The sequence below is a fragment of the Oncorhynchus clarkii genome, chromosome 29 (genome assembly GCF_045791955.1).
Source record: "Oncorhynchus clarkii lewisi isolate Uvic-CL-2024 chromosome 29, UVic_Ocla_1.0, whole genome shotgun sequence".
NCBI classification, from domain to species: domain Eukaryota; kingdom Metazoa; phylum Chordata; class Actinopteri; order Salmoniformes; family Salmonidae; genus Oncorhynchus; species Oncorhynchus clarkii.
This window is the reverse complement of record NC_092175.1, coordinates 18,280,504-18,424,682: the sequence shown is the minus strand read 5'-3', so window position 1 is coordinate 18,424,682 and position 144,179 is coordinate 18,280,504. Positions and strand designations below refer to the sequence as shown.

At 42.8% G+C, this 144,179-nt stretch overlaps 6 protein-coding genes, 1 long non-coding RNA gene and 1 pseudogene across 11 annotated transcripts; 4 read left to right on the top strand and 4 right to left on the bottom strand.

Annotated features, from left to right (window-relative positions):
* The first annotated feature begins 14,910 nt into the window (after window positions 1-14,910).
* LOC139388691 (neurofilament medium polypeptide-like) lies at window positions 14,911-20,691 on the top strand. Its single transcript, XM_071135520.1, has 3 exons — window positions 14,911-16,032; window positions 17,099-17,223; window positions 18,307-20,691. Exons 1-3 carry the CDS (start codon window positions 15,001-15,003, stop codon window positions 19,892-19,894), a joined length of 2,745 nt encoding a protein of 914 aa, XP_070991621.1. The 5' UTR covers window positions 14,911-15,000; the 3' UTR covers window positions 19,895-20,691.
* A 5,241-nt stretch (window positions 20,692-25,932) lies between these two features.
* On the bottom strand, window positions 25,933-28,398 carry LOC139388157 (neurofilament light polypeptide-like). The gene is made up of 4 exons (XM_071134734.1): window positions 27,326-28,398; window positions 26,920-27,044; window positions 26,334-26,776; window positions 25,933-26,198 (listed from the first exon to the last, which is right to left on the bottom strand). The coding sequence occupies exons 1-4, from the start codon at window positions 28,376-28,378 to the stop codon at window positions 25,933-25,935; spliced, it is 1,887 nt and encodes a 628-aa protein (XP_070990835.1). The 5' UTR covers window positions 28,379-28,398.
* Window positions 28,399-33,170: 4,772 nt separating this feature from the next.
* Window positions 33,171-42,438, top strand: LOC139388761 (phosphoglycerate mutase 2 (muscle)). The gene is made up of 3 exons (XM_071135670.1): window positions 33,171-33,752; window positions 34,689-34,869; window positions 42,062-42,438. The coding sequence occupies exons 1-3, from the start codon at window positions 33,336-33,338 to the stop codon at window positions 42,229-42,231; spliced, it is 768 nt and encodes a 255-aa protein (XP_070991771.1). The 5' UTR covers window positions 33,171-33,335; the 3' UTR covers window positions 42,232-42,438.
* Window positions 42,439-47,111: 4,673 nt separating this feature from the next.
* Window positions 47,112-50,454, top strand: LOC139387855 (T-box-containing protein TBX6L-like; annotated as a pseudogene).
* A 9,830-nt stretch (window positions 50,455-60,284) lies between these two features.
* On the bottom strand, window positions 60,285-76,098 carry LOC139388287 (crk-like protein). The gene is made up of 3 exons (XM_071134864.1): window positions 74,888-76,098; window positions 73,905-74,373; window positions 60,285-62,356 (listed from the first exon to the last, which is right to left on the bottom strand). The coding sequence occupies exons 1-3, from the start codon at window positions 75,196-75,198 to the stop codon at window positions 62,222-62,224; spliced, it is 915 nt and encodes a 304-aa protein (XP_070990965.1). The 5' UTR covers window positions 75,199-76,098; the 3' UTR covers window positions 60,285-62,221.
* Window positions 76,099-84,336: 8,238 nt separating this feature from the next.
* LOC139388624 (mediator of RNA polymerase II transcription subunit 15-like) lies at window positions 84,337-97,910 on the top strand. 3 transcript variants are annotated; one of them, XM_071135394.1, is made up of 18 exons: window positions 84,337-84,467; window positions 84,971-85,058; window positions 86,601-86,652; window positions 86,767-86,793; window positions 86,917-87,072; window positions 87,493-87,788; window positions 88,849-89,175; window positions 89,393-89,497; window positions 91,037-91,147; window positions 91,748-91,872; window positions 92,009-92,139; window positions 92,420-92,554; window positions 92,641-92,704; window positions 92,803-92,869; window positions 93,047-93,207; window positions 93,441-93,607; window positions 95,660-95,758; window positions 97,469-97,910. In XM_071135394.1, the coding sequence occupies exons 1-18, from the start codon at window positions 84,391-84,393 to the stop codon at window positions 97,603-97,605; spliced, it is 2,325 nt and encodes a 774-aa protein (XP_070991495.1). In that variant the 5' UTR covers window positions 84,337-84,390; the 3' UTR covers window positions 97,606-97,910. The 3 variants fall into 3 exon arrangements, with proteins under 3 accessions (XP_070991495.1, XP_070991496.1, XP_070991497.1); XM_071135395.1 differs by having other exon boundaries at window positions 84,353-84,467; window positions 92,012-92,139; XM_071135396.1 differs by having other exon boundaries at window positions 84,353-84,467; window positions 87,496-87,788; window positions 97,469-97,909.
* A 3,113-nt stretch (window positions 97,911-101,023) lies between these two features.
* On the bottom strand, window positions 101,024-116,685 carry LOC139388464 (sphingomyelin phosphodiesterase 4). Of its 3 annotated transcripts, none has more exons than XM_071135129.1 (20): window positions 116,466-116,685; window positions 115,988-116,073; window positions 115,731-115,817; window positions 112,534-112,670; window positions 110,120-110,195; window positions 109,903-110,011; window positions 109,714-109,766; window positions 109,448-109,599; window positions 108,553-108,685; window positions 108,378-108,449; window positions 105,150-105,281; window positions 104,269-104,417; window positions 104,068-104,158; window positions 103,848-103,945; window positions 103,533-103,696; window positions 103,194-103,399; window positions 102,174-102,404; window positions 101,917-102,048; window positions 101,703-101,831; window positions 101,024-101,622 (listed from the first exon to the last, which is right to left on the bottom strand). In XM_071135129.1, exons 2-20 carry the CDS (start codon window positions 116,024-116,026, stop codon window positions 101,299-101,301), a joined length of 2,514 nt encoding a protein of 837 aa, XP_070991230.1. In that variant the 5' UTR covers window positions 116,027-116,073; window positions 116,466-116,685; the 3' UTR covers window positions 101,024-101,298. The 3 variants fall into 3 exon arrangements, with proteins under 3 accessions (XP_070991230.1, XP_070991231.1, XP_070991232.1); XM_071135130.1 differs by having other exon boundaries at window positions 108,384-108,449; window positions 116,466-116,542; XM_071135131.1 differs by lacking the exon at window positions 105,150-105,281 and having other exon boundaries at window positions 116,466-116,542.
* Window positions 116,686-126,174: 9,489 nt separating this feature from the next.
* Window positions 126,175-138,684, bottom strand: LOC139388523 (uncharacterized). The gene is made up of 3 exons (XR_011629288.1): window positions 138,317-138,684; window positions 129,894-129,948; window positions 126,175-129,134 (listed from the first exon to the last, which is right to left on the bottom strand). It is a non-coding gene; the product is annotated as an uncharacterized lncRNA (long non-coding RNA).
* Between the last annotated feature and the right edge of the window lie 5,495 nt (window positions 138,685-144,179).

The window sequence follows — 144,179 nt, the reverse complement described above, 5'->3', positions numbered from 1 at the left end:
AGTTCCTTTGGCTTTGATGCCTCATGATTGAGCATAGCTCTGTTGAGTGTGATTTTGCTGTGATCTGATAGGGGTATCTGTCACGCCCTGACCTTAGAGAGCCTTTTTATGTCTCTATTTGGTTTGGTCAGGGTGTGATTTGGGTGGGCATTCTATGTTTTGTATTTCTTTGCGTTTGGCCGAGTGTGGTTCCCAATCAGAGGCAGCTGTCTATCGTTGTCTTTGATTGGGAATCATACTTAGGTAGCCTGTTTTCCTACCTATGTTGTGGGATCTTGTTTTTTGTTAGTTCTGTGAAGTCGGCAGAACGTGACTTTCGTTATTCCTTTTGTTGTTTTTGTTTGGTGTTCTGAGTATTAAAGATCATGAACACTTACCACGCTGCACCTTGGTCCACTTCTTCAGACGAGCGTTACAGAAGGTCCCACCACAAAAAGACCAAGCATCGTTTTCTGGAGGAGTGGACATGGGAGGAGATACTGGAAGGCAAGGGACCCTGGGCGCAGGCTGGATAATATCGCCGTCCTAAGGAGGAAATGGAAGCAGCAAAGGCGGAATGGCGAAGATACAAAGACTTGGCACGACGAAGCAGGCAGGAGAGGTAGCCCCCCCAAAAAAATTGGGGTGCACACGGGGAGATTGGCAGAGTCAGGTTATAGACCTGAGCCAACTCCCCATGCTTACCGTGGGGAGAGTGTGACTAGTCAGGCACCATCTTATGCGGCTCTCTGCAGTGTGTCTCAGCCAGGTGTGCTCTGTGCCAGCTCCTCACATTAGTCGAGCTAGAGTGGGCATTCAGCCAGGAAGGATTGTGCCGGCTCAGCACTCCTGGCCTCCGGTGCATCTCTTCGGTCCAGGATATCCTGTGCCGGCTCTGCGCACTGTGTCTCCGGTGCGTCTCCACAGCCCAGTACGTCCTGTGCCTACGCCCCGCAGTTTCCGTGCTAGGGTGAGCATCCAGCCAGGAAGGGTGGTGCCAGCTCTGCGCTCCAGACCTCCAGTGCGTCTCCACGGTCCAGTATATCCTGTGCCAGTTCCACGAACGAAGCCTCCAGTGAGGATCCATGGCACGAAGCCTCCAGTGATGATCCATGGCACGAAGCCTCCAGTGATCATCCATGGCATGAAGCCTCCAGTGATGATTCATGGCACGGAGCCTCCAGTGATGATCCATGGCACGGAGCCTCCAGTGATGATCCATGGCCCGGAGCCTGCAGTGAGGATCCATGGCATGAAGCCTCCAGTGTTGGTCCCCAGTCCGGAGCCTCCAGCGACGGTCTCCAGTCCGGGGCCTGAAGCGAGGGCCCCCAGTCCGGGGCCTGCAGTGAGGGTCCCCAGCCCGGGGCCTACAACGAGGGTCCCCAGTCCAGGGCCTGCAGAGAGGGTCGCCAGTCCGGGGTCGGCGAAGAGGGTCCCCGCACCAGAGGCGCCACCAAAGTGGGGGGAGCCAGAGGTGGAATGGGGTCTGCGTCCCGCAACGGAGCCGCCACCGAGGATAGATACCTACCCGGACCCTCCCCTATAGGTTCAGGTTTTGTGGCCGGAGGCCGCACCTTTGGGGGGGGTACTGTCACGCCCTGACCTTAGAGAGCCTTTTTATGTCTGGGCATTCTATGTTTTGTATTACTTTGCGTTTGGCCGAGTGTGGTTCCCAATCAGAGGCAGCTGTCTATCGTTGTCTTTGATTGGGAATCATACTTAGGTAGCCTGTTGTCCTATCTATGTTGTGGGATCTTGTTTATGGTTAGCTTTGTGAAACCGGCAGAATGTGACATTCGTTATTCCTTTTGTTGTTTTTGTTTGGTGTTCTGAGTATTAAAGATCATGAACACTTACCACGCTGCACCTTGGTCCACTTCTTCAGGTGAGCGTTACAGTATCAGTGGACTGACTGTGAACACTCTAAGAGACTCTGGGCTGAGGTCAGTAATACAGTCACCTACAGCACTACTGCAAGAGATGAGCTATAATTGTACCTACCATAGGAGTCCCCTCGAAGCCTACCATTGACTATGTACATACACAGCATGGCACCGACAGATATGGTAGATTTGTGTGTAGTAGGTAGTTGTTGGGGAATTGTTAGATTACTTGTTAGATATTACTGGACTGTCAGAACTAGAAGTAGAAGCATTTCGTTACACTCACATTAACATCTGCTAACCATGTGTATGCGACTAATAAAATGTGATTTGATTAGATTTACTCTGCGTCTGATAGAGCTGCAGGAGTTGTGACCCGTTTTTGTTGGTTATGTTGTCATAGTTGTGTCTAGGGAGGCATATGGGGGAGGGAATGTTGTCACCGCCAGGTGTTTGTCCCCCTGTGTGCTGAGGGTGTTGGTTTCTTGTCCATTTCTGGCATTTAGGGCGCCACAGACTAGTATATGTCACTGAGCATGGAATTTGTTGACTGTCATCGTTAAAGTATGGGGATTCTATTTGGGGGGATATAGGTAGCACACATGAGGATTTTTTTATCTGTTGAGCAGCAACATTATGTACAAAATGAGTTACAAACAATGCGAAAAAAGAAATAAAATAGCACGGTTGGTTAAGAGCCAATAAAACGGCAGCCATCCTCTCCGGCAGCTCTGTTTTTTTTTTTTTTCAGTAACAATTAATTTGCTCTCGCTTTTAAGGGACCCCTCCAATGGAAGTTAACATCACTATTTCAACTTAATTCCTGTCCTAGTGTGGAAATGCTGGTTTCGTTCCACCCTCTGAACACTGGCGCATGGCTCCTTATCAGTGGAGGCTGCTGAGAGGAGGACGGCTCATAATAATGGACGGAATGGAGCAAATGGAATGGCATTGATGTATTTGATACCATTCCACTATTCCGCTCCAGCCATTACCAGGAGCTCGTTATCTCCAATTAAGGTGACACCAACCTCCTGTGCTCCTTGTAAATATTGATTAATCGGGCGTGCACATCTCCACCATAGAGAATAATAGAGGCCTCTAGTGGCCGAACGGCCGTATTAGCATGGGCAACGCCATTGAGGCCTTCCACCATTTTAATGTAGTCAACTGGGTGGGACTTCGAAGTTCATTGGCTGATCCCTCCTTGTGATCCTGTTGAAGTCATGTCCAACCGGGTCATCAGGAGGGATCAGCCAATTGACAGGAAGAAAAATGACATCTTCAAAATGCCCATGCTGTCACAGATGCTATAATTGCACAGATACAAAGATGAGTCCTCTATCTATCTCTATGAGCTCCACCTTTGTCCGTGTGCACAGCCCATATACGGTCTCTGGCACAGCCCACGCTCTGCGAATAGCGAAGTTGAATAAAGATGGTGGCCTCCATGCACTTATCACAAATGCCTTGTTTACCAAGTTCGCTGTATTGTACATTGCTCACTCTTACCCTTTTCTTGTATTGTCGTTAATAGCACAGTATACATGATCCCAATTTAAGCTCCAAGACGCATGCAATTTGAAAAAAACAATTTATTGGCAAATTTGAAATATGTTGCGCCGTCGACAAAAACACCATGGATAGTGGTAAAACCATGACATCAGATCTGAATTCCGACATATTTTTGTACCTTCGTCATTGTAAACACACCAAATATGACCATTCTCCTAGCAGCAGGACATTATGCAGGCAGCACGATCACAGATTCCCTTTGTTTGTTTTTTATAAGATTCCCCTTGCAAAGAAATGCTAAACATTGGGAGAATCCATTTTTTTTTTGCACTCCAGTGCCAAACAACTGTTTTCACAACCTTTGAAAAAATAAATGGATAATTTGATAGATCTTTTTTATATTGTATTATTTATACCAGCATTTCCTTAGAAAGTTTACACACATACTGGTATGTTGAAAACTATTATGTAGGCTATAGTTAAATAAATAAAATATAGCTCCATTCACAGAATGCAATACAGTGAGTGTATCTGAATTACACATTGGTTTATAGAGAAATTATATTCCATGTGCCGATGTAAAACTGGGTTTAGGATTACTCAGTAGAGTCTGTAGAATCTATATATGGTGTTATTTTTTGGTGGACTGAGGTCTAAATACCCAGCAGCACTCAACCCATTCCATTGCTCCCAATGCAATACACGGAAGGTCTATAAACTACATAGTGGCTTATAAAGAAAATACTGTTCTATGTGCCGAGGTAAAAGTAGGTTGGGAATACTCAGTGGGGTCTGTAGAATATATATATGGTGTTATTTCTTGGGGGACTGAGGTCTAAATACCCAGCAGCACTTTTTACTCCACCCTCTCCATTGGTCCCAATGCAACACACTGTAGGCCTATATATTACATATTGGCTTAGATAGAAAACACTACTCTATGTGCCTGAGGTAAAAGTGGTGTTGGGTGTGGTCTAAATACCCAGCAGCACTTTCTACTCCATCCATGCCATTGGTCACACTCCCATGTTGGATTTCCCTGTTCAAGCCCAAATTTATCATACTTTGACTAAAACGATGACTTAAATCGTTGTACAACATCAAAAGTAAGTACAACATCAAATGGCATTGTCTTTCAGCTGAAAAAGGAGATTCTCGCTGTTGTGGACACGCAATATTTTATTTTACTATCAATACTTTTTAGTTTATGTTTGGATTTCAATATCATTATTTTTGTTTGTTATACAAATCAAATTTCTAATTAAATGTATTTATATAGCCCTTCGTACATCAGCTGATATCTCAAAGTGCTGTACAGAAACCCAGCCTAAAACCCCAAACAGCAAGCAATGCAGGTGTAGAAGCACGGTGGCTAGGAAAAACTCCCTAGAAAGGCCAAAACCTAGGAAGAAACCTAGAGAGGAACCAGGCTATGTGGGGTGGCCAGTCCTCTTCTGGCTGTGCTGGGTGGAGATTATAACAGAACATGGCCAAGATGTTCAAATGTTCATAAATGACCAGCATGGTCGAATAATAATAAGGCAGAACAGTTGAAACTGGAGCAGCAGCACGGTCAGGTGGACTGGGGACAGCAAGGAGTCATCATGTCTGGTAGTTCTGGGGCATGGTCCTAGGGCTCAGGTCAGTTGAAACTGGAGCAGCAGCATGGCCAGGTGGACTGGGGACAGCAAGGAGTCATCATGTCAGGTAGTCCTGGGGCATGGTCCTAGGGCTCAGGTCCTCCGAGAGAGAGAAAGAAAGAGAGAAGGAGAGAATTAGAGAACGCACACTTAGATTCACACAGGACACCGAATAGGACAGGAGAAGTACTCCAGATATAACAAACTGACCCTAGCCCCCCCCCCGACACATAAACTACTGCAGCATAAATACCGGAGGCTGAGACAGGAGGGGTCAGGACACACTGTGGCCCCATCCAAGGACACCACCGGACAGGGCCAAACAGGAAGGATACCAACAACTTTGTTCTCAACTTATTGATATTAAACCCCCTGAGGTCGATGTTCGCGCCCCCAAGGAAATCGAATTAACATAATACAATAATCCCCATAATAATCAGTCAATTTAAGATAGAGATACTGTATTTGTTTTTTAGCATTGGATGGGTCTCAATCCACCGCATCCACCTATGTAACGCTTACGCTTTTGAGGTGAAAGGTGACAGAGTTAGAGAGGTGTTTGTCAGATCATGAGACATCCCGAAAATCAGTCTTCTCACAAAATTGTCTGAACGGTTTGGCCTACGACCCCCACAAGCGTCTTAGCGTCCGAATAGCGTCTGAACAATTTGGGCTGCACACTGTGTAAAGGTGAGACTCTCACAAACACATACGGTGCATTCAAAAAGTATTCAGACCCCTTGATTTTTTACACATTTTGTTCCATTACAGCCTTATTCTAAAATGTATAAAATAGTTTTTTCCCCTCATCAGTCTACACACAATACCCCATAATGACAAAGCAAAAACAGGTTTTTAGAAATTGTTGAGGTCCTGTGCGCTCTGGAGCAGGTTTTCATCATGGATCTCTCTGTACTTTGCTCTGTCCATCATTCCCTCGATCCCTACTAGTCTCGTAGTCCCTGTCGCTGAAAAACTTCCCCACGGCATGATGCTGCTACCACCATGCTTCACCGTAGGGTTTCCTCCAGGTGTGACGCTTGGCATTCAGGCCAAAGAGTTCAATCTTGTTTTCATCAGACCAGAGTGTCTTGTTTCTCATGGTCTGAGAGTCCTTTCAGTGCCATTTGGCAAACTCCAAGTGGTTTGTCATGTGCCTTTTACTCAGGGGTGGCTTCCGTCTGGCCACTCTACCATAAAGACCTGATTGGTGGATGCTGCAGAGATGGTTGTCCTTCTGGAAGGTTCTCCCATCTCCACAGAGGAACTGGATATCTGTCAGAGTGACCATCGGGTTCACCTCTCTGACCATGTCCGTTCTTCCATGATTGCTCAGAAGATTGTCTTGGTGGTTCCAAACGTCTTCCATTTAGGAAGAAGCCACTGTGTTCTTTGGGATCTTCAATGCTGAATACATTTTTTGGTACCCTTCCCCAGATCTGTGTCTCAACACAATCCTGTCTTGGAGCTCAACGGACAATCTCCTCGACCTCATGGCTTGAATTTTTGTCTCTGACATGCACTGTCAACTGTGGGACCTAATATAGACAGGTGTGTGCCTTTGCAAATCATGTCCATACAATTGAATTTACCACAGGTGGACTCCAATCAAGTTATATAAACATCTGAAGGATGATTCATGGAAACAGTGTCATGCCCTGACCTTGGAGATCCTTTTTATGTCTCTATTTTGGTTTGGTCAGGGCGTGAGTTGGGGTGGGCATTTCTATGTTTTGTGTTTCTATGATTTTCTATCTCTATGTTTTGGCCAGGTATGGTTCTCAATCAGGGACAGCTGTCTATCGTTGTCTCTGATTGGGAACCACACTTTTTCCCACCTGTGTTTGTGGGAAGTTGACTTTCTTTATGGCACTTAGCCTTAAGCTTCACGGTTTTGTTTTGTAGTGTGTATTGTTTTGTCCGGTGTCTTTTTCTTCATTAAAGATAATGTACGCTCACCACGATGCACCTTGGTCCGCTCCTTTCATCAGTCGTGACAAACAGGATGCACCTGAGCTCAATTTCGAGTCTCATAGCAAAGGGTCTTAATACTTATATAAATGTGATAATTAATTTGTTTATGTTTAATACATTTGAAAAAAATTCTATAAACCTGTTTTTGCTTCGTCATTATGGGCTATTTAGAATAATGCTGTAATGTAACAAAATGTGGAAAAAGTCAAAGGTTCTGAATACTTTGCAAATGCACTGTATATGTCGATTGTTTAGCTCTTAAAATTCCAAATCAAAAAGCAAAATGATTCTTGTTATGACCCTCTTAATTAAAAAATTCAATATAGCTTACAGGAGCAATTAGGGTTAAATGCCTTACTCAAGAGCACATCGACAGGTTTTTCACCAAGTCGGCTCAGGGATTCAAACCAGCAACCTTTCTGTTACAGTCTCAACATTCTTAACCGCTAGGCTACCTGCTGCCCATGAACTGTTGCTTGCTGTAGTGGTTGCCCTCAACAAATCAGGAAACCTGGGCACCTGGAACAGGCTAATACTAACGTCAACTCTTGCTACGGTGATCCCTAAAAGTAAGCCAGGCTTGGAGTGCCACCCCAGTATCCGTGCCCCCCCCCCCCCCTCTCAGCAGGCAGGTGGGTCTGCCTTGGGGTTTGAAGCCATAGTGAGGAGGACGTGGAGGGCCATTATATCCTTTACCGCCGACAAGACAGGTTAATGGTACAAAAGTAATTCACTCACTAGAGGATTGTACCATATAATAACACTTTTACCCTATTATTAAAGGTGTTTAAAGCGGCAATTATTAATTTAAACATTAACAAGGTGTTCTTTCTGCCACAGTTTTAGTAAAAAAGATGAGGGATGGGGCTGGAGAAATGCAACCACTCTCAATGACCATCCATGATATAAAAATTATAGTTTTAACCATGTTTTGTTGGCTATACAGTGTTTGTGTTAATTGAATGAGTTTTCTTACATTAACATGTGAAACTGCAAATTAGATTTTCACTTTCACATGTGGAATTGCAAGTTCACATGTGAAGAACAATCAGATGTGAAAGTTTTTCAAATATGAAACTGCAAATTAGATTTTTACATTTGATTGTTTTTCACATGTGAAAATGCAATTCCATATGTGAAAGTTACATTTTTACATGTGGACTCTTCTTACATGTGAACCTGCTAATTTGATTTTTCACATGAGAACATTTTGAGACTTGAGATTTTCACGTGGAGTTGATTTTAACATGTGAATTCTAAATGTAATACATGTGAAAATATGGCTTCAAATCAGAAATTGTAGCTCAACATGTGAATCGATATAACATGTGAAAATGCAAATTTGATGTGCTTTTTTTGTAAGGAGTAACTTCCATCCCAAGCATGAGCAGCAGTCTGGCAGTGGTGGAAATATAACCCAATTGTCATACTTCAGGAAAAGTAAAGATACCTTAAAAGAAAATGTAAAACTGAGTCACCCAGTAAAATAATACTTGATTAAAAGTATTTTGTTTTAAACATACTTAAGTATCAAAAGTAAAAGTACAAGTGTAAATCATTTCAAATTCCTTATATTAAGCAAACCAGACGGCACCATCTTCTTGTTTTTTTTTAATTTACGGTCAGCCAGAGGCACACTTCAACACTCAGACATAATTTACAATCAAAGCATTTGTGTTTAGTGAGTCCGCCAGATCAGATGCAGTAGGGATGACCAGGGATTTTCTATTGATAAGTGAGTCGAATTGGGCTGTTTTCCTCTCCTGCTAAGCATTCAAAATGTAATGAGTACTTTTGGGTGTCAGGGAAAATACGGAGTAGAAAGAACATTATTTTCTTGACAAATGTAGTGGAGTAAAAGTAGAAGTTGTCAAAAATATAAATAGTAAAGTACAGATACTCCAAAACACGACTTAAGTAGTACTTTAAAGTATTTTTACTTAAGTACATTACACCACTACAGTCTGGCATGGGCCAGGTTCATGAGTCCTCACATGAACTCGAAGGGAAGTTCAAATCAAATCAAGCTTTATTTGTCACATGTGCCGAATACAACATGTGTAGACCTTACCGTGAAATGATTTCTTACAAGCCCTTAAGCAACAGTGCAGTTCAAGAAAGAGTTAAGAAAATATTTACCAAATAAACTAAAGTAAAAAATTATATAAAGTAACACAATAAATTAACACAATAAAATAACTTGTATGTTATGGTAGGACACAGGGCGGCAGGTAGCCTAGTGGTTAGAGTGTTGGGCCAGTAACCAAAAGTTGCTAGGTCAAATCCCTGAGCTGACAAAGTAAAAATCTTTCATTCTGCCCCTGAACAAGGCAGTTATCCCACTGTTCCTATGCTGTCATTGAAAATAAAAATGTGTTCTTAACTGACTTGCCTAGTTAAATAAAGGTAAAACATAACAGTCTATAGATCATACAGTCTATAGTTCATTTGCATCTAGCTGATGATGCAGTGTGCTAGCCAGAGACTTGTATTTCCTTGCATGGTGGTGTGATTTGCCAAACTGTGTTTTCTGGATCTACTTATTTACATCTCTGTTCCTCTGCCACGCCCTATTAGCTCCAATAAGTATCAGATTAATCACCCCAGTACTTGTATTGATTACCTCTATATCCAATGACCTCTCTTCTGCCTACCTTTCCCATCTTTGGCCAGAGGGATCTCTTGTGGCGCTCTCTACTGTCTTTGAATTAATGTAGTCGCTCATGCATTAAATAATGTGTAGAGACATACATAATAGAACAAGAGAGGGGAACTGAGTTTGTAATATCCTGTTGGGTGTCAAGAAGATGCTCCTGAACATAACTTTATTGATACACTTATCTTCTTTAATAAGATCTAATTCGATAAGTTAAAAGAACAGATAAGACTTTAATCTGAGTGAACCTATATCAGGTCTGGGTCGGGTCTCATTCCTGTTTGAAGCTGAGTCTGCGGTGATGGTGGCCAGGGTGTTGCAGGGGGATGCAGGATGTTATTGGGAGCTAGCAGGGAGAGCCCAGCTCTGTAGCCTGGACTGGGCTTGGCTGCTTGCTCTCTGTTCACAGCCTGCTTCTGCTGCAGTGCCACTTGAAAACACTCCAAGCCTTCTGCAGTGCGTTGGAGCCGAGCCCCAGACTGAATATAAACAACACCCCTTTTCTCTACCCCCTCCATGCATCACACCACCCCTAGCTGTGCCAGCCAAAAGCACCTTGAAGGCTGAGTGGCTGGCCTATTGTACTTGTGTGGTGATTTACATGTTTAAAAGGCTGAGGCCAGCAGGAAAGCAGAGAGAGAGAGAGGGGCAATGAGCAGAGGCCAGTGGTCTAGGACACTGAAGGATCAGCACGGAGAAAGTGAGTTAGTGCTTTATACAAGTATAATCACCCAAGTAACCTCTAGTACACACATTCTGCTCGGAGATTCACAGTAACTACCTGTTTTTTCTCTCCTTGTCCCTCTCTCTCACTCTCCCTCATTCCCTCTCTCTCTCTCTCTCTCTCTCTCTCTCTGTCCCCTTCTCTCTCTCTCTCTCTCTGGTACAAACACAATCTAAAACTGTCTGAGCTCTCAAACGCATTAGGGTTCGCTCTGCAGAGCTAGCTGTTGCGATGGAAAAACAATGAGTGAGATAACAGAATACAGATGGGTGATTAATGGGAAGAGTCTAATTCTATCTCAGAAATGGGAATAACTTATTCTCCCCTCTTATGCTTGATATAAAACAAATAATGTTAAAGGTGAAAAATACAATTCAAATCTCATTGATTTTCATTTTGTGGGTAATAATGTCCTGGGGGGCAAAAATAGCCTTGTCATTTGTCAAAAATAGCCTCGCCAGTTTTCATTCGATGAAATATGGCCATCTAAGGCAACCTATTGGCCAAAACCTGAGACAGCCATTTTGTTGCATTAGCTGCAGCAGTTGCAGATACAGGGTTTGCAGTGACCTCTGTTACCTCTGAAAGGATTAGAGCAGGATTGATGGGGGATCAATAAGAATGACAGCAGACTGCAGGCAATCAGATCTGGCAAACAACACTGCGGCTTCACTCCTTAGAGAAAACATCTCAATGCAGGGAGGAGATAGCAGCCTCTCCGTCCCATGGGATCTCAGCCACAACCCAAAGACTAACGTATGCATTATATTCTGTATCTCTTAGCGAAAGCATATTAATCAAAGTGAAATATTGTCCTGAAGAGAAACTGCTAGATGATATGGTATACTGATTGTATTAAGGTTAGAGGTTCAGGACTCTAAGTGCAGTCCAATTGCTTCTCATTATGCTCAGATTCAATGTCAAATCCAATGGGGGGAGGGTCTAACGTTAACATGCTGAAAATTCAAACATGTAATGACTCTATTCACAAAAGTACTTTTCTTCCAATTCGTTAAGCTCTCAGAGAAGAAGAAAAAATGATGCTAGGAAGAGATTAGCCCTCTTTAAATTGTGAGTACAGAGCAGTTGGTGTTTCCCATCATTGTTAGAGTTAGACAGATAGAGTTACAGTCCTTCTGAGGCTGCAGAAGTGATAAATTACCACAGCTCATGGGTGGGCTAAAAATAATTACAGAACTTTGGTGGGTTAACAAAATGAGTGAGTTAAAGTATGCCAGCTACCTTGCATGACTAGTCAAAGATCGGAAAGAATCGTTTCTGGGTTGTATTATGCATCTGTGGCAGTCTGCTCCAGAATCCACCAGACATCTTATCTCCCAAAGGAAACTAGCTCTGTCTGAAACCTTGCAGATGATTGAAAATCATCTCAAGGACCACGGGGGAGACATTATATTATGGAAACAATGTTACACCGTTTAAAATGAGGTGCTTTGTAACAACACTCAAACTAGTGGCATATGAGCTGCCAACAACTTGAAGGAGACGAAACCTTAACCTTTGCTGGAGTAGTGAAACACATCATCCTGAAATGTTTTGAAACATTACATGGTGTGTTGTAACACCACTTTATCAAGTGTTGTGTAACACCTTGCCAGGGATTGGGAGCACTAACAGAAAAGGTTTGGTATTTGGTGTTTTATTAGGATCCCCATTAGCTGTTGTAAAAGCAGCAGCTACTCTTCCTGGGGTCCACACAAAATATGAAACCTAATACAGAATGACATAATGCAGAACACCAATAGACAAAAACAGCTCAAGGACATACATTTTTTTTAAAGGCACACGTAGCCTACATGTCATGCATACGCACATACACTCTCTAGGTCAAATAGGGGAGAGGTGTTGCTTTATCTTTTTTTTTAAAAACCAGGTTTGCTGTTTATTTGAGCAATATGAAATGGAATTTCCGTGGAATAAGGGCTCTATATAATACAGTATGCTTTCTTGAATTTGTTCTGGATTTTGGGACTGCGAAAAGTCCCCACTATTTTGGTGTTTCGAGTCCTGTTTAGTCTAGTTAAATAAAGGTTAAATAAATAAATTGTGCAGAATGAGATCCCTTCTCTTTTGGTGCTGTTTCATCTCTCTAAAGCTTCTAAACACCATTATGAGGCTTTGATTTACTGTCTAGCGCAGAATAAGATCCGTTTTTCTGGTGTCTTAATGTTTAACCTTGTGTCATGTATTTGGTCATTTGGTCATCGTTTCGGCAGGCATTTTCAAGCAGTGTTCAAACCACCATCAGTAACTTGAGGTTTAACTGCAAGTATTGAGGATTCTGCATTTGACTCTTCCATTGACAATCATGAATGTGGGAATGGGTGCTGTCCTCATTGAACTTAACTTTGCCTGACAGTTTTGATATCCATTCATCATGATCCATTGCACCTCATGGCTCAACAAGCTTAATACTAATATAGAAATATCATTTTCTTTCTTTTGCATACAACATTTTTTGAATGATCCACAATCCTCTAAAAACAGAGTCGTTGTGTCAAGATGATTAAACAAAAGACTTCCAGTGAGTTCAATCACTAAATGTTCTTTCTCTTTGGTTATCTTCATGAAATATATTTACATTTGAATCAACATATTAGGTTGGATTTTTTCGAAAGTTATTTACGTAAAACGAAATGAACAAATCAATGAAAGAAAGGACTTGCGTACATTTAAAATATATATATTTTGGGTTTATTTTGACACTTTATTGAGACAGTTCTGAAAAGACAGCGGGGATACAGATAGGTGGGAGAAACAGATGGAAGGGTTGGAGCAGGGAATTTAACCCTGGTCTTCGGTGGGGAGAGGGGTGACATGTCTAAGCCGAATGTGTTACCACTAGCCAAGGGCACTGCAAGACTTGAATTCCTTTTTATTAAGTGTATGTTGTTTTTTTGTTTTTTTGTCAATTTACATTCACCCCAGAATCATTTCTTACAGCGTGGCTACCTGGTTGAGCTGGTAAAATGCCATTGAAATGCACCATTTTACCCCGTTTCTAATCTGTCTAAATAAAGCATTGAACAAATAAAAATGGAATTCCACAAAAAAATATTATCTATAGGCCCTTACCATCAATCAAGTATTTAGGCTATAAACCATTTGCATTTCTAAACCATTGATTGTATGATAAACAGTTTTTGTGTTTTGACACACTGAAACGCCAAAAAGTGTTTTCACAACACTCTCTTCAAAACACCAATATTCAGGTTGAAGAACCACTGTGAGTGTTTCAGAGGACTTGATTTCTGTTTTAAAACACATGCTGTCTATTAAAACACTTACATTGCGTTTACAGTCAAACACCCTCCAAACACCAGATCTCAGTTTAGGCACACTACTTTTCATGGTTTCATTACACAATCATGGTGTTTTGAGACTTTCGATTTTTACAGTGTACAGTCTGGATGCATTTTCATCACTACAGAAATGATTTGATTAGAAATGTCTCAAAAAGAGCACAAGAGAGCAAATGTGTCCAAGGTGAACTTCATGCTTCATAATTTCCTGAAACTAGCAAGTGCTCACAGATGATTCATGCATGATGTAGCCTTGTTGATTGAACCCTTATGCCCTTATGGTGGTCTCCGTTTATACGTCATCGGTATGTCACTGATGGTAATCCCTCTGTCATCGGGAGATGTGATGTCAAGAAGTAATCGATCACCTATATTGAAGATTTAGCACAAACACATAACATCAATACTAACAAATTAGGGTCGGCTTTATACATGTTCGTTGGCAAAGATGAAATACTCATTCAATTAATTTAATGATCGACCATTCTACAATACTTTCGAGTTGAAAGAAAATGTATGAACACTTTTTCCCGTCTTATAAATACGGGAATTGTGTTTTGCTGCTTTAAGTCGCTGCCCATGGTGCTGCAAGCGCTAAACTAGTGACTAGCGTCTGGCGGACTGTCTCTTTCCAAGGTGCTGATATTGGTCTCGTTCTGAATTACATTGGTAAATTGATCATTTCTGGTGTAACCTTTTTTGCTGACTAACAATAGGGAACATAAGAATTAACATGGGAAATTGAACTCCTCCATAAGTCACATCTCCATGCATAGAAATGCTGCACATTGGTTGTTCGAATGAGCAAATGCAGAGATGTATGTATAATTTCCTTTCTCACACCAATGTTCAATATTGTGAGAAAGTTATATATTCACTCGGTGACAAGCGACAACTGATAAATACCTGAACGCATAGGCTATCCTAATGAATGACTCAGCATCTGCATGGTTTCGAATGAATGATTCCAGTTCTGGAATCATCCTAATGATAATCCCCCCCCTGTGTGATTATTCCTCTGCCTTTCAAACCGCCACCCACGAACCCTCACACTTCCACGTGGTGTTTCTTGAAAGGTCTGAGGGGTTGGTTGAGACATGGCCCTCCCCTTAGATCAACGAGCCAGTAAAAACAGCTCCTACTTGCCTTTTTAGAGATTGCGCGGTATATAAAGGACAGCCGGTGAGGCTAAGAATGCTGTGAGCGCCATCCACCCCGCACCTGCACACACACACACACGCACCCACCCCACTACTCCACCTCGCACACCTTCCCTTCCATTTGCACACGCACCCCCTTGTCTGGCCGGATGAGTTACCACCCGGTGGACACCGTAGGGAGTCCATTCAGGAGAAGCATGGATAGTAGGACAAGCTACGGCCGCTCCTCCGGCACCCCCTCCAGCGGGTTCCGCTCTCAGTCCTGGTCCCGGTCAAGCCCTAACAAGCCCTACAAGAGGAGCGTCAATATGCCTGTAGCCAGAGCGTACAGCTCCACACTCCTCAGCTCCGCCGACAGCGTTGATTTCAGTCAAACTAACGGAGACTACAAGCGTTCCAATGAGAAAGAGCAGCTCCAGGGGTTAAACGACCGCTTTGCCGGTTACATCGATAAGGTGCACTATCTGGAGCAGCAGAACAGCCAGATTGAGGAGGAGATCCAGGCGCTGCGGCAGAAGCAGGTGTCGCAGTCCCAGCTAGGCGATTTATACGACCAGGAGCTCCAGGAGCTGCGCTCCATGCTGGAGCAGATCCACCACGATAAGGCGCAGATCCAGCTCGACACAGACCACATCGAGGAGGACATCCAGAGAATTAGGGACCGCTTCGATGAGGAAGCTCGCATCAGGGATGAGACGGAAGGCATCATCCGGGCGCTCAAAAAAGATATGAACGACTCTGAGTTAGTGAAGTCGGAGTTGGAGAAGAAAGTCCAGTCACTGCAGGATGAGATTGCCTTTATCCGTAACAACCACGAGGAAGAGGTGAGCGAGCTGTTTGCCCAGGTGCAGGCGTCGCAGGTGACCATGGAGAGGAAAGACTTCCAGAAGACGGACATCACCGAGGCGCTCCGGGAGATCCGCACCCAGCTCGAGGGCCACTCCAACCAGAACCTGCAGCAGGTAGAGGACTGGTTCATGTGCCGCTATTCCAAGCTCACTGATGCTGCGGAACAAAACAAAGACGCAATAAAGTCCGCCCGTGATGAGATTGCAGACTACCGCCGCCAGCTCCAGTCCAAGACCGTGGAATTAGAATCGGTCCGGGGAACCAGGGAGTCACTGGAAAGGCAGCTGAATGACATCGAGGACCGACACAACAACGACCTGTCCAGCCTGCAGGTATGATGAGACCCGCTGTTGGCATTGTTTTCATACAGAAACCTACATCCACAGGCTTAATGGTGAAGTGTTCTATAAAGTTGTATTATCTGTGTAAGTAGAGAAGCAATGTAGTGGAGAGAGTTGGCTAAATAATATTATCAGATGTGTTTCGTTTATGATATAGGCTATCAAATTGTGCCAGAGTCGTGTGAGGATATTATCACGATTCCTTTGAGGTTTTTATTCTTATTTTTAATATTGGTCTACCTATAAGGAGAGTTCCCTACTTTGAGAATGAAACGTATACATATTATAATATATATTGTGTTAATATAGATAGATGTGTTTTATCTAGGCATATAAGCTCTGCGCAATGGTGGTGTCTGCGCATTTGCTTTAAGATAAATGGCACAATGCTGACATCTTATGGGCACAGCTTTTACATCGCCCATCCTTGTTGAAGCATTAGGCTACTTATACGCTGCGACAATTGGTGAAAGTCAGGACATTATATGGTTCTTAATTAAGGGGAGACATAATGCAGCAAACGTTTTTTTTTTTTTGCTGAGTCAGAGACGCGGGTCGATGCGTTCATTGGCTGTGTCCTTGCCTCACCCCACACAGATTTTCGACTGTTGAACAAGTGTGAAGAGGCTGCCCTTGAAACAGTGTACACTGCGTCAGAATAAATTATTTCACAGAACAATAATAGCCTAACCTTTTGCGCAGAACGGTCTCCAACATATCAATTGATTTGCCCTTTTACAAGGAGACAGGGAGACTTCACACTTTCAATTGTTATTGCAACGACAGTGTAATGAAATCTCAAAGTGCTTTAATGTGTTGTAAATTTACACACGTTTAAATGTGCTGGTGATAAAGCTTAATTACTAGGAACAAAATACGAAATTGTATATATGTATATTTTCAGTTTTCATGTTACTTACAGAGGGTTCTGTCCTTTTGGAGACATATCCTCCCTGCACCAAAAAATAGATAACCAAGTATTTTTTCAGAGTTCCACATAGGCCTAGGTAATAACAGCTCCTAACCAGCTGATGTCTCTTGGTCTTGTTTTCTGCAGGAGACCATCCACCAGCTGGATAATGAGCTCAAGGGCACGAAGTGGGAGATGGCGCGTCATCTGCGCGAGTACCAGGACCTGCTCAATGTCAAGATGGCTCTTGACATCGAGATTGCTGCATACAGGTACAGTGCGACGGTAGTGTGCTAATTAGGCCTATCATTGGTCAAAACACATATTTAAAAAGAAAACAGGAGGAAACAAAAATTGTACACATTAAGGAACAAAAAGATTGGATTTCATCAAGTGTAAAAAAAAATGTGTAAAAAAAAAGTATATATATATATATATATATATATATAAAAAAAAATATATATATATATATATATATATATATATATATATATATATATATATATATATATATATATACATATATTTTATATATATATAAAGGCAACATTTAAAGTGTGGGTCCCATGTTTCATGAGCTGAAACAATAAATCCCAGAAATGTTCCACATGAACAAAAAGCTTATTTCTCAAAAATGTTGTAGATACATTTGTTTACATTTGTTAGTGAGCATTTCTCCTTTGCCAACATATTCCATCCACCTGACAGGTGTGGCATATCAAGAAGCTGAATAAACAGCGTGATCATTAAATAGGTGCACCTTGTGCTGGTGACAATAAAAGGCCACTTGAAAAGGTGCAGTTTTATCACAAAACACAATGCCACAGATGTCTCAAGGTTTGAGGGAGCATGCAAATGTTATGATGACTGCAGGAATGTCCACCAGAGCTGATGCCAGATATGTTCATTTCTCTATCATGAGCTGCCTCCAAAGTCGCTTTAGAGAATTTGGCAGTACGTCGAAACGGCCTTACAACCGCAGACCACGTGTAACCACGCCAGCCCAGGACCTCCACATCCAATTTCTTCATCTGCGTGATCGTCTGAGGGGTGGTTTGGTGGTGCTGAAGAGTATTTCTGTCTGTAATAAAGCCCTTTTGTGGGTGGTCCCAGCTGCCAAGCGGGTGGGCCTTTGCCCTCTCAGACCCACCGATGGCTGCACCCCTGCCCAGTCAAGTGAAATCCATAGATTAGGGCACAATTCATTTATTTAAATTGACTGATTTCCTTATATGAACTGTAAAATCTTTGAAATTGTTGCATGATGCATTTATATATTTATTCAGTATATATCAACCCTAACTTTTATATTAAACCTACACTATACTATATCTAATTTTCTATTGTTTTTGCAGGAAACTCCTAGAAGGTGAGGAGACCCACTTTAGCACTTTCCCTTACCGCCAAGCTGTCACCTCCTCTAAGAAGTCCAAGTCTGGGCCTCCCAAACTGAAGGTCCAGCACAAGTTTGTAGAGGAGATCATTGAGGAGACCAGGGTGGAGGATGAGAAGTCTGAAATGGACGAGGCCCTGGAAGAGATTGCCCAGGAGCTGTCTGCCGCACTGGAGGCAGAGGCAACAGATGACAGAGAAGAGGAAGGAGAGGATAAGGGAGAAGAGGAAGGAGAAGAAGCAGTGGGACATGGAGAAGAGGGAGAGGGAGAGGGTGACTCAGAAGAGGTTGTAGCCTCCACTGAATCCCAAATGAGCTCCAGCGCCCCTGCTGAGGAGGAAGAGGAGGACAAAAACCGTGGCGATGAAGAAGAAGATGGAGGAGAGGGTGCTGAGGAGGGACAAAAAGAAGAAGAGGGTGAGAAAGAAGGTGAGGGTGAGAAGGGAGATGATGCAGAAGGTGGTGATGAGGGAGAAGGAAGGGAAGAGGGAGAGGAGACAGCCCCAGAATCAAAGGTCTCTCCTGACAAAGAGAAGGCTGGAGAGAAGGAAGGAAGTGGAGGAGAAGAAGAGACAGCAGAGGGAGAGGGAGAAGAGGAGGGTGGTGATAAAGAGGAAGTTGCAAGTAGTGACAAAGGATCCAAAGATGGAGATGATACGGATGAGAAAGATAAGAAAGGAAAGGATGAGAAAGATGACAAAACAGATGAGGCAGATGTAGCCAAGACAGAGTCTCCCAAAACAGATGCCCCCAAGAGTGAGGTCCCAAAAGCTGAGGTCCAGAAATCTGAGGCCCCAAAGGTCTCCAAGCCAGACTCCCTGAAAGCTGAATCCCCTAAGGCTGGGTCCCCCAAGTCTGAGTCACCAAAAGCTGGATCCCCCAAACATGAATCCCCCAAAGCTGGTTCCCCTAAATCTGAATCCCCAAAACCTGGCTCCCCCAAATCTGAAACCCCCAAACCTGCAGGATCCCCCAAATCTGAATCCCCCAAACCTGCTGGTTCCCCCAAATCTGAATCCCCCAAACCTGCAGGGTCCCCCAAATCTGAATCCCCCAAATTAGGATCCCCTAAAGCAGAGTCCCCTAAGGATGAGGCTCCCAAACCAGAAGCTCCCAAGTCAGAGGCCCCCAAGGCTGCAGAAGAGAAAGTAGACAAAAAGGGTGATTCAGAGGAAGAGAAGGTAGAAAAGAAAGATGCAGCTTTGAGCGGAGAAGTGGAGAAGGGTGCCCCAGAGGACAAAAAGGACGATGGGAAGAAAGAGGAGACGGATGTGATCTCAAATGGTGTGGACGAGAGCCCCACCAAAGATGACCCCAACCAGAAAGATGACCTCAGCCAGAAAGATGACCCCAGCCAGAAGGTGGTCATCACCAAAACGGTGGAGACCATCACCACTGGAGAGGATGGAGCCAAGCATGTCATTAAATCAGTCACTGTCACCGAGACTGTGAAGGAGACTGAGGATATGATTCAGGAGAAGATGGTGTCCAGCAAGACGATGGAGAAACACTCTTCCAAGTCCGTCAAGGTGGTGACCGAAACCGAGTGACTGCGCTCCAACCAATCCACCCAGGAGGGTCAGGGAGGAGGACACGACGACAAGCAATCATACAGCTAGAGCGATGTAATAAAGATAACCACTCTCAAACATACAGAAAAGCAAAGAGAGAAGCCATATGATGTGACTAAGCTAAAATTTCTAAAATGCATGTTGAGTGAAGCTATAAATGAGCTTTTCTGCAGATGTGGTCAGGAAAATTTGGGAATGGGACAGATGATTAATTCTCTTTCTTTCTATCTGCAGTTCACAGGAGGGCTCACGGGTGGGGGCGTCTGCATGCTAGCTCAGGGAGGGAGTCCCCTCTCTAACATGTATGTATGTATGGATGGATGGGAGAGTGATAGAAATGTATCTTCATTCAAATGACGTTTTTTGGGGGGCCCAGGTGGGAGGGTCCACTTCAGAAGTAAGCTTACTTATTATGTGACGATACCAATTGAGCCAAAAAAAATACAATCGACTACAATACAATACAGTGAAGAAAGAGAATGACGATGGTGCAATGAACTCATGATCATGAACATACAGAACCCAAAGCAATTAACGCATAAATAACCTTGAAGAAACTCCTAGCCTTAAACATGCTTTGTATCCGTGTCTATTATGTTTACGAGGGCAATTGAAAATAAATCTGTAAATGCGCACACATACATTATTGTATGCATAGGATGGACTTGAATTTAAATACCGAACATACATGAGGTGCTACAGTTTGCAATCCCATGTCTTTACTCATCATGAATGATTTCCCAGCAGCATTTGCTCAATAAATGTCGTACTGAAATACAAAATATGGTCTCTTGTTCCTTTATGACACGTCAAACTCGTTCCACGGACGGCTGAGTGTCTGCGGGTTTTCGCTCCACCCTTGTACTTGATTAATGAATTAAGGTCACTAAGGAACTCCCCTCACCTGCTTGTCTACGTCTTGATTTAAAGGAAAAAACAAAAACCTGCAGACACTCGGCCCTCAGTGGAATGAGTTTGACACCCCTGCTTTGTGCAATTTTTCTGTCCTGTACGTTCACTTTTGTATATACAGTAGGTTTCTCACCACAATATGCACACAATATTCAACTTCCTCATCTGCTTTCATGGGGATGAGATTGCATCCTTCATTATCTTTTGCAGCCTAGAATATATACAAAGCCACATAAACATCCACAGGCTGTCCTCTACAGATATTTAAAGTCACAATCGGTAGGTAATACGTGCATGCCATCTAAGAATAGGCCACCAACAATAATATGAACAATGCAATCCTATGCCATCACATGCAAATAGCACTTGATTAGAGTTGATTTATCAAATCAAACTTTATTTGCAAAGCACATTTCTGAAACAAAGAAAATTGCACTGCTGGATGTCCTTTGCGTGGTGGACCATTTGTGATACACACAGTAAACTGTTGAGCGTGAAAAACCCAGCAACATTTCAGTTTTTGATACAAACTGGTGTGCCTGGCACCTACTACCATACCCTGTTCAATGGCACTTAAAGTGGAACTGACAGTGTTTTAGTAACATGACATCGTATTAAAATTGGTTCATATACACCTCCAGTAAGAATATGACACCTTGTTTTTATTTTCTGACAAGCGAGCACTTAGATATGGTCATTTTCAAATTTTCATACATTTGTAGAATGTTTGGGAATGACGTTTAGTAAGGCATTTGTGAAAATTCTGTTTGGACAATTAATAGACACTGCAGCAAATAAAACCTAATAAAAACATGTGTCTTGTCCAGGACTGGTGTCTATGCAGAATGGTATGCCATAGCCAATCAGAGCTAATAGCCAATCAAATAAGCCATTTGCCACACAGGCCTGCTGTCATTCACTTTGGAATGGACTGTGTGTTTACAGGCAGAAGCAACAGTGCCGACTTTAGAGCATTACAAGGCATTGGCCAAAAGCCACAAAATACACCTGAATGGATTTCTGCAAATATGTACATACCACAGGAGTCCTCTTACATTTGGGAACTTCACAGTCCTATTGATCAAACAACCATAAAAAGGTATCTCTCCCTCAGTTGCCTTTGCACATCTACAACAACAAGATCAACAACTAATGCTAGCCAGAGCAAGATAAGCTCAAATCTAACAAGGGAACATTGGATAAACCCTCTCAAGCTTTTGAAGCTAGTTGCTCATCAGCATTGCAGTGAAACAATGGGGAATAGTAGCTTGCTTGTCCTTCTGCATCTTGCCTGCCAATGCATGCTTGTCCCAACCCACGTTTAGACAACTGAATGGGAACTTGTCTGCCTGCCCACCCATTTCATCAATGCCAAATACATTTGACTGACAACTAAGAGATATGCTAAATGTGGATGACAATCGTTCAAATTCAGCATAGATAGCTAGCTAGCTAAGCGAATCACATTTCTTGCCAGCTAACCAAATGACAACTGCATCTCTAGCTGTAGACACTGAGAAACGATATGGGGGGGTTGTTGGTCACTCACCCACTCCTCCAATGACATGACATCCTCCCAGCAGCTAGCTATCTAACGTTAGGCACTGTGTTTTTAGCTTGCTATGTAGATCAGCTAGCCCAGGGGTGTCAAACTCAATCAGTGCAGGGGACCTATATAAAAAACACAACGAATTTGCAGGCCAGACATAACCTATTTGTTTTCCCAAAAAAACGTGCAACTGCAACCCAAACTGGCCATTGTTTTATTATAAAAAAATATGGCTCTTTACAATGTCCACTTATATACAGAGAATGCTGTATATAGCATTCTAACATATTAAAACATGCTATTTTGCATGCTATTTTATCTCTTATAAATAATATTTGTCCAGCCTTGGCTGCTATGCTTGCAGATGTGCATAATATGCTGCGACCCTAATCAGAAAGTATTTAACAACAAATAACAAAAACATAGCTATAGGTTTATTTTAACATTTAAACTTAAAACATGTTTTACATTTTTTTGCACTGCATGGATCACAGGTGCGGTAGAATGCAACATTATATTGTAGTTGAGTAGCCAGCCTGGGTTACTGCTCAATATGTTGCTAAAATATGCCTCCGTGTTTCTCTTTTGCATGGTGTTTTCTTGCAGGTTTTGTTTTTTGGTTATTCATTGTCAAGCTTTAAAAACCCAAACCAGACTGCAACATTTTAGTAGCCTAGCTAGGACTGTGGCATGTGTCTGCACACTTTCCCTTTGCTGCGTGCTGTAAAAGGGACACACGAAAGCAGCTCAATTTAAGTTAAATTGTCCGATGTGAGCACATCCAGCTGTAATCTCATGAAGTAAAATAAACAAATAAGATTACAACATATATCAAAAGAAGAATAACCTTAGAGAGGTCTGCCTGTCAGCTACGACTGTAAATTGACTATATGAGCTGTTTCTCCGTTGTTTGTCCTCACGTTGCTTGTCCTCATCTGATCTGGGCTGAACCTTACTGCCCCTGCCGACACTGCTGGTCGGGGACGACACTGCGGGGACGACGCTCTATGCTCACTCAGTGCGATTTCAACCCTTTTCATCAGTGGACTTTGCCAAATTGCATGAATAAAAACAAACCAAAGCAGGCAAAAAAGCAGTGGGCTATAAAACTTGTCACGTTTTAATTCCAGTACATGTAAAGCCTCTGCCCTAGTACGTCAAACTGGACCCTGGGGCAGACATAGTAAATAGCAGTAACATAGCAGTAACATAGTAAAAGTACATCTGTTTCCCTCATTTTATATGCCCACCCACCAAGCGGTTGCTAGACAATCATGTTATATGAGCACCCACCCCGACCAACCAGTGACTGGTTGTATTGATACACCATCCAAAGTGTAATTGATTACTTTGCCATGCTAAAAGGGATATTCAATGTCTGCGTTTTTTATTTTTACCCATCTACCAATCTACCTGTGTTTGAAATTCACTGCTCAACTGAGGAACCTTACAGATAATTGTCTGTGTCGGGTACAGAGATGAGGTTGTCATTCAAAAATCACATTAAACATTGTTATGCACACATCCAACTTATTATGGGACTTGATTAGCTTTTAGTTTTATACCTACACTTATTTAGGCTTGCCATAACAAAGGGAATGTATACATACTGACTCAAGTCATTTCAGCTTTTCACTTTTAATAAATGTGTAAGAATGTCAAAAAACATAATTCCATGTTGACATTATGGGGTATTGTGTGTAGGCCAGTGGCACCCAATCTGAATTTAATTCATTTTAATTTCAGGTAGTAACAAAACAAAATGTGGAAAAAGTCAAGATGTGTGAATATTTTCTGAAGGTGCTGTATCCAGTCCTCTGCAATGCAGTTTTGCTTGGTGCATCATTACGCGCAAGTTAATTGTTTTAAGCGATTTAGGTTGTTTGGAATTTAGTATGTGACTATTATATTAAATTGAAGACATGTTGGGTGCTGTCCATGGGTGACTCTGCTGATTGCAGACCCATGTTGGGTGCTGTCCATGGGTGACTCTGCTGATCGCAGACCCATGTTGGGTGCTGTCCATGGGTGACTCTGCTGATCGCAGACCCATGTTCGGTGCTGTCCATGGGGGACTCTGCTGATCGCAGACCCATGTTGGGTGCTGTCCATGGGTGACCCTGCTGATCGCAGACCCATGTTGGGTGCTGTCCATGGGTGACTCTGCTGATTGCAGACCCATGTTGGGTGCTGTCCATGGGTGACTCTGCTGATTGCAGACCCATGTTGGGTGCTGTCCATGGGTGACTCTGCTGATTGCAGACCCATGTTGGGTGCTGTCCATGGGTGACTCTGCTGATTGCTAACATTCTTCCTCTCAGGATTTTAGCTCAGCACTCACGTAGAGTGCCGAAGGAAGCAACTAAATTGTGAAGAGTCATAAAATCAGCTCCACAGTATTTCAATGTCTTAAAAGCAATAAAAACACACGACTGATCCCAGATTTGATCGTTCTCAGCCCTGAAATTAGGTAATAAAAATGCCATCCCTCTCTGAAGTTCCTCCCGTTCCTCAGCATCTGTTCTCAGACACATTGGACCTGAGCTGCATAGCTGATGGAGCCTCTGATGTGGACCTTGCCAGGTTAGTGCTCCCTCAAGATGGAATAAAGTACAAAAAAAGATCAGATCCCTGCCAGTGCGTCGTGATTGTGCCTGCGTGCCCCGAATGTCGATGTAGGCAACTCCAAACCCAGAGAACTGTGTTCGGCATTCATGATCGGCATTATAGACAGGTTACCTGAAGTGCAACTCACAGAGATATCTAATTCTGTGCAACACACCAGTGTGTGTGTGTGTGTGTGTGTGTGTGTGTGTGTGTGTGTGTGTGTGTGTGTGTGTGTGTGTGTGTGTGTGTGTGTGTGTGTGTGTGTGTGTCTGATAGGCTAATAAGCATCGTTAAACAGTACTCTGTCTTGTTACAAGCAGCTTATAAACCATTCAATAGATCGTTTTTTTCAACATTTACAAAATGTTTATAAATCATGACACATATCCTGTTAAATGTTTGAATGAATTCATTGAGAAAGGACCTGCTGTCATGTATGATGAACAACCGGCCTTATATGTTTTCACATTGTGGTTAACTATGTGGTCATGTTTTTAAGCACCTTTCAAGATGTATCAATGATATGTTCAACATTTCATCCTGATAAAACCCAAACTATGATAAATACTGTTTACTGAGTTATTATTCAGCATGATTCAGTATAAGGACAAAAACAATCAATTACACACTCTGCATGGCTTTCAAAAGTATTTATTCAACCACACTCTCACAGACTTGCACAGGCATAGCACACACACTCTTACACACACACTAGAGGAATTGTGTGACCTTTATTGATTTTATTGACTTATAACTGCTAGCAGATAACCTTGATTTTGATGCATTAGTGCACTAAAAGACATTGTATTGAGCACCTTGTTAACAAGCATACTGGAGTCGATAATGTTGGGTATTTCTGCTGTTTGCCGAGCTGAGGTTTTATTAGACTGTCTTTTGGCTTGTGTGGTCTTGGGCCACAAACTTACTTTTTAGCCTTTGGTATTTCAGATTAGTCTTTCTCTTCGGCAGATTTTTCTCTCTTCTCCTCACTCTTGGATATCTCTGGTTCGCCCTTCCCTTCTTTGGTTTCTGAGTCGTCATCTTTTTTCTCCTCACTTTTACCTTCATCTTTCACCTGTTCATCTTTATCTCCCCCTTCTTTATCATCTCCTCCCTCTTTCTCTACCCGCTCCTCTTCCACACCTTCCTTTCCATCCTGCTCCCCACCTTCGTCCTTATCTTTCTCTCTATCCTCTTCTGCATTCTCATCTCCACCTATATCAAAAAAGGAAATAATTGAGAATAGAGGAATAATTTAGTTAGTATACAGGTTTGTAAAAATGTCAGCATGTAAGCCATACACAACAACAATAGAGAATGCTCTTTGAGGGGAAATATCCCAACGCTAACCTTGATCTCCATCCTTAGCATCCTCTCCATCTTCCTTCTCCTCCTCGCCTCCCTCATCCCCATCTTCCTCTTTCTCTTCTCCCTTTTCCTCCTTCTCCTCTCCACCCTCTTCTTCCTCCTCCTGTCCCTCCTCTTTCTTCTCTTCTGCTTCTTCCTCCGCCATCGCCTCCTCTTCCTCCTTCTCCCCCTCTTCCTCCTCCTGTGGTGGGCTGGCAGAGTCCCGCTGGGCCAGGCTGGTAGAGATGATGTCTTCTCCAGAGACGAATGAGGAGCCAAGGAAGCGTGAGGTCATCAGGTAGGGGGCGCCAGAGCTCAGGCTAGACTGCATTGAGAACATGGAGCGGCTGAAGGAGGGCATGACTGACAAGCTGTGGCCATAGACATTGGACATACCCCCTGATCCGCCCACACTGAAGTGAGACTCCTCCCCCTCCAGCAGCTTCCTGGAAAAGTAAAGGATCATGGGAAAGATAAAACTTTAGAATAAAAGAGCAAAAGACTTTCCTTGACCTGGACTGGCATTAGTATTATCACATTATATTTGTTTAAGTTGAAGCTCTGGCCAATGCTCCTCATAGCATCCTACCTGTAGGCAGCGATCTCAATGTCCAAGGCCATCTTAACATTCAGCAGGTCCTGGTAGTCCTTCAGGTAGCGAGCCATCTCCTGCTTGGTGGCTCTCAGATCATTCTCCAGCTGGCCAATAGTGTCCTATGGGAGACGTTTAAAGGTTATGCCTAAAATGTCTGAATGGATGACATTTTAAATGTATTCAAAATAATCTTATTTGTTCCTATTCTGTATTACTAAATCAGTTACACTTGGCACAAAATATAAAACATTATTGGTGTCTTGTATTCTGATATAGTCATTTACCTATTAGTAAGCAGTTTCTAAACATAAATAAATTCACATTAAGATTGCATTTATTCTGAGGTATTTGCATCAATCCAGATATGCTGTTTAATTCGTCCTGCAGTACCACCACTGACCTGCATGTTGCTTATCTCAGCGCTCTGCTTGTCCTCCATGATGTGTAGCTGGTTTTCCAGAGACTTGTTGAGACCCCGGCAGGTATCGATCTCCAGCAGGTGGGCCTTGAGCTGCCGGCGGTACTCCCCTGCCTCATCCCTGGAGCTCCTCACCGCATTGCTGTGCTGGGCAACACTCTCCGTCAGGGAGCCCACCTTCCCATGGAACCACTCCTCAGCAGACTGCATGTTCTTGGCCGCCAGCCTCTCGTACTGGGCCCGGATGTCCCTCAGAGCACCGGACAGGTCTGGTGTGGCTGCCTCCATCTCCACAGCCACCTGGGCCCCCAGCTGGGCCTGGGCCTGGAGCTCCACCACCTCCCTCTCGTGGAGCTTCTTGAGGAAGGCCACCTCGTCCAGCAGGGTCTCCACCCTCTTCTCCAGCTCAGCCCTGGCCAGGGCAGTCTGGTCGGCCCCACACCGTGCATCCAGCAGCCTGCCCTCCGTGTCCTCGCGGGCCACCACCTCCTCCTCGTAGCGGGCCTGCAGGGCGCTCAGGGCCTGCTCTAGACGCTCCCTCTGGCCCAAGGCTGCCTGCTGCTCCCCACGCGCCTCATCCACGGCGGCCCTCAGGGCCCGCGCCTCCTGCTCATACAGGGCCGCCAGGCGGGAGGGTTCACCGTGCCTTTGCCTCAGCATCACCAGCTCAGCCTCCAGTGCACGGTTCTGCTGCTCCAGCTCCCGCACACGCTCGATGAAGCCAGCGAAGCGGTCATTGAGGTCCTGCAGCTGGGCCCTCTCCTGGGTCCTCACTGTGCGGAATTCAGAGCTCACCTGGGTCGCCTGGCTCAGCTCCAGTTCCACAGAGGAGGAAGAGGCCATGGATGAATGCAGAGCCCGGCCAGGAGAGGAGTACTGCAGACGGGAGCTCACGGAGGAGGAGAGGGGGGAGGCGTGGGAGGAGAAGGCCGATCGTGACCTCCCCTTGGTCACCACTCCGCGGGGGGCTCCCTCCACGTGCCAGCGGCGATAGGAGGAGGATGAGTAGTAAGGGTCAAAGCCGAGGGTACTCATGGCTGGGCTGGGAGGGCAGGCAGCTCTGTCTGGCTCTGTGTCAATGTGTCTGTAGGGCTCAGGTGAAGAACCCAGACTGATGCTGCTGCAGTGGCTCCAGCTTTTATAGCAGGAGGAAGAACTCTGACGCAGGCGCATTCCCAAACTCTGACTATGCGGGATCGATAGGCTTACACTGCAACGGACAGAGAGGGAGAAAGGAAAGGAAAGAAGGAAAGAGAGGGGGAGGGAGAGGTTGCAGATGGAGAGATATTTGTGTTTTTGAGGGTACAAAGGAGGTTAACATGTTTCTAGTTTCTCTACACTGTTTCTGTCATACACAGTAACCTTGACTACTAATGTTCACAAGTTAATGTTCAGGAAAGTAGAGTTAGATAGCTAAAGCCTCTGGATAATGAAATATAAATCTGCACTGTACCTGCACCGATAGTAAAAATGAATAGTCGCATGAAATTACTTGAGTCATTCATTTGAATGTAGGTCTCGCAGTCCTCCCTGTAGGGGAAGAAAATGAATGGGCTGTCCTCATTCTACAGCAGCCTATGCATTGATATTATACACAGCTTCTCCTCATACAGTGACACAGCACCTGCCCTGCTGGCCAATTAGAGAGCGACACCCATGACCACAGAAAACCCACATTGATAAACACCGAACACACGGCTGGATGGTATGTGTTTATTTATTTATACATTATGGCTGGGAAGCTACTGTTTGGTGCCTGTAGATACTTGTAAGGTTCTGAATCAGATGCTGTAATGATAATGTGTATAAATATGATGATGTCTGTGAAGATGTGTTTGTGTTTTTGGGATGGTAATGCATTGATAATCATAATAATAGATCGTCATAATAATAATGATAGATAATGCATCTATTATACAAAATAGGTCAAATGAATTCAAATACATTTTCACGATTGCCTTAGTTGGAAGGGACACTGAGGAATTTGAAGAGAAGTTGAATGGTCTTTTTATATTGTCATGTTTATTCCCTAACAAGAGAAACAGGCTTCTTATCTTTTTCAGCTCCAGAGTGAAGAGGGAACCATAGCTGGTCAATAACACTCTGCTTCCTCCTTGCTGACACCCACTTCCTCCTTTTCCTCCTCCACTTCCTCCTGAGAGGGGTGGGGGAGATACACATTTTATACTGTCCCAGACTGTTGATTGAGAGAATGGATAGCAAAGTGACTTGCCATACATTTAAGCATAGTATGAGGATCTTGTGAGAGAACAGGCTGGTATGAGTCCATGTTTAGGTGGAGTATATTATGCATTTCGCCTGTACACATTTGAGGAGAGTGTATGAATTTACGTGTGTTTGTGTGTCTCTTTTGTACGTGTGTATTTTGCTGACAGTTCTCAAAGCAGAAGCCTTGAAGGTGAGATGGATGTGGGTTGCTAGGCTACAGTAGGTGCGGGGTGCTGCCGCAAGCTGAGTCATAAGTAAAGTCGGGGCCGGTTCCAGGCGTTATCAACTGTATTCAGGGCTGGCTTTCACTTTTTGGGGCTCTAAGCTAATTTATTTTTACAACATGGGCTGTAAAGAAAATGTTGCAGTTTCAAAGCAAGTTTGCTGCAATTTTACACATTTGCCATGTCAATATGACTTCTGAGTGAGAGTGACTAACAAAATCAATGGGGGCCCCATGGAGGTCAGGGTAATTTGACCATGATAACTACAAGTATAGATACCTGGCTAGACTCATTTACCAATCTAAAACATTTTAGCTGACATGGGCTAGTTGAGGGACTGTCAGTGACTGACATGGGCTAATTGAGTGACTGTCAAAATGCCGATGCACAACAATCTAAATTGCACCTTGTATACTCTACTATTCTAACTCTCAACAGTAAGTTGAGCCCCCGACTGATTTCTTAAAATGCCTGGGGCTTATGTAGTGTTTTCACCCATCCCCTCCACACCCAGCCCCTCCACACCCAGCCCCTCCACACCCAGCCCCTCCACACCCAGCCACTCCACACCCAGCCCCGCAGTATCCTCTCCACTTCTCTCTCATACACCCTTCTCTTTCAGCTTTACCTGCTTTCTCTCTACCTCTCGCTTTTCTCTCTATTTCTCGCTCTCTCTCACGGCAGCATCCTCAGTCTTTCTCTCTCTTTGTGATTCCTCTATCTCTCTGTCCTTTTTTGTGATATAAGATATGCAGATTGGCTACATGCCCAGAGTTCCATTACTATTGTCTTTGCTGATATTGTATTTCTCTCTTTCCTCAACGTGGCTCATACTTTGATTGGTAAAAGGGGGCATTGATTGACTTGGCCCTGTAGTTTGGGCTCCGCCCTGACTCTCGGTCAGTTTAATGCAGAATCAGTATTTTCACCTGTAATGGCCCCAGAGTTTAAGTGGGTGGTTTGAAACCTTGGTGCATTTCTACATAGAATTTCAAACATCCCAAATAAATATTTGCTGACTGTATTTATTTGCTGACTGTCCTGTGGAGACCCAATAGTGGTTGTACTGGGAATAAGTACAGTTTCTAATGTGTGTTCTTTGGAGTATGTGTGATATTATACAGTAGCACTACTATAGTATGTGTGATATTATACAGTAGCACTACTAGAATATGTGTGTTATTATACTGTAGGACTACTAGAGTATGTGTGATATTATACAGTAGGGCTACTAGAGTATGTGTGATATTATTCAGTAGACCTACTGGAGTATGTGTGTTATTATACAGTAGGACAACTGGAGTATGTGTGATATTATACAGTAGACCTACTGAAGTATGTGTGATATTATACAGTAGCACTACTAGAGTATGTGTGTTATTATACAGTAGGACTATTAGAGTATGTGTGATATTATACAGTAGACCTACTGGAGTATGTGTGTTATTATACAGTAGGACTACTAGAGTATGTGTGTTATTATACAGTAGGACAACTGGAGTATGTGTGATATTATACAGTAGACCTACTGGAGTATGTGTGATATTATACAGTAGTACTACTAGAGTTTGTGTGTTATTATACAGTAGGACTACTAGAGTTTGTGTGTTATTATACAGTAGGACTACTGGAGTATGTGTGATATTATACAGTAGGACTACTGGAGTATGTGTGATATTATACAGTAGGACTACTGGAGTATGTGTGATATTATACAGTAGGACTACTGGAGTATGTGTGATATTATACAGTAGGACTACTAGAATATGTGTGTTATTATACAGTAGGACTACTGGAGTATGTGTGATATTATACACTAGGACTACTGGAGTATGTGTGATATTATACAGTAGACCTACTGGAGTATGTGTGATATTATACAGTAGACCTACTGGAGTATGTGTGATATTATACAGTAGCACTACTAGAATATGCGTGTTATTATACAGTAGGACTACTAGAGTATGTGTGCTAGTATACAGTAGACCTACTGGAGTATGTGTGTTATTATACAGTAGACCTACTGGAGTATGTGTGATATTATACAGTAGGACTATTAGAGTATGTGTGTCATTATACAGTAGACCTACTGGAGTATGTGTGATATTATACAGTAGGACTACTAGAGTTTGTGTGTTATTATACAGTAGGACTACTGGAGTATGTGTGATATTATACAGTAGGACTACTGGAGTATGTGTGTTATTATACAGTAGACCTACTAGAGTATGTGTGATATTATACAGTAGGACTACTAGAGTTTGTGTGTTATTATACAGTAGGACTACTGGAGTATGTGTGATATTATACAGTAGGACTACTGGAGTATGTGTGTTATTATACAGTAGACCTACTAGAGTATGTGTGATATTATACAGTAGGACTACTAGAGTTTGTGTGTTATTATACAGTAGGACTACTAGAGTTTGTGTGTTATTATACAGTAGGACTACTGGAGTATGTGTGATATTATACACTAGGACTACTGGAGTATGTGTGATATTATACAGTAGGACTACTGGAGTATGTGTGATATTATACAGTAGACCTACTGGAGTATGCGTGATATTATACAGTAGGACTACTAGAGTATGTGTGTTATTATACAGTAGGACTACTGGAGTATGTGTGATATTATACAGTAGGACTACTGGAGTATGTGTGATATTATACAGTAGGACTACTGGAGTATGTGTGATATTATACAGTAGACCTACTGGAGTATGTGTGATATTATACAGTAGGACTACTAGAGTATGTGTGTTATTATACAGTAGGACTACTGGAGTATGTGTGATATTATACAGTAGGACTACTGGAGTATGTGTGATATTATTCAACTTCCCCTAACGTAACCCAATGTTGAGACAGAATGTTTTAGTCTGTTTTACCCTAGTCACTACTACCTCATTGCATAGTATAGTTGCCTGTATCAGTTCTAGTTTTGGAGTTGGATTACTAATTCCATTGCCTTTTATTGATGTCAGAAACTCTACCACAGTAGGTTGTTGGCACCCTAATTGGGGAGGACGGGCTCGTGGTAATGGCTGGAATAGGTGGAATAGGTCAAATATATAAAACACATGGTTTTCATGTGTGTGATGCCATTCCATTTGCTCCGTTTCGGCCATTATTATGAGCCATCCTCCCCTCAGCAGCCTCCTGTGCACTCTACAGCACCTCAGCAGCAGAAGCTTACTCTGATCTTTACACTTTTATTTCACAGCTCTCGGTTTAAAAGTCATGTTGCTATTTTAGCTCAATCCCTGACCTCTGGCCTTCCCAGCTGGGACATGTCCCTCCAGTCCATGGGAGGCACTGCCCTATTGGCTGAGCCTAGCTGTCCATCAGGGGGTGAAGTGCCCTCATTGGTGGAGAGCAGTTTACGCCCGGCTGCTATGCAGGGCCTCATTCCAGAATGCTATAAAAAGAGTGTGTGAGGAGTCGCTCTGGGCTGTTGGTCTCAGAGTGTGTGTGTACCATAAGGTAGGGCCGTGTCTTGTGTGTTTGGTAAAGGAATTTAAAGCAACACTGCAAGCATGACTACTGCCCATAAGTTGGTGATCGTCCGTCATGGCGAGAGTGAGTGGAACCAGTACAACAAATTTTGCGGCTGGTTTGATGCCGACCTCAGCGAGAAGGGCCTGGAAGAGGCCAAACGTGGTGCCAAGGCCATCAAGGACGCCGGAATGAAGTTTGACATCTGTCACACCTCCGTGCTGAAGCGAGCAGTCAAGACCCTGTGGACCATCCTGGAGGGCACAGACCAGATGTGGCTTCCCGTGTACCGCACATGGCGTCTGAACGAGCGCCACTACGGCGGCCTGACAGGTCTCAACAAGGCAGAGACAGCCGAGAAGCACGGAGAGGAGCAGGTCAAGATCTGGCGTCGTTCCTTCGACATCCCCCCTCCCCCCATGGAACACGACCACGCCTTCCACAAGATCATCAGTGAAGTAAGAGGCCGGTGTTGCTGGTGGTGAATAGTAGTACATCACAAAACAGACTTGTGAACCACATTTTAGGTCTGTGACTGCTAACATAATAATAATAATAACACCTGACACATTATTTTAAAGCGTTGCGTGCAACTACCCCTGGAATATGTTCCCATTGTACAAGGAAACCAGTCAATTTCAGGAGATTTATGACTTGCTTAGGAGATCCTGCAAGACTTGCAGGTTTCAGTCGAAGTAAAACAGCATTCATTGGATGGATGGAACAGTGTTGGATGAAATTCTAGAACTTCTCATGTAAGACTTGTTACTTGTATGAGCCAAAACATGTACTGTACGAATCAAATTAAATCAAATGTTATTTGTCACATGCGCCCCGAATAGAACAGGTGTAGACCTTACCGTAAAATGCTTAATTACAAGCCCTTAACCAACGATGAAGTTTTAAGTTAAGTTACGAAGATATTTACTAAATAAACTAAAGTAAAAATGTTTTTTAAAAGTAACACAATTAAATAACAATAACAAGGCTATATACAGGGGGTACTGGTACCGAGTCAATGTGCGGGGGTACAGGTTAGTCGAAGTAATTTGTACATGTAGGTAGGGGTAAAGTGACTATGCATAGATAAAAAACAGCGAGTAGCAGCAGTGTAAAACAAAGGGGAGGGGGCAGTCTCATTGTTCACCAGTCTTATTGCTTGGGGGTAGAAGCTAAGGAGCATTTTGGACCTAGACTTGGCGCTCCGGTACCGCTTGCCGTGAGGTAGCAGAGACAACAGTCTATGACTTGGGTGATTTCCTCTAACATGTACTGCTTGAGGTACTACGTAGGCTTTGCCAGGTTTCATTTGCAGCCCTCTAGGATGTTACATCATACATGCTTTTGTACATTTGAGCAGTGTAACCCAACATGCTGTTCTGTCCTCCCACCAGTCAAGGCGCTACAAGGGCCTGAAGCCCGGTGAGCTGCCCACATGCGAGTCCCTGAAAGACACTATTGCCCGTGCCCTGCCCTACTGGAACGATGTCATCGTACCTGAGATCAAGGCTGGCAAGAACGTCATCATCGCTGCCCACGGCAACAGCCTCCGCGGAATTGTCAAGCACTTAGAGGGTTGGTATTATGGGCTGCTGCAGTGGCTGGACACAGGGGGGTCAGGAAGTGGGAGAGGAGGTACAGGGAAAAAGGTTAGAGTTAATGTTTCACAAGGAATGTTGGCATGTTGTCAAACATCACATGACTCACAGATCTAACAGATGCATAGCCCCTGCACAAACTGAAAGGTCTGCAGCCTGCAACAAGTAAGGATGATGCACAGTAGTAATGATGATACACAGTAGTAATGACGGTACACAGTAGTAATGATGGTACACAGTAGTAATGATGGTACACAGTAGTAATGATGGTACACAGTAGTAATGATGATACACAGTAGTAATGACGGTACACAGTAGTAATGATGGTACACAGTAGTAATGATGGTACACAGAAGTAATGATGGTACACAGTAGTAATGACGGTACACAGTAGTAATGACGGTACACAGTAGTAATGATGGTACACAGTAGTAATGATGGTACACAATAGTAATGATGATACACAGTAGTAATGACGGTACACAGTAGTAATGATGGTACACAGTAGTAATGATGGTACACAGTAGTAATGATGGTACACAGTAGTAATGATGATACACAGTAGTAATGATGGAACACAGTAGTAATGATGGTACACAGTAGTAATGATGGTACACAGTAGTAATGATGGTACACAGTAGTAATGATGATACACAGTAGTAATGATGGAACACAGTAGTAATGATGGTACACAGTAGTAATGATGGAACACAGTAGTAATGATGGTACACAGTAGTAATGATGGAACACAGTAGTAATGATGGCACACAGTAGTAATGATGGAACACAGTAGTAATGATGGTACACAGTAGTAATGATGGTACACAGTAGTAATGATGGAACACAGTAGTAATGATGATACGCAGTAGTAATGATGGTACACAGTAGTAATGACGGTACACAGTAGTAATGACGGTACACAGTAGTAATGATGGAACACAGTAGTAATGATGGTACACAGTAGTAATGATGATAAACAGTAGTAATGATGATACACAGTAGTAATGATGGAACACAGTAGTAATGATGGTACACAGTAGTAATGATGGTACACAGTAGTAATGATGATACACAGTAGTAATGATGATACGCAGTAGTAATGATGGTACACAGTAGTAATGACGGTACACAGTAGTAATGACGGTACACAGTAGTAATGACGGTACACAGTAGTAATGATGGTACACAGTAGTAATGACGGTACACAGTAGTAATGATGGTACACAGTAGTAATGATGGAACACAGTAGTAATGATGGTACACAGTAGTAATGATGATACACAGTAGTAATGATGATACACAGTAGTAATGATGGAACACAGTAGTAATGATGGTACACAGTAGTAATGATGATACACAGTAGTAATGATGGTACACAGTAGTAATGATGGTACACAGTAGTAATGATGATACACAGTAGTAATGATGATACGCAATAGTAATGATGGTACACAGTAGTAATGACGGTACACAGTAGTAATGATGGTACACAGTAGTAATGATGGAACACAGTAGTAATGATGGTACACAGTAGTAATGCTGATACACAGTAGTAATGATGATACACAGTAGTAATGATGGAACACAGTAGTAATGATGGTACACAGTAGTAATGACGGTACACAGTAGTAATGATGGTACACAGTAGTAATGATGGTACACAGTAGTAATGATGGTACACAGTAGTAATGATGGTACACAATAGTAATGATGGAACACAGTAGTAATGATGGTACACAGTAGTAATGATGGTACACAGTAGTAATGATGGTACACAGTAGTAATGATGATACACAGTAGTAATGATGGAACACAGTAGTAATGATGGTACACAGTAGTAATGATGGTACACAGTAGTAATGATGGTACACAATAGTAATGATGGTACACAGTAGTAATGATGGTACACAGTAGTAATGATGATACGCAGTAGTAATGATGGTACACAGTAGTAATGACGGTACACAGTAGTAATGATGGTACACAGTAGTAATGATGGTACACAGTAGTAATGATGGTACACAGTAGTAATGATGGTACACAGTAGTAATGATGGTACACAGTAGTAATGATGGTACACAGTAGTAATGATGATACGCAGTAGTAATGATGGTACACAGTAGTAATGATGGTATAAAATGGTAATGACAATACAATGATAATACTAACGTAATGATACACTCATGACATTACAGTTAATCACCTAACTGTTTGTTTACTGTGGTTCAGTGAGAATACAGCTGCTGGGCCTGTAGGCATAGTATGGTACACCACAGGCACCCAGTCACATAAATATATATATACACTACCGTTCAAAAGTTTGGGGTCGCTTAGAATGTCCTTGTTTTTTAAAGAAAAGCAATTTTTTTTGTCCATTAAAATAACACCAAATTGATCAGAAATACAGTGTAGACATTGTTATTGTTGTAAATGACTATTGTAGCTGGAAACAGCAGATTTTTTATGGAATATCTGCATAGGTGTACAGAGGCCCATTATCAGCAACCATCACTCCTGTGTTCCAATGGCATGTTGTGTTAGCTAATCCAAGTTTATCATTTTAAATGAATATTAGAAAACCCTTTTACAATTATGTTAGCACAGCTGAAAACGGTTGCGCTGATTAAAGAAGCAATAGACTAGTTGAGTATCTAGAGCATCAGCATTTGTGTGTTAGATTACAGACTCAAAATGGCTAGAAACAAATAACTTTCATCTGAAACTTGTCAGTCTATTCTTGTTCTGAGAAATTAAGGCTATTCCATGTGCGAAATTGCCAAAGTAACTGAAGATCTCGTACAACGCTGTGTACTACTCCCTTCACAGAACAGAGCAAACTGGCTCTAACCAGAATATAAAGAGGAGTGAGAGGCTCCGATGCACAACTGAGAGAGAGGACAAGTACATTAGAGTGTTTGGTTTGAGAAACAGATGCCTCACAAGTCCTCAATTGGCAGCTTCATTAAATAGTACCCGCAAAACACCAGTCTCAACGTCAACATTGAAGAGGCGACTCCGGGATGCTGGCCTTCTAGGCAGAGTTCCTTTGTCCAGTGTCTGGGTTCTTTTGCCCATCTTAATATTTTATGTTTATTGGCCAGTTTGAGATATGGCTTTTTCTTTGCAACTCTGCCTAGAAGGCTAGCATCCCGGAGTCGCCTTTTAAAATGATAAACTTGGATTAGCTAACACAACGTGCCATTGGATCACAGGAGTGATGGTTGCTGATAATGGGCCTCTGTACGCCTGTGTAGATTTCCACGAAAAATCTGTCCTTTCCAGCTACAATAGTCATTTACAACATTAACAATGTCTACACTTTATTTCTGATCAATTAGATGTTATTTTAATGGACAAAAAATGTGTTTGTCTTTCAAAAACGAGAACATTTCTAAGTGACCCCAAACTTTTGAACTGTAGTGTATATACATTATATATATATATAAATATATACACAGTACCAGTCAAAAGATTGGACACACCTAGTCATTGAAGGGTTTTTCTTTTTTTTACTATTTTATACATTGTAGAATAATAGTGAAGACATGAAACTATGAAATAATACATGTGGAATCATGTAGTAGTCAAATTGATTTTTCTAACATGGATTAAAGAAAACATTTGCTCAGCAATCTACACACAATACCCCATAATGACAAAGCAAAAGCAGGTTATTTGAATTTGTTTCAAATTTATACTTTTTTAAAACCGAAATACCTTATTTACGTAAGTATTCAGTCCCTTTGCTATGAGACTCGAAATTGAGTTCAGGTGCATCCCGTACCCATTGATCATCTTGACATGTTTCTACAACTTGATTGGAGTCCACCTGTGGTAAATTCAATTGACTGGATATGATTTGGAAAGGCAAACACCTGTCTATATAAGGTCACACAGTTGGCAGTGCATGTCAGAGCACAGAGCAAAAACCAAGCCATGAGGTCAAAGGAATTGTCCGTAGAGCTCCGAGACAGGATTATGTTGAGGCACAGACCTGGGGAAGTGTACCAAAAAATGTCTGCAGCATTGAAGGTCCCCAAGACCACAGTGGCCTCCATCATTCTTAAATGGAATAAGTTTGGAACCGCCAAGACTCCTCCTAGAGCTAAACACCAGCCAAACTGAGCAATCGGGGAAGAAGGGCCTTGGTCAGGGAGATGATCACTCTGACATAGCTTTAGAGTTCCTCTGTGGAGATGGGAGAACCTTCCATCTCTGCAGCACTCCACCAATCATATGGTAGAGTGGCCAGACGGAAGACACTCCTCAGTAAAAGACACATGACAGCCCGCATGGAGTTTGCCAAAAGGCACCTAAAGGACTCTCATACCATGATAAATAAGATTATCTGGTTTGATTGAACTCTTTGGTCTGAATGCCAAGCGTCACGTCTGGAGGAAACCTGGCACCATCCCTACAGTGAAGCATGGTGGTGGCAGCATCATGCTGTGGGAATGTTTTTCTGCGGCAGGGACTGGGAGACTAGTCAGGTTTGAGGCAAAGATGAACGGAACATAGTACAGAGAGATCCTTTATGAAAACCTGCTCCAGAGCTCTCAGGACCTCAGACTGGGGCAAAGGTTCACCTTCCAACAGGACAACGACCCTAAGCACACTGCCAAGACAATGCAGGAGTGGCTTCAGGACAAGTCTATGAATGTGCGAGGCATTGGAAAACCTCCCTGGTCTTTGTGGTTGAATATGTGTTTGAAATTCACTGCCTGACTGAGGGACAATGTGTGGGGTACAGAGATGAGGTTGTCATCCAAAAATCATGTTAAAATCTATTATTGCACATAAAGTCCATGCAACTTATTATGTGACTTGTTAAACACATTTTTACTCCTGAACTTACTTAGGCTTGCCATAACAAAGGGGTTGAGTGCTTATTGACTCAAGACATTTCAGCTTTTTAAATTATTTTTTATGAATATATACAGTGCCTTGCGAAAGTATTCGGCCCCCTTGAACTTTGCGACCTTTTGCCACATTTCAGGCTTCAAACATAAAGATATAAAACTGTATTTTTTTGTGAAGAATCAACAACAAGTGGGACACAATCATGAAGTGGAACAACATTTATTGGATATTTCAAACTTTTTGAACAAATCAAAAACTGAAAAATTGGGCGTGCAAAATTATTCAGCCCCTTTACTTTCAGTGCAGCAAACACTCTCCAGAAGTTCAGTGAGGATCTCTGAATGATCCAATGTTGACCTAAATGACTAATGATGATAAATACAATCCACCTGTGTGTAATCAAGTCTCCGTATAAATGCACCTGCACTTTGATAGTCTCAGAAGTCCGTTAAAAGCGCAGAGAGCATCATGAAGAACAAGGAACACACCAGGCAGGTCCGAGATACTGTTGTGAAGAAGTTTAAAGCCGAATTTGGATACAAAAATATTTCCCAAGCTTTAAACATCCCAAGGAGCACTGTGCAAGCGATAATATTGAAATGGAAGGAGTATCAGACCACTGCAAATCTACCAAGACCTGGCCGTCCCTCTAAACTTTCAGCTCATACAAGGAGAAGACTGATCAGAGATACAGCCAAGAGGCCCATGATCACTCTGGATGAACTGCAGAGATCTACAGCTGAGGTGGGAGACTCTGTCCATAGGACAACAATCAGTCCTATATTGCACAAATCTGGCCTTTATGGAAGAGTGGCAAGAAGAAAGCCATTTCTTAAAGATATCCATAAAAAGTGTTGTTTAAAGTTTGCCACAAGCCACCTGGGAGACACTCCAAACATGTGGAAGAAGGTGCTCTGGTCAGATGAAACCAAAATTGAACTTTTTGGCAACAATGCAAAACGTTATGTTTGGCGTAAAAGCAACACAGCTGAACACACCATCCCCACTGTCAAACATGGTGGTGGCAGCATCATGGTTTGGGCCTGCTTTTCTTCAGCAGGGACAGGGAAGATGGTTAAAATTGATGGGAAGATGGATGGAGCCAAATACAGGACCATTCTGGAAGAACACCTGATGGAGTCTGTAAAAGACCTGAGACTGGGATGGAGATTTGTCTTCCAACAAGACAATGATGCAAAACATAAAGCAAAATCTACAATGGAATGGTTCAAAAATAAACATATCCAGGTGTTAGAATGGCCAAGTCAAAGTCCAGACCTGAATCCAATCGAGAATCTGTGGAAAGAAATGAAAACTGCTGTTCACAAATGCTCTCCATCCAACCTCACTGAGCTCGAGCTGTTTTGTAAGGAGGAATGGGAAAAAATTTCAGTCTCTCGATGTGCAAAACTGATAGAGACATACCCCAAGCGACTTACAGCTGTAATCGCAGCAAAAGGTGGCGCTACAAAGTATTAACTTAAGGGGGCTGAATAATTTTGCACGCCCAATTTTTCAGTTTTTGATTTGTTAAAAAAGATTGAAATATCCAATAAATGTCGTTCCACTTCATGATTGTGTCCCACTTGTTGTTGATTCTTCACAAAAAAATACAGTTTTATATCTTTATGTTTGAAGCCTGAAATGTGGCAAAAGGTCGCAAAGTTCAAGGGGGCCGAATACTTTCGCAAGGCACTGTATATTTTTCTCAAAACATAATTCCACTTTGACATTATGGGGTACTGTGTAAACAAAATCAGGCTGTAACACAACCAAATGTGGAAAAACTTAAGGTGTGTGAATATTTTCTGAAGGCACATTTCCAGATAACCAGGAGTCTATAAATAGCTTGTTGCTCTCTCCCTGGAGCTCAGACAGACACAGTGGAAAAGGCCATGGGCTCGGTTCCCGTTACTGACACGACCTTTCTGCAGAAAGGTTCTGCATTCTCCAGGAGTGGTGGGACCGGGGTGATGCCGACAGGGTTGCTGGGTTGTAGGGTTGCAGAGGGAGAGGGGGTGACAAAAGGGCAGAGGGAAAGGGCAGAGAAAGGTAAAGTCTGCTGAAACAAGCTACTTAGTGGCCCCCCTAGCGCTCCCCTGAAAGAGGAGTATGGACGACCTCCCCTGTCAAAGGTGGTACTAGCTAAGAAATATACCAGCCTTTGAGGATCTGTACTTACCCTCCACTGGGAATACACACGTCAAATACATTGCCTTATGTGAATTTCCTCTATGTGGATGATCAGTCTTGATTTCACACACTAACCTCTGCTCACTCCTAACACGTCTTTCTGTCTGTCTCGTCAGGCATGTCAGACGCTGCCATCATGGAGTTGAACCTGCCAACAGGTATCCCCATTGTGTACGAGCTGGATGCAAACCTGAAGCCCGTCAAGCCCATGGCTTTCCTGGGAGACGCTGAGACTGTGAAGAAGGCCATGGAGGCTGTAGCTGCCCAGGGCAAAGCTAAGAAGTAAGCCAGCCTGGAGACATCAAGAGGAGAAAGAGAAAAAGTGACTGTCCCTCCCCCCGCTCAAGCCTTGTCCACTCAACCAAACACACACGCACACACACTATTGTGGAGTGTCACAGTCCCACTGTAGGTGTTGGTGAAGCCCTGTGTTAAGGGCACAACAGTCTGACACAACAAATAAAGAAAACACATTTTTGTGTCTTTGCCTGTTTCTGCTTTTATCTCTTTCCTCTTCCTCCATCTGTTTTGACATTTTTCCTCCTTTATAATCTTTTTCATCCTTTCCTCTCTTGCTCCACCTTTTCTCTTCTTCCATTTATCCTCCATGACCTGATCTTCCTTCTCTCCCTGATGGGTAATTCACTGGTATCAGCATGGCGATGGTGGTGCTGTGTAATCTTATCCAGATAGCAGAGCAGAGCGGGGAGGAGAGAGAAGAGGAAGGTCACTGAGTTCCTTTTGGCAGCGTTCCTGTGGTGCAGCAGCACCTTGTCTGACTCCGTCCCTCCCCATCCCTCTCATCTCCTCAGTACAGACACAGTACACTGGCTGGGGCTGGCTCAGGGCCAGGGACACGTTTAACACTGGACTAGTCGCTCTCTCCGGAGACAAAAGGACAGGTGCAGGGGATAGTGTGTGTGTGTGTGTGTGTGTGTGTGTGTGTGTGTGTGTGTGTGTGTGTGTGTGTGTGTGTGTGTGTGTGTGTGTGTGTGTGTGTGTGTGTGTGTGTGTGTGTGTGTGTGTGTGTGTGTGCGTGTGTGCGTGCGTGCGTGCGTGTGTGCGTGTGTGTGTGTGTGTGTGTGTTTAGGGGGTGAGGTACCAGGGCAAAGTCAGTGTGTGTGGCAATATAGCTCAGTATTTGTATGATTTATTTTAGTGTTTTATTTTGCTCAACTTAATCAAGGGTGCCAATAATTTCGATCATGGCTGTATGTCAGATGACTGGGTCACAGAAGGGGGCACTAAAAGGAATTGCCTTCACATTAGATTGAACGCAAATGACATCAAACCTAGAGCTGGGACAGCAGTAAAATAACATTTTACACTAACTAGTCTGGATCCTAAGTGGATAAATAAAATCATACTTCCGTCAATTAAGTTAGAAAATCTTTAATTAAATTCTCAACTACAACCAACCTTATAAAGCAGTGTGTTGTAAGGCATTCAGATGTTCTTATTCAGGTTCTATTCTGTAAGGTATCCATGTCTTCGCTGACACAAACAACTTAGCTTTTCCAATCAATCTTGCTTCAAAAATAGTTTTTTCTCTCTTCTTGCATTGACTAAAATCCTTCATTTAAAGTGAAAAGTATTCATCCACATAATAAATGATCAAGCTCCAGAACTGACTTCTCTCCATTTTTCAAATATAAAACACAATTATAATGTTGAATGTGCTATTGAGCAGGCAAAGGCTAAATGCTACCTACTAACAGTGGTGTTGATATGGAAGTAAATACCAGAGTTGTTCAATGTATAATCTATAGGAGAAATTAGAGTATCAATGTATAATCTATAGGAGAAATTAGAGTATCAATGTATAATCTATAGGAGAAATTAGAGTATCAATGTATAATCTATAGGAGAAATTAGAGTATCAATGTATAATCTATAGGAGAAATTAGAGTACCCTCTAGTGGTTCAACGTGTTCTTATCTGTTGAGTGACTCAGATTATTTTCCACATTATTAGAATAGCATGTGTGGGGAGACAGAAGCAGCTGAGCCCAATAGGTTGCCATGCAACCAGAATCCACCAGGGTGAGCTCGTCCCACAGAGATGCTCACTGCAGCAGAGAAACTTCATCTGAAGAGACCAGAGAATGCCAGAGAAGCCGGTGTTTGAAGGATGTATTGGCACAGGTGTTGTTAGGCCTGAGATGAAGTCGAGCGTTGCGTCATGCCTAACAACAGCCCTTAGCCGTGGTATATTGGCCTGTCGCTTTATTAAGCCAATGTCTAACTTTTTTGACATTAAACGGTCCCAACGCAAAAGATATGTAAGTGTAACCATTTTTGCCATGCATACTGTATCAGAGTTGCAAAGGTCATCTGGAAAACCTACACTTCAGGCACATAGGCCTACAGAATTCCACCTTCCAGGCTGAGATTGATCTAGGCGGTAGGGACGTGTCTCTGCATGTCAGTCTGGAAAGTAGATGGGCCTAATTGAACACTCCGATGTGCTTCAACTTCTCCGAGGTTACTGTACAACGCACACAAACACACCTTGATTTTACCTGAGTATTTAGACCTGCCTGAGTCATCCTGGTTTTCCCATCTGGAACATTCTTAAAGCTGAAGGTGCAAAGTCGAACAGAGATACTAAGCCTTCTGCAACAATGAGTTTCACACTGACATACAAAGTTTGTGTCATGCATTTGTTATACGTCCTCTGTTGTATCCCTATGAGATATTCCATTTAGCACTGTGTGAATTGAATTATATCCCTATACTAACTCTTGAGACAATAGCCACTAAAGCTACCACACACAAAGGCCTCACCCTCTACCCTTGTGCTATGAAAAGTGTTGCATACAATGTCCACACACAGACACAGTAACCTATTCAGAATCTAAACAATGTTTATTCAAAGCACTTCTTCACCAATCTGGGCCATGTCATGTGCTCAAAAACAGTGCAGTAATAGTTTATCACAGAGTAATTAACACAAATACAGTATGCACAACACAGACTCAAACCCAACTTCTGGAGTCCTCTCAAACCTCAATGATGATTGCGTCTGAAATTCAGATAGGATGTGCCTGGGCTGTGTGACCGTCACTCCTTCACTGCTCTCTGGGTGTGTTTAGCATGTGTGTGGATCTCAGCCGGGGATCAGGAGGGTGCTCCAGACCCAGACAGGGGCCGCACGGGATCAGAGATCCCAGCCAGAATGGAGGGCCCTGCGGTGGGGTTATCACACATCAGAAACACTGGAGCCTCCATCCATCCCCCCATCCCCTCCCTCTGTCCTTTCAGGCTAACAGGCCACTTGTGCCAGCCCCATTAGGCCCCATACGGCACCTCTCCAGGCCTGGGGGGCCATCGGCCACGATTAGCCAGAACTGCCTCCCATTGTCAAGGACGGAGATAACTCAATCCCCCCGCTCCCCCATTTAAAACCCTTAATCAACAGGGCAGTTCAAGAAAGAGTTAAGTAAAATATTTACCAAATAAACTAAGTAAAAAATTATAATAAAAAGTAACACAATGAAATAACAATAACTTGGCTATATACAGTGGGTACCGAGTCAATGTGCGTGCGGGGGTACAGGTTAGTCGAGGTAATTTGTACATGTACGTAGGGGTAAAGTGACTATGCATAGATAATAAACAGCGAGTAGCAGCAGTGTAAAAACAAAACAAATGGGGGGGTCAATGTAAATGAGGCTCCTGGATGGCGCAGCGGTCTAAGGCACCACATCTCAGTGCTCGAGGCGTCACTACAGACACCCTGGTTTGATTCCAGGCTGTATCACAAATAAATCAAATCAAATGTATTTGTCACATACACATGGTTAGCAGGTGTTAATGCAAGTGTAGCGAAATGCTTGTGCTTCTAGTTCCAACCATGCAGTAATATCTAACAAGTAATCTAACAATTTCAACAAGTTCACAACAACTACCTTATACACACAAGTGTAAAGGAATTAATATGAATATGTACATAAAAATATATAAATGAGTGATGGCCGAACGGCATAGGCAAGATGCAGTAGATGGTATAGAGTACAGTATATACATATGAGATGAGTAATGTAGGGTATGTAAACATATAAAGAGGCATTGTTTAAAGTGGCTAGTGATACATTACATCAAGATGGCAAGATGTAGTAGATGGCATAGCGTACAGTATATGCATATGAGATGAGTAAAGTAGGGTATGAGAACATTATATAAAGTGGCTTTGTTTAAAGTAGTTAGTGATACATTTAATTACATCAAGATGGCAAGATGCATTAGATGGTATAGTGTACAGTATATACATATGAGATGAGTAATGTAGGTTAAGTAAACATTATATAATATAAAGTGGCTAGTGATAAATTGATTACATCAATTTTTCCATTATTAAAGTGGCTGAAGTTGAGTTAGTATGTTGGCAGCAGCCACTCAATGTTAGTGGTGATTGGGAGTCCCATAGGGCGGCTCACAATTGGCCCAGCGTCGTTCGGGTTTGTCCGGTGTAGGCCATCATTGTAAATAATTGACTTGCCTAGTTAAATAAAGGTACATTAGTTTATTTGGAAAATATACATTTTTTTTAAAACAGTGATTTCTAGAAACAAAAGGTCACGTTCAGGCAGCTATTTCTTCACAGCAACACAGTATGCCCACCCCCTCCATTTCCCACCCTCTTGTCTGACACTTCAAAGGTTGGAAACCAGGCACACCACTCTGTTGTAACCACACCCACTTTGCCCTCACGGGCCATTCCCCTTCTGGGCTGACCAATGAACTCCAGAGGTCAGCCCCTCTGACTCCACAAGTTAAGGATATGGAAAGGAAAGTCTTGGTATTGATAGGAAACCTTTCATGATCCAAGGACCACCACTAAGTCTACAGCTCCTCTCACCGTATTCTCAAAGTGATGTGGGTCTGACAGCAGCGATATCAGCACACACATTTGGATAAGGAATTCTCTTCTCTTTGACCATTGTGGTGAACCGTGCAGGCAATGCAGCATATCTCTGGTAAGCATCACTTTTTCAACCTTTGCTACGCCAGTCAGTGGTCTAGCAAGAGAGTAACAGCAAGTCTATTGCATAGTTGAAATGTTGCATTGTCTGTGGAAATCCCTGTGTACAACGGGTTTCTCCAGCACTGGTCCACTCTGTAAGGCTCCATGTCCCCCTCTCTCTCTCCAGAGCCGAGGCCCAACATGATGATCCCGTCCCCCCCTACAGCTGAACCCTACCACCAAGGCAACGTCAGGATGACCCTGGAAAAGGCTGACCTCTGGAAGTCCTTCCACAACCTGGGGACTGAGATGATAATCACCAAACATGGCCGGTACAATTGTTGTTATATCCTTCATCATCATTTTTGATCTGCGTAAATCTCCTAAACACATTCTATGCTATGGTGTGTTCACTGCAAAGTACAATTCACCCGTAATTTCATGCCATATCGTAGCTTTACCAATATTGTAGCTTTACCATCGTTGTGAAACTGTATCTGCTGCTAGTATGCTTTGTCTAGAGTTGTGATCAGGAATTGAGAGGATAATACAATTAGTGTGGATTTGTATGTATCAGGAGGATGTTTCCCCATTGCAACGTCAGTCTATCTGGACTCCAACCCTATACCAACTATGTCCTCATGGTGGAAATGGTTCCGGTGGACAACTCCAGATACAGGGTAAAAACAACATGTCCACCATCCTTATATAATGCCTCAGTTGCAAGGAGTTTTTCCTAGCCACCGTGCTTCTGCATCTGCATTGCTTGCTGTTTGGGGTTTTAGACTGGGTCTCTGCGTAAACACTTTGTGACATATGCAGATGTAAAAAGGGCTTTCTAAATACATTTGATTGATAATGCATTTAATTGATAATACATTTGATTGATAATGCATTTAATTGATAATACATTTGATTGATATATCACGTCTTACACACACACTACAATACATTTCTATTGGGAAAGTTCCAATTGGATAAGCTAAATGTGTCACAGTTTGGAATATAGCCAGGCATTGTTTTAAAAGGAAACATAAGGAGATGAAGTAGAAGACAAGCTTGCAGTCAGTCTGCATCCAGCATACAGTCCAGACGGTGCCCCGCCCACACCCAGCCAATCACCACACACACTGCATATCAAAGACCATTACTACATCCTGTTTTTCTACCCCCGGCTGGAGGTTCAGCCACGGCCATTTAACAACCCCCCCCGCTCCAATCAAAGTGAATGGGGAGCAATACCCCCTCCATGCATCCACTGGCCCTCCCCTCAGTACACATTGCTTTTGACCATATGCTCCAGAGAGAGAGAGAGGAGTGTTTTTCCTTTGCTATAGCAGTTCATGTATATATGTTGGTAGATTATACGCAATTATATACATACCTATAGGATACTGTTCAAGCTTGCAATAATATGCACCACAGATTCCTTATATATATCAGTGTAAAGACTGGGGGTATGTGAGTTTTTGTGGAGCGTCTACGTGTCGAGGCTTGTCTTGTGGTTCGTTTCACACCTGAGTAACGCCCGTCCCCTCCCCCCTTCTTTCTCTCTTTGTAGTGGAATAAAGGCCAGTGGGACATGGCTGGGAAAGCCGAGCCCCAGCTCCCCTGTCGGACGTACGTGCATCCAGACTCCCCCACCCCGGGCTCCTACTGGATGAAACAATCAGTGTCCTTTCTCAAGCTCAAACTCACCAACCACACACTGGACCAGCACGGCCATGTAAGAACACGTATCTCCTTCTCTACTGGATCCCAAGCCCGCAACCTCTCACAGTCTGAGAGTAGACAGCTGTCACTTCTGTAAACAACGTTATTAGTTGACTCATTAGTGGTGTCTGTTCTCTCCTCAGATCATCCTGCACTCTATGCATCGCTACATCCCACGCTTCTCTGTGGTCCAGGCTGACAGTCTGCACAGTGTGCGCTGGGGACACTTCCATTACTTCTCCTTCCCTGAGACCTCCTTCACTGCAGTCACGGCCTACCAGAACACTAAGGTCCGTCTATCAACTCACGTATTAAACACATACAAACGGCGTAGCCTCGTAATTAACTTGCTCTTTGGGAATTTGTGTAACCCAATCTGATGTCTTCATCTCCACTCCTGCTTTCAGATCGCTAAACTGAAGATTGACCACAACCCCTTTGCTAAAGGATTCAAAGGGGAGAACACCCGTACTCATAGCAAGAGGTAGGGATCAATAGAACTATAACACTACGCGCGTGTGAGTTGGGGAGATGTGCTTTACAAGTTTTTATTGTCTTTTTTTTTTTTATATAGGTGTCGATCCAACAAGAGTTCTGGAAATGCTTCAAAGAAAGCCAAACAAGACAGAGAAACAGAATTCAAAAGTCATTCAGGTGTGGATCTTAACTCTATACAGTAAGATTAGACTGATCAGATCTGTATAATGTCCAAGGTTGTCCAGTCCGTAGGCCTACAGGCAGTCTCATTGATCCACAATCGTTTCCCATTTAGACCTCCAAAGGGCAACATTAGACTGTGAGCCAGCAGAACGGGGGATAACCTCGGGAACAACGGAGAACATGGTGTCGGCTAAGGAGGATCTCTTCTCCCCCTGGGCCATAGAACAGGACCCGTCCCAGAGCCACAGCCTGCACACTGAACTACTGGAGCTCCACGACCACAGACAGGACTACAGCACCGAGGAGCAGATGGTGCCTGGCCCTGCATCTATGTCCTCCCAACCATGCAGGTACTGTACAACCACCAGGCACACATGCATGCATGTATAAGCGCAACATTGTAGCATCATAAACTAGATTGTAAAGCATACTTTGACTTCCATTTTATGGAGGCGAAACCCAACATACAGGCGAATCCCCACTCTAACAGCCTGCACACCCACACAGGTTCATATGCAGAATCCTGACCCATTATGCCAATAGAAAACTCAGTGACTCAGCGCTATACTTAACAGGCACTCTATGGTGCAGACTACACCTCCATACTGTGCAATTAAAAGTGACACTTTGAGTCAGCGAGTGTTTGAGTTCACATACTGTATGTGGGTTGATGACATATTAGTAACCCGCTACATATTTTTATTTTCTCCAGATCTGTTGAGCATGGCAGACTTCCATCTCCATCTTCTGTAGTGGAGGATTGCAAAGGCAGGCGCAGCTATGAGTCTCACCTCCATGATGTAGCCACTGTCCCTGGGCACAAGACTAACAGTCCTGGCCCTGTCAGGGACATGGGACACACCCCCTTGGCTCAAGCTATGCCCCAGGACTATAGAATGTCCCCTGTCCATCTGCCCACGTCCTCCAAAACCTACCCTGGGTACCTGGGTTACAGTTACCCCCTCTATGGCCACTACACTACTAACCAGGGCATGGGTCAGTGGAGTGAGGGTGGTACAGGACAGTACCCTGGACAGTCCTTGACTCACCACCTGCCATTCTTCACCAGTCAAACACTGACTGCAGACCACGGCACCCACCAACGCAGCGTCCATCACCATGGCAACACAGAGGCAGAGTGGAGCTGGAGCCAGTACTTGAGTTTGGATAATGATCAGAATAGCTGACTCTGACTCACAAAGTGAAGGAGCTGAGATTCATTCTGTGAACAAAGCTACTTGTGACATTTCAGAAAAGTGAGAGCCTATGATCTTTGTGCACGAGGTCCAAACCAAAATATCGTCAAGTGTGTTTAAAAAAAAACTTGCTCTCTGCTATGGACATGTGTGTCAAGAGAAGTGTGTGCAATTTTCTGTTCCAAGTCTATGCAGAGCTGCAGTCCTATTTAGCGGAAATAGCAGAAGGCTATTTGAGCTATATACTGGACTTTATGGACTGAGCCTCCTCATACTGTGCCTGGTGCTCCATATGAACTGCATTCAAATGTTTGTGGGCATTCATGCTTGTATTACGCATGTGATGTGCGTATGCTTGTTTGTTTACTTATCAAAGTGATGATAATTGAGATCAGATTATGACTAAAAGGATATCATGATATCCAAAAATAAATAATAATAAGATTCCCATATCGGTATAGTTCTCTACATCATAACTGTTGTAAATATGACAACTCTTAAGAGGTTTCTCACAAACCACAAGTGGTTCCAACATGAAGGGTCATCAATGTTACCCAGCAGAAACTGCATGACAGAGAGATACAAAGGGACACAGAGGTGAGTCCTTCACTCCCACAGGAGGATAGGCCAGGAACACATGTAAATAAGTCAATCAATCAAATGTATTTATAAAGCCCTTTTTACATCAGCCGATGTCACAAAGTGCTGTACAGAAACCCAGCCTAAAACCCCAAACAGCAAGCAATGCAGGTGTAGAAGCACGGTGGCTAGGAAAAACTCCCTAGAAAGACAGGAACCTAAGAATAAACCTAGAGAGGAACACGGCTCTGAAGGGTGGCCAGTCCTCTTCTGGCTGTGCCGGGTGGAGATTATAACAGTACATGGTCAAGATGTTCAAACGTTCATAGATGACCAGCAGGGTCAAATAATAATAATCACAATGGTTGTAGAGGGTGCAACAGGTCAGCACTTCAGGAGTAAATGTCAGGTGGCTTTTCATAGCCGATCATTCAGAGTTAGAGACAGAAGGTGCGATAGAGAGAGAGAGTTGAAAACAGCAGGTCCGGGACAAGGTAGCACGTCCGGTGAACAGGTCAGGGTTCCAAAGCCGCAGGCAGATCACTTGAAACTGGAACAGCAGTACGACCAGGTGGACTGGGGACAGCAAGGACTCTTCAGGCCAGATAGTCCTGAGGCATGGTCCAAGGGCTCAGGTCCTCTGAGAGAAGAGAGAAAGAGAGAGAGAACTGGAGGGAGCATAGTTAAATTCACACAGGACACCGGATAAGACAGGAGAAATACTCCAGATATAACAGACTGACCCTAGCCCCCTGACATATAAACAATTGCAGCATAAATATTGGAGGCTGAGACAGGAGGGGTCGGGAGACACTGGCCCCATCCGACGATACCCTCGGACAGGGCCAACCAGGCAGGATATAACCACACCCACTTTGCCAAAGCACAGCCCCCACACCACTAGAGGGATATCTTCAACCACCAACTTACTACACTGAGACAAGGCCCTGTATAGCCCACAAAGATCTCCATACGGGACGAATGAGGGAGGGCGCCAACCCGGAAAGGAAGATCACGTCAGTGACTCAACCCACTCAAGTGACGCATCCCTCTTAGGGACGGCATGGAAGAGCACCAGTAAGCCAGTGACTCAGGCCCTGTAATAGGGTTACAGCAGAGAATCTCAGTGGAGAGAGGGGAACCGTGGAGAGAGGGGAACCGTGGAGAGAGGGGAACAGTGGAGAGAGGGGAACCGTGGAGAGAGGGGAACCGGCCAGGCAGAGACAGCAAGGGCAGTTTGTCGCTCCAGAGCCTTTCCGTTCACCTTCACACTCAAATCAAATGTATTTATATAGCCCTTCGTACATCAGCTGATATCTCAAAGCGCTGTATAGAAACCCAGCCTAAAACCCCAAACAGCAAGCAATGCAGGTGTAGAAGCACGGTGGCTGGGAAAAACTCCCTAGAAAGGCCAAAACCTAGGAAGAAACCTAGAGAGGAACCAGTCTATGTGGGGTGGCCAGTCCTCTTCTGGCTGTGCCGGGTGGAGATTATAACAGAACATGGCCAAGATGTTCAAATGTTCATAAATGACCAGCCTGGTCAAATAATAGTACTCCTGGGCAAAAGACTACACTCAATCATATGACCTACCGAAGAGATCAAATCAAATTTTATTTGTCATATACACATGGTTAGCAGATGTTAATGCGAGTGAAGGGAAATGCTTGAGTCTTCAATAAAGACTTAAAGGTTGAGACCGAGTCTGCGTCTCTCACATGGATAGGCAGACCATTCCATAAAAGTGGAGCTCTATAGAAGAAAGCCCTGCCTCCAGCTGTTTGCTTAGAAATTCTAGGGACAATAAGGAGGCCTGTGTCTTGTGACCATAGCGTACGTGTTGGTATGTACGGCAAGACCAAATTGGAAAGACAGGTAGGCGCAAGCTCATGTAATGCTTTGTAGGTTAGCAGTAAAACCTGGAAATCAGCCCTGCAGGAAGCAAGTGTAGAGAGGCTGGCACTGAAGTAATATTATCAAATTTTTTGGTTCTAGTCAAGATTCTAGCAGCTGTGTTTAGCACTAACTGAAGTATATTTAGTGCTTTATCCGGGTAGCCGGAAAGTAACCTAGAAGTGACAAAAGCATGGATACATTTTTCTGCATAATTTTTTTACAGAAAGTTTCTGATTTTTGCAATGTTTTCGTAGATGGAACAACGCTGTCCTTGAAACCGTCTTGATATGTTCGTCAAAAGAGAGATCAGAGTCCAGAGTAACGCAGAGATCCTTCACAGTTTTATTTGAGACGACTGTACAACCATCAAGATTAATTGTCAGATTCAACAGAAGATCTCTTTGTATCTTGGGACCTAGAACAAGCTGTTTTGTCCGAGTTTAAAAGTAGAAAGTTGCAGCCATCCACTTCCGTATGTCTGAAACACAGGCTTCCAGGGAGGGTAATTTTGTGGCTTCACCATGTTTCATCGAAATGTACAGCTGTGTATCGTCCACATAGGAGTGAAAGCTAACATTATGTTTCCGGGTGGCATCACCAAGAGGTAAAATATATAGTGAAAACAATACTGGTCCTAAAACGGAATCTTGAGGAACACCGAAATTTACAGTTGATTTGTCAGAGGACAAATGTCAAAATGTGATCCATGATATCAAAAGCAGCACTAAGGTCTAGGAGCACGAGGACAGATGCAGAGCCTTGGTCTGACTCCATTAAAATGTAATTTACCACCTTCACGAGTGCAGTCTCAGTGCTATGATGGGGTCTAAAATTAGACAAAGGCATTTGGTATACATTGTCTGTCTTCAGGAAGGCAGTGAGATGCTGCTCAACAGATTTTTCTACAATTTTTGAGAAGAATGTTAGATTCGATATAGGCTGATAGTTTTTTATATTTTCTGGGTCAAGGTTTGGCTTTTTCAAGAGAGGCTTTATTACTGCCACCTTTAGTGAGTTTGGTACACATCCGGTGGATAGGGAGCCAATTATTATGTTCAACATAGGAGGGCCAAGCACAGGAAGCAGCTCTTTCAGTAGTTTAGCTGGAATAGGGCATGCAGCTTGCAGCTTGAAGGTTTAGAGTTCATGACTATTTTCATCAATGTGTCAAGAGATATAGTATTAAAAAACTTGAGTGTCTCCCCTGATCCTAGGTCCTGGCAGTGTTGTGCAGACTCAGAACAACTGAGCTTTAGAGAAATACGCAGATTTATAGAGGAGTCTGTAATTTGCTATTTGCTATATTTTCATCAAAAAAGGTCATGAATTTATCACTGCTGAAGTTAAAGCCATCCTTGCTTGGGGAATGCTGTTGTTTAGTTAATTTTGCGATAGTATCAAAAACACATTTTGGATTGTTCTTATTCTCCTCAATTAAGTTGGAAACATAGGATGATCGAGCAGCAGTGAGGGCTCTTCAATACTGCACAGTACTGTCTTTCCAAGCTAGTCGGATGACTTCCAGATTGGTGTAGCGACATTTCCGTTCCAATTTTCTGGAAGCTTGCTTCAGGGCTCTGTATTTTCTGTTTACCAGGGAGCTAGTTTCTTATGAGAAATGTTTTTTGTTTTTAGGGGTGCGACTGCATCTAGGATGGGGTCCGTTACTCCTCAGCAGGCCAGGCTTGTTCCTGTTTGTGGGTGAGTCCCAGAAAGAAGGGCAATTATCTACAATTTCTACCTTTTGGGAGGGCAGAAAACAGTTTCCAACCAGCGATTGAGTTGTGAGACTCTGCTGTAGAGCTTATCACTCCCCCTAACTGGGACGAGACAGATACAATTACTCGATGCCAACATCTTTCTAGCTGATTTACACGCTGAAGCTATGTTGCGCTTGGTGACCTCTGACTGTTTCATCCTTACATCGCTGGTGCCTTCGTGAATAACAATATCCCTATACTCTACACTCGCCAGTTTTAGCCTTAGCCAGCACCATCTTCAGATTAGCCTTAACGTTGGTAGCCCTGCCCCCTGGTAAACAGTGAATGATCGCTGGATGAGTCTAATACTGCGGGTAATGGAGTTTCCAATGACTAGGGATTTCAATTTGTCAGAACTAATGGTGGGAGGCTTCGGCGTCTCAGACCCCATAATGGGAGGAGGAGAGACCAGAGAAGGCTTGGCCTCTGACTCCGACTCGTTGCTTAATAGGGAGAACCGGTTGAAAGTTTCTGTCTGCTGAATTAGCGACATCGGTTGAGCATTCCTACAGCATTTCCTTCCAGAAGCCATGAGAAAATTGTCCGTCTGCGGGGATTTTGCGAGGGAATTTATACTACTATCTGTACTTATTGGTGGCACAGATGCTGTTTCATCCTTTCCTACACTTAAATTACCCTTGCCTAACAATTGCGTCTGAAGCTGGGCTTGCAGAAGGGTCCTCACCATAATACCCTGACTACACAGCTCGTGTCGCGTGCGCAAGCGTTGCAAAATACATTTTGAAATCTATGTTATTCAATTATTGCACCCACACTGCTCGCGCGCGTCAGCGAGTGTCTGCGTTGCCAAGGGCTAAAATAGAAGTCATTTCTATTTCTGACGCAGATCGCGCTGCAAGTCCTGCCTCTCCCATCTCCTCATTGGTTTATAGAAGCAGGTAATGCATTCCTATTCAGTCATTTAAATTCAATATTCATGAACCATTTAGACATTCATCTTTTATATTATCGTAATCTAAATCGCACAAAAGTGCCGAAAACATATTCACAGATATTAAACTAGGTAGAAAATTATTATTGGACTGATGCCCATGCAAACACCGTGAGTGACAGCTGCTCAGTGGTGAAAAAAGTTACCTGGTAAAATGTTACTTTAGGAAAAGTCTACATGTATTTGGTTTTAAATATAGTTAAGTATCAAAAATAAATGTAATTGCAAAAATATACTTAGTATAAATAATTTCAAATTGCTTATATTAAGTAAACTGAACAGCACAATTTCCTTTTATATTTTTTACAGATAGCCAAGGGCACACTCCAACACTCAGACATAATTTACAAACATTTGTGTTTAGTGAGTCTGCCAGATCAGAGGCAGTAGGGATGACCCGGGATGTTCTCTTGATAACTCTTGATAACTGCAAGAATTAGACCATTTTCCTGTCCTGCTAAGCATTCAAAATGTAACAAATACTTTTGGGTGTCAGGGAAAATGTATGGAGTAAAAAGTACATTAGTTTCTTTAGGAATGTAGTGAAGTCAAAGTAAAAGTTGTCAAACATATAAATAGTAAAGTACAGATACTACTTAAGTACACCACCACCACTTAAGTTACACCACTGCAGCTGCTTGAGTACAGACAGTGGTTGTGATACTCCAGGACCAGTGTACCAATTAAACATCTGTTTTAGCTGTTCCTAGCATGACAAGAGCCTGAGCTGGCCATAAGTTCAGCTGACCGTGACTAATGAAAACTGGCTAAAAATAGGCTCATCATTCATTCTGTGCTTTCTGCTTCATTTGAGCAAGTCAACCAAGGAGAAAATCGGATTCCTTTCCCCGGACAGGACAAATGGATGGACCAGAGGGGAGATGAGGCGTCAGAGAGGAAGATGTGACTGACCAAGCAGAGATGAGGAACGGCCATCACAGGGAGAGAACATAACATAGGAGAGGCATGCCACAAAGACTTCCTTTTCTCTGTTTGAGGTTGAAGAAAGTCAGGGAGCATCTCCTCTCTCTCACACACACTAACACCCACAGAAACAAATGCGCACACACATACATGCACACATACACACACACACACACACACACTGAAAATAGCCAAAAGAATATATGGATTGGGTAAACACTAGCATTTACAAAGCCAATCAATGCTGACTCATTAACCTATCTAGACTGCCACAGAATTTCATCCTGCTCCACTACTTAGCATATAGACATTGTAGAGAAGATAGAGCCTGACTTCTCTTTCACACGTCCCAGGGTAACACATCACTATGGGTTCAACACTCCAACATGGCAGCCACCAACAGATAGCTTGGGGGCGAGCTGCTAATGGAATGGAGAGAGGCCTGTATCGACCTTGTGCTACACAGCCTGATTCATTTCAGGAAGTACCATTGAAGCCTTAACAGTCTAAATGAATACATCAAGTTAGCCTTTAATGACTAATTTAACCTAACATTTTGTGTTGGAAGCTAAATAGGACAGAACATGATGCAGGTTGGTCTGATTTCGAGTCTTTGTGGCAAGGGCGAGAAGGTAGAGAAGTCTACTTGGCTGGAGTGGAGCAGCGGGTAGAAGTCCATTCGATCAAATGGGGGCCCATACCTGTAAAAGGAAGGATCAACAGGGGAGGCTGGGAGAAAGAGGAACACAACCGTTTCAAATTTGGGGTAAAACAATGCCCTCTTGTGTATGCAGTTACATCTAGGCTACTGTATCATTTATTTCAGAAGCATACGTGCCTAGAAACAGTTACGTAATGGCCTTATTTATATCGCCGCCAGTGTAGTGCCACTTTGTCTGCGAGACACCCGTTGGCGTTGGTAACCCCAGAGTTGGCCGTAGTTGAGCACTCTGCTCGTATGCACCTGTTCTTGCGTATCACTGCAAGCATCTGTGGCCTTCCAGTCAGCCTGGGCTGCAGTGGCTGGAGATGACAAACGTTGAGCTCAAAGAGTAGAATATACCACGTAGACTGCTAGAAGCAGGAGTCAGCCATTCAATCAAGTGTGAGACATACTGGAAGATGAGTGGATATAGACGCAGATGTGCAATGCACCTCTGTTGTGTAATGCAATCTCCAAAGGCCAGATAAGTCAAGCTCTCCCCTCCTTCAACACAGACCACAATCTTATTTCTCACCATGAAGACCTTACAAAAAGATGTACTGAACAAAACTATAAACGCTACATGTAAAGTGTTGGTCACATGTTTCATGAGCTGAAATAAAAGATGACAGAAATGTTCCATACGAACAAAAAGTTTATTCCTCTCAAATTTTGTGCACAAATTTGTTTACATTCTTGTTAGTGGGCATTTCTCCTTTGCCAAGACAATCCATCCACGTGACAGGTGTGGCATATCAAGAAGCTGATTAAACAGCATGATCATTACACAGGTGCACCTTGTGCTGTGGATAATAAAAGGCCACTCTAAAATGTGCAGTTCTGTCACACAACACAATGCCACAGATGTCTCAAGTTTTGAGGGAGCGTGCAATTGGCATGATGACTGCAGGAATGTCCACCAGAGCTGTTGCCAGAGAATTTAATGTTAATTTCTCTACCATAAGGTAGAGAATTTGTCAGTACATCCAACCGGCCTCACAACCACAGACCGGGTGTAACCATGTGGGATCGTCTGAGACCAGCCACCTGGACAGCTGATGAAACGGTATTATTTCTGTACAAACTGTCAGAAACCGTCTCAGAGATGCTCATCTGCATACCCCACCCCAATGCCATATTACAACTCTGTGATAATTGCGTTGTTTGCTGTTAATTCATATGTCTTGTGTCTGTGATATATAGGTCTAAAGGCCGAGACAATGAGAAGACGGAGACAGAATAAATTCAACCACACTGTTGTTTTATCACAAAACGGGATAGCAACCTCTGTCCGGTGAAGTCCATGACGCAAATCGCATGGAACAGACAGTTACATGACCTACAGCATGGCCAAGTTAATGTTTCAGACATTTTCGGACCACTGAACAACTATTGATTTAGAACCACAGAGTTAAGAAAACAGGAATTGCCTCCACTATTCCAGCACCATTTACACTTCAACATCATCAAATCACCTCTGCTTAGTCTAATACAGTGACAATTAAAAGATACCAAAAACAATTTAGTCCAATCAGCATGAGCTAAATATGATGTGGCTGTCCATGGTTCTGATTTCTGTTTGTGTGTGTGTGTGCTTGCGCATGCATTCACGCAAGTAGAAAAACATGTTGACTCAACCTACTTGTAGAGAAACGCCAATGCCATCCTCCTCTCTTTCATGTTGACGAAGCGGTCTATGACAGTACACACTTGTATTTTTTGCTGTCCTAGGCTACCTGGCTAAAATGCTTGCTCACTAGCCTAACTTCCATTCATGAGCAATGTTAGTTAACCTTCTATATCTAGCTACATATTGAACATCCATCCTCTCAGGCCAAGGGCACAACAATGTATGAATTTATGGTTGGATTAGAATCGCCGTTATAATCATTGGCCAGTATGGAGAATTAAGTAAAACTACAAGTCCAAATTCCTATATCCATCCATGGCTAATTTAGGAAAGGGACAATTTTAGCTAGCTAGCCATCTGAGAACAAGACAACGAGATGCAACAACATAAGTTGTTTCTGTTAATGACGTATGCTCTCAAAGCGATTTGATATACGAGACGCCACATCCAAGCTGGCTTCCCCAGACACTTTTTTTCTTTCTTTCGCCAGGACCATTCACAGTTGAGCTCGCTCAGTCTAGCTCAACAATGATTGGCTATTTTTGCATACCTTTTTTGTCAAGGGAGGCCGAATGCTCACGGGCTTCCCTTGCATTCAATGCTATGGGTGACAACAATGTCATACTCGTTTGGACCAGACAGTATCAGATAGATGGCCTACACATAGAGAGACAGAGGGGCGCTGTTTCGCTCGCTCAGATGCTTTCTCTTGTGAGATACATTCAGCCTCTTGCGAAATAAAGGAAAATTCTGAAACACAGAGACAAAAGATCAATTATTTGACATAATTTGTATTTTTCTGGGGGGGGGGGCAGTAGCCTGGCATCCCTTTGCGTCCATGAATACAGGTCATGTGAAATCCATAGAGTAGGACATAATTCATTTCAATTGACTGATTTTCTTCTATGAACTAACTTGAAATTGTTGCATTTATATTTTTGTTCAGTATAATTTTACAATGCCCAAACTAAGATGATATTGAATGAATTGAGTATGTTTCCAAAAGTATACCCTATTAACATGAAACATGCATGTAGTAGACCTAAATGTACATATTTGGATACCGGTCATGTAAGGAGAAAAGAGACTAAACCTTGCCCTTTAAAAGTGTCTCTCTCTAGGTCAGCGCTGTGTGTGCAAGTTCTTTTATTAGCACTTCATTAACATTAATTAATTGCTTCCTTTCTCCTGGGCACAGCCACAATCAAAACTGGAACTAATAGAAATGAAGCAGAGAGCAAAAACATCCCACCCACCTACTCCTCTCCTGTTCCACTTTAACGTACACCCCATCTATGCTGAGCAGGAGACTTATTTGGGGCATTCGTATTCCCATCTCATAAGAAAGACGTCAGAGCAACTTAAAAGAAGTAGATGTACATTTTATTGACTTGTTCTGTACATAAAAGGGTCATACCAGCACGGGTGTTAACCATGGGAAATATTAACACATGTAAATGGTATAAGAAAATAAAAAGGCACAATTTTTCATTTTGAATTAAGAATACAACATGGAGGCTCTCTTAAACACGAGGGGAAAAGCACAGTAATACTTTTAATGCCTTGAGAGAAAACAAATCTGGAGCAGGTTGAAAACATCTTCACCTAACAAAAACAAGAATTAGGATTGGTGTATTGCTTAATCAAATGGGTTAATATGAGAGGTTGGACAAGGAAAACCAAACTATATTTGAAAGAATTTATTCCACAAATAATGTTAAAAAAATATATATTAAAAAAGAAAAGTCAAATTCATACTTGGGAGGAAATTAGAACTGACAAAGCAGCATTTGACCAGGAAGAAAAACCTCAAGGCCAAGAAGTCATGCAGAGGCCACCAACAGGTATTTTTGTCTCCCTTTTTAGAAAGCGACCTTCGGTCTAATTTTCAGTCTAACAGCTGGCTAACATAATAAACAAAAACAGTACAGTTGGGACACGATTGATAGCTGTACAATGGTATTACTCTACCCAATGAAAAAGCTCAGGGGGATTGAGGGAAAGCACTCAGGGAGAGTAAGTCTGTTTTCTTCTTTACAGCAGAGATCTAGTAGAGCACTTTATCAGCGCGTGCACACACACATACACACACCTGAGAGCAGGACAGCTCTGGCATCACAACATCAGACATACCAAAGACAACCATGTTGTCTGCCCAGAACCTGTGCTCGACAGTCAACACCATCTACCAACAAGACAGAAGTGTAACCAATTCACCACCATAGGGAACCTGGAGAGAGAGAAGAGGAAAGGATTGCTTGTGCGAAATTTGCATTTTCAGTGAAAGGTATTGATGGGATGTCATTGGCTGGATGAAACCTTTGCCCGCCTCCCATGACCCATAACATTGGATGCAGGAGGCATCTGTCTCATAGAAAAGCCCTTACCCCGCAAAAGTATTTATAAGCCCTCTTATAACATTGGCTATAGCCTGGTCACAGCCATGCACTTACACTGTGACAAACACCTTGCAGAACTCCTGACTTTATGGCACAAATAAAACAAAAAGATATCATCACACATGGCCATTTCACATGTTGTCTTGAGAAAACATAAATAAGGGAACTCTGTCGACTAGGTTCATGTCACTGAGGCTGTGGGCTATTCCACAAGGCAGGATCCATGTGGGCTTGTCCTCCTGTCCCTGTCTTGACACAGGCTGAGCTGAAAAGAGACTGATCCTCACACACACAGCAGTTGCCCTAAACAAGTAATGGTCTACCGGTGTGTATGTGTGGCTGTGGTTAAGGTACAACAGTGAATGATTGTTTGGTGAGAGACAGTTACCTGGCTGGTTCTAACCTCAGGCCCCACCTGAAGCCCTCTATGCCTTTGCTCTCCTGACCTCAGTCAGTTCATGTGATGTTCAGTCACCTTTCACCCCCCCCCCCCCTCTTTTTTGTTTTGTTTTACATTAGCCTCCTCCAATCCACAAGATGAAACACACAAGCAAGCTCTCAACAAATTCCTAAGTCTTCAAATGTAACAAAATATACACAACAAAAAAAATGACCAGGTAAGACATGGCGTCGTGGGAGCCATGGCAACACACATTAAAGGACATAAAGGCAAAAACCACAGACCAAACTGTAACCAAGTTGGCGATGTAGGAGTTTAGTTAAGTCTGTAGCTGTAAACAGTCAGAAAGCTGCACGATGGTTGGCGTGACAATAACAGGGAGCGCTGCGGTATAGCTTCAAGCAGGCAAGCGCGTAACCGTGGTGACACTGGCAGACGGGGTGGAGACAGCCAGCATTTTGGGTGTCACTGTGGAAGGGTTGGTTGGTTGGGGTCCAGGTCATTCACACTCATCTGGATTCAGGGGGTCTATTATTTTGACGTGGGTGAAGGGGAAGAGACCTCTCCGGCCGTTTACCTCTCCCTCCCACTGACCGCTGATGTTCATCCTCGTCACTTTGACTATATCACCCACCTGAGGAGAAATGGAGCATGGCGTTAGAAGAGTTTTCCTTAATAGCACAGAAAAATGGGGTGGAAAATGTAAGATAAGTGCCAACCGCAACTATCACATGATTTGGCCAACCCTTCATGTATTTGACACTGTACTATGGTTATGACAGGCTGAGCAGAAAGCCATAAATCGGATGCTTTGTGACACTGCGTGACCCCAAACTTCAGACCACATGCTATTTACTCAGGAGTAAATGTGGAAAGTTGGCATTGTTAAGAGGAAGATTAAAACCTGAAAGTGGAGGGAAGGCTTTAGATGTTGTTGTAGAAAAATTGGATCAGATGAGGCTTCATGGACATTGAAGTCATCCAGACCTATCTGCAATCGATAATCATAATCCTTCAGACAAATTCCTCAGCTTTAATACTGTCTTTTGCAATCAACGCATGCTCTTCTTGCATAGTGAAAGAACATGTTAATGTAGTCAACATTTAAAAAGGTGCAATATGCACCAAATCGCTCCATCATTTCCTGGTTGCTAAAATTCTAATAGTAAGCTTAATTTCAGTTTATGTGACAAAACAAGCAATGTATAGTGTAGAGAATCATTGTACCATCTAAACCACTGAAATATATTGTCTACAAAAACCGAAAGTAAAAGTAGTAAACACTAAATTTAAAAACAGGAAGCATAGAAATGAGTACATAGAACAGATCTCCTGCTTAAGACTTGCTTTCAATGAAGAATGACAGATCTATAAATCACATTTATGTGAATTGGGTCAGGTCGACCAAAAAGCTTTAGTAGAACTAATCTGACTACAAAGATTACAAAGTAATGGGTGAATGGGGTTCTGCTTAACCCCTGTGTAAAAATCCCAATGTATAGGCTACTAGCACTTTCTTCATATCAGAAATGATTCTGTTGTGTGGTGATACAATTTTCCTAAACTGATTTTGCAAATGGTCCTTATCATTACAAATGTAAATTATGTTAAGAATAACTTTAATATATTTTCAATAATAAAACCTTAGTAATAACCAGATTTCAGTAAGCCTCTCTGTAATAAGAGTGGGTGGGTGGTAGATCACAGGGTATATTCCTCCCTTCAGATGGAGTCAGAATAATGACTTTGTTTCCGGAAGCAGATAGGCCCCAAAATAGACTGCTGCTAAATTGTAGGTTTCTGCAGTAAGAAATGACCTACTCTAAGTAATTCAGAGAGTGAAAGAGATCACATTAGTGAGTGTGTGAGAGGAAGCGAGAGTGAGCGAGCGATGAGAAGACTAGAAAAAAAGAGACAGAGAGAGATGAAGTGTAAAAGACTAATAACAAAACACTTTACACATATGGACCAGTGGAGGCTCCTCAGAGGAGGACTAGGGTTGACCCAATTTAGTCGACTGGTCGATTGTTTGGTCGAGCGAGAATTTGTGTGTCTTGATTGACACCTATCTCAGTGGACCAATCCATTGTGGAGGCCTCGGCGATGCCACACCAGTATCACCAGCAGTACATTTACCGTTAATTCCCATAATTTCTCATTTACAATGTTTGGTAACCGTAATTTGTTATTGCATTCAATATATTATTAGGCTTTTAGCGTTCTCATTTTTGGAATTGACACGTTTACAGAGCGCGCAACCTAGGCTACACTTGTGAGAAACAAATTTTGGTTAATTTCATTCCATTTACGTGTTGGCAATTTATTAATTGTGTTTTTTCCGGAGCGCTCCTGTCAATGTTGAGTAAGGTGCACCTGACTACTCATAGAAGTAGGCCTAGGCTACCAGGCCTGCGTGCAAACGTAGGCTTATAAAATGTGCCCATTTGGGAATCTAATAGTATTTCTGACTGTCTTAACTCAGCACTACTGAGCTGTGGAGCCTCTCAAAGCCATATTTAGCTTCAGCTCAAACAACAAGTAAACAAAGTCTGTGTATACATCCAATGACAATGCTTCCTTAATATAGAATATGAAAAAACATTCCAGCTCTCTCCCTTTCAATAACCACTGTGTGAAAGAGAAAACAAATGTAATGCTCTGATTCAGTGGGTGGAAAAGTCAGAAAATATCTGATTACTTCTTATCCTACACGCAAATAGCCTACAGCTGTGCCTATCCAGAGCTCACCAGCATGGTTAACTGAGGGTCCAGAATATTTTATACAATGTTACAAGTTTGTTAGCACAAGCTTAAGGCTTGACCAAATTGATACAATGTTTCAAATTCCTTGTAGACAAGCCAGGAGTAGCCAAAGTTATTTATTTTTCAAAATCAGGATATTTTCTACCTTCAGGCTGCAATGTTTTTGTTAGCTTTATCTAGGATATTTTTACAAAGTTGGCAATGGAAGTTACTTTTAGACTTGCATAATTTTCATAGAATTTCATTATTAAATCACATGACAATGACTGAGATACGAAGACTATCATAAAATAAACTGTTCCACAAAAATGTGCATATGAAAATCATAACTGGCACGCAGATCGATAGAACTGACAAGATAAATTGGCACTCCAAGTGGAAAAGGTTGCCAACCCCTGGTGTAGCCTATTACCGGCAACTTGGGGAGCGTAGTGGTAGAATTTGTGAAAGCCAGCAGAAGGTGGTTCGGGAACAGGTTATTTAAAAAAATTCTGGTTAGGCTCTTGATTTCTGGCTCCCTCGAATGAATTGTGCGTCTTAATTATTTAATCAGTGTGCTTAATGCATCAGACAAGTGCAGTAGCCTGCATATAGTTGATGTTATTAAAACACATAGGGGTGTGTCTTTATATGGAAAAATACACTTTGGCTAAAACGATTGGTTGAAAGAAGTTGGCAGGTTTTTTGGGGGGTCAGGGACAGCCCTAGGGAGGACTATACTCCTAAGTGAATATTAGAAAAATGGTGAAATATGTTTTAAAGTTAACCTTTTTAGATAGAACTAGAACTATAAATATATTCACGTCACCAAATAATTGATTAAAACACACTGTTCTGCAATGAAGGTCTACAGTAGCCTCAACAACACTGTAGGGTAGCACCATGGCGTGGCCAAAGGACAGCTAGCTTCTGTCCTCCTCTGGGTACATAGACTTCAATATAAAACTTAGGAGGCTCATGGCTTTCACCCCATTCCATAGACTTACACAGTGATTATGACAACGTCCGGAAGACGTCCTCCATCTGATCGGAGCTCTTGCAGCATGAACTGACATGTCCACCAAATCAAAAGATCAGAGAATCTAGCACTGAAAGGATAAGCTACAGCTAGCTTGCACTCCAGTGCATAAGATGTGGTGAGTAGTTGACTCAAAGAGAGAGAGAATGATAGTTGAACAGTTTTGAACAAATTCATTTATTCCCAAATTAAGGAGAAGCAGAGAGAGCTACAGACCAGTCAAAAGTTTGGACACCTACTCATTCAAACGTTTCTTTATTTTTTTTACATTTTCTACATCGAATAATTATTGTGAAGACATCAAAACCATAAAACACCACATAAGGAATCAAAACATATTTTAGATTCTTCTATGTAGCCACCATTTGCCTTGATGACAGCTTGGCACTCTCACATCCAGCTTCATGAGGAATGCTATTCAAACAGTCCTGAAAGAGTTTCCACATATGCTGAGCACTTGTTGGCTCTTTTCCTTCACTCTGCGGTCCAACTCATCCCAAACCATCTCAATTGGGTCGGGTGATTGTGGAAGCCAGGTCATCTGATGCAGCACTCCATCAGGCTCCTTCTTGACCAAATAGCCTTTACACAGCCTGGAGGTGTGTTTTGGGTCATTGTCCTGTTGAAAAACAATCCAAACCAGCTGCGCGCGTGCGCCATCGTGCATACATTTATTTTGTCTCCCCACACCAAACACGACACGCAGGTTAAAATATCAAAACAAATTCTGAACTAATGACATTCATTTGGGGACAGGTCGAAAAGCATTAAACATTAATGGCAACTTAGCTAGTTAGCTTGCACTTGCTATCTCACTTGTCCTATTTAGCTAGCTTGCTGTTGCTAGCTAATTTGTCCTGGGATATAAATATTAGGTTGTTATTTTACCTGAAATGCACAAGGTCCTCCACTCCAACAATTAATCCACACATAAAAACAGTCAACCGAATCGTTTCTAGTCATCTCTCCTCCTCCCAGGCTATTTCATCGTTTAACTTATATGGTGATTGGCATCTAAACTTTCATAGTATTACCACGACAACAATTCGTCTTTCAATCACCCACATGGGTATAACCAATGAGGAGATGGCACGTGGGTATCTGCTTCTATAAACCAATGAGGAGATGGGAGAGGCAGGACTTGCGGCGCAATCTGCGTCAGAAATAGGAATGACTTCTATTTTAGCCCTTGGCAACGCAGACACTCGTTGGCACGCGCGAGCAGTGTGGGTGCAATAATTGAATAACATAGATTTCTACATTTTTTTGCAATGCTCGCGCACACGACACGAGCGGTGTGGTCAGCCTATAAGACCAAAAAAGGTGGGATGGAGCATCGCTGCAGAATGCGGTGGTAGCCATGCTGGTTAAGTGCACCTTGAAATCTAAATAAATCACTGACAGTGTCACCAGCAAAGCACCCCCATCTCCTCCATGCTTCACCGTGGGAACCACACATGCGGAGATGCTCCGTTCACCTACTCTGCGTCAAGACATGGCAGTTGGAACCAAACGAGCTTGATGGTTTCTGCAACGGAACTTGAAGAAACTTTCAAAGTTCATGAAATGTTCCAGATTGAGTGACCCGTCTTAAAGTAATGTCTTAAAGTAATGATGGACTGTCATTTCTCTTTGCTTATTTGAGCTGGTCTTGCCATAATATGGACAAGGTCTTTTACCAAATAGGGCTATCTTCTGTATACCACATGTACCTTGTCACAACACAACTTATTGGCTCATTAAGAAGAAAATAAATTCCACATATGAACTTTTAACTTCTTATGGCTGCAGGGGCAGTATTGAGTAACTTGGATGAAAGGTGCACAGAGGTGCCCATATTCAACGGCCTGTTCCTCAGTCATAGTTGCTGATATTTGCATATTATTATTAGTATTGAATAGAAAACTCAGAAGTTTCTAAAACTGTTTGAATTATGTCTGAGTATAACAGAACTCATATAGCAGGCAAAAACCTGAGAAATTCCACTTCCTGTTTTTTCTTTCTGGGAGTGGCAGATTTTCAACCAAGCTCTCATTGAAATTACAGTGAGATATGGATGAGTTTTCACTTCCTACGCCTTCCACTAGATGTCAACAGTCAATTGATCTTTGATCTAATGTGAAGGGGGGGTCAAATGAGACAGGAAATAGTCACCACTGCCACGAGTTGACCATGCATTCACCATACGCATTCACAGGGGAAGGCCCTGCGTTCCACCGGTCATCTGAAGTCATTCTAATTCTCCGGATGGAACGTTATTCAAGATATATGTAAACAACATTCTACAGATTGATTCAGTACATCGTTTGACATGTTTCTACTGACTGTTACGGAACTTTTGGACATTTCGTCACGTTATAGTGGACGCGCTTTGTGACTTTGGAATTGTTTACCAAACGCTCTAATCAAAGTAGCTAATTGGACATAAATAACGGACATTTTCGAACAAATCAAGCATTTATTGTGGACCTGGGATTCCTTACGACTGCATTCTGAGGTAAGGAAACATTTATCATGTATTTTCTGGTTTCTGTTGACTAATACATGGCGGCTAATTTGGTTAATGTTCTGAGCTCCGTCTCAGATTATTGCATGGGTTGCTTTTTCCGTCAACTTTTTTTGAAATCTGACACAGTTTATTTTAGTTGCATTACCTCTTGAAGCTAGGGGGCACTATTTTTATTTTTGGAAAAATAACGTTCCCAAAGTAAACGGCCTATTTCTCAGGATCAGATGCTAGAATATGCATATAATTGACAGCTTAGGATAGAAAACACTCTAAAGTTTCCAAAACTGTAAAAATATTGTCTGTGAGGATAACAGAACTGATATTGCAGGCGAAAGCCTGAGAAAAATCCAATCAGGAAGTGACTCTTATTTTGAAAGCTCTGTGTTCCTATGCATCCCTATTGACCATTGAAAGGGATATCAACCAGATTCCTTTTTCTATGGCTTCCCTAGCCTTTAGACATAGTTTCAGGCCTTTATTTTGAAGAACTAGCGTGAACGACCACATTACGTAAGTGGTCAGGTGGGGGCTCTCAAGAGTGATTTTTGCGCAAAAGAGCGAGGCGGCCATTGTTCCTCCCGGTCCTAGTGAAAAGCCAACTGTCCCGGTTGATACATTATCGAATAGATATTTGAAAAACACCTTGAGAATTGATTATAAAAAATGTTTGCCATGTTTCTGTCGACATTATGGATATAATTTTGAATTTTTGTCTGCGTTGTCATGACCGCTATTTCCGGTGGATTCCTGGGCATAACGCACCAAACTAACGGAGGTATTTGGATATAAAAAATATCTTTATGGAACAAAAGGAACATTTGCTGTCTAACTGGGAGTCTCGTGAGTGAAAACATCCGAAGATCAAAGGTAAACGGTTAATTTGATTGCTTTTCGTTACCAAGCTTCCTGATGCTAAGTGTACATAATGCTATGCTAGGCTATCGATAAACTTACACAAACGCTTGTATTGCTTTCACTGTAAAGCGTAATTTCACCCTGAGACGACAGGGTGATTAACAAAAGGCTAAGCTGTGTTTCGCTATATTTCACTTGTGATTTCATGAATATGAACATTTTCTAGTAATATTTTTTGACTGTTGCGCTATGCTATTCAGCATTGTTGATGACAAATATACCGGATGCGGGATGGGTAGTTCTAAGAGGGAGAGCTATATCTAGAATTCCATGTGTATAACTTGTATTATCAACTACATTTATGATGAGTATTTCTGTTGAAACGATGTGGCTATGCAAAATCACTTGATGTTTTTGGAACTAGTGAATCTAATACGCCAATGTAACATTTTTTTTTTTATACAAATATGAATTTTATCAAACAAAACATGCATGTATTGTGTAACATGAAGTCCTATGAGTGTCATCTGATGAAGATAAAATTCATCACTAACCTTGAATTATCTTTATTTCTGCTTTTTGTGAATGCTATATTTAGCTGGGAAATGGCTGTGCTTATTGTGGTTTGGTGGAGACCTAACATAATCATTTGTAGTGCTTTTGCTGAAAAGCATATTTGAAATTGGACACTGGTGGGATTAACAACGAGAATAGCTTTAAAATGGTGTTTAGGAATTGTAAATATGAGATTTCTGTGGTTTGAATTTGGCGCCCTCTATTTTCACTGGTAGTTGTCATATCGATCCCGTTAGTGGGATTGCAGCCATAACAAGTAACAAGGCACACCTGTTAATTGAAATGCATTCCAGGTGACTACCTCACAAAGCTGGTTGAGAGAACGCCAAGAGTACACAAAGCTGTCAAGGCAAAGGGTGGCTACTTTGAAGAATCTCAAATATATTTTGATGTTTAACACTTTTTTGGTTACTACATGATTCCATATGTGTTATTTCATCGTTTTGAGGTCTTCACTATTATTCTACAATGTAGAAAATAGTAACAATAAAGAAAAACCCTGGAATGCGTAGGTGTGTCAACTTGACTGGTACTATATACTGAACAAATACATGAAAGCAACAAGTAAAAAGTGTTGGTCCCATGTTTCGTGGGCTGACATAAAAGATAGGCGAAATGTTCCATACTCACAAAAATCGAATTTCTCTCAAATGTTGTGCACAAATTTGTTTACATCCCTGTTACTGAGCATTTCTCCTTTGCCAAGATATACCAGCCACCAGACAGGGGTGGCATACCCAGAATTTGACTAAACTGCATGCCCATTACACGGGTGCACCTTGTGCGGGGGGGGGGGGGATAAAAGGCCACTCTAAAATGTGCAGTTGCGTCACAACACAACAACGTGTCTCAAGTTCAGGGAGCGTGAAATTGGCATGATGACTGCAGAGCTGTTGCCAAAGAATTTAATGTTAATTTCTCTACAGAGAATTGGGCAGTACATCTAACCGGCATCACAACCGCAGACCACGTGTAACCACGCCAGCCCAGGACCTCCACATCCGGCTTCTTCACCTGCAGGATCGTCTGAGACCAGCCACCTGGACAGCTGACAAAACTGTGGGTTTGCACAACTGAAGAATTTCTGCACGAAGTGTCAGAAACCATCTCAGGGAAGCTCATCTGTGTACTCGTCGTCCTCGCCAGGGTCTTGATGTCAACGTTGTGAAAAGAGTGCCCCATGGTGGCAGTGGGGTTATGGTATTGGCAGGCATGAGCTACGGACAACGAACACAACTGCATTTTATCAATGGCATACTGAATGCACAGAGATACTGTGACGAGATCCTGAGGCCCATTGTCGTGCCATTCATCCGCCGACATCACCTCATTTTCAGCATGATAATGCACAGCCCCAAGTTACAAGAATCTGTACACAATTTGTGGATACAGACAATGTACCAGTTCTTACTTGGCTTGCATACTCACCAGGCATGTCACCCATTGAGCATGTTTGGGATGCTCTGGATCAACATGTATCAACAGTGTGATCCAGTTCCCGCCAATATCCAGAAACTTTGCACAGACATTGATCAGGAGTGGGACAACTTTCCACAGGCCACAATCAACAGCCTGATCAACTCTATGCGAAAGAGATGTGTTGCGTTGCATGAGGCAAATGGTGGCCACACCAGATAATGACTCGTTTTCTGATCCACGCACCCTACTTAAAAAAAAAGGTACCAACAGATAAATATCTGTATTCCTAGCCAAATGAAATCCATAGAGGTGGGCCTAATAAAATTATTTAAATGGACTGATTTCCTTATATGAAGTGTAACTTTGTAAAATATTTTAATTGTTGCATGTTGCGTTTTATTTTTTTGTTCAGTGTAGCTGCGAAAAGTAATTATATATACACAATGAGCAAAGTGATCATGCTGTTTTTATGTGGCTGCTATGAAAGTGAACTGTGTTTGCGTGTCATCAGGGGTGTATTCATTCCACTGATTCTGTTGAAAAATGTTTCTTAAACAAAAGCAAACAGAAAGCAGATAAAAATACCTGAATTTGTCCAACAGAAACTCACACTGTTGGACTAATGATTACACCCTAGATCAGCTAGATGCAGGCAAGAGTGTGCAAAGCAGTATTGAATGTGTCACTATCACCTTGATTATTCAAAATTCTCTAGAACTGTGTACCTACGTTATAAACTTTAATTCATAAGCTAGGTTGTAGCAACCTGATAATGTGTAACACAAAGCTAACACAATATCATGTAGTAGCCTAAACCTATCCATGTTACAGACTTGGGTGAATGGAATATGAATAAGTTAACCAATATGCTGTAACAGAAATAAGACCATGCTCATAAATGCTTAATAAAGTGTGTGTATGAAGAGTGGACGTGTGATGAGTGGGTGTTTGAGGACAGTGCAGCAACACCAGGGGGAAGTCCCCAACAAACTTGTACCCACCAGAGGCCTGCTGTGGAAACACGGATGCACCATGAGCAGAACCTCTAAATGAGAGATGGTTAACTTTAGTGTGGAGGTCTAGTTCTAGCTACTGATGACTAATGCTGCAGATCTCTCTCTCCCTCTGAAAATGTGCACTATGACTAATGGCACATTTGACAACATGCTAATCTCCAATCAAAATACTGCTACAGTCGAGGGCTGTGGGTGAAAGGAGACTGGACATTACCTACAGATGTTCATACCAAAACAATACATTCAAAGTCATGAAATAAGTCACCTGAGTTAGGAGGAGTGACCATTGCCTCAGGTGGTGTGATGGAAACTATATTCAGAGTCAGAGAGACGAGGACAAAAGCTGAGAGATTCTGATGTGGAGCCACAGCAGTTTCCATGATTAAATCAGATGACTTAATCAAGGTGGTGGAAGCTACCGTAATACCCCATTTTCTCCACTGACTCAACCTCTGCTGAATTCTGGGGGAGGATGGTAATCCAAGGCATTAGTCAGCCTTGCTCTAGTTTGTGAAAGTGGTGGTGCAATTCACACAAGCCGACTCTCTTTCTGGCAGATGGGAATTTAAACGCAAACCTTCCATCTGCTCTGGAGGATACATGATGAGAACAAACTGACCTGACTCACAAAACACATCCCTTTAACTATTGAATAATCTCAGGATCTCTCTCTCTCTCCCAGAGCAAGAGGTCTACAGAGAATAATCAAGAGAGTTGACTTTAATGGTTAAACAGATCAAAAATGAAGTTTGAGTGGTGGCGTTAGATACCCACTTGGCATGTCATCGGCCCTAGCTTCCCCCTGTGGGGTACCCTGGCGGGAGCCAGGGTTGGGCGTTATCCAAATTTTCATATTCTCCTGCAGTCCTTCCTCTCATACCGGGATTTACAGTATTAACGGCTTAGTACACAAGGGGTCACCAAAACTCAAAAAAGCCTATTACCAGAATGCTAACAAAATCAGCACAAGTAATAATGAATTTCCATGGAGGCTGCTAGCTAAATATGCTCACGAGCGCAAGCAAAAATAAACGAATTGCAAAAACAGGCAATCAGCTTATAAAGTGGGTGTCACTAGGGCAATGGGCCTTCTATCAAAAGACAGCGCTCTGACTGATGTGTAGCTAGCTTACTTTTCTCTGCTAAAACATTTTGAAATGTAGCCGCTTACATTTTTTTCTATGATACACATTAAAAATACGATGTCCACACATCATGTTTGGCAAAAAAAACCTTGCTTTTTCATTGTAAGCTCATTTACTTGTGTGGCGGCCAGCCAAATAGTGTTGCACTTCTGTTGGCATCTGGTGACAATTAAGCTATTTTCTGCCAAATGTGTTGCACTAATATATTTTCTGTGAAGATAAACTATAGTTGCACGTCAGGCGAAATGAAGAACGCGATCTGCTTTATCTCCTAACGCATTGTACAATTTGACTGCAGGTATTTACTTAAAAAGTAGCTAACAATATAGAAATGTATTGAAAAACAGTTTCAACAGCATTGAAAAACCACCTTGTGGCTATTTCCAAATACCCCGGTATGTGGTATACCGCCCAAGCCTAGCGGGTGGCTCTTGAGGATGAGCTTAAAGCCACCCACCTCAGCATTTATACTCCAAAAAAAGCTGACAACTTTGCGCTTCCTCACAAAATATCTACACAGACTGATTGATGGAATCTATACCACTGGTCAGGAGAAGAGAGCAGAGAATAGGAGGAGAAAAGGAGATTACTTAAAAATGAGGGATGCAAGACAGAATATGCTTGCTGCATCAGAACTGTCTCAAACACAACTGTATTTAAATGACCTGATACATAATATTTGGCACAATGTGTACTGTGGCTGCAGGCTATAGTTCCTGACAAACTACAATGCAGATTCCACAGTACCAGCTCATTAAATCTAATAAAAATGTACACAACATAGTGAACCAACTAATCAAATATGAGAATAGGGGACAACTGGGAGCATTTAGGCCTCCCTTCACAAAGCCATACTAGAACAGAAAGTGAGGAACTCCTACCTCTAGAGCCAGGGCAGTCTTGTCATATGCACAGGGCACTCGTTTCTGAATGGCCTTAGCCATGACTGGCCCGTTCTGCATGGAGGGTAGGGGGGTGATGACTGCTCCAGGGGTGCCAGGAGGCAGGGGCGAGGGCGTCTGAGGCTGGGCGTAAGCGTGGGCCGGCTCTGGGATGCCATAGCTGTTGGAGTTGCGGGAGCTGTGAGGAGGCTGGCCAGGGTGAGGGGAGGGTCGCACCAGCTTTTCCACATAGGGCACAGGGATCATGCCCACTCGGCCCTCCTTGCTCTTGGCGCTCCACCACTGCTCCTCAGGCTTCTCCAGGATGATCAGGATCTCCCCCTTTTTGAAGGGCAGGTCCTCAGTGTCGCTGCCCGTGAAGTCGTACAGAGTTCGCACGTACTCCAGGTTGTCCTCTAGACCCCCCATCGTCTGAATGGGTCCGGTGCCTATCGCTGTGTTAGGGTACCTGGGCAGGAGGGTGAGGATAAAATACAGATTAACATGTAGATTTTCAAAAGACTGTTTCAAGATAATATTAAAAAGTTTTACTGCTGAACTACTGAAACCATCAGCTGACAAGCTGGAAATATATACATTCCTCTCACAAAACAGCAGTCACTACTGTTTTTAAAGTGTGACCCTCTTTGTGAACACACAACTAGACAAGGTTCAAATGGTTATGCACCAACAATAACTCAAACTGGCAGAAGCACTGGAAAGAACTACACAATTCCTTGTTAGACTTGTCATTACAAGAGAGGTCAATCAGGTCACTTATTCATTAAGTATAAGCCTGGTAGCCTATAGTTTGTGATTGAAATGTGGTACAACCATCAGAATCGGTTTCTAATAGGTCAATCACATACCAGGAAATGTGTCAAATAATTGGAATTCTAAATATCTTGCAAACCTAAGTCCTAATTGCATTCCTTTGAGTGGTTTGTGGTCGCAGGTGCAGCCTATGAATGACAGTTCCTTACCTGGGGGCAGGTTCTATCAGTGTAGTCGTATCCAGGTAGTGGATTTTGTAGAATTCCAAAAGAGCTGGGAGGTGCTCGAATTCTTGGTCACCGATCTTGAACCTCTTGCTTGGCAAGGAGTTGATGATATAGTGGGACACTTTGGAGTTTTCAGATACTGACAGCACATAGTCGCCAGGGCAGGTAGAGGAATCCCGAACCAAAAACATGCCGTGCCTCTGTCCTTGTAATCTATTCTGCGCCTCCTGTCTCGACACCGGCCCAAAATACCAACTGGACCGGTCCGATGAATCAAACCGTGCAGATGACATATTTGATCTAAATTAAATTAACTCAATATAGAAATAACAAATATATTAGTTTAAACAATAAATAAATAAAAATACACTAGTTACCTAAATAAGCTAGATAGATTACGATGCGAAACCGATTTTCACAACTAAAGGTTGAAGATCCAGGGCAGGGCAAGCCGTCGCCCTATACTCGTCTTGAATCAATTTCTAGCCGAAGGCTGCAGGTTTCAGCTAGCTACATCCAATAGAAACGTTACCTGGCGTTTCAGAGACAGGCTGTGACTAGCTTGAGCCAACTTCGAAGCATAATGTTTCTACGTTTATTGTCAATGATAAATGCCAGATCTCGGTGTCAAACTACGAGGAGTGACACACATTTAGAATGCCTGGCTGCAACAATGATCAATCAAGGTTCCCCTTTTCGTTCCCTCTTCCGAAAAAAATATAATCGTATCGATGTCATGAAACAATATATATCCAGTCACTGTCTAAATGAGAACAGAAAAGGTCGCCTCACTACTAGATTAAACGAATCTCCATGTCGAAACAATGTTGCAAATAGCTGCGCGCTGGAACCTAAATTGTAATTGTTGAATTTCTTGGTCGAACATTGGCACGATTCGCGGAAATATATTTTAAAAATCCTATTCTGGAGTCCCGACAGACTTTTGAGGCAGTAACAAAAATGGCGGCCTGCAACACGTCTTCCCACAAAATTAATTCACTAAATAGTGACTCCGCTCCAATGCATGCATTTTTAGCCACACAAATGTAGAGTTTGTTGCGTATATTTGGATCCTCTGGAAAGTTGAATAATGGGGTCCCTCTATAATTGTCTTTCCCTTCTTTATACTCGGCTCCACTCCTCCTGCCTGATGGAGTCCGAGACCGAAAAATGGCGGCTAAGAGGGCGGGTCTGTGCGCTCCCAGCCTTTCGAGTTCTACTAGCTAGCACAGCCACAAAGTCAAAAGGGCTAATATTTTTTTTATTTAAATAAAAACAAACATTTGCTTATTAGTCTTTACGATTGGGTTTTAAAATCATATGTTAAGAAAATAAATTGTAGAAATAGGCGGAGTGTATATGATTGTGGCAACCAAGTATATTTTCACGTCACTGACCCCTCGCGCGAGCGCTACGGAAGAGGAAGACAGAGGCCCAACTCGACGGGAAATCTTTCTTCCTCCAGCAGGTAGCGGTTTTCCGTTGTTTCGCCCACCAAGCAAAGAGTTTTGTTTGGAGGTCAATAGTGGTTTCCATCCAATTGGCGACAGATTTTCATGCGAATATTCTAAAATCCGCATAAAAATAATATATTTCCCCATCAAACATGTGGATTCAAGTATGTGCGTGAGGAAGTAGGGCACATTCAACTATATTTTGCGGGTGAATTCGGATGTTCTAAATATAAAATTAGATTCCATCGCATTTTCAAATCTATGTCACAATTTTTTTTGCGTTATATAGCGAGTGTGCCACCTCCGGTATTGGCAGTTCAATTCTTGCCAATATTGCGTGTAATAGCCTTCATGATGAGATTATTATGGACAAAAAAGATTATTTTGTCAAATGGCAACCAAACATCGATTATCATGTCACCAGAATAAGACCCTCGATATTTATTGGAAAGGACCATCAAGCTCATCACCTTGCACTTTCACCACCATGTGAAGTTCATTATTATTTAGTTCGAATGTAGCCTAATAAACTGCATGCTTTACTGAGGAGTCGTTGTGGGAATACCGCGCAACATGTTATCACGTGACTCCAAAGCGTTTCCACCGACATTTCTCACATAGGTTTTTATTTGATCAAATAGAAGTGTCATAAGGTTTCAGTTATGAGTGTACTGATAGAAATAGGACACCTTAAATCCAGGCAACTTGATTGTTGACTTGATTCATGATGATGACTGCTAGCTAAGATTTTGAAAGTATGACGTTGACATCACACAGGCTGTGTATGTTTTGGTTTTACAAAGATGTGTAAATAATAACATCCAACCAATTAATTGCATAATTTTTTTTGCCAATCCTCAGTTCCAAACATGTATTTTTCTTCTCTTTGCACATGATATATTTCCCTGCGCGCATATGGCACACAGTTGGTGGTCAGAGCACGTCTCTAGAGCCACTGAGCCGGAGGAGCGTGTATTAATCCTGCTGTAGGCCTAGGACTCATTGCGGCCAGCACTATCATGGCAAACGAACGACTAACATTAACGAGTCAATCAGAAAGACATATCGTGACTCTCGAGTCAGTAAAAAGAGTCGTTCAAAAATAACTAATCTTTCGCAAACTGCACATCACTAGCATTTCTGCTCAAGCACGGCCAACAGCAGTAGGGTACAGATTTTCATGCGAATATTGTAGAATCTGCATAAAAAAATATGTGCATTTTCCTACTGGTATTTCCACCAAATGGACTTGTTGCATAAAAATCAGTGCGTGATGAGGTAATGCACACAACTTAAGCAAAAAGTAGTCTACGTTTTCTTGTAGTCCTACCGATTTAAAAATAAATCTGAAGTTGAATATGTTTCCATGGCTTTTTCAACTCTGATAGTTTTGTCACAAAAACTGTTGTTAAATAGCAAATGTGCCTACTCTGGTCTAGGCACATGCACTCTAGCCAACAGCTTGCAGATGCTGGTAGGCCAGTATACACTGCATGGTTTCCCTGACTTCTCTGATCCACCTCTAGCAGACACCATTCTGTATACTTCTGGCCCATCTTTGGACACTGTGTTAACTAACCTCCAGACGAGCTTCAATGCCATACAACTCTCCTTCCGTGGCCTCCAACTGCTCTTAAATGCAAGTAAAACTAGATGCATGCTTTTCAACTGATCGCTGCCCGCACCTACCCGCCCGTCCAGCATCACTACTCTGGACTGTTCTGACTTAGAATATGTGGACAACTACAAATACTTAGATGTCTGGTTAGATTGTAAACTCTCCTTCCAGACTCACATTAAGCATCTCCAATCCAAAATTAAATCTAGAATCGGCTTCCTATTTTGCAACAAAGCATCCTTCACTCATGCTGCCTAACACCCTCGTAAAACTGACTATCCTACCGATCCTTGACTTCGGCGATGTCATTTACAATATAGCCTCCAACACTCTACTCAGAAAATTGGATGCAGTCTATCACAGTGCCATCCGTTTTGTCACCAAAGCCCCATATACTACCCACCACTGCGACCTGTACGCTTTCGTTGGCTGGCCCTCGCTTCATATTCGTCGCCAAACCCACTGGCTCTAGGTCATCTATACGTCTTTGCTAGGTAAAGCCCCGCCTTATCTCAGCTCACTGCTCACCATAGCAGCACCCATCCGTAGCACACGGTCCAGCAGGTATATTTCACTGGTCACCCCCAAAGCCAATTCCTCCTCTGGCCGCCTTACCTTCCAGTTCTCTGCTGCCAATAACTGGAACGAATTGCAAAAATCACTGAAGCTGGAGACTAATATCTCCCTCTCTAACTTTAAGCATCAGCTGTCAGAGCAGCTCACAGATCACTGCAACTGTACATAGCCCATCTGCAAATAACTCATCCAGCTACCTCATCCCCATACTGTTATTCTTTTGTTGTTGCTCCTTTGCACCCCAGTATCTCTACTTGTACATTCATCTTCTGCATATCTATCACTCCAGTGTTTAATTGCTAAATTGTAATTATTTTGCCACTATGGCCTATTTATTGCCTTACCTTCCTTAACTTACCTCATTTGCACACACTGTATATATACTTTTCTATTGTGTTATTGACTGTATGTTTATTCCATGTGTAACTCAGTGTTGTTGTTTGTGTCCCACTGCTTTGCTTTGTCTTGGTCAGGTCGCAGTTGTAAATGAGAACTTGTTCTCAACTGGCCTACCTGGTTAAATAAAGGTAAAATAAAAAAATAGCCATAGTGAGACCATACACCATATAATTGCGTGACTCCAAGTTTAATTGGATATGATGGTTATTATATCGATATTTGCGCATAAAGGCGTTTCCACCCTCATTTCTGGCATAATTCATTTTAATGACACAAAAAGATAGCACCAGGTCGAGCAAAAATTGATGTACACATTTATAATATTGTACCGAAACTTCCTGTTTCCATCACAGCTGTCATGATTTTGTAAATATGGTATGACTTGGCATAAAAACTCATCATGTAGACTAGCCTACCAGCACAGGCTAATGCTTGACTGACGTTTCACAAATAAAAAATATTATAATATATATTATAAAAAATTATATCCGTAAGAATCTAATCATAGACTAACCTACCCACACACAGTATCTGCGAGCTGTTGGCTAGAGGGCTTGTGCCAAAACCAGGTTACATGCACAGGCACATGCAGCCTAATATTTAAGGCAACAGTTTTTCTGACAAAACTATCGGTAGAGTTGAAAATGTGATGGAAACATTGAACATTAGATTTTTATTCGGTACATGAACATTTAAACGCAAAAAAGTAAATTATGTTTGCCCTACCTCATCACACAGATTTTTATCTGAAGCAACTCAATTTGGTGGAAACACCACTGGTGGGGAAAATGCGCATATATTCTTAATGCGGATTTTCAAATATGTGCATGAAAATCTGTCACCAATTGGATGGAAACCTAGCTAGTGATGGTAAAAAAAAATACATTGTGAGTGTCTGAAAAAAATTATAGCACTATTACTGCCTATATGAAGTAGATGCCAATCTGAAATGACACAATGTGTTGGATAATTAGTAGGCTTATCCCCCTAATTGCCTGGAAAAACCCCACTGATGATGAGTGGAGGTAAAAACATGTTCTTAGCCTACCTACATCCAATCATGTCCAAATAACCACATAGGAGGACATCATTATGTCCAAATCATAGGAGGACCTTGATGGTTCACCTTTAAACAAAGACATTTGGTTTAAACAAAGAAATTTGGCTTGTCACCAAAAACACTCACAAACTTTTACAGATGCACAATCGAGAGTATCCTGTCGGGCTGTATCACCGCCTGGTACGGCAACTGCTCCCCCCACAACCGCAAGGCTCTCCAGAAGGTAGTGAGGTCTGCACAACGCATCACCGGGGGCAAACTACCTGCCCTCCAAGACACTGACACCACCCGATGTCACAGGAAGGCCAAAAAGATCATCAAGGACATCAACCACCCGAGCCACTGCCTGTTCACCCCGCTATCATCCAGAAGGTGAGGTCAGTACAGGTGCATCAAAGCTAGTACCGAGAGACTGAAAAACAGCTTCTATCTCAAGGCCATCAGACTGTTAAACAGCCATCACTAACATTGAGTGGCTGCTGCCAACATACTGACTCAAATTTCTAGCCTCTTTAATAATTAAAAATTGGATGTAATAAATGTATCACTAGTCACTTTAAACAATGCCACTTTATATAATGTTTACATACCCTACATTACTCATCTCATATGTATATACTGTACTCTATACTATCTACTGCATCTTGCCTATGCCATTCGGCCATCGCTCATCCATATATTTATATGTACATATTCTTATTCATTCCTTTACACTTGTTTGTATTATCATCGTTCTGTTATAATCTCCACCCGGCACAGCCAGAAGAGGACTGGCCATCCCACATATGCTCTCTCTAATTCTCTCTTTCTTTCTCTCTCTCGGAGGACCTGAGCCCTAGGACCATGCCCCAGGAATACCTGACATGATGACTCCTTGCTGTCCCCAGTCCACCTGACTGTGCTGCTGCTCCAGTTTCAACTGTTCTGCCTTATTATTATTCGACCATGCTGGTCATTTATGAACATTTGAACATCTTGACCATGTTCTGTTATAATCTCCACCCGGCACAGCCAGAAGAGGACTGGCCACCCCACATAGCCTGGTTCCTCTCTAGGTTTCTTCCTAGGTTTTGGCCTTTCTAGGTAGTTTTTCCTAGCCACCGTGCTTCTACACCTGCATTGCTTGCTGTTTGGGGTTTTAGGCTGGGTTTCTGTACAGCACTTTGAGATATCAGCTGATGTACGAAGGGCTATATAAATACATTTGATTTATTAGGTAGTTGTTGTGAAATTGTTAGATTACTTGTTAGATATTACTGCATGGTCAGAACTAGAAGCACAAGCATTTCTCTACACTCACATTAACATCTGCTTACCATGTGTATGTGACCAATAAAATTTGATTTGATGTATCGTTTTTAAATGTGCTGTGATTCAGGCAATTTGTGCTTCAAATCAACATTTATAGGTACAGGGGCCTGCTTGGTGATTAGCCTAGTGTACGCTATTCAGTCTACACACGATTCATGAATAGATGTCCCCACCAGCATATTTCCTTATTTTCAATTCCTGTCAATCCTCAACTTCCCCTCCATTCAAGCTCCTCTGAAGTGTCATCTGGCATAGAACCATGACACATCGACTTAGGCCTCCCCACACTCAGCATTCCATTCTGAAAGGGATGCATGTGAATGCAGGAAACATTGCCACCCAAGACCCTCCAAAAAACAATGCAAATGAATACATGAATACATTAGGACTAGCATTAGCATGAGAGGTTGTTTTGTAGATTTTGTGAGTCAACCATAACATTTGGTCACATTCAGTTTCTATCTTCCTCTCTTGGTTTGGAAATAGAAGAGTTTTCAGAGTACATACCTCTTGAGATTGCTACTGGCACCAAGTTGGTCTCATCACTGCAACACAGTCTGAATGTTAATAGATTTGCACCCACTGATTCTTAATGGCTAACGCCGGCCAATTCCCACATTCTTGCAAAGGCTCACTGGTGCAACAAATTGGATGAAAACCTACAGGAGTTTTTTTTTATGTGAATGTATAATATCTGCTGACTCCAAAATATAGGCCTAGGCTACTTCACTGACCAAGAGGGAAATTAAATACCATATAGAAGGATTAACAGAATTTCTGTGACCCTACTGATTTATCTACTATTTTTGAGTTCTGGTTCCCAAAAAATGCCTTCTAGGTAATTTGTTTCATTGTCACTTGATGAACTTACCAACATGACTACAGAAGGGCTATGTGATGTAGGTAATGGGCAGAGCCTTCTATTGCAATAAAGGTATTTGGTGATTATGAATAAATGGGTCAGAATGACTCAAATTACAACTCCCACAGGAAGCAGCACCAGCTCAGTCAAAAGTAGGTTGCTTGGTTCAAGTGAGGGGGGGGGGGACATACAAATTCCTCATCCAAGAATGACAGAAAATTCAGTAAAATCAATAAAAACACACACAAAAAATAACAACTAATTTGGCAGTGTTGGAAAGAAGGACAGACAAATCTGTTTCCAGTTACTGAAGTCCTATGCACATCAAAGTAAGACCGTTTTCTTTGTCCATTTGAAATACACTTCCCCTTTCAAAAGAAAAATCACCCATTAAATATGTTGTGTTATTGATGTAAAAAATGTATGCATTTAGGCTATTTGGGTGATGCAATCTCTTTGTTTGTGCAACTACTAGAATTCAGGACACTTTCAGGTTTCCTCGATTTCAACACCCTCTTGTCTAGTGGGTAATGGAAACTAGTGGTGAGGTCATAAGATCCTGAAATAGATTCTGAATAGACTGAGGTCCCAGGAGGTAAAGGCAAAAAAAAGGCCATGGTGGCGGAGTAAATACAATATAGCAAGTAAAACACTGGAATGGTAGATTTGCAGTGGAAGAATGTGCAAAGTAGAGAGAGAAATAATGGGGTGCAAAGGAGAAAAATAAATAAATAAATACAGTAGGGGAAGAGGTAGCTGTTTGGGATAAATTATAGATGGGCTATGTACAGGTGCAGTAATATGTGAGCTGCTCTGACAGCTGGTGCTTAAAGCTAGTGAGGGAGATACGTTTTTCCAGTTTCAGAGATTTTTGTAGTTCGTTCCAGTCATTGGCAGCAGAGAACTGTAAGGAGAGGCGGCCAAAGGAAGAATTGGTTTTGGGGGTGACCAGAGATATACCTGCTGGAGCGCGTGCTACAAGTGGGTGCTGCTACGGTGACCAGCGAGCTGAGATAAGGGATGACCTGAAGCCAGTGGGTTTGGCGACGAGTATGAAGCGAGGGCCAGCCAACGAGAGCGTACAGGTTGCAGTGGTGGGTAGTATATAGGGCTTTGGTAACAAAACGGATGGATCTGTGATAGACTGCATCCAATTTATTGAGTAGGGTATTGGAGGCTATTTTGTAAATGACATCGCCGAAGTCGAGGATCGGTAGGATGGTCAGTTTTACAAGGGTATGTTTGGCAGCATGAGGGAAGGATGCTTTGTTGCGAAATAGGAAGCCAATTCTAGATTTAACTTTGGATTGGAGATGTTTGATGTGAGTCTGGAAGGAGAGTTTACACTCTAACCAGACACCTAGGTATTTGTAGTTGTCCACATATTCTAAGTCAGAACTGTCCAGAGTAGTGATGTTGGACAGGCGGGCAGGTGCAGGCAGCGATCGGTTGAAAAGCATGCATTTAGTTTTGTGGTTGTGACCCAGAGACTCTTGACCATTTTTTGGGGGACTGTTCTTATGTCAGAAGATTTTGGAGTGAGTTAGTCATTTATTTTAAAATAAACGACTATGTTAATCTGAGGGACTCTGATATTCTGTTTTGTTTCGATCCAAATGATATGGACCCTGATTTAACTTTCATTGTTAATTTGTTTATCATTCATGGAAGATTCTTTATCCATAAAACGAAGTGGGCAGAGAACAAACCCCTCTTCACATTATTTAAGATATCATTTAAATATTACTTAGAAATTATCAGTAAATGTAAAAACAAAAAAGCAATACACACCATAAAAGTATTTAACAAATTGAAAATGAATCTTGATATGTAATTCCCCTGTCTGTTAGGTTTGTGTACTCTTGTTTATGTACTCTCGTACATGTACACTGTACATCCTAGCAGTTCAGATTAACAGCCCCATGCAGATGCCTCACTTCATGTTGCCAAAATTCAGAGTCCTACTCCTAAAAGTCCACCCCCATTGAAAGTATTCGTTTCCAATCAGAGATTAGTTTATCACATTAAGCACTACTAAAATCTTTCTAATCAGAGATGTCTTTGAAAACTACAGCTACATTGTTGCAGATGTAGCAGCTCTTGAATGGATGGAGAATTTAAACCGGAAGTACGTTTATGTTTTCTATTTACGCTTTTTGGTGCTGCATTCATTCAAAGCCTACGTTTGCGGCTTGTCTGAAAACGATGTCTGCAATGGAGGTCCCAGGACCAGAAAGCGATTGGAGAAGCCCTGCATTCCGACAGAAAGTTGTTGCACAAATGTGAGACAATTTAGTTTTATTAAAACTTTGTAAACGTTGCGATATATTATTTACTCCGCTATTATCACGACAGTGGCTAGCACACCAGTTAGCCATCTATGTTAGCTTCGCTACTGAACATGCTTGATATGAGGCCGTAAGCAATGCATCATCTGGGTTGATGCAGTTAGCTGCATGTGTTCTAATTTGACCATAAAAAAATGCCTGCAGTTTGAGAAGTTTTGAGACGAACTAATTGGCGTTCAGCTAAAGGTTAGCCAAACTAGCCTTTGCTATTGTTACTTCGCTTCCTATGTAACTAGCTAGCTAATGTTAGCTGGCTAGCTAGCTAGATGCGAGGTATAGTCATCACAGACCCGGTGACATTTCTTCTTGGCCTCATTTAGAGTAAATTGCAGTTAATCATCCATGAATATAATATCACTGGAATGTGTGTTAGCAAAATACAGCAGGCAAAAATATATAATCTTCCAACATTCGTTTGATCTTAATCTCTTTTTCAGTGAAGAGGCGATGAGAAAGGCTGGGACTGCACACACGAAGTCCAGCAATGATATGGAGAATCATGTTTATGTCAAAGCCAAATCTAGAGTGAGTGAACGTTTTTAATTTACACACACCTAGTAACCTCATCATGGATCACCAGACAACACTCAGTAACATTCTATATAATTAACTGGAATTATTGGTGAAGAATGACCATCTCATCTACACTGAACCAAAATATAAACGCAACATGCAACAATTTCAAAGATTTTACTGAGTCACAGTTCATATAAGGAAATCAGTCAATTGAAAGGAATCCATTAGGCCCTAATCTATGGATGTCACATGACTGATATACATCTGTTATTCCCAGAAAAAGTAGGGGCGTGGATCAGAAAACCAGTCAGTATCTGGTGCGACAACCATTTGCCTCATGTAGCGTGACACATCTCCTTTGCATAGAATTGATCAAGCTGTTGATTGTGGCCTGTGGAATGTTGTCCCACTTCTCTTCAATGGCTGTGCGAGGTTGCTGGACATTGGTGGGAACTGGAACACACTGTTGTACATGTTGATCCAGACCACCAGCATGTCTGATGAGTATGCAAGCCATGAAGATCTGGGACATTTTCAGCATCCAGGAATTGTGTGGAGATCCTTGCGACATGGGGCCGTGCATTATCATTCTGAAACATGAGGTGATGGCGGCGGATGAATGGCATGATCCTGTTACGGTATCTCTGTGCATTCAAATTGCCATTGATAAAATGCAATTCTGTTCGTTGTCCTTCGTTCATGCCTGCCCATACCATAACTTCACCTCCACCATGGGGCACTCTGTTTACAACATTGACACCAGCAAACCGCTCGCCCACACAACGCCATACACACTAAACTGTCTGCCATCTGCCCCGGTACAGTTGAAGAGCACACTTCTCCAGTGTGCCAGTGACCATTGAAGGTGAGCATTGGCCCACTGAAACCGGTTACGACGCCGAACTGCAGTCGGTTCAAGCCCCTGGTGAGGACGACAAGCACGCAGATGAGCTTCCCTGAGGACGTTTCTGACAGTTTGGGCCGAAATTCTTCGGGTTGTGCAAGCCCGCTGTTTCATCGGCTGTCCGGGTTGCAAGTCTCAGACGATCCCGCAGGAAAAGAAGCTGGATGTTGAGGTCCTGGGCTGGCGTGGTCTGCGGTTGTAATGTCGGTTGGATGTATAGCCAAATTCTCTAAAACAATGTTGAAGGTGGCTTATGGTAGAGACATTAACGTTACATTCACTGGCAACAGCTCTGGTGGACATCCCTGCAGTCAGCATGCTAATTGCATGCTCCCTCAACTTGAGACATCTCTGGCATTGTGTTGTTGAAAAAACTGCACATTTTAGTACTCTTTTATTGGCACCAGCACAAGGTGCACCTGTGTAATGATCATGCTTTTTAATCAGCTTTGTGATATGCCATACCTGGCAGGTGGGTGGATTATCTTGGCAAAGGAGAAATGCTCACTAACAGGGATGTAAACAAATGTGTGCACAAATGGAACATTTCTGTGATCTATTAGTTGAATCATGGAACCAACTCTTTACATGGTGCATTTATATTTTTGTTCAGTATAATAATGGTGTTATTGTTTAATTCTGAACAGGAAGAATACTTGTCCCTGGTAGCAAGGTTGATCATTCACTTCAGAGACATTCGTAAGTACCCCACATACTTTTCCTATCTGCAATGTAGGTCTAACTCTTGTTCATATTTTGAGACAACTATTCTGTAAAGTTGAGTTACGTAATGGTATATTTTTTGTTTTGCAGATAAAAAGGCACAAGGAGGAGGTCTGGGTGAGTTGTTGTGATTTTGCTAAATATGTTTTCCCTTACTGAAAGACATTCAGAAGAATATCTATGTAGCTACTCATGCCGCTACCCATGTGTAAAATGTATATACTGTCACCCCTCTTCCAGATCCCATGAATGCCCTGACAAATCTCACAGGGGTTCCAGGGGGCATCGCCATGGGGCCTAGGCCACCTGGTGCACCCATGGGTGGCATGGGGACCATGGGGCAGATGCAAATGGGTCAGCATGCAATGGCAGGTGTGGCTGGAAATCCTCAAGCGAGTGAGTGTATTTCTGAAGCTATTTAACGTTCTCACGTTATTCATGTTTATTTGAATGCTGCTGTCTGTTAGCCCACAGAAACAATTGGATCAGTAGCCTACTGGTCATGACATTTTGATTTTCGATCAGGGACCTCCAAACTCATATTCCTGTGTCCTCCATGAGGCTCAGAGCATGTGAGCAGAGATGAGTGGGAGCAGAGCGAGGAGCAGAATTTGACTGCAGCTGGGGAAATGGACGTGGAGCGCTCTGTGTGCAGTGAGCTGGATTTCCGACCGCTCAACTCGGCTCACAGGCACTGCTCTACACTCATATTTCTGTTTCCTCAGTAACGCTCAGGTGTAGTGCTTTTCCTCCAGGGCTTTCCCCAAGTTCTCAGCTGGAGGATGTGTGTCTGTTTTGTCCTCATCCTCCCTGTAGTAGGAGGTCCAGGGCAGATGCAGATGCAGCAGATTGCCCAGCAGCAGTCCATTCAGTTCCAGCAGTTCCAGGCACAGCAGCAACAGACAGCCATGCAACAACAGCAACAGACGGCCATGCAGCAGCAGCAGACAGCTATGCAACAACAGACAGCCATACAGCAGCAGCAGTTTCAGGTCCAGCAGCAGCTGAAGCTGCAACAGTTACAGCAGCAACACCATCAGAACCAACAGCTCCAACAGCAGCACCAAAACCAGCAGCAGCAGCAGGCCCAAAACCAGCAACAACAGAACCAGGTATAACAGGGATGCAAACTTGTCCATTTTTGACGATGTTCGCCACTTGGATCTCAAAATAGGTCATCTACGTGAGTTGTGTAGAGCTGTAAAATACGGACAAAAAGTGTGCAGGCGTAGTGTATCACCCATAGTGCTATACGAAAGAGCCTCGAACAGATCTTCTCCCTGTGATCACTACCTTCTCTCTCTCTCTCAAAATGAATGACTGAGCACAGAATGTATCCCTACATGGCCTACAAATAGAATATCAGAGTGTGATGTCAGATTTGTCATGTCAGAATGAGTGCTTCATCCAATATCACGTGACAGCTGTGAGCAGCCAGCCACATCCCCTAACCAGCCATTAGCCTACTCAGCTGCTTCTCTGTCCATCCTTTCTGTGCTTCTCCCATCAGTTTTTAAATGTTATTTTGCCGTGATGGCGAGCTGGGGTGTGCAGACGTTATTGGAGCGGCTCTCTGCGCAAGCGAAGTGGATACGCCTCTTTTCATTTCGTCTGTAAGAACAATAAGGGCAGTTGGCTTCGCTGTCACCCAACCTCTTAGTGCCATAGAGGAAAAACGGAGCACATTGACAGTCAGGTTTGCCATAAGTTTCTAGCCCAAACCACTCCTTACCGGAGCTACCATCTCCCCCTTTCTACCTCTAATTGGTACACATTTTATATAATTTTATAAACCATGTCGCTGGCAATTTTAAACTACTTGCGCGCCTCACATTTTTGGATGGATAATAAGTGATCAAGGGGCAAACCCTGTGGTATCATGATACTACTTGGTATCGTGATACTTGACCTGGTATCACATCGTTAGTAAAATGTTGGTATTGTGACCATTCTTTTCACCTTTGGCCCCTCACCAGTTTGTGTCCCTATATAAGCTCCAATCCCCACCATGATGGCATGCCTAGATGTACATCAAAAGCTAACAGAGACATACAGAATGCAGTTCAATTGGTTGATCTTTTGGTAAATAAATATAAGGATAACATTTGCATATTTTGGGGCTTCAAATAATCTATATTTAAGTATTTACATGCCTTCCCCATCTCTCTTCAGATGCACCCATCAAGGCTCCAGCAACAACAGCAGATAGTTCAGTTACAACTCCAACAGCAGCATGCCCAGGCCCAGGCACAAGCTCAAGCCCAGGCCCAAGCCCAGGCCCAAGCACAAGCCCAGGCGCAGTCCATTCAGCACATGGTCCAGCAGCAGCAGCAGGTTCAGACCCAGTCTCAGCCCCAGGCGGCCCAACTACCCCCCCACTCCCAGCAGCAGCAGGGCATGGTGCCCCAGTCTCTCGCTGGACAGATGACCTCCACACAGCACGTGCCCATCAGCTCGCTCAGTCAGCAGCAGCAACAGCTCAAGATCCAAGCATTGCAGGTAAAGCAGAGGTGGTGTTATGGAAAAATATTAACTATGTTTAGTTCACCCTCTGTAGAATAGTGGTGACCTTTTATTGTCCACTCTAAATTCGTAATCTCGAGTATCTGGGATAACACACCCATTCCAGTATCTTTTTTTTTTTTTACACACCCCTCTGCTTGCTTCCCTATGCGTGTGTGTTTGTGTATGTGCTGTGTTCTGTTTGTGTGGCCAGGCTAGAGCGATACAGCAGCAGCAAGTCCAGCAGGCCCAGCAGGCAGCACAGCAAGCCCAACAGGCGGCAGCCCAGGCCCAGCTAGCTGCAGCAGTACCTGGACAGGTAAGAACACAGCACTGCAAGCTGATGTGTAGTGGGACTCATTGACTGACTGGGGACTGCCACTTGTCACTGAGCTTGGCCTGGAGTGAGTGCACGCTTTCAGATTCACCCCTTTTGAAATTTCAGCAGTTGATTTAATTTTGGGTCGCAAGCTCTTCTGTTGGTGTTAAATGACTTGAGGAAGACACAGGATATTTCTCTGTGTTGCCCGTTGCCATACTTAAGCTACTGCCATAGCCAGGAGGCAGTAATGCTTGTTTTATAGCTCAATGTTACCTACAGAGACTTAAGTTAGCATCTATTCTAATAATTGCACTGTTGCTGCTTGATGTCTCAGGCTAAGGGGTTCTTTGGTTTGAACTGAATGATGAGTCTCCTACATAACCCAGGAAATCAATTTAGTTTGTTGTCATTTGAATATGATGCTTTCTGAGAATTCCTTGATAGGCTTGGTACTCCTGTCTCTATCGCTTCCAAGCAAAATAGGGATGGAGCTAGGATTCACTTCCACAAGCCACTTCCCCCATCCCTTTCTTCTCTACCAAACTACAACTCACCTTGACCTCTTCTCCCCCCGCTACTTCTCCCTATTGAAAATCCCTGGAAGTGTGCTACTGCATTTCTCAGAATGAAACCCACGGGTGGGCTGCTGAGAGAAAATAAAGTTGATCTCCCAGAGGATGTCTCTTTATTGTACCTCACAGCAACGTTAGAATGTCTTGTTCCCCCTCCATGCATGTGTGTTGTTCATGCAGTGAATGCTGCAACTGCATGCCTACTCTGCCCTGCAAACCAACAATATTCTTTAACTCGGCTGCTACATCTACCAGCGCTACTGTTACTGTAGATGCAAATACATGGCATCATCATCCATTGAAGGGCCCCCATTCTCTCATCCAATTGACCAATAGATACTGTTTGGGAAATCCCTGCCAAACCTCCTACTGGGGGTACCAGTGAGGTTCCACCATTCAAAATGCAATGCCTATCTACGCAACCGTTGTTTGATGAAACCATTGAAATAGTTTCCAGACTAGAATGTTTAATAAATTAATGTTGAATAATTTAGTAACCAAAAATTGAGATCTATGTTATTTCTAGTCAGTTGGCAATGTTGACCTACTGCACTTAGCTAAGCCATTTAAATAACTGTCATACACACTGCGTGGTTTGGCCTAAAGAGGAGAGGGCGCATGTCCCCACTGGCTACGGCTGGCCTCATCACTGTTGTCATGGCAACTGCTTGTTCTGACTCCGGAGACAGGGTCACATGCTTGGCAACGCTGCCTGGCTGTCTCTCTCTCACCAGGGTTTAAGATATGACTGTAATTGTGGCTCTATCTGTGTGTCAATGAGTGTGCGTCCATGTGTTTGTGCATGTCTGCTTGTGTAATGTATTTTACAGATTTTGCTCCTGGGAGTGTGCTTGCATGTGTCCGAATGTGTTGTTTTTTGTGCGTGCATGTGCATCATCTCCGCTAATGCATTGCATTTCTTGTTTTGCTTGTGACATGTATGTTGTCCCCTCTGTCCTCCAAGATGATGATGCCCCGCCTTGGGATGCAAATTCCACCCCGGTTGCCCCGCGCTGCCCCGAACCCCGCCATACCTCCAAACTCTGCTGCCATGGGAGGACAGCAAATGCCACAGGTATTTACGCAAGGGTAGAGTGACCAGGTAGTCTTCCTACTCTGACCTGACCCACATGGTGACCACCACCTCTCCTAAAACCGTGTCCCTCTGGTGTGCTTCCTTATGCCAACCCTCATCCCTCAGTGCAGCCCTCAAATCTCATCCCCACTCTACCCAAACCTCCACTTCTGCTTCTTATACAGACCAGTGGAATTAGATCGGATAGTAAACATCTGTTCTCATGCTCAGTATAGATATGTATGTGGATTCATGGAAAGAGAGCTGTGCCTTTTACAAGCAGGTTCCCATTTGGAATCCATTAAGGGCAGGCCTATAGATGTGATTGGGAATGCTGTTGTTTATTTTGCTCAGTGTAAGGGCGTCTGGCCAGTATTCATTGTGTATGGTAAGTACCAGTAAGACAACTATTTTCTTCCTATCTTCCTCAGTAGGCACTCAGGCCCTGGTCGGTGTAATGGCTGAAGGATCTTTTCCCCCTGCTATCTAGGATGGATGGTAACGTGATGCAGCATCCAACCAGCTAAAGATGTGCTGGGGTCTCCAGTGATTGGTTCGTCTGGTGTGAGCCCCCAATTTTTATTTTCACTCCCTCCATAGGTTCAGCAGCACCAGATGATGTCATCGCCCTCGCCGGTACAGGTGCAGACCCCCCAGTCCATGCCCCCCCCTCCCCAGCCACAGCCATCCCCACAGCCCCCGTCCTCCCAGCCCAACTCAGTCAGGTGAGCAAAGATGACAAGCCCACTCTCTCCCTTTATGTGGTGATTTTATTGACTTGAATATGCCATTTTTATTTCAGGTCTAGTCTTGAAATAGAATGGCTTTCTCTGGTGTCAACTGTATTGCGTTTCTTCACAGCAGTTCTGGTCCCACACCGTCGCCAGGTGGCTTCCAGCCTAGCCCATCCCCCCAGCCCTCGCATAGCCCAGCCACCACACGCACCCCCCAGAACTATAGCGTCCCCTCCCCAGGACCCCTCAACACCCCAGGTACTGTCCCAACTCCTCGTTGGAGCAGAGGTGGGGGCCTTAGCCCCTAAATATCATACCTTATAGTAAGGATTGTTTTACTTACTATAGTTTACATCCTTAAATCGGCTCTATGTAGGATTTTGATTTGTCTGGAACCGTATCATTTTCTATTTACATTCTATGCCAAATATTGGAAGACCAATAAAGCCTTTCCCAGTGTCCCCAAGACTATGTAAACACATTGAATGTACCCGAGGATTCTAATTGTTGTCCAACGTGGTTGTCTGGTGACGTGAAGGGAACCCCAGTTCAGTGATGAGTCCATCCGGGGCCAATCAGCAGGAGGACCAGCAGTACATGGAGAAACTCAAACAGCTCTCCAAATACATCGAGCCGCTGCGCAGGATGATCAACAAGATAGACAAAAATGAAGGTATGCATTCACGCCATGCTCTTTCTTACTTTTCTTGCCACTCTTGGCTGTTCCCACTCACTAAAGGGAGTTTGCGTTCCCAACAGATAGGAAAAAGGACCTGAGTAAGATGAAGAGCCTGCTGAACATTCTCACTGACCCCAACACAAGGTAAAATAATACAAGTGTGTTGCTTATGTGTGTCAGTGTCCATCCAAGTTTGTCTCAGCAATGGTTATTGAATGATATCTCCTCTCCCGGACTTGCAGGTGTCCTCTCAGAACCTTACAGAAGTGTGAGATAGCACTGGAGAAACTGAAGAATGATATGGCTGTGGTAAGCATGAGACTGTGTTGATAATCTTTGTGCTGTTTAATTGCTCCTTGGTTTTCAAAATGTCTTTCTGTTGTGAATTCCTAAAGGTTACCCATTGAATGTGAATCGTCAACAATTCAACAAAACGTTTGCTTATTTAGCTCCTTAACAACAGCCTTTTTCCTAAACCTGTTCTAGCCGACGCCACCCCCTCCACCTGTGCCCTGCACCAAGCAGCAGTACCTGTGCCAGCCCCTCTTGGATGCCGTCATGGCAAACATCCGCTCGCCTGTCTTCAACCATTCCCTGTACCGTACCTTCGCCCCAGCCATGACAGCCATCCACGGGCCGCCCATCATGTGAGTTTACCCACTCCTTCATGTCCAGAAACACTACACTTTAGGTCTGGGTAGGAAAGTATTTTTTGACGGGCATTGTGGAGCATCCCTGCTTTAGATCTGTCTACCACTCTGTCGTTGATACAAGACCATCCTCATTTCCTACAGTGCATAGAGAAAGTGTATTAGAGTACAGAAGCTGTGGGATCAGGCCATCATCTGACACCCATGTATATTCTCTCTTCACTCCACAGGGGCCCCATCATCGCGGCCCGGAAGAGGAAACACGAGGAGGATGACCGTCAGACCATCCCCAACATCCTGCAGGGGGAGGTGGCCCGTCTTAATGCCAAGTTCCTGGTCAACCTGGACCCTTCGTTCTGCAGTAACAACGGCACTGTGCACCTCATCTGTAAACTAGGTGAGTTAAGGGCTGAGGTAGGCAACTAGATTCAGTCGCGGGGCGATTTTAGTTGGAGTGGATGTTCTGCTAATTGTTTATTTTATTTAACCTTTATTAAACTAGGCAAGTCAGTTAAGAACAAATTCTTATTTACAATGATGGCCTACCAAAAAGCAAAATACCTCCTGTAGGGACGGCAATTAAAAATTGAAATATAGGACAAAACACACATGACATGAGACAACACTACATAGAGACCTAAGAGAACAGTACAGCATGGCAGCAACACATGACGACAACATGGTACAAACATGATTGGAAACAGACAACAGCACAATGGGCAAGACGGTAGAGACAAAAATGCATTACGCGAAGCAGCTACAAGTGTCAGAGTCCATGATTTGAGTCTTTGAATGAAGAGATTGAGAACTGTCCAGTTTGAGTGTGTTGCAACTCGTTCCAGTCGCTAGCTGCAGCGAACTGAAAAGAGGAGCGACCCAGGGATGTGTGTGCTTTGGGGACCTTTAACAGCATGTGACTGGCAGAATGGGTGTTGTATGTGGAGGATGAGGGCTGCAGTAGATATCTCAGATAGGGGGGAGTGAGTCCTAAGAGGGTTTTATAAATAAGCATCAACCAGTGGGTCTTGCGATGGGTATACAGAGATGACCAGTTTACAGAGGAGTATAGAGTGCAGTGATGTGTTCTATAAGGAGCATTGGGGGCAAATCTGATGGCCGAATGGTAAAGAACATCTGGCTGCTCGAGAGCACCCTTACTTGTCGATATATAAATTACGTCTCCGTAATCTAGCATGGGTAGGATGGTCATCTGAATCAGGGTTAGTTTGGCAGCTGAGGTGAAAGAGGAGTGATTATGATAGAGGAAACAAGTCTAGATTTAACCTTAGCCTGCAGCTTTGATATGTGCTGAGAGAAGGACAGTGTACCATCTAGCCATACTCCCAAGTACTTGTTTAAGCTCTAAACCCTCAGGTAGTAATAACACTGGGGGGGGCATTATTCTTACCGAACCACATGATCTTTGTTTAGGAGGTGTTCAGAACAAGGTTAAGGGTAGAGAAAGCTTGTTGGACACTAAGAAATCTTTGTTGTAGAGCGTTTAACACCAAATCCGGGGAGGGGCCAGCTGAGTAGAAGACTGTATCATCTGCATATAAATGAATGAGAGCACCTCCTACTGCCTGAGCTATGTTGTTGATGTAAATTGAGAAGACAATGGAGTCTAGGATTGACCCTTGGTGTACTCCCTTGGTGACGGGCGGTGGCTGAGACCGCGGATGTTCTGACTTTATACACTGCACTCTTTAAGGTAGTTAGCAAACCAGGTAATGACCCCTCAGACACCAACACTCCTTAGCCGGCCCACAAGAATGGAATGGTCTACTTTATATAAAAATAGCAGCACAACATTGCTTAGAATCAAGGGCAATGGTGACATAATTTAGGAAATTTAAGGTTGCAGTGACACATCCATAACCTGAACGGAAACCAGATTGCATACCAGAGAGAATACTATAGACATCGAGAAAGCCCGTCAGTTGATTGACACATTTTTCCAACACTTTGATAAACAGGGCAAAATAGAAATTGGCCTATAACAGGATCAGCTTGATCTCCCCCTTCTAAATAAAGGATGCACCATGGCTGCCATCCAAGCAATGGGAACTTCCCCAGAGAGGAGAGACAGGCTCAGCGATGATAGGGGCTGGAACCTTAAAGAAGGATCTAAACCACCTGACCCAGATGGGTTTTTTGGGGTCAAGTTTAAGGATCTCCTTTAGCACCTCAGACTCAGTGAGCGCCTGCAGGGAGAAACTTTGTAGCGGAGCAGGGGGGAAAGTGGGAGGAGTATCGGGGCTAGTCGCATTAGAAGGGCTGGGAGATGAGGAAATGTTGGATGGGCAAGAAGGCATGGCTGAGTCAATCACTTATGGGCCAACCGCTAGTGTAGGGCATTGAGAGATGAAGACCGGGGGAAATATCACTATTCTCTCTCAAATATAAAATAAATTGATGCCTGACGTTATTCCTTGCCTCTCTCTTCCAGATGATAAGAACCTGCCAAGTGTGCCTCCTCTCCAGCTCAGCATCCCAGCAGACTACCCAGACCAGAGCCCTCAGTGGGCAGACGACGGGCAAGTGTATGGTAAGACACACTGGCTTCTCTGTACCCATACATTGCATTCGGAAAGTATTCAGACCCCTTAACTTTTTCCACATTTTGTTATGTTACAGCCTTATTCTAAAATGGTTAAAAAAAAAAAAATTCTCATCAATCTACACACAAAGTGAAAACAGGTTTTTAGACATTAAAAATAAAACACATACCTTATTTTTACATAAGTATTCAGACCATTTTCAATGAGACTCGAAATTGAGCTCATCCTGTTTCCATTGATCATCTTTGAGATGTTTCTACAACTTGATTGGAGTTCACCTGTGGTAAATTCAATTGATTGGACGTGATTTGGAAAGACACACACGTCTATATAAGGTCCCACAGTTGACAGTGCATGTCAGAGCAAAAACCAAGCCATGAGGTTGAAGGAATTGTCCGTAGAGCTCCTAGACAAGATTGTGTCAAGGCACATCTGAGGAAGGATACCAAACATTTCTGCAACATTGAAGGTCCCCAAGAACACAGTGGCCTCCATCATTCTTAAATGGAAGAAGTTTGGAACCACCAAGACACTTCCTAGAGCTGGCCCTCGGCTAAACTGACCAATCGGGGGAGAAGTGCCTTGGTCAGGGAGGTGACCAAGAACCCAGTGGTCACTCTGACAGAGCTCCAGAGTTCCTCTGTGGAGATGGGACAACCATCTCTGCAGCACTCCACCAATCAGGCTTTTATGCTTACTGGCTAGACGGAAGCCAGTCCTCAGTAAAAGGCACATGACAGCCCACTTTGAGTTTGCCAAAAGGCACCTAAAGGACTCTGACCATATGAAACAAGATTCTCTGGTCTGATGAGACCAAGATTGAACTCTGGCCTGAATGCCAGGTGTCACGTCTGGAGGAAACCTGGCACCATCCCTGCAGTGAAGCATGGGGGTGGCAGCATCATGCTGTGGGGATTTTTTTTCAGCGGCAGAGACTAGGAGACTAGTCAGGATTGAGGGAAAGATGAACGGAGCAAAGTACAGAGATCCTTGATGAAAAGCTGCTCCAGAGCGATTAAATCCTCAGACTGGGGCGAAGGTTCTCCTTCCAACAGGACAACGACCCGAGCACACAACCAAGAAAACGCAGGAGTGGCTTCGGTACAAGTCTCTGAATGTCCTTGAGTGGCCCAGCCAGAACCCGTTCTAACATCTCTGGGGAAGAGACCTGAAAATAGCTGTGTAGCGATGCTCCCCATCCAACCTGACAGAGCATGAGAGGATCTGCAGAGAATGGGAAAAACTCCCCAAATACAGGTGTGCCAAGCTTGTAGCATCAGACTCAAGGCTGAAATCGCTGCCAAAGGTGTTTCAACAAACTACTGAGTAAAAGGTCTGAATACTTATGTAAATGTGATATTTCAGTTTATTTTGTATACATTTAAAAAAATGTCCAAACCTGTTTTTGCTTTGTCATTATGGGGTATTGTGTGTAGATTGAGGGGGAAAACAATTTAATCCGTTTTTAGAAAAATGCTGTAATGTAACTAAATGTGGAAAAAGTCAAGGGGTCTGAATACTTTCCGAATGCACTGTATTAGTCAAATTGACTCTAACTTTGGGTGTAATGGAGAAAGTAGCTCAACATTACCATGACAGTTTAAAATGTTACATATATATTTATTTATAGCTCGTCTCAGGTTTCAATGCATTTTCGAGTTGATTTATGCTTTACTTTGTCTTCCTCTACTCTCCAGGTGCTAACCCCTTCCTACAAAACGTTCACAGAAATATGACCTCCAAGCTCCTACAGCTCCCAGACAAGCACTCAGTGACTGCACTTCTCAATACTTGGGCCCAGAGTGTCAGACAAGCCTGTCTTTCAGCAGCATAGACAAGAAGCTCACCTCACCTGTCCAGCATAACTTATCACTAAGACAGTGCAAACTGGAAGGAGTGGGCTACCACATCTTGGAGCACCAGCTCTCCCCTATCACTAGGGTGTGCTGCTGAGGGTTCTATACAAACTGTATTATGAGGTCCATTTGGGATGAGTTATGTAAAGAATTTTGAGTTGAGAAAATGTATAACCAATAACTGAACACGTTGCGGTGTAAAGCTTTGAAGTGTGTGTGTGTGTGTGTGTATATACTCATAAGGGATTTTTGTTTTGTTCTCATGAATAAAAACTTTTCTGTTCATCTGTGTTTTCATGAACCTAGATACAGGTAACTTCCAAAATAAAGGAAAAACTTCAGTAAATGAGTGATACGAAGTATATTGAAAGCAGGTGCTTGCTTCCACAATGGTGTGGTTCCTGAGTTAATTCATCAATTAACATCCCATCACGTTTAGAGTCATGTATAAAATGCCCAGTAGCTCATTGTTTTGGCTACTGTGGCTATAAGTGATCTCAGTGTCTTGGAAATAGGTGTCTCAAAGGATTACAGGGGGTTTAAATGGTGTCTGTCACCAGATGTTAACACAGTTGAACACTTATGGGAGATTCTGGAGCAGCACCTGAGGTGGTGTTTTCCATCAACAAAACACCAAATTATGAAATGTCTTGTAAGAACGGTGTTGCATCCCTCCAATAGAGTTCCAGACACTTGTAGAATCTATGCCAAGGCACGTTGTGGCCTAACACCCTACTTTAAGACACTGATGGTGTTTGTTTTGGCAGTTACCTGTACATCAATAAGACAAAATGCAACTAACTTGACCAACAACGCCACACCAAAATACGTTTAATAGGGAGAAATATAAATGTATGTACATTGAACTTAAACTTTATAAGTTAGCATTCAGTCAGTGGTAATTTACTGGAAGTCCTTCAGTGGCCATGGTAGGAGTCTGTACTTTTGTTAGTGTGGGCTGGGCCTGCTGTACTGCTAGTCCCTCAATGCATTGTTTCTCAGCCTGATCCTCTGTGGACACATTACATTTTTAACAATGCTTTTATATAATAAAAAGTAGTTCATTGCATCCGTGGTGGAGCCCAGTTTCATAATATTACCATATATCCCAGCCTTAGTTTTGAAGTAATCACGAAAAAACAGGCCTTATTTTGGGGCATTTTTCACCCTGCCAGCTCCTATTAGTTCAATTGAACACTGTGGCACCAACTTCCCTTCTGAACGTTCTAATCCCATTTTGTTGTACTATGTCACAATGGCAGCTTCGCTATAGTTGGCAATGGAGACCTACCTGCTCACGTTGTTTATAGTTAAAATGTAAACAACAAAATGTTACTCTGAGGTTGTCCCATTGTTTACTATAGGGAAATATAGGTATGTCTGTCTATTTTTGCCAAATATCTCACAATGTGCATATTTTAGATTTTTTTAATTGGACACCATTTTAATCATGAGAATCTCTTTCTAATTAAGTAAGGCTGGGCAGTGTATCTCGTCATCAAACGCTAGACCAGAAATAGAAGTTGCCATTTTCCCCCCTACTTCCTCGTTATGCAGACATAAGCACACTTGGCACCATTGAGGTGCGGATGTTTACTTTCTACACGAGATGTTATTTTTCAGTTTTGTCCTAAGAAAAGATTGTAGTGGTAAAATAAAAAGGGATACAAGCTTCACTCCAGTCAAAACAGGCTCTGCGAACATTCGATTCCATTCATTTGCTATGGGCACGCGCTAGTGTTCCAGTTTAGCCAACGTTCTAAAGTCGTTTTCAGCCTTGGGTGAATTTTGACTCGTTCTATTGTCCAGCCTCCTTCTGTATCTCCCTGCGATTCTGGAGTTCAGGCTATTTGAGGGCTGGGAGGGTCACCCTTGCCTGGTTCCCAAAAAAGGTGCAGGGACATGGAGGAAGCAGTTCAAACATAGGTTCTGACGTGTCATTGTCCTGTAGTTGCAACAACTGAATATTCATCTGAAGCAATGCACCAGTGTTGCCAATTCCTCAGTCAGGAAAGTAGCTACAAGTCGCTAAATGACGTCATCGCAGAATTTGCATAATTGGCCATGTGAACGTAATTGTGATGGACGCTGTAGGAGGGGAATAATGTCGTGGGAGACAAAAAGCGAGTAAAAAAACACCCCAAATATGTTTAGAACTACAAATGAACTTTCTTCTATCGATTTGTTTTTTTTATATGTCACAATTCCTTGGGACCGGCAAAAGTGACCCAAAATTAACACTCTGGCAGAGTTACTTCGTTTTTTTGTTTAGTTTCCAGAATTTGGTTTGATTAGGAGCCTACAAGTCACAGTAAAACAAACATTTTTAACCATAATTGTTTTACAGTAGAATCTACATTAACAATCTAAATGGACCAACAAGAGACAATAGAAAAAACTGTCAATGGCAATGTGAGAAAATTATGGTAACTAGTCTGGCCCTAATTCAGGTTAAAAAAAAAATACGTAAACCAGGGCGGGATCAGCCAGCAGCAGCGATTCATTTGCAGTCTGGACACAGAGAGGTGAACATCTCCTGCTCTGACTGCTGTGCGAGGACTGGGCAGCCTGGGAGTGCTTTGGGATGGGGGTGAGTCCCACGGCAGCACCCGCTGCTCGTTGAGAAGAGTAAGAACGATAGGTGCTTTCACGTCAGTCTCCAACAACACCAGAAAAAGTCGCTAGATTTGTCAATAGTTGCTTTTTTGAATTTTTTTGCTAGAGGGGTCTGAATACTCACGAAATATAGCGACAAAGTTGCTAAATTGGCAACACTGGATGCAACGCAGGTATCCATATTGCGGTGAGATGAGACTTAACTTGGTTCGTAGACTGGGACATGAAGTGGTTGTGGAAAGTAAAGGCTTGTCAAAGCATATAACATGGGACCAGTGGGGTAGATTTCGGACAGACTTGCCTTAATTTAAGGTTAGGCATACGGTTAGCGGTGTGGTTAAGCTTACGTTTAAAAATCACATTTGAATAAGATACATTAACTTGACGACCGTTTAACCTGGCTAGCTAGCAAGTCCCACATCAATAATCGCGCAGAACCCCTTACCACAAACGTTCCCGAGCGCAAGGATTGTTCACCGCCACAATGTGCAAAGTTCAGGAACAATTGAACGAGATAAGGTCAAAACACAGATCACCCACGTGCACGTACGATGTATTTTTCCTCTCACCTGTCTTTAGTGGACAAGCACGCCTGCATACGTTGCCATGACAACCAGACTGTCTCAATCGGTGGCGGGAAATAATTCTGCCATTCGAATGTAACATTGTACAACTACATTTGTCGTCTTTGCAAGCTCACACATACAGACAAGCAATCATACAAAAACGATAAAGGCAAAGAATACCATCTTCAGTTAAATGATTATCATCAATTCAAAATACTAGTGCAAGACTCATGTAACTATTTATTACACTGGTCAATCTTGTAGTTTGAGGATAATCACCACCATCCTTTCAATTGAAAAACATTCAATATTTTGTTAGAATATTAAATCATACAACTTTCAATCAGTTAAACTGCTTAATTTTTTTTTAGCAAACTTCATCTGAAAAGCAATGCACTTGTATTTATTTACAAGAATAAAAAGGGACTGAATATATCATAAGATGGCCAAGCAAAGGCAAGTGGCAAAAAAAGCCTTTTCATTCCCCTGCTACTGGGACTTGAGTTTATCTCCAAACAGGGTTATGAAGAGTCCATAGAGAAAGCCGCCTGTAAGGATGAGCAGTGTGCTGGATATGGGCCCGAATGAGAACAGCACCCCAAACAGGTAGAGAAATAGAAGCATCAGCAGGGTTCTGTAGCTCGCCAGTGTGCGCAGACTTAGCCGCGGCCGTCGGTTCCTCTCCGCTGTTCGCCGTGTCTCTGGGCTCCTCTGCCTGCCGTCCGCCACGACCTCGGGGCTGGCCAGGTAGTGTCGTCCCAACCGGCCCAGGAAGTCCGGCCGCGAGCACAGAACTTCCATGTGACCTCCGAACTATGGAGGGGAGAATGGTTCTGATTACGGAATGCTTGGACTATGATAACTCAGATTATGTTAGGCTACATATCACATACCCTCTCATTCACCAGGGACGAGATCTTGAAAAACAGTCTGACCAGGACGGCATTCTCATAGCTCCTGATGGGCTGAAGCTCTGGGTCTCCTTGGTACTCAATCTCAAATCTACGCAGTCCATTGATGATCTGCAAAAACATGACACATTTTTAACAATCCCTCTATGACATGGTTGGGGTTGTAGTTTTGGGTGAGTTGAATAAGTAGTCTGACCTGCATTCGGCCCAGGTCTGTGAGGATGAGTCCATTCTCACCCTGAACACAGTCTGGTAGCTGCCTGGAGTTCCCATCGTCCTGACCAGAGCCCAGGGTTGCCATCAGCTGAGAAAGCTGCCCTGCATTCAGCTGGAGACGAGACAGAATAGCATGACACATTTTCACCCAACATTAGTTGAATTAAGTTTGATTATATCAATTACAGCAGTTTAGCACATGCGAAAATCTTAAGGAAAAAGTCTGTGTAAACCTACACGAAATATCAGACAGAGGTAGTCCAGTGACCTCTCCAGGAACTCGTGGGTCTTCTTGACACATTCCCCAGTGTCATCCACCTCTCCTCCATTGAAGGTGTAGTTGAGGTCGGGGGAGCCCATTCCAAACCAAGACATGAAGGAGTTATTGGCCGCCACTTCAGCTGAGTGATCTGATATCCTCTTAGCTGTCTGCCTCGCCTGGGCGATGATCTGAATGAGCTTCAGGACCTACATCAAAGGAGGATGACAACAGTGACCATGCTTATATGCAGCCTCAAAACATCAGACTAAAGGAGTAGTTGTTGATTGGTTCTAGTGGTGCTGTGTGGCTCAGTTGTTAGAGCATGGCGCTTGCAATGCCAGGGTTGCGGGTTCAACTTCCACGGGGGACCAGTATGAAAATGTATGCACCCACTACTCTAAGTCGCTCTGGATAAAAGCATCTAAATCAGGGTTTCCCAAACTCGGTCCCGGGGCCCCCTCTCGGTGCACGTTTAGTTTTTTGCCCTAGCACCACACAGCTGATTCAAAGCTTGATGATGAGTTGGATATTTGATTCAGCTGTGTAGTGCTCGGGCAAAAACCAAAACGTTTACCCAGGGGGAGGCATGACTGAGTTTGGACCCTGAGCTAAATGACAAATGTAAATCTAAGATGAAGGGCAGGCCTGGGCGGTTGTGAGAAGCAAGAAGAACATCGTCTTCTCCAGAAAGTCAGCAACACAGTACAGTTCAGAGCAATCTAATCTTGCATAGCGTAGATAGTTCATTTTACTCAACTGAGACTACAGTTAACTGATGACAAAATGTGTGAACAGTCAGCCTAGCAAATTCAATAAAGTCCACACAGACTGTGCTTGTAGCAGGTGGTTAACACTAGCTAGCTCACCATTAGCCTCATTAGCACTTTTCTCACAAAGTTGGGTTCAATTCCAGAAATGGGAATTGGAATAACAAACTTGCAAATCTGGAATTGCAATGAAACCACCCCCAAGTATGCTGCCTCCACTCCACTCACCGCGCCCCTCAGCTCTGTGCCGAACATCTGTTTGTACTGGCAGTCCTGGCCCTCCAGGCCGTACACGTGGCTCTTCACCCTGAAAACCCCGTCTGTCACCACGGACTGCCGGGCAGACAGAAAGCTGCCACCGTGGCTTGGCGTGAGGAAGACCCGGTGCTGCCGATGGTGGAGGACGTGCTCCGGCTCCAGAAACAGCTGCTCTCCTGGGGAGGGACAGATAGGAGGGTTAGGGTAGGACAGGTTAGCGATAGCACAGTCTACTGTAGTTGGACATTACTATTAGTGCATCTGCATCACACAAGTATCATAAGACTAGGTGATTGTTTCTGTTCTTACCTTTCTGAATCATCTCTGATAGGTTTGGCTGAGCGAAGACTTTGGCCACCCTGAAGACCATTAGTGCATTTTTGACGTTGACCAGGTCTATGCGTACCACCCTGTTAAGAAAGCCCTGAAAGAGCTTTGTGTACATGAGCAGGTTCTCCTGAACAAACAAGCCCCTGGTCAAGAAGATGGATCAGAACATTTTCGGAATCAGTAAGACAAATACACCAATATTAAACCGTGCCTCTGAGTAAAACATTTCAAGGAAGCACTGCTAGCACACATTTATTTAGCCTGCCCTATACTGTAATCCAACAGATAACTCACCATTTCTCAGGTACACCTTTGTTCTGGTCTGTCTGAGGATTGGTATTCTCTCCTGTGTACCTCCACGGCTGGATGTAGCTAAGCCACGTCTCCAACACCTAAACACAGTGGTGGTATAGAGAAGAGCACAAAAAAAAAGAAAAAAGTGGACCCAATGAGAGAGAGTTGTGATTGACACCAGCCAAGCTGAGAAGGTTGAGGATGGAGTTGGAACACCTACCGCTCTGAAGGAGGCATCTAAAGGCCAGTGACCAAAGCAGTGCTGGAGGAACACATAGAGCTTCTGCTGGACAAAACGCTGCACCACCACCCTACAGAGACAGGGCCACAGTGAATTACAGACAAAACTAGATAGACTGATTTCCTGGAGAGAAAGTGGACCCTGATGTCTGACTATTGGGGTGCTCACTGCTCAGCTCACCTCTTGAACTCTTCCAGGGGGCTGGCGTGGGAGTGGGCCGAGGGCGAGGAGCAGACCTGCTCAGGCTTCAGGCTGCAGGAAAAGGCATGGAGGTGCTTCACCAGGAGACGCACCACCAGAACGTGCTCCTCTGTCGGGGTGAAAGTCTCCTGAAACAGCAGCCAGTCATACAGAGATCCACAGGGGCAGCAGCCAATCACACAAAGCTCCTCGGATAACAATAACCAATCACACATTGGGCTTGGAACATTCCCCTAATCCTGGTTCCTCCCCTAGCCATTGTTACTGTTTCTCAAATTACCCTGCTGTTGAAAAAGCCTAGCTGAAAACAGAATTCAATCCGTGTCTAGCTCAGAAACAGGCACATACAGTACTTCAAATTGATATTCAGATCCATTATTCTTAGAATGAGGAAAGTAGACAATTTGATGAATTATTTAATTGATTTAGGGCAATTTGGTTATTTATAATGTTTTGTATACTGTAGTAGTGTTTGCTCAATGGAAGAATGTGAGATGGGAAAGACAACAATGACACATTAACTAAGGATAGTGTGCAACACAACAGACATCCACATGCTACATACAATGAAAACGCCACTCTTCAAACTCAAAACATGATTTGAAGGCACATTCTCCTTTCAAGGATACTTCTCTATGGGCCAGATCCTACTGTGAGATGTTTGACGTTATGTGAATTTCGTGCCGTCAAAATGGGGTCCATCCAAGGATAGGTCTTTGACTGGTTGCGTCAACCAGGCAGTTGGTTTTACAGAACGCACTGTAACGGCATTCAAATGTTTGTTTTTTTGTTGAAGAGAAGTACCCTTGACCTCCCCACCTTAACCTTAATACTACTCTGTCCTCAGGGCCTAGGTTTACCTCCAGCAGGCCCGGTGGGAGTGGATGAAAAGGTAAAAGTACTTGGTACGTGTCGAGGGTCCCAGAGCCAGGAGGGGTCAGGGGTTGGCACGGCATGCTGGACATACTGAGGCGATAGTGCAGCAGCGCCAGCTGTACGACCCATCACAACCAGGGGAGGAAGAGGAGGGAAACGACAACAACACAGTTGGGAAAGGAGGAGAGAGGGGGAGAAGGGAAGGAGGTGAACATGAGAATAGAAAGGAAAAAAAAGGGATATAGTGCATCCACAAAGGAAAAGGAATGAACACCAAATATGGGCGAAAACAAGAAACAAAAGATATTGGCCACAAGAACACAATGCTATGACAGCTAGGGTGATGCAGTAGCCTTTTCCACACCCAAGACAGGAGAGATTAAACAGTAAATATCCTCATCAATGAGGCACAGAAGACACAACACATGGTTAATAACAGGGTTTGTTATTTTAGGTTGAAGAACAGTCCACAGGTAAAATGATTGTTTCTGTCCAATGGCCATGACAGGTCAGGTTTTTTTTATGGGGGGAGGAAGAGGGGATACTGCATCTCTTACACTATGGAGGACCACATACTTAACTTAAACTATGCAATTTAACAGACTGGGAATTAGAGGTCGACCGATTAGGATTTTTCAACGCCGATACCAATTATTGGAGGACCAAAAAAAGACTATACCGATTAAATCGGCCAATTTTATTTTTTGTCGTTATGACAATTACAACAATACTGAATGAACACTTATTTTAACTTAATATAATACATCAATAAAATCAATTTAGCCTCAAATAAATAATGAAACATGTTCAATTTGGTTTAAATAATGCAAAAACAAAGTGTTGGAGAAGAAAGTACAAGTGCAATATGTGCCATGTAAGAAAGCTAACCTTTAAGTTCCTTGCACAGAACATGAGAACATGAAAGCTGGTGGTTCCTTTTAACATGAGTCTTCAATATTCCCAGGTAAGAAGTTTTAGGTTGTAGTTATTATAGGAATTATAGGACTATTTATCTCTATACCATTTGTATTTCATATACCTTTGACTATTGGATGTTCTTATAGGCACTTTAGTATTGCCAGTGTAACAGTATAGCTTCCGTCCCTCTCCTCGCCCCTACCTGGGCTCGAACCAGGAACACATCGACAACAGCCATCCTCGCAGCATCGTTACCCATACAGAGCAAGGGGAATAACTACTCCAAGTCTCAGAGCGAGTGACGTTTGAAATGCTATTAGCGCGCACCCCGCTAACTAGCTAGCCATTTCACATCGGTTACACCAGCCTAATCTCGGAAGTTGATAGGCTTGATGTCATAAGCACAACGAAGAGCTGCTGGCAAAACGCACGAAAGTGCTGTTTGAATGAATGCTTACGAGCCTGCTGGTGCCTACCATCGCTCAGTCAGACTGCTCTATCAAATCATAGACTTAATTATAACATAATAACACACAGAAATACGAGCCTTAGGTCATTAATATGGTTGAATCCGGAAGCTATCATCTCGAAAACAAGACGTTTATTCTTTCAGTGAAATACGGAACCGTTCCGTATTTTATCTAACGGGTGGCATCCATAAGTCAAAATATTCCTGTTGCACAACCTTCAATGTTATGTCATAATTAAGTAAAATTCTGGAAAATTAGGAGGCCCAAACTGTTGCATATACCCTGACTCTGCGCGCAATGAACGCAAGAGAAGTGACACAATTTCACCTTGTTAATATTGCCTGCTAACCTGGATTTCTTTTAGCTAAATATGCAGGTTTAAAAATATATACTTCTGTATATTGATTTTAAGAAAGGCATTGATGTTTATGGTTAGGTACACATTGGAGCAAGGACCGTCTTTTTTCGCGAATAAGCACTGCATCGATTATATGCAACGCAGGACAAGCTAGATAAACTAGTAATATCATCAACCATGTGTAGTTAACTAGTGATTGATTGATTTTTATAAGATAAGTTTAATGCTAGCTAGCAACTTACCTTGGCTTACTGCATTCGCGTAACAGGCAGGCTCCTCGTGGAGTGCAGGTGGTTAGAGAGTTGGACTAGTAACTAAGGTTGCAAGGTTGAATCCCTGAGCTGACAAGGTAAAAATCTGTCGTTCTGCCTCTGAACAAGGCAGTTAATACCTATCCTAGGCTGTCATTGAAAATAAGAATGTGTTCTTAACTGACTTGACTAGTTAAATAAAGATTAAATAAAGGTGAAAAAAAATAAAAGATCGGCCAAATCAGTGTCCAAAAATACCGATTTCCGATTGTTATGAAAACTTGAAATCGGCCCTAATTAATACGCCATTCCGATTAATCGGTCGACCTCTACTGGGAATGTACTAAGTTACTAGGGGACAGCAGGGATGGGAAGGGTATGGCCTGTACACCATTGGGGATTTGACAGGTGTATGGATCATGACAAAGGGTGGTGGCTAAATGATACATGAACAGAAGTAGAGTTGGCAACCAGCCTAGCAGCCAAATAAACAACAGAGAAGGGCACTGAAACAGTTAATGGTGCCACACACACACGGCATGCACAGGTCAGGCGGGAAGCTAAAGCACTACTACCAGATACACATGCCAAATCAGTGCAGAACATTTGCTCTGCAGTTGCCCATAAGCCAATAATTCAGCAACAAAGAAAATAAAAAAAGCCTGCCTTTCAAAAATAATTACAAATGCCTGATGTTTACTGTGCCCTATTTTGATTGGTTTAACATTGAACTTTGATCATTTTGATAGCATTCATGTTTCCTAATCTGTGCAAATAAGGAGACTATAGATCAGTACAAACCAAAGCCAGACCTCCCTCTGCCTGATTTTCCAGTTACCCTCAAAGAAGCATAAGAAACAGCAACTAACATACAGTATACCCATCTATGCAGTGCAAAGGAGATGGATATAAACTACATTTTTATAGCCCAGGTGTGGGAGTGCAAGTCTTATATAAATACTCCCCTCTAGTTGAAAATAGGACAACCTTTTTGTGTCCCAGTCCCAGCCAGGGGACAGGTTGATTTGACACTGATCACCATGTGGGGTCCATGTCTGTGGCTTGGAGGAAGCTCTAGCATGGCACTTGAGTGGGACGAGCCCTGCCGTTGTTCAAGTGAGGGGGGGGTTCATCAGCCAGTCAGCCGTGCGTTGCTGCCGTGCAGGGGTGAAGGGGGAGCTTGGTGGTGGGAGGGTCCATGTGACATGCTCTTACCTTCACCTGGGGGGACTGCAGCTTCTGGTACATCTCCAAGGAGTAGTGATGCAGCCAGATCTCCACAAAAACCTGGGGGTAACACACGCAAACACACGTCTTATTCCCTAAACACCTGACTGACATCATTCAGACTAAATGCATTCATGACTGACAAAGGATGAAGGAGCCTCACCTGTAGTAATGCCTCTGACCTCCAGATCTCCTGGGCTGCAGGGTCAGCAGTGACCGAGGGTTGATGGGATATGTGGCGCTTGAGGAGGCTGGTGCTGTGGATGCCATACCCTGCAAAAGGCACGCTGGGAGCCCTGGGTGCCAAAGACATAACCGTGAGCTCGGAGTTATAGCATGAGGAAGGAAGGAGAAACTAAGAGGAGCCAAAGGTAAAAGTGTGTGCTCTTATTGGACAAGTTCAGGTAGCATCTTTTCTCACTTACTGATCACAACCCTTTCACATAAACCAGTGGTGTAAAGTACAACTTAAGTCATTTTTGGGGTATCTGCACATGAGTTGACCTATTTATATATTTTTCACAACTTTTTATTCCACTACAATTCTAAAGAAAATATATACTTTTTACTAGCACACATTTTCCCTGACACCAAAAAGTACTCTTCACTTCTAATGTTAAGGCAGGACAGAATTATGGTCCAATAGACGTACATTTCAATACAACAACTTGTCATCCCTACTGCTTCAGATCTGGCGGACTCACTAAACACAAATAATGTGTTTGTAAATTATGCCTGAGTGTTGGAGTGTGCCCGTCTGTCGGTAATAAAACTGTGCCCGTCTGTCGGTAATAAAACTGTGCCATCTGGTTTGTATAGCTTTTACTTTTTCTCAAGTATGATTATTGAGTACTTTTTCCACCACTGTACTTAAGTACATTTCAAACCAGATACTGCTTGAATAAAAGTCTAAAAGTATTTTCCTGGGTGACCTTTACTTGAGTAATTTTATATTAAAAAAGGTATATTTACTTTTACTCAAGTATAACCACGGAGTACTTTTTACACCACTATCAGAAACATTTATTTTGATAAGACCTATCCCCACTGTAGAGTACCTGGGAGCAGGTGGAGACACAGAGCCTCTATTGTCAGCGAATGGAGAGGGAGGAACACTGCCCTCTGTAGGGAGGAAGTACTTGAGGTAGGTGTCCACAAGCACAAAGTACGCATTGTCCAAGCTGCTCACATGCTGGCCCAGAGGGTAGTTCTGAGAAAATCACATCAAAACTATCATGTTAGGTCAAATATGTCTGATTATCATGGAAGTTATCACAAACTATCAAAACATGTACTGTTGTAATGACAGTTGAGTAGGGTTTACCTTTGGTGTGATAAGACTGGAAGCAAATATGAACATGTAATATTCAAATGGATCTGCAGATGGTTTAAGGACATACCACCAGACTACAAAACAAATGTAAATAATGTAAGCAAACATTGTCATTGTCCACATTGTATGTTTGTGAGAAGGTGAGGACAGAGTGAGTTTGAGTTTGAGCATCAAGGATACTGAGCGCCAAGCTGAGTGTCTGGAGACCAGACAGAGGAAACTGCAGCTTGTTGTGAAAAAGTGGACAATCTGGGAGGACACCTTCCTGTATAGATGCCTTTACAGGACCCTGCAAGAGAAAATAACATCCAAGCTTTACACCAATCACTGTTGTGGACGACCTTGCTATGTTTCAAATTGAGAAAAGAAAAAATGTTTAAAAAGGGATGAGACGTACAGGGAGAAAGCTGACAGGTATTTCATACTTGTACTCTTCTGCTTGAAGCTTGTACACAAGCTTCATCATTGGCCCACTGAAAAGCATATACAATCATAATTAAGGTAGTATACAGTACATTACTATTTTTCGAAAAATGCTTTTTATAAAGTCATTTAGGCTGCGGCGGCAGGTAGCCTAGTGGTAAGAGCGTTGGGCCAAAAAAGGTTGCTGGATCGAATCCTCGAGCTGACATGATAAAAATATGTTGTTCTGCCCCTGAACAAGGCAGTTAACCCACTGTTCCCCGGTAGGCCGTCATTGTAAATAATAATTTTTTCTTAACCGACTTGCCTAGTTAAATAAATGTCCAATTAAAAAATAAGAATAAAATGTAATGTTCCTGAGGGGTTGTCATAGACACACAGTAATGGTACAAAAGAGACATTGTCACATTGTACAGCAACATACATTTGATTTTCTATGTATTTTTTCACCTTTATTTAACCAGGTAGGCAAGTTGAGAACAAGTTCTCATTTACAATTGCGACCTGGCCAAGATAAAGCAAAGCAGTTCGACACATACAACAACACAGTTACACATACAGTGCATTCGGAAAGTTTTCAGACACCTTAACCTTTTCCACATTGTTATGTTACAGCCTTATTCTAAAGTGGATCAAATACATTTTTCCCCCTCTTCAAATCTACACACAATACCTCAATGACGAAGCGAAAACAGGTTTAGAATTTTTTTGCAAATTACAAATAAAAAAAACAGATACCTTATTTACATAAGTATTCAGACCCTTTGCTATAAGACTAGAAATTGAGCTCAGGTGCATCCTGTTTCCATTGATCATCTTTGAGATGTTTCTACAACTTGATTGGAGTCCACCTGCGGAAAATTCAATTGATTAGACGTGATTTGGAAAGGCACACACCTATCTAGATAACAGTGCATGTCAGAGCAAAAACATGCTGTGAGGTCGAAGGAATTCTCCATAGAGCTCCAAGACGGGATTGTGTCGAGGCACAGATCTGGGAAAGGGTACAAAAAACAATTCTGCAGCATTGAAGGTCCCCAAGAACTCAGTGGCCTCCATCATTCTTAAATGGAAGAAGTTTGGAACCACCAAGACTCTTCCTAGAGCTGGCAGCCAGGCTAAATCTAGGGAGAAGGGACTTGGTCAGGGAGGTCACCAAGAACCCGATGGTCACTCTAACAGAGTTCTTCTGTGGAGATGGGAGAACCTTCCAGAAGGACAACCATCTCTGCAGCACTCCACCAATCAGGCCTGTATGGTAGAGTGGCCAGACGGAAGCCACTTCTCAGTAAAGGCACATGGCAGCCCGCATGGAGTTTGCCAAAAGGCCTCTCAGACAATGAGAAACCAGATTCTCTGGTCCGATGAAACCAAGATTGAACTCTTTGGCCTGAATGCCAAGCAGCATGTCTGACCTGGCACCATCCCTAAGGTGAAGCAGGGTGGTGGCAACATCATGCTGTGAGGATGTTTTTCAGCAGCAGGGACTGGAAAACTAGTCAGGATCGAGGGAAAGATTAACGGAGCAAAGTACAGATAGATCCATGATGAAAACCTGCTCCAAAGCGCTCAGGACCTCAGACTGGGGTGAAGGTTCTCCTTCCAACAGGAGAACAACCGTAAGCACACGGCCAAGACAACACAGGAGTGGCTTCGGGACAAGTCTCGAGTGGACCAGCCAGAGCTCAGACTTCAACCCGATCTAACATCTCTGAAGAGACCTGAAAATAGCTGTGCAGCAACGCTTTCCATCCAACCTGACAGAGCTTGAGAGGATCTGCATAGAAGAATGGGAGAAACTCACCAAATACAGGTGTGCCAAGCTTGTAGTATCCTACCCAAGAAGACTCAAGGCTGTAATCGCTTCCAAAGGTGCTTCAACAAAGTACTGAGTAAAGGGTCTGAATACTTATTATAAATGTAATATTTATGTTTTTTTATTTTAAATACATTTGCAAAAATGTCAACCTGTTTTTGCTTTGTCTTTATGGTGTTATTGGGTGTAGATAGATGAGGGGGAAAAGTATTTAATCCATTTTAGAATAAGGCTGTAACGTAACAAAATGTGGAAAAAGTCAAGGTGTCTGAATACTTTCCAAATGCACTGTAATACATAGTGTGTCACAGTGAAGTGACACACACACCAAAGTAACATTAACACCCTATGTGTTTGGAAAGTCTTTAATAATACGTTCTCACATTATCCCCGTTTTAATGACCAACCGTCTTGCCCACTGGCATAGAAAGTTGAAATATATATATATTTGTAACTTCTGGCTTCCCACGGACTGTTTTTGTGCAACCGAATACAATAGGGAGCAACGCTGTAGTGTAAATACACGAGCATTACAAATAGCAGCTAACACCAAAGGAGCTTGTGAGGCCTACCTAGGATCGAGAAAGTCCATGACGATGTTGTACTCATTGCTGCGTGCCTGCAGGAATTGCAGGTTCCAGCCCATGATGACCCCATCCAAACTGCCAAAAACACTCTCTACAAGCCAGGGGAAGATCAGGTGCAGCTCCTGAAGAGAGAACGATATTAATGCTGTCAGTCACAAGCTTACCTCCATTATCCCTGCTTAAGTCTCCCTCCACAACAATGTCATCAGATCATGGAGAGGAAACCTCCGGTGGAAGACAAGAGGATGAATGAGATTGGATAACATGGTTGATTTGAGCTGAATCGGTTTGGGTAGGGATGTTCAATGCTCTTTCTGACCTACTGCCAGATAGATGCTCTTCCTCTGTAACGCGCACACGCAGTGTGAGGCATCTGCAGTGTAGCAGCTGTTCCTGAGACACTGATTTCCAGGAACTGTGTCACCCTACCCTGAGATCCCCTCTGATCCCACCATACCACACAGTAACAGCTGCCTAAACACATTCCACATTGGCATGAAAGCCTGGAGAATCCAACTTATGGGTCTGCCCCAACCCTTTAAAAAAAACAAACACTAGTAAGCGTTTTATATAAATCATAAACCTCCAAGCAACTAAGAATGACAGGGTAGGCAACAACATATCTGCCACACTGATCCTCAACATGGAGGCCCCTCAGGAGTGCGTGCTTAGTCCCCTCCTGCACTCCCTGTTCACCCACGACTGTGTGGCCAAGCACGACTCCAACACAATCATTAAGTTTGCTAATGACAACAGTGGTAGGCCGATCACAACGATGAGACAGCCTATAGGAAGGAGGTCAGAGACCTGGCAGTGTGGTGCCAGGACAACAACTTCTCCCTCAACATCAGCTAGACAAAGGAGCTGATCGTGGACTACAGAAAAAGGAGGGCCGAACACACCGCCCTTTACATCTACGGGGCTGTAGTGGAGATGGTCGAGAGTTTCAAGATCCTTGGTGTCCACATCACCAAAAAACGATCAAGGTCCAAACACACCAAGACAGTCGTGAAGAGGGCCCGACAACACCTATTCCTCCTTAGGAGACTGAAAATATTTGGCATGGGTCCCCAGATCCTCAAAAAGTTCTACAGCTACACCATTGCGAGCATCCTGACCAGTTGCATCACTGCATGGTATGACATCCTGACCGGTTGCATCACTGTATGGTATGATAACTGCTCGTTATTAGACCGAGCAGTTGCCATAGGGTCATGTGTACAGACCAGTTCATCACTGGGGCCAAGCTTCCTGCCATCCAGGAACTATGTACTAGGCTGTGTCAGAGGAAGGCCCAAAATGTTTTCAAAGACTTCAGTCACCCAAGTCATTGTGGAATAATAGTTAAGACATCAAAACTATGAAATAACACATATGCAATCATATAGTAACCCCCCCCCAAAAAAAGTCCTAAACAAATCAAAATATATTATATTTGAGATTCTTCAAAGTAGGCACCCTTTGCCTTGATGACAGCTTCAAATCAAATAAAATGTTATTTGTCACATACACATGGTTATGCAGATGTTAATGCGAGTGTAGCGAAATGCATGTGCTTCTAGTTCCGACGATGCAGTAATATCTAACAAGTAATCTAACCTAACAAATGCTCACCCTTGGCATTCTCCCAACCAGCTTCATGAGGTAGTCACCTGGAATGCATTTAAATTAACAGGTGTGCCTTCTTAAAAGTTAATTTGTGGAATTTCTTTCCTTCTTAATGCGTTTGAGCCTATCAGTTGTGTTGTGACAAGATAGGGGTGGTATACAGAAGATAGCCCTATTTGGTAAAATACCAAGTCCATATTATGGCAAGAACAGCTCAAATAAGCATAGAGAAACAACAGTCCATCATTACTTGAAGACAAGTGAATCCAAAAAAATTGCAGTTGCAAAAACAATCAAGCACTATGATGAAACTGGCTCTCATGAAGACCCAGAGTTACCTCTGCTCCAGAGGATAAGTTCATTAGTTAACAGCCTGAGAAATTTCAGCCCAAATAAATACCGCACAGAGTTCAAGTAACAGATACATCTCAACATCAACTCTTCAGAGGAGACTGCGTGAATCAGGCCTCCATGGCTGAATTGCTTCAAAGAAACCACTACTAAAGGATCCAGGCTGTATCACATCAGGACGTGATTGGGAGTCCCATGGGGTGGCGCACAATTGGCCAAGCGTTGTCCGGGATTAGCCGGAGTAGGCCGTCATTGTAAATAAGAATTTGTTCTTAACTGACATGCCTAGTTAAATAAAGGTTAAATGAAAATAAAATGGACACCAATAATAACAAAAGACTTGTTAGGGCCAAGAAACACAAACAATGGACATTAAACCGGTGGAAATCTGTGATCTCTGCGTGTGTGGTTCCCACCGTGAAGCATGGAGGTAGTGGTGTGATGGTGCTTTGCTTGTGACAATGTTCGTGATATATTTAGAATTCAAGGCAAACGTAACCAGCATGGCTACCTCAGCATTCTGCAGCGATACGCCATCCCATCTAGTTTGGTAACAATCACCTGACCTCAACCCAATTGAGATGGTTTGGGATGAGTTGGACTGCAGAGTGAAGGAAAAGCAGCCAACAAGTACTCAGCATATGTGGGAACTCCAAGACTGTTGGAAAAGCATTTCAGGTGATGCTGGTTGAGAGAATGCCAAGAGTGTGCAAAGCTGTCATCAAGGCAAAGGGTGGCTACTTTGAAGAACCTCAAATATATTTAGATTTGTTTAACACTTTTTTGGTTATTACATGATCCCATATGTGTTATTTCATAGTTTATGTCTTCACTATTATTCCACAATGTAGAAAACAGTCCAAATAAAGAAAAACCCCTTGAATGAGTAGGTGTCCAAACTTGACTGGTACTGTACATGTACTAATTACCTCGACTAACCTGCCCACACCGCACATTGACTCGGGACCGGTACCCGCTGTATACAGCCTCGTTATTGTTATTTTATTGAATTACTTTTTATTTTTTACTTTAGTTTATTTAGTAAATAATTTCTTAACTATTTATTGAACTGCTTTGTTGGTTAAGGGCTTGTAAGTAAGCATTTCACGTTAAGGTCTACACTTGTTGTTTTCGGCGCAGGTGACAAATACAATTTGATTCAATGTTTTATCCAGACTTGACAACTTGCTTCAACAACGCTGGTCTATACAAGCAAACTGCACCTTTGCAGGGTAGTCATCAATGACCTTCACCAGCTCCTGGCACCGCTGGAGAAAAGGTTTGGTGGTCGAGTCAACTTTCAGATTGGCCTGTAACGAGAAGAGAACATCATAAGAGTAGACAACAGTTACTGCTGTCAGTGTTAGATAACTGACGTTTTGTGACATTGACTTGGCTCATGAGAACTTCAGGCAGGCAACATATATTTCACATGTAACTAGCTCATGATGAGCAATACAATATAGGAGTTACCACTAACCAGAAGAAAACTGGGCTGTTGCAAGGCTGGGGCAGCCATATAAGATTCTATTCGAGACGGGTCACGTTTCAAAATCCACTTGACACCTGGAGAGAACACAAAGCAGAAAGGGTTGAGAGGGGCTTTGTTGACATTTCTTTCTGTCAAGCAAACTAACTAGCAGTAGCACCATTGCTAGCTAGATAACTAACGTTAGCTATGAGTACAGCGATGGATACAAAATGTTTAAATATAGGAAGCAAGATAGCTAGCTAGCTAGACGATACATTTAGACGTGGCTGAAACCATGGCTTGGCTGACTAGCTAGCTAGCTAACGTTAGCTAATATCAGCCGGCTAGCACTAACGTCTGCTAGCTAGCTTTCTGTACAACTAAGCTAACCCATCTATAACAATGTGGCACTGGCAGGCAGAAGCTAACGGTACGGTACAAAATAGTCGCATCTCATTATAGAAAATAAAACTGCAGTGTGTTTTACCTCCCACGACTACAAATTTTCAGACTTTCAAGTTCCAATCTACCGCGTTTCCATTAGACACAGCAGCGTGAAGCGAAAATGATGTCATTTCCCTAAAAGGATATGGCACGCGACCGCAGCTTTCTTGTGAACACAGCGCACCCATGTGGATAGTACTTTAGGGAAGGAAGAGTCAGGTAGGCTAATCTAGGTAGATGGCAGTGTTGCAACAAAACAAAACAAAATGTAGTAAACCAAGGTTTATAGCTGGCTCATAGACCATGTGGAATTGTGTTAAAGCAATATTACTAACTGTTAAATAGTGTTACATTTACCTCCTAAGTGTATCAACAATTAATCAATAAGGTTAATCAATCATCATGGATATTAAGTGTGCTTGTGTAGCCTAGTATGTGGCATAACTATTTGGTTTGCGTGTATTTATTTGTGTTTTAATTTCACAGTGACATGCCCCTGTGCTATTGAGTATTAACTCCCAGGGGGCCAGCCCTACTCCACACAAAGCATATTACATCCTGTTTTGATTTAAGTGCACTCACCCCTCACAAATACCCTTGGAGTTCCCTGTTCTGCCTGGAAATTAGGCAGTATGTCAAAATGATTAATCAATGGCTGATGAATAATTCTAATTTCATCACTTTAAAGCAGAGCTTTATTGCAGGTGCATCCCCGTCCAGGCACTCAATAATCTCCTGTCTTTCTCTGTGGAGGCCAATGTGGGTTTATCTGATATGATAATACCTCTGATGTTCAAACACTAAAAACCTCATGTGAAGTGGACATGTGTTCTTCTGGTATTAGCCGAAAGGCAGGTTACCTAGTGGTTAGAGCGTTAGGCCAGTAAAATAAAGGTTGCTGGATTGAATCCCTGAGCTGACATGGTAAAAATCTGTCATTATGCCCTTGAACAAGGCAGTTAACCCACTGTTCCTCAATAGGCTGTCATTGTAAATAAGAATTTGTTCTTTATCTGACTTGCTTAGTTAAACAAAGGTTACAAAGGCAGTGGTGTAAAAAAAACTTTAAAGTACTACTTAAGTAGTTTTTTGGGGGTATCGGTACTTTACTCTACTATTTATATTTTGAACAACTTTTACTTCACTACATTCCTAAAGAAAATAATGTACTTTTTACTCCATACATTTTCCCTGACACCCAAAAGTAATTACATTTTGAATGCTTAGCAGTACAGGAAAATGGTCTAATTCATGCACTTATCAAGAGAACATCCCTGGTCAACCCTCCTGCCTCTGATCTGGTGGACTCACTAAGCACACATGCTTTGTTTATAAATTATGTCTGAGTGTTGGAGTGTGCCCCTGGCTAACCGTAAATAAAAACAACACAAGAAAATGGTGCAGTCTGATTTGCTTAATATAAGGAATTAGAAATTATTCATTCTTTTACTTTTGACACTTAAGTATATTTTAGCGATTACATTTACTTTTGATGCTTAAGTATATTTAAAACATAGGACGGCGCACAATTGGCTAAGCGCTACACTACTTTGAAGACACAAACTAGGTCCAGGAAAGATACTTGTGTAGTGTAAAGAGAGGATCAAGATTCAAATCTCTCTTTTTAAGAGATCTACACTGCATACCCCCCTTTGAGTGGTACAGTGTAAAGACTATAGCTGTTCGAATACCCATACTAACATACTGTATATTACATACTTAATGAGTATATACTACATACTATATACTATTAGTTAATTTTAGTATACTGTAAACGAACAGTATCCTTTCAGTTGAGCATACTAACTCTTCACAGGTCTACCGGAAGTTGATGCTGTTGCCATGCAACATCTTGCTATCAAGGTAAAGACAGTTTCAGGTTCGATATTCAACAATATTCGCCTGTAGTTTACCTTACATCCACCAACAGCAGTTAGGGACCATTAACATAGTGACAAATCAAATTGTTCAAATTTCAATAGCTCTTTAACCATTACTCCTAAAACTTTCAAAACTGTTTGTTGCTTACCAGATGGCATAGACACACATTGCACACACTTTTTGTTGTTTACATTTTTTAATTTCAATAGCTCATTGGTCATATGACCTACTGACTTCAAACAAGGTTCAGAATGTCCACTGACTACTCTTCTATATTGCACACCCTTTAGTTTGTCAATTTTCATCTCACATGATTTTACATTAATTTTTCAAAATTAAAAATGTCAATAGCTCCTTGGTCATGTGACCTACTGACTTCAAACAAGATTCAGAATGTCCACTCCGTGGGCCTACACATTGCACACCCTTTAGTTTGTCCATTTTCATCTCACAAGACTTTACTAAAAAAAATCCTAATTTAAATGTCAGTGGACATTCTGAACCTTGTTTGAAGTCAGTAGGTCACATGACCAAGGAGCTATTTACATTTGAAAGTTTTAAAAATGAATGTAAAAATGTGAGATGAAAATGGACAAACTAAAAAGTGTGCAATGTGTAGGCCCACTCAGTGTACATTCTGAACTTTGTTTGAAGTCAGTAGGTCACATGACCAAGGAGCTATTGCAATTTTTAATTTGGAAAAATTCATGCAAAATCATGTGAGATGAAAATGGACAAACTAAATAAAGGGTGTGAAATATAGAAGGGTAGTCAGTGGACATACTGAATGAACCTTGTTTGAGGTCATTAGGTCACATGACCAAGGAGCTATTGAAATTCAAATGTAAAAAAAAGTTTGTACTAATTCAACTGGGAATACAAAATGCTGCTCACATTTCCACGTTTATTAGCCTTTGAAAGCAAATTAATGTCCAAATCGTGAAAATAAGACCTGTGCAATGTTGTGCGCAATTTTTCCAACATCATGACACTTATTTGGAGTCTGTGGCTCAAGTTGAAAGCGCGAATATCCCATTTGAAACTCTCTTTACCTCGGTCATCTTGCTAGCTAGTTAGCATAACAAATGACTAGTTAAGACATTTTACGACTTTGGGTGTGTTCTTAAATTCAATATTGAGTACCAGGATGCGCTCGTAGATTCACAACGTTGTCAGATTGTCCGTTTGTAAATTCAGATTGCACACTGGATGCTCGGTGACCACTCTGACCATTTTACTCGACCTAGCAGAGCTGGTTAGGCAGTTTTCATGTTTTCAAGAGCGTTGGTGACAACAATTTAAATACGCTTTTTTTTGGCCGGGACGTTAACTGACGCGGCCATATTCAACCGGTGTTGAGCGCTCGTAAATTTCATTATTATGCGCTCCGGTACACTCAGACGAGAGTGTTCTGAAATCGGAGTAGATAGCCAGAGCGAATTTCTGAAAGCACCCGACTGTCCATTGAGAATGCAAAACGACTATACCATTTAGCTAAGCTAAGAATGACGAGAATAATCAAGTTATTAAACGTTGGGTAGTTAGATAGCCTATAGTTATTATACTAGCAAATGTTATGTATAGATAGCTAGCTAACATACTGGTACATACTGCTGTATTGATATGCTATGTGGTTCGTAAGGACAGCATAGCTAACAAATTGTCAGCCAACGTAATTGATTTGAAAAGCAATTACTTTATTACATTGCTTAACATTTGTCATAATTAGTTAAAGCAATGCATTTGTATCCGTACTCGTACTTCGGCTGCATATTTTCTGCCGTTTTCTTCAAATCTGAAAACGATGTAAAGCCACTCCCGTCTCCTGAAGAATTGCATTATGGGCCCTAAAGTACGGAAGTGTCCCTCGCGTGTATATTTCATATTTTGCCGAATTTAGTATGGAATCCGGGAACTTTTGGCATACTAACTATATTCATACTATAACCAATAAGCATACTATATACTCAAACAAGTCACAAATAGTACGGTTAGTGTGGGTAGTATCAGTATTCGACGCTAACCAAATTCCCATATTGATCAATGTGATACAATCCTTTTCCAAAGCATCTGGTCTATATCTTAACATTAATAAATGTGGACTCATGGCTGTCAAAGATTGTGTGACACCTTCATATTATGGTATTCCAGTAAAAGAAGAACTTACATATTTAGGCATAACCATTACAAAGGATCAAAAGTATGGAGGCTTACTCAATTTTAACCCTCATTTAAAAACCCAGAAGAAGCTAAATCAATGGTTACAGAGGGACTTATCTTTAAAAGGAAGAGTCCTAATAACTAAGGCAGAAGGTATCTCTAGACTAACATATGGCACTCTATCTTTATATCTTGATGGTAAAATAATCAAGGACATAGACCAGATGCTTTTCAACTTTCTGTGGATAAACCGAACCCATTACATTATGAAAACTGTTGTAATCAACACATGAGAATGGTGGATAAAACAATTGGATAAAACAATTCCTAAGAAGACCCACTTCTATATGGAATTGTATTCCTCGTCATGTCTTCTCTTCTTTTGGTGGCCTTAACTTCATGTTGGTTTGCAATTATAATATTGACATAGTTCCAGTGAAACTTTCTGCTTTTCATAGGCAGGTTTTCATGTCATGGTCCTTAATTTATAAGCATCATTTTTCTCCACACAGATATTATATATGGAATAATCAGGATATATTGTATAAAAATACGTCTTTGTTTTTAGAATATTGGTTCTGAAATAATATCCTATTGGTGAGCCAACTGGTAAATGCAGAGGGTCTTTTACTCAGTTATAAAGAATTCTTATCACTTTACAAGGTCCCTGTAACACCTAAAGATTTTGCAATTGTTTTAGATGCCATTCCTTCAGGTGTGGCTTTATTATTCAGGAACGTGTCAAGACCTGACCCTCAGAGCCTACCTTCCCTGTTGACTCACCAGTAGGAAAGATTTGTTTCTCTTTTGGTCCATTCAACAACAGAGCGACACGAACCTTGGATGTTGCCACACACATACGTACTTTTTAACAAAATTAAGGAAGTTTCCTTTAAAATTATTCCTAAATATTATCCTGCAAACCACTATATGAAGAAGTTTAAGGAAAACATCAACTCAAATTGTTCCCTTTGTAATGACCACCCAGAAAGTGTTGCATCTTTTTTGGCATTATATTCATGTAAGAAAACTGTGACAAGACATCAGTAGATTTATAATTGAACACATTTATGAAGATCTTACACTATTGTGGAGAGATGTACTGCTTGGATTCTTTGCCTACGATAGAAATAAGATGAAACATTTTTATGTCATTCATTTCATTATTCTTTTGGTCTTCGTTCATTTAAGGATATTCAGCTTTGGGCCAAATGAAAAACAAACAGGATTACAGGACAAAACCTGGATTGCTCAGGATTATAATACATTTAAGCACTAAATATCCCCTAAAAAGAGATAATCTATAGTATTTATGCTCACGAAAGGTTGAATGAGGTACTATATGCATCCCATGGTCCAATGATTCTCTGTAAACCAAGACATGCCCTTTTGGAGAAGATTCTAATCTCCTATTACTGTAAAACCTGATTAGGAAAAGAAAAGGCCCATGATTAGTGATACTACAAATGGCAGTGGAGGGCAAGCAAATAAAATTAATAATAATACGATTAATTTCCCTCAGACCCAAACCCCCCTTCACCCCATTGCGTCATACCACTTATGCAGAACAAGTCCCCATAAATCTATGGAAACCCAGAGAAGACAACAAAGGCAACAAAGACCCTGTGTGATATTATAATTTATTAGAAATGAATTAATCCAACAAAATAAGCCTATTTTAGTTTTCATTGTGAGCTGTGTCAGAGGTCTTACCTTTTAAAAATGTGTTTTTAAACAGGTTCCTTAGCAACAGTGTTGGGAAACAAAATGTGCCCTGGTCCCTCTCCAAGGACCTATGAGTCAAACTGCTTCCTGTATTATGAACAGAAATGCTAATTCACCTTATGCAAGGCACCACTTCAATGTGAAATGAGAGCAGATGATTAAAGATGTATCTATGCATTATATTCATAAATCATTTGAACCACTTCTGAGCGTGTCTCCTTTGATTGTATAGGTTTGGTTGCATAGGTTTGAATGATTATCAAATAGGTGGTAATGATTTTCAAAGGTGACGAAAAGAGGGTACACAAGACAGCGATTGTAAGAAGTTGGGTATCAAATGAGAGGAAAGACATTATTATTCACTGAGACATTCCAAATATGGTATTATTGTATTCTGCATATGAATTCTAGGAGACCCGGCAGCCTAGTTAGTTAGGTTTTGTAGCACATAGTTGGAGACCGATGGACTAGTGTGATAAAAATGAAGGCTTATTTACAGTGTTGTAGGCACGCAGTGGAAATAATGACTTACAAGAAAAAATGACATATGTTCACATGCTGTCAGATTTATTGTAAATTTGGAGTTCCGACTGGGAAGTTTTACTTGAACTACTCTCCAAGTCGTAATTACAAGTGGGACACTCAGAGAAAATTATGTTACCCGAGTTGCTCAGTTGTGATCAATGTGGATACATTGCTACTTACATTAGCTACACTATCAATACAGCCTCTACATTATCAATGTGGATGATGTAGCTAGTTTGACCATATTGTCAATGTTAAGCAAGCTAGCTAACATTATTATTAGCAGCGTTAGTTAGCTTATCAAGCGTATTGATTAAAGAATTGGTCCGATTTCAAAAGCACTTAACCTCAATTATGTCAGACTTATGACTTCTCAGTTTCTGTCTTCCTACGAGTAAATGATCACTCCATTAAACAGCCGGAAAAAGGAAATGGTCTCATGTAGGATATACTACCAACAGGTGGATCCACAAATTAAACTAAAATATATCTCAAAACAGGACACAATCATTTTTTATTTTTTATTTTTTTAAATCATGTTAATTGGAAATAGTATAATGCATTTAAATTAGCACAAAATGTAATATTTTGTCACTGACATTTCAGAATGGATTATCCCAAACCATGTGCGCACACTACACAGGTAAAGTAGTACATGAGAAGGGGACGGTCTACCTATACTAGAAGAACACCCAACATAAGATTCTCAAGATGGTGAGTAGTCTAGTGGTAGAAATATTACAAACTAAACATTGGTTTTTAGGCAAAATAAGCAACGAAATGACATGGTCTAAGTATGGACTCCCGAGTGGCGCAGTGGTCTAAGGCACTGCATCTCAGTGCAATAGGTGTCACTACAGTCCCTGGTTTGAATCCAGGCTGTATCACATCCGGCTGTAATTAGGAGTCCCAAAGGGCATCGCACAATTGGCCCAGCGTTGTCCAGGTTTGGCCAGGGTATGTCGTCATTGTAAATAAGAATTTGTTCTTTACTGACATGCGTAGTTAAATAAATGTTTAAAAAAATGTATGTAAAGAACCACTATTGCTAACACATACAAATGTGAGCTTTAATCTGAACATGAATAAATAGGCAACTTTAATAACATGTGACACCCCTTGATAACAAATACGAGGGAAATAGGTCTAGCCTAGGCTGCATCGTTACAGTAATCTGCATAACCTTTTAGGATTGATAGAACGACAAACTTCTGTTTTGACTGTGAAGTTGTTACCTGTCAAATTATGATCCAATAACCAAAACATCCAGTATTTCCCCTCTTATTTTGCTAAAGTTTGAAGTCATAAAAAGAGAACACACCTGAGTCCTGGGGCACAGATAAGAGAACTATATTACAATCGAAGCCTCCTTTTACTATGCCTGCTTGGGTTTGCGCATTCTTTTTTTTCCATCCTGTTTTGTTCGATATTGAGGAGCAGACATAATAAAGGACACCGATGCAATTCCATCCCTATTGCCCCTGTGGCAAATTGGCCCTTTATCAAACGGGTGCCTCATCTATCAGTGCAAGGACGGGTATTGAAATTGTTCCGCAGACCACAAATCAGACCAATAGATCGGCCCTTATTTGAGACAAGGCCGTCATTGCTCTGCTGCTGCTGTGAGGGGAGGAGTCGGGCAGTTTAGGGTATTTTTCTCTGTTCCCCAGTGACGGATGTCACCTCCTTGACCCCTTTGTGACCAGGATCACCTTTAGAGGGGCCAAACCATCGTTAGTGTGGATTACTCTCTCTCTCTATCTCTATCTCTCCGCTCCTCCATGAGTGGTCAATGGTCGAGGAGAGTGTCAGTTATTTAGTAGCAGTGGTGTAAAGTACTACTTAAGTAGTGTTTTAGTATATCTGTACTTGACTTTAATATTTATATTTTTGACAACTTTTACTTTTACTTCACTATATTCCTAAACAAAATAATGTACTTTTTACTATATACATTTTCCCTCACACCCAAAAGTACTCGTTACATTTTGAATGCTCAGCAGGACAGGAAAATGGTCCAATTCACACACTTATCAAGAAAACATCCCTGGTCATCTCTACTGCTTCTGATCTGGCGGACTCACTTAACACAAATGCTTCGTTTGTAAATTATTTCGGAGTGTTGGAGTGTATAACCGGCTGTCCGTAAAATAAAAACAGAACAAGAAAATGGTGCAGTCTGGTTTGCTTAACATAAGGAATTTGAAATAATGTATACTTTAACTTTTCATACTTAAGTATATTTAAAACCAAATACTTTTACTCAAGTAGTATTTTACTGGGTGACTTTCACTTTAATTGAGTCATTTTCTATTAAGGTATCTTCAGTTTTACTCAAGTATGACAATTGGGTACTTTTTCCTCCAATGGTTAGCAGGTGAATGGAGGAGTATGCCCACCTCCTTGTTTACCTACTTCGGCAGAGAATGCACAAGATTATCCTCCCGGCGCCACAACCCATTTGAATCAGCTGATGTTTTCTCCAAGGAGAAAAGCATGCACATATTTATAAACGAAACAAAATATATTTATTTATTTATACAATTTTGCACAACTAGATATGTTTTAGATTTTTTAAAAATCAATTTACACATTTATTTTGGGATTCCACCCCAGTTAACGTAATTTGCCTGATGTCGCCCAAGTTCAGAAGGAGAGTCTAATTTCATACAAGCGCATTTGTTTCCATGTTTTTCTTTTTGCCTCCGCTCCTCCATTACCTTTTTAAAAAACAGGCGAGGAGAGGACGTGAGGAGTCAATCAAAACCAATTGAGATTCTCCAAAGGACAGAGCTGTTTCTGTCTCCAAGTCCCAAACCAGATCAGAACACCTAGATAAGAACCAAACCATCTGTTAGTGTGGATTACCATCTCTCTCTCGCACTTTCACTTTCTCTCTCTCTCTCTCTCTCTCTCTCTCTCTCTCTCTCTCTCTCTCTCTCTCTCTCTCTCTCTCTCTCTCTCTCTCTCTCTCTATTATCAGCAATACTACCACGGTCCTTATTTTGCTGCACGTTTCATGATTGATGAAGGTCCTATGATGCTTGACCTGAATTATACAATGCTATACTATGTTTTTAGCAATCGTGTTTCAATCTTTCCTGTATAAAAGTAGAGCAGGCCCTATCACTGTAGATGTAGACATGATGGTCTCCAGTATGATCTCAATTGAATAATCGATTTGCACATAGGTCAAAAAGCCTTATTTTTTCTAGTTGAGAAGTCTTGATTAAAGAAGTGCATATGACAGCGATTCAATGTGACCTCTGACCTTTGATCTATCGATCATTCATTGGCATCGTTGCTTGGCAGCTTACTTCCTCGAATCTCCACTGATCAATTCTCTGAGTTATTGGCCCGGCCAAAAGCCCATCCACAATCCAATCCTCTTCTTAATTATGTTTTAACTACACCGTTTTGACTGCCTTACATTAAATCACAGTTCAATTAACCCACTGCAATTTGATTAGTTCATTCACATTTAATCAGAGAATTGATTCAATTCCATTACAGAGTGCTGAAAATGAGAATGTACAGTTGAAGTCGGAAGTTTACATACACCTTAGCCAACTACATTTAAACTCAGTTTTTCACAATTCCTGACATTTAATCAGAGTAAAAAATCCCTGTCTTAGGTCAGTTAGGATCATCACTTTATTTTACGAATGTGAAATGCCAGAATAATAGTAAAGATAATGATTTACTTCAGCTTTTATTTCTTTCATCACATTCCCAGTGGGTCAGAAGTTTACATACACTCAATTAGTATTTGGTAGCATTGCCTTTAAATTGTTTAACTTGGGTCAAACGTTTCGGGTAGCCTTCCACAAGCTTCCCACAATAAATTTGGGGAATTTTGGCCCAGCAGAGCTGGTGTAACTGTGTCAGGTTTGTAGGCCTCCTTGCTCGCACATGCTTTTTCAGTTCTGCCCACAAATTTTCTATAGGATTGAGGTCAGGGCTTTGTGATGAACACTCCAATACCTTGACTTTGTTGTCCTTAAGCCATTTTGCCACAACTTTGGAAGTATTCTTGGGGCCATTGTCCATTTGGAAGACCCATTTGCGACCAAGCTTTAACTTCCTGACTGATGTCTTGAGATGTTGCTTTAATATATCCACATACATTTTCTTCCTCATGATGTCATCTGTTTTGTGAAGTGCACCAGTACCTCCTGCAGCAAAGCACCCCAACAACATGATGCTGCCATCCCCGTGCTTCACGGTTGGGATGGTATTCATCGGCTTGCAAGCCTCCCCCTTTTTCTTCCAAACATAACAGTTCTATTTTTGTTTCATCAGACCAGAGGACATTTCTCCAAAAAGTATGATCTTTGTCTCCATGTGCAGCTGCAAACCGTAGTCTGGCTTTTTTATGGCGGTTTTGGCTTCTTCCTTGCTGAGCGGCCTTTCAGGTTATGTCAATATAGGACTCGTTTTACTGTGGATATAGATACTTTTGTACTTGTTTCCTCCAGCATCTTCACAAGGTCCGTTGTTGTTGTTCTGGGATTGATTTGCACTATTCGCACCAAAGTACGTTAATCTTGTGGAGGTCTACAATTGTGGAGGTCCCCACTTCAGCATAAAACGGCCTACACGTACTGTACATAGCAGAACCCAGCATAGTACAGCAAGGCCGTGGCCTGCCCTTGATGCTCAGAAATAAGTGGAGGTGGTGAAATGCTAATCAAATTTAAGAAAGCAATTTGGGAAGTCCTATCCCCTCATCCCCTTATCTCCATACTGTAGCTCTGTATGTGTGACGTGTTATCAGACCCATGGGGGGCGGAAAGGAACTGTACAATGTCAGTGAAAGGAGGGGAACCTGGGTGGTTTGCACACAATGAACGCCTGCAGGAAGTTACAGAGGTCAGGACTCCAGTGAGCCGATAAGGGAGAAAACTCATGAATTAAAGAGTGAAGAGGAAATATGACATTTTCTTTTCCTTTCTGTCTATTGGGATTACTTGGTTGCCAGCGAAATTACTTGGAGAGAGGCTGCCTGATAATGGACTGGCCAGGAATGCAATTCACTCCAGTAGTTTCTCTCTCAGCAGAGTAAGGGCAGAATGGGAAACACTTTTAGAGTGCCAGGTGGGTTATGTATGGCAGTGGAGGCTACATTATCATAATAGATCATTAGTATTTACCGTTTAATATGCCTTTTCCCATATCTGTAATGAAATTACATCAGTAGTGTTTGCCTTGCCCCTAGCGTCCTCTTTCAGTAAACTCTATATTTGGCAACCCTGCATTACATTCATGCTGTTCTGTATTTGTATGTGTTATAAGTCTTTGGTTAAACATGTTCCACAAAGGTTCATTCCAAGTGAACGTTGTTTTAAAAATTGTTCCTAGTTTACCCTTGGGAAAAACTCAGTGAAACGCGACCTCTTATTTTGAGAGAAAATTAGATCTTTGCTCCTATCTGTTCCTCCTCTGGAGAAGCGAGTGATTGATACCAGAGCTCTAATGGCAGGGCGTGGGGCAGCGATAGACAAGGCAATATGTCTTCTTTCTCTAATGATTGTTTTAACTGAGTGCTGTAATGGGGTTGGGTGCCACGGTTAGTGATTTACGGGGCCTCTGCCCATCGCCGGGGCATAGAGGGGCTAGAGGCTACAGAGGAGCACAGAGGCTGGACGTCCCTCTCCCATCACCCACAAACAGAGTATTACTGGTATTACTGTCCAGTGTCCACCACAACTCAGTGAAGAGTGGCCTAGTGATTTAGGCAACAGGGGATGAGTGGCCTGAATTCTCACTTAACCTTTGAGAGAGTGGAACTGTGGAGGTATACACATGCATGATGCTTAAGCATTCATAAATAGTCAAAAGTTTGCTGCACAGAAAAACAGTTAATATGTTTTACGATATAGCATCACCTAAGGTACTATTCAAAATTGCATCGCATCAGCCAAGGAAAAAGCTTAAATTGAGTTTTGTCAGACAATTTAACCAATACATAAATAACATTCACTTTCAACTTGACCAAAAGGTCACCTTGGTCTCTATGCAGTCTTTTGATGGGCAAGCAAAGCGTGACAGCCCCTGGGGGAGAGTGTGGGTAAACACCCTCTCTAATGGGGTCCTAATCGGAGGAGGCAATCTGCACATAGCTGCCCCTGGCTGTGCCGGTCGGGCCTGGAAGACGGAGGTGACAGTGTGGCGGTTATTATTAGTGCTATCATTGATCAGACAGCCGAAGCGGCGGGGATGGAGCGGGATGATGGATCTCATGGCTCCAGCCAAGCCACGGCAGCTGTCAGGGCCAAGGGGGGGAGGGGGTGATGGTCCAGAGATGGGAGTGAAGACATCCAACAGCTGTAGGAGATGTCTTGGCAATATTACTGTGTCTCTGTGTTTGCTGTTGTGGGAGAAAGGCCTGTTGTGGTGGGTTGACTCCAAGTTTGGGCATCTGAAAAATAGAAAGACTGTCCATTAAGTCTGATATAAGCTGTGGCTTTGTCGAGTCACTTTTTGACCCCTGCAAGTTTTTCCTCTCTCTGAGTCTGAGGATAGGATGTGCTGAGAGCTGCACTCCAACAGTGACTATCAGCCAGCTTGTGCTGATCCAGCCTCTTCTCTTCCTCACAGCTCTTTAGAAAACAGGGTAGACAAGTGGAATTAAGGCTTGAAAAAAAGGCTTGATGGCTGTCTGTCTGTTATCAGCAGCACTGTGTTCGCCTATCGCTTCAGTCCTGTCTCTCACTCCCAGAGTCACGTCAATGTCACCCTCTAACAAGTAAAAAGGAACAAAGAGGGATGCGTCCCAAATGGCATGCTAATCTTATTGGGCTCTGGCAAAAGTTGTGAACTAAATATCAAATATGGTGCCATTTGAGGCGCACATAGAGTCTCTGACAATGGTGGGAGGGCTCCAAGCACTGCAGAGTGGACTGCAGAGCCAATTGTATTTCATTGAACAAGAGCCTTCATGGTAAGCAACATGTATTCAGCTGCTTTCATTCAATTTTCTATTCAACCTGTTTTCAGAGACTTAGTCAACAACAGTGTCGTGAGCAACTGCATAGGATATTTTTTTTCTCACAGTGTGGGCTATTCAAGCTCACTGTAAAACTTAATGGAGCTCAGTCAGAACATATGATGTTGTCAAGGGAGATGCAACAATGGGTTGTTTTGGTCCAGCCTGATGAATCCGGTTCATTTTACTCACAGGCCTATGTGTTCATTTTCCATTTCGTGGAGTTTGTCGATGTCTGTCTCAGTACCTTGGGAGAAAAAAATATGAAAACATTGGTCTTGCATGAGAATAGGAAACCAAAAACCTGAAATGCATACACTGCAAAATCAATGGCATACCTTGTCTACAGCAGCTTTATCAATTTTCATCAAAGTCAATGCTTTAACAGTTTTTAACTCTGAACAACTTAAAATGTCAACTGAGCTTTTCATGACCTCAGAGATTTCTACTGTTAGGTTCTAAACAAACAGAGTAAACAGAGTAAACACTCAAACGGATGACTAGGAAAAGCTCAAACCAAGTTTATTCACCCACTAGGTCATACAGCTGCAAATACAAAGACATGTTTACACAAGCACATATATTTATACCCTCCTACTAGGCGGAGTCAACTCCTTGCACATCTAGACAGCCAATACATCTCTGTTGCTAGTCAGGAACTTAATTGGTTCCTCTCATTGGTGTAGTCATGGCCCTGCCTCCTGCTAGAACCTTCGTGGGCATGTAAGTATGTGTGTATGTGTGTAATAGGACTGTTCCTTCTCACTTCATCTGACCTGATCTCGGGCTGAATTCCTCACTCCTCCCTACTCCATGGATGTCCTACTTTATCAGTGACTGAAACCAGACTGTTTCCCTTTATTCTCCCTCCATAGGATCCATGAGATTAAACAATAATATGCTTGACCGAATGTAAACTTCCTGCCTCCCCCCATTGTCTCACTCAATAACTTTCCATACACCTAGTTCTTATCCACCCTTCATTGACACCAACATATACATTCATTATACATGTAAAGTAATCAATACGTTTTAGTATGGCTACATGAATAAGTATAATTCAAGCTAGAATCCAACAGTCCTTCCTATTTTGCATTGTAATTGTAACTCCATACTGTTTAACATATAAACTTTGAAATTACTTATAAATGGACAGAAAAGAAAGCATGATTAATATCTCAGTTGATTTTTTTTAAATTGAAAAGAACAAGAAAACACAAAATATGACAAGTATTAGTAATGTGTTAAGTATACATAATCATGTATGGCAAAAATCGAAGTTTGATAACATGGCAATTCCCACTCTACCTTTGGGATACTGTTGTGCTGGGGTCCACATAAATTAAGGCTATAAAACACCTCCTCATGCTTATTAGCTCTATCACCCGTATGGAAACATTCTGTCTTATACACAGACCCCCTATGTACTTTGCCTCCGGCCACAAATACATTTGCACATAGATCATTCCATCTAACCCATAACACGTAAATCACTACTGCTAGGCCACTGATATAGTTAGAAACATACTAAAACGTTCAAGTCAATTAGTTAGTTTCAAACACTACCAATCTATAAACAATTCAAAATCAAATCAAATCAAATTTTATTGGTCGTGTACACAGATTTGCTGGTGTTACAACAGGTGCTGCAAAATTATTATGTTTCTAGCTCCAACAGTGAGGTAGAATGTCTTGCAAATACAATAGAATACAAAGTAAAAGGCCTGGTGATAGATGCTGTTTCTCAGTGTCTCGGTCCCGGCTCTGATGCACCTTTACCGTCTCTGTCTGCTAGATGGTAGCAGAGTGAACAGACCGTGGCTCGAGTAACTGAGGTCCTTAATGATCTTTTTGACCTTCCTTTTACAAGTGCTGTAAATGTCCTGGAGGGCAGGCAGCGGTGATGGGCTGGGCTGACCACACCACGCTCTAGAGCAGGGGTGGGCAACTCCAGTCCTCGAGGGCTTGATTGGTGTCACACTTTTTCTCCATCCCTAGCAAACACAGCTGATTAATCAAATTGCATTATAAGCTGAATATTTTGATTAGGTGTGCTTGCTGGGGCAAAACTGTGACACCAATCAGGCCCTTGAGGACTGGAATTGCTCACCCCTGCTTTGTAGAGCCATGCGGTTGAAGGCAGTGCAGTTGCCGTACCAGGCAGCGATGCAGCCCAACAGAATGCTCTCAATGGTGCACCTGTAGAAGTTTGTGAGGGTTTTAGGGGCCATGTCAAATTTCTTCAGCCTCCTGAGTTGAAGAGGTGCTGTTGTGCTTTCTTCACCACGGTATCCGTGTGGTAGTACCATTTCAGGTCCTCAATGATGTGCACACAGAGGAACTTTAATCTTTTGACCCCCCATCGATGTGGATGGGGGTGTTTTCCCTCTTATGTCTCCTGTAGTCCAGGATCAGCTCCTTTGTTTTTTTTTACATTGAGGGTAAGGTTATTTTCCTGGCACCACTCTGCCAGGGCGTAGTTGAAAATAAGGCCTACCGCTGTCGTGTCATCAGCAAACTTGAGGATTGAGTTGGAGTGGTGTGTAGCCATGCAGTCATTGCGTGAAACAGGAGTACAGGAGGGGGCTGAGCACACATCCCTGTGGGGCCCCCATGTTGATGATAAGCATGCTGGAGGGGTTGTTGCCTACCCTCACTACCTGGGGTTGGCCATCAGAAAGTCTAGGACCCAGTTGCACAGGGAGGAGTTCAGACCCAGGGCCCTGAACTTAGTGACGAGCTTGGAGGACACTATGGTGTTGAAATCAGAGCTGTAGTTGATTAAACTTCTTGGTGAGGGGGGCAGTATTGAGTAGCTTGGATGAATAAGGTGCACAGAGTAAACTGCCTGCTACTCTGTCCCAGATGCTAATATATGCATATTAGTAGTAGTATTGGATAAAAAAACACTCTGACGTTTCTAAAACTGTTTGAATGATGTCTGTGAGTATAACAGAACTCTTATGGCAGGCGAAAACCTGAGACAAATCCAACCAGGAAGTGGGAAATCTGAGGTTTGTAGTTTCATTTAAGTGACTGCCTATCCAATATGCTTTGTCTATGGGGCCAGATTGCACTTCCCAAGGCTTCCAGCAGATGTCAATAGTCTTTAAAAAAAAAAGAAAGTTGTTTGAGGCTTCTATTGTGGAAGGGGGTCGAATAAGAGCTGTTTCAACAAGGCTGTGGCCGATCAGTTGTTTACTACGCGGTCGCGCGGGCGCCCCGTTCCTTCTTTTTCCTCTGTAATGAATACGCTATTGTCCGGTTGGAATATTATTGAAGATTTATTATAAAAACACCCTAAGGGTTGATTGAAACATTGTTTGACATGTTTCTACAAACTGTAATGGAACTCTTTTGACTTTTCGTCTGGATTTTGCACTCGAGCATTGTTGCCTTTGGAATAGTGAAATAAACGCGTGACCAAACCGGAGATATTTGGACATAAATATGGACGTAATCGAACAAAACAAACATTTCTTGTGGAAGTGGGAGTCCTGAGTGTGCATTCCGACAAAGATCAGCAAAGGTAAGTGAAGATTTATAATGCTATTTATGACTTTTGTTGACTCCACAACTTGGCGGGTAACTGTATGGCTTGCTTTTGTGGCTGAACGCTGTTCTCAGATTATTGAATATTTTGCTTTTGCCGTAAAGCTTTTTTGAAATCTGACACAGCGGTTGCATTAAGAACAAGTTTATCTTTAATTCTATGTAAAACATGTATCTTTCATCAAAGTTTATGATCAGTATTTCTGTTATTTGATGTGGCTCTCTGCAATTTCTCCATATGTTTTGGAGGCATTTCTGAACATGGCGCCAATGTAATCTGAGGTTTTTGGATATAAATTTGAACTTGATCGAACAAAAATACATGTATTGTGTAACATTGAGTCCTGGGAGTGTCATCTGATGAAGATCGTCAAATGTTAGCAATTCATTTTATCTATATTTCTGCTTTTTGTGACACCTCTCTTTGCTTGGAAAATGGCAGAATGCTTTCTGTGACTAGTTGCTGACCTAACATAATGATATATTCTGCTTTCGCAGAAAAGCCTTTTTGAAATCGGACACTGTGGTTGGATTAACGAGAAGTGTATCTTTAAAATGGTGTAAAATACTTGTATGCTTGAGGAATTTTAATTATAAGATTTCTGTTGTTTTGAATTTGGCGCTCTGCACTTTCACTGGCTGTTGGCGAGGTGGGATGCTAGCGTCCAGAACAATCCCAGAGAGGTTATCAACATTTTCACATTCTGTAGGCATTCCTCTTGTTCAAGTGGGATAGAGCAGTGTGCAGGGCAACAGTGATTGCGTCGTCCGGTGACCTATTGGGGCGGTATGCAAATTGTAGTGGGTCTAGGGTGTCGGGCAAGGTTGGAGTGATATGGTCCTTGACTAGCTGCTCAAAGCAATTCATGACGACAGAGGTGAGTGCTATGGGGTGATAGTAATTTAATTCAGTTACTTTAGCTTGCTTAGGTACAGGAACAATGGTGGACATCTTGAATCAAGTGGGGACAACAGACTGGGATAGGGAGAGATTCAATATTCATTTCTGCCTATAGGTGGGGAGGAGCAGAATGGAGGCGTGATCAGATTTGCTGAAGAGGGGTGGGTCGGGTAAGGGCCTTATAGCTGTCCCAGAAGGGAGAATAACAATGGTCAAGCGTCCTTTCTTCACGTGTGACACAGAAGATGTGTTGGTGGAATTTCGGGAGAATTTTCCTCCAATTTCTTTTGTTCAAGTCCCGCACAAAGCAGTGTTTATTGCGTCCCCCCACCTCCCAGCCCCCACCCCTCGTTTCAGGTCCCCTATTCAGCTCATTGGAAAGTTACATAAATAACACATACTTGATCCTACTCTCTGCTTCCCCTTGGTGACATCATCCATAATCATAACATTCAGTTTCACTGCTATGTGGATCACACAGCTTTATTAACCAATCACACCCAGTGACCAAGCTAGCTAAGCTACCCTTCACAAGTGTTTTTCTGATATCAAATGTTGAATGTCTGACCATTTTTTCCAGCTCAATGATAAGAAATCAGAGGTTGTTTTATTTGTCCCCCACCTTTCTATGACCCAGACTGTAAATAACCTTGGTCATTTGTCTGCCAATGTAAAGCTTACCGCCAGAAACTTTGATGTATTCTATAACCCCCAAGCTGCATGTAAAAAAGGTTGTCCAAGTCCTGCTTTTATCATCTAAGAAATATAGCTAAAGTTAAGCATTCTATTTCAGTCACTGATCTGTAGAAAGTTATACAGACACTGTTGACCAGTCCAAAGTCTAGATTGAAAATGAAAGGAAACCATTTGTCATAAGGGGCCCTAGACTTTGGAATGGTCTGCCAGAGGAGATTACTCTTACCAGATTCAGTGCTTCTTTTTAAAACCCTGATGAAGACACACTTTTATGAAGATGCTTTTAATGTATTATGTCAATGTATGATTTTAATTCACGATTTATTTCATTTTAATTTTTAATTTGTTCCTTTGTTAGTAATTTTATTTTATTTTATGATGTGAAGCACTTTGTTACTTATATTGAAAAGCGCTATACAAATCAAATCAAAGTTTATTTGTCACGTGCGCCGAATAAAACAGGTGTAGACCTTACAGTGAAATGCTTACTTACAGGCTCTAACCAAAAGTGCAAAAAAGATATTAGGTGAACAATAGGTAAAGAAATAAAAACAACAATGAAAAATAACAGCAGCGAGGCTATATACAATAGCGATTCTACATACAGGCACTGGTTAGTTGGGCTGATTGAGGTAGTATGTACGTGTAGATATGGTTAAAGTGACTATGCATATATGATAAACAGAGAGTAGCAGTAGTGTAAAAGAGAGGTTGGCGGGTGGTCAGTGGTGGGACACAATGCAGATAGCCCGGCTAGCCAATATGCGGGGGCACTGGTTGGTCGGGCCAATTGAGGTAGTATGTACACTAATTTATTGTTAAAGTGACTATGCATAAATGATAAACAGAGAGTAGCAGTAGTGTAAAAGAGAGGTTGGCGGGTGGTCAGTGGTGGGACACAATGCAGATAGCCCGGCTAGCCAATGTGCAGGGGCACTAGTTGGTCGGGCCAATTGAGGTAGTATGTACATTAATTTATTGTTAAAGTGACTATGCATAAATGATAAACAGAGAGCAGCAGCAGCGTAAAAGAGGGGTTGGGGGGGGGGGGGGGTACACAATGCAAATAGGCTAGCCATTTGATTAGCTGTTCAGGAGTCTTATGGCTTGGGGGTAAAAACTGTTGAGAAGCCTTTTTGTCCTAGACTTGGCACTCCGGTACCTCTTGCCATGCGGTAGTAGAGAGAACAGTCTATGGCTGGGGTCTTTGACAATATTTTGGGCCTTCCTCTGACACCGCCTGGTGTAGAGGTCCAGGATGGCAGGCAGCTTAGCCCCAGTGATGTACTGGGCTGTACGCACTACCCTATCGCTACAGACGTGAGTACTACGGGTCTGTAGTCATTTAGGCAGGTTACCTTTGTGTTCTTGGGCACAGGGACTATGGTAGTCTGCTTGAAACATGTTGGTATTACAGACTCAATCAGGGACATGTTGAAAATGTCGGTGAAGACACCTGCCAGTTGGTCAGCACATGCCCGGAGCACACGTCCTGGTAATCCGTCTGGCCCAGCAGCCTTGTGAATGTTGACCTGTTTAAAGGTCTTACTCACGTCAGCTACGGAGAGCGTGATCACACAGTCGTCCGGAACAGGCGATGCTCTCATGCATGCCTCAGTGTTGCTTGCCTCGAAGTGAGCATAAAAGTAATTTAGCTCATCTGGTAGGCGTGTGTCACTGGGCAGCTTGTGGCTGTGCTTCCCTTTGTAGTCTGTAATAGTTTGCAAGCCCTGCCACATAAGACAAGCGTCGGAGCCAGTGTTGTACGATTCAATCTTAGCCCTGTACTGACACTTTGCCTGTTTGATGGTTCGTCGGAGTGCATAGCAGGATTTCTTATAAGCTTCTGTGTTAGAGTCCCGCACCTTCAAAGCGGCAGCTCTACCCTTTAGCTCAGTGTGAACGTTGCCTGTAATCCATGGCTTCTGGTTGGGGTATGTATTTACAGTCACTGTGGGGACGACGTCCTCGATACACTTATTGATAAAGCCAGTGATTGATGTGGTATACTCCTCAATGCCATTGAAACAATCCAGGAACATGTTCCAGTATGTGATAGCAAAACAGTCCTGTAGTTCAGCATCTGCTTCATCTGACCACTTTTTTTAGGCCGAGTCACTGGTGCTTCCTGCTTAAATTTCTTTATTGTAAGCAGGAATCAGGATCATAGAATTGTGGTCAGATTTACCAAATGGGTAAATTTGAGCTTTGTACGCGTCTCTGCGTGTGGAGTACAGGTGATCTAGATGTTTTCCCCCTCTGGTTGCACATTTAACAGGTTGATAGAAATGAGGTAGAACTGATTTAAGTTTCCCTGCTTTAAAGTCTCCATCCACTAGGAGCGCCGCCTCTGGGTGAGTGGTTTCCTGTTTGCTTATTTCCTTATACAGCTGACTGAGTGCGGTCTTAGTGCCAGCATCCGTCTGTGGTGGTAAATAAACAGTCACGAAAAGTATAGCTGAAAACTCTCTAGGCAAGTAGTGTGGTCTGCAATTTATCACAAGATACTTCATTTATCACAGATAAAGTTCTTCTTATTATTATTATCATACAGGCACTGTTAGTTTCAAATTAGTTTCAGAAATTAATTTTGGTAAAAATACTGCGTTGTACAGCAGAGTAAGTGGAAAAAATACTGTCAGTGGAACTGTCTGTCTCCCAGGACCCCTCTCAGTGGGCAGTCACCAGGAAATGCCAGGAAACCTTTTTTCTAACATAGAAACGCACACCGTTTGATTGAACATCACTTAGATTATCCCCCGAGAGTGTCTTGAGTAACGTTTGGCTGTAACGATCAGCAGGATTGGAGCAGAGATGAAAATACCTGATTATGGCCATGTTTGCTCCATTCTAAAGGACTCTTTCGTTCTGTTCTCTAAGGGCCTCCACTTGTCATTCAGAGCCAAATTAATCATAAGATACACTCATCCACACGCACTGGTGTCATTAGCCCCACTAATTTGCCATGGTGATGGCAAGGTTGTGGGTGCATGTAAACAAGTGAAGGATAAGCGGGATAAGAGGGAAGTGGTCTCTGTAAACACAGCACAGACTCCAGTGTTATAGGCTAGGCTGGATTTCAGATTAGCATCACAATAAACTCCTCAGAGACAGGCTGGTATTATAGATAGACTGTAATGGAAATATTTGTAATGACATGGTAATGCAAAAGCTATATGACTTTGATGGGATCAAAGTGTATGTAAAATAATATAACCTGTTTTGATACTCCAAATATTCAATACTAATACCTATCCCACTACCCCCTAACTCTCTGAGCACTACCCCTACTACATTAAGGGCAGATGGACAGTATCACATTTTAGCAGATCAAGCAAGCCTACCTTCAATACTCAATTACACTCATATTTAAACTATGAGAGGCACAATTTCAGACAACGGATGTGATAGTCACCCTCAAAAGGAAAAAATATAATCTGCTTTAGAGGAAAAAAACTCTCCTTACTGGTCGTGGTCACTGCTTGAGGGATGATCTTTTCTCTGTGATCTTGATTAGCCAGCAAGGGTATTTATTACCCACAGTAAAACAGTCAGAGCTTAATGTACGATAGACTCCTTTTCTTTATGCACTGCTGCAGTGTGGTGTTCCCTTCTCATTATAAACATGCTGGGCCTGCAGTTCGACACCCCTCTGCTCTCCTGTGTACCCATCTCCTCCCCCTCCTCCCCTCTCTAGCTAACGGGGTTAACCGCCTTCATATGTCACGCTGACAGACACAACCACTGGTGGATAAACACTTCAGCTAGACTCACGGCTGCACTCTGGGCCTCTGTTAAAAGGTCTGACCATATTGGTTTGATGTCTCCATTGGTGTGAGATCAAACTTAAAGGGAGCATACTGACCCCATAAAAATACATGGTTGATAAGTGTGTATTGTGTGAGTTTTTGTTTATTTTTCAAAGGGAATAACATGTTAGGTGAACTATGCTCTCCCTTTCTTCTTTTTTTGAAAATCTCCCTTTCAGTCGGTGGCTCGGTATAACATTCTACTATCTTATTCACCTGAAGCAAACGTAATGGATGCCAAGCCTGTCCTCTGAAGCCCCACCTTCCTGGCTATAATATCAGGGCTCACATCCATTTCCTATTTTTTTTGCTCTTCAGCTCACCTGAAGGAAGAACCTGTCACACAAATTACAAACCTTTCTAGCAAACGAGGCTACTAGATTTGCTCCAAATTAGGTGTCTGTTAGTGGGGAGAGAGTACTTATCCCCCTAGATGTTGCGTGTTTTGGATCTTGGTATTGGTTTTTGTGTTGGCTAAAAACCAAATACTTTCTGCTCAGCTTGTGTAGCCAGGGCTTCCTTGTTTGAAGCTGGCCAGTGGTAAGAGTAAGTTTGAACCTCCGACCGAGCCGTAGGGCATGTGGTTATAAGATGAAAATTCAAGGTACTCACGAGTCCTGTCCTGTTGCCTGGGGTCGAAACACGCTCAGGACACTTTGGCTCTGACCAATTTGTGTGATCATTGTCTGCGTCTGGTTTCAACTCCACTGGGAGTCGGGCTGAATTTGTGACAAAGATTAGTGGTTGTAGTTGATAGGGTGTCATCCCAGCCGATTTCTCTGCCAGTGTTCAGAGTCTGGTTTCTGGGGATGATATGCTCTCCCTGATTGGCTCTGGAGGGGGTTTAGAGTGTGAATCAGATGACATCAGTCCAGGACAGCCTGAAGCTCCTGCTTTGGATTCGGCGTAGGAGAGTGAACCGTTAGTGGTGAGTTTTTCCCCCTTCAGCATTGTTCCTCCAGCTTTGGGGGAAGGTGTTTACCTCTTGTCCCTGCAGCGGTAAAACGTTGCTTACACCTTTTTGAAGATTTTGCTGATGAGTGCCGAGTTACTTAGCTCCGAAGGCTAACAAGGGGGCTAATCTTAGCCCGGTGCTTCTGAATAAACAGCGACGGTTCTGGAGATTCCTGAGAGGGACAGGTGGATTAGCCAGTTACGCCAAGAATGTTGTTTGGTTCGGGGCCCTCCTCCCCAAGCATTTGCTGTGGCAACAGTGGTCCCAAGAGGCTTGGTCAATGGGGGCAAGTTACTGGTTGCCAAGGACCTAAACCAGGTGTGGGCCAAATTATCCCCACTCTCAGGGTGGAGCTCTGCCCCTTTAGGGTATAATGTATAGGAGTCTGGTAGCGTGCTCCGTCCAGTGGCATGCACAGTTTTACCGTGGGTGATGAAGACAGTGACGAGGTGGTACGGTATACATCCCCTTCCTTTTCGTGGCGACATTACGTCAATGGTCCTGAGGTCCTAATGCCTGTCTTGAGAGAGAATATTTCCTCTCTCCTTCAAAAGCAGGCTATTCGGGTGGTCACCATGTCAGAAGTACAGAGCGGTTGGTACAGCTGGCATTTCTTGAGCGATGGAACGTTGAGTCCCCTAGACTTGCATATTTTTGCACCTTAAGGTTGCAAGTTCAAAATGCTCACACTTCTAATGCAGCATGTGCTTCCCACTGATTTCCATGTGCTATAAATCCTCTCCATCTCCCTTGCAGTCTCTCTCTCTCCTAAACCTGGCCCGTTATCTGCTCATATGGAGCAGTGTGCATTTCCTTGACACTCAGGGCGATGTATCTTCCTAGAACTCTCAACGTGGGTGTGGATCATCTTTCCAGAGGGGGTCCTATCTCTACAGAGTGGAGACTGCACCCCTCGGTGGTGGTCCAGACATGAGAGCGGTTTGGCAGGGCCGACATAGTTCTTACGTTTGCTTCCAGTTAACAACAGAGGTTGCATGGCCTGGGTCTGGTGCTAGCTTTATGCATTTATATTAATTGGATCAAGGATATCCGCATTTGTGACCAGCTTTTTGTCTGTTTCGCTAATGCAGCATCGAGTAGGGTGCTTTCTAAACCCTGTCTTTCTCATTGGATTGTAGAGGCTCCCTGGCATAAAACAGTAAAAGGAAAAGGTTTGCCTAGCGGTGTACGTGCTCACTACACTTGGTGTGTGATGGCTTCTTAGGAATTGTTCAGGGGCATGACGATTGGTGATATCTGTGCTGCATCGATTTGGGGTTCCCCACACAACTTTGCGAAGTTTCTCGCTTAAATGTAACTGCTCCCATTGAGGCTCATAGGGTTCTTATAGCTGGGTCAGGGAGTGTGTGTTAGGCAGTGTGCAGGTTGCACATTTATCCGGGTTACCAAAGTTCCCCTGCTGGATTGAGCCTTGGGCTGCCATGGTTCGTTGATGAGGTGGCACGCGAATGCGCATTATTAAGTCACAGCAGGTGCCCTGTTGTTTTGGGCTTGCGGTTCCTTGTGTGAGTTCTGGCATTCCAGACTCCCCAGGTCTCGGTGTGAGCCGAGTCTATGGACTCGGCCGCAGTGGTCGATGTGAGGCAGCAGTTTGTCCAGGTTATTACAATTCTCTGTGAATTTGAACATTGTGCTGCCTCTGGTTGATGCAATGAATCGAGCGCAGGGCAGGTTTTCTTGGGGGGGTGGAACTCAGTCGGCGTCTCAACTTACTGTTGAGAGTTAGAATAGAATACATATGCTGTAATTTGAAAATGTGGTTGTGGATCAGCAGATTGTCTCTTGTTTTGTCAGTCACTGACTCAATTACCCATGTCAGCTAATAATTTTGTGTTTGGTACGATAGTCTAGCCAGTTATTTAACTTTTAGTAATCATGGCTAAATACTGACCGGACATGCAGGGCATGTGCCCAGGGGCTCTGACCTCCAGGGGTCTACAGGTCCAGTGAAAGCTGCAGCTGGCTGTCTGATGGTGGGTTGAGGACCAGAGAGAGAGACCCTCACCAACACCAATGTGTGTCTGAGTAGAGGTGATCGAACAAAGCTCTACACCCATATACAGTGGGGCAAAAAAGTATTTAGTCAGCCACCAATTGTGCAAGTTCTCCCACTTAAAAAGATGAGAGAGGCCTGTAATTTTCATCATAGGTACACTTCAACTATGACAGACAAAATGAGAAAAAAAAACAGCTGAGCTGTAGTGAATGAATAGCATTCTCACATAGGTGTTCCTTTAGTCAAGGTGGGAAAGGGCAGTGTGGAGTGCAATAGAGATTGTATCATCTGTGGATCTGTGTGGGCGGTATGCAAAATGGTGTGGGTCTAGGGTTTCTCGGATGATGGTGTTGATGTGAGCCATTGCCACCCTTTCAAAGCACTTCATCGCTACGGACTTAAGTGCTATGGGTCTTTAGTCATTTCGGCAGGTTGCCTTCTTTTTGCTTGGGCACCTTCCTGTTTGGCCCTGTCCGGGGGTGTCCTCGGATGGGGTCACAGTGTCTCCTGACCCCTCCTGTCTCAGCCTCCAGTATTTATGCTGCAGTAGTTTATGTGTCGGGGGGCTAGGGTCAGTTTGTTATTTCTGGAGTACTTCTCCTGTCCTATTCGGTGTCCTGTGTGAATTTAAGTGTGCTCTCTCTAATTCTCTCTTTCTCTCTTTCTTTCTCTCTCTCGGAGGACCTGAGCACTAGAACCATGCCTCAGGACTACCTGACATGATGACTCCTTGCTGTCCCCAGTCCACCTGGCCGTGCTGCTGCTCCAGTTTCAACTGTTCTGCCTTATTATTATTGGACCATGCTGGTCATTTATGAACATTTGAACATCTTGGCCATGTTCTGTTATAATCTCCACCCGGCACAGCCAGAAGAGGACTGGCCACCCCACATAGCCTGGTTCCTCTCTAGGTTTCTTCCTAGGTTTTGGCCTTTCTAGGGAGTTTTTCCTAGCCACCGTGCTTCTACACCTGCATTGCTTGCTGTTTGGGGTTTTAGGCTGGGTTTCTGTACAGCACTTTGAGATATCAGCTGATGTACGAAGGACTATATAAATACATTTGATTTGATTTGATTTGACTATGGTGGTCTGCTTGAAACATTTTGGTATTACAGACTCAATCAGGGACATGTTGAAAATGTCAGTGAAGACACCTGCCAGTTTGTCAGCACCTGCCCGGAGCACACGTCCTGGTAATCCGTCTGGCCCAGCAGCCTTGTGAATGTTGACCTGTTTAAAGGTCTTACTCACGTCGGCTACGGAGAGTGTGATCACACAGTCGTCCGGAACAGCTGATGCTCTCATGTATGCCTCAGTGTTGCTTGCCTTGAAGTGAGCGTAGAAGTGATTTAGCTCGTCTGGTAGGCTCGTGTCACTGGGCAGCTCGTGGCTGTGCTTCCCTTTGTAGTCTGTAATAGTTTGCAAGCCGTGCCACATCCGTTGAGCGTCGGAGCCAGTGTTGTACGATTCAATCTTAGCCCTGTATTGGTGCTTTGCCTTTTTGATGGTTCATCGGAGGGCATAGCAGGATTTCTTATAAGCTTCCAGGTTAGAGTCCCGCACCTTGAAAGCGGCAGCTCTACCCTTTAGCTCAATGCGAATGTTGCCTGTAATCCACGGCTTCTAGTTGGGGTATGTACGTACAGTCACTGTGGGGACGACGTTCTCGATGCACTTATTGATAAAGCCAGTGACTGATGTGGTGTACTCCTCAATGCAATCGGAAGAATCCAGGAACATGTTCCAGTATGTGATAGCAAAACAGTCCTGCAGTTTAGCATCTGCTTCATCTGACCAGTTTTTTATAGACCGAGTCACTGGTGCTTCCTGCTTCCTTTTTTCTTGTAAGCAGGAATCAGGAGGATAGAATTGTGGTCTGATTTACCAATTGGAGGGCGAGTGAGAGCTTTGTACGTGTCTCTGTGTGTGGAGTACAGGCGATCTCAAATTTTTCCTTCTGGTTGCGCATTTAACATGTTGATAGAAATGAAGTAAAACTGATTTAAGTTTCTCTGCATTAAAGTCCCCGGCCACTAGGAGCGCCGCCTCTGGGTGAGTGGTTTCCTGTTTGCTTATTTCCTTATACAGCTGACTGAGTGCGGTCTTACTGCCAGCGTCCATCTGTGGTGGTAAATAAACAGCCATGAAAAGTATAGATGAAAACTCTCTTGGCAAATAGTGTGGTTTACAGTTTATCATAAGATACTCTGCTCCAGGTGAGCGAAATCTAAAGACTTCCTTAGATTTTGTGCACCAGCTGTTATTTACAAATAATCACAGACCGCCCCCCCCCTCGTCTTACCGGAGTGTGCTGTTCTATCTAGCCGGTGCATTGTATATCCTGCTGGCTGAATATCCTTGTCATCATTCAGCCACGATTCCGTGAAACATAAGATGTTACAGTTTTTGATGTCCCAATGGTAGGATATTCGTGATCCTACCTCTTCAATTTTATTGTCCAATCATTGTATGTTGGCGAGTAATATTGACGGTAACGGCAACTTTCCCACTCGCCTTCTCCGGATCCTTACGAGGCACCCTGCTCTGT

Coding starts and splice junctions, on each gene's coding strand:
- LOC139388464 (XM_071135129.1), bottom strand. CDS start 116,026: ATGGCTGCCCCAGCCTTGCAACAGCCCAGTTTTCTTCTG. Junction 115,818..115,987: donor AACAGCCCAGTTTTCTTCTG/GTTAGTGGTAAC, acceptor TTCTCGTTACAG/GCCAATCTGAAAGTTGACTC. Junction 110,012..110,119: donor TACCTGTCAGCTTTCTCCCT/GTACGTCTCATC, acceptor TTTCTCTTGCAG/GGTCCTGTAAAGGCATCTAT.
- LOC139388287 (XM_071134864.1), bottom strand. CDS start 75,198: ATGTCATCTGCACGGTTTGATTCATCGGACCGGTCCAGTTGGTATTTT. Junction 74,374..74,887: donor CTGATAGAACCTGCCCCCAG/GTAAGGAACTGT, acceptor CCTCCTGCCCAG/GTACCCTAACACAGCGATAG. Junction 62,357..73,904: donor AGACTGCCCTGGCTCTAGAG/GTAGGAGTTCCT, acceptor ATTTCTCCTCAG/GTGGGTGATATAGTCAAAGT.
- LOC139388691 (XM_071135520.1), top strand. CDS start 15,001: ATGAGTTACCACCCGGTGGACACCGTAGGGAGTCCATTCAGGAGAAGC. Junction 16,033..17,098: donor ACGACCTGTCCAGCCTGCAG/GTATGATGAGAC, acceptor TGTTTTCTGCAG/GAGACCATCCACCAGCTGGA. Junction 17,224..18,306: donor ATCGAGATTGCTGCATACAG/GTACAGTGCGAC, acceptor TTGTTTTTGCAG/GAAACTCCTAGAAGGTGAGG.
- LOC139388761 (XM_071135670.1), top strand. CDS start 33,336: ATGACTACTGCCCATAAGTTGGTGATCGTCCGTCATGGCGAGAGTGAG. Junction 33,753..34,688: donor TCCACAAGATCATCAGTGAA/GTAAGAGGCCGG, acceptor TCCTCCCACCAG/TCAAGGCGCTACAAGGGCCT. Junction 34,870..42,061: donor AATTGTCAAGCACTTAGAGG/GTTGGTATTATG, acceptor CTGTCTCGTCAG/GCATGTCAGACGCTGCCATC.
- LOC139388624 (XM_071135394.1), top strand. CDS start 84,391: ATGTCTGCAATGGAGGTCCCAGGACCAGAAAGCGATTGGAGAAGCCCT. Junction 84,468..84,970: donor CAGAAAGTTGTTGCACAAAT/GTGAGACAATTT, acceptor TCTCTTTTTCAG/TGAAGAGGCGATGAGAAAGG. Junction 85,059..86,600: donor ATGTCAAAGCCAAATCTAGA/GTGAGTGAACGT, acceptor AATTCTGAACAG/GAAGAATACTTGTCCCTGGT.
- LOC139388157 (XM_071134734.1), bottom strand. CDS start 28,378: ATGAGTACCCTCGGCTTTGACCCTTACTACTCATCCTCCTCCTATCGC. Junction 27,045..27,325: donor CTGAGATAAGCAACATGCAG/GTCAGTGGTGGT, acceptor CGTCTCCCATAG/GACACTATTGGCCAGCTGGA. Junction 26,777..26,919: donor ATTGAGATCGCTGCCTACAG/GTAGGATGCTAT, acceptor TTACTTTTCCAG/GAAGCTGCTGGAGGGGGAGG.